At 31.6% G+C, this 107,566-nt stretch overlaps 13 protein-coding genes and 1 pseudogene across 19 annotated transcripts; 5 read left to right on the top strand and 9 right to left on the bottom strand.

The window, feature by feature from the left end:
* Positions 1-1,557: 1,557 nt before the first annotated feature.
* LOC113854337 (chitin-inducible gibberellin-responsive protein 1-like) lies at positions 1,558-6,059 on the bottom strand. 4 transcript variants are annotated; one of them, XM_027485280.1, is made up of 3 exons: positions 5,911-6,027; positions 4,949-5,092; positions 2,895-4,854 (listed from the first exon to the last, which is right to left on the bottom strand). In XM_027485280.1, exon 3 carries the CDS (start codon positions 4,677-4,679, stop codon positions 3,192-3,194), a length of 1,488 nt encoding a protein of 495 aa, XP_027341081.1. In that variant the 5' UTR covers positions 4,680-4,854; positions 4,949-5,092; positions 5,911-6,027; the 3' UTR covers positions 2,895-3,191. The 4 variants fall into 4 exon arrangements, with proteins under 4 accessions (XP_027341078.1, XP_027341081.1, XP_027341080.1 ...); XM_027485277.1 differs by having other exon boundaries at positions 1,558-5,092; positions 5,911-6,059; XM_027485279.1 differs by having other exon boundaries at positions 2,895-5,003; positions 5,911-6,023.
* A 21,958-nt stretch (positions 6,060-28,017) lies between these two features.
* LOC113854664 (calcium/calmodulin-regulated receptor-like kinase 1) lies at positions 28,018-32,426 on the top strand. 2 transcript variants are annotated; one of them, XM_027485805.1, is made up of 8 exons: positions 28,018-28,251; positions 29,061-29,434; positions 29,943-30,096; positions 30,533-30,659; positions 30,879-30,964; positions 31,059-31,130; positions 31,300-31,500; positions 31,826-32,426. In XM_027485805.1, the coding sequence occupies exons 2-8, from the start codon at positions 29,118-29,120 to the stop codon at positions 32,159-32,161; spliced, it is 1,293 nt and encodes a 430-aa protein (XP_027341606.1). In that variant the 5' UTR covers positions 28,018-28,251; positions 29,061-29,117; the 3' UTR covers positions 32,162-32,426. The 2 variants fall into 2 exon arrangements, with proteins under 2 accessions (XP_027341606.1, XP_027341607.1); XM_027485806.1 differs by lacking the exon at positions 28,018-28,251 and having other exon boundaries at positions 28,727-29,434.
* A 713-nt stretch (positions 32,427-33,139) lies between these two features.
* LOC113854668 (50S ribosomal protein L24, chloroplastic) lies at positions 33,140-36,454 on the top strand. The gene is made up of 4 exons (XM_027485811.1): positions 33,140-33,382; positions 34,707-34,745; positions 35,323-35,553; positions 35,906-36,454. The coding sequence occupies exons 1-4, from the start codon at positions 33,275-33,277 to the stop codon at positions 36,107-36,109; spliced, it is 582 nt and encodes a 193-aa protein (XP_027341612.1). The 5' UTR covers positions 33,140-33,274; the 3' UTR covers positions 36,110-36,454.
* Positions 36,455-45,062: 8,608 nt separating this feature from the next.
* On the bottom strand, positions 45,063-46,760 carry LOC113854418. The gene has a single exon (XM_027485378.1). It carries the CDS (start codon positions 46,758-46,760, stop codon positions 45,063-45,065), a length of 1,698 nt encoding a protein of 565 aa, XP_027341179.1.
* A 26-nt stretch (positions 46,761-46,786) lies between these two features.
* Positions 46,787-48,751, bottom strand: LOC113854417. Its single transcript, XM_027485377.1, has one exon. The coding sequence runs from the start codon at positions 48,749-48,751 to the stop codon at positions 46,787-46,789; it is 1,965 nt and encodes a 654-aa protein (XP_027341178.1).
* Positions 48,752-49,210: 459 nt separating this feature from the next.
* On the bottom strand, positions 49,211-50,818 carry LOC113854416. Its single transcript, XM_027485376.1, has one exon. It carries the CDS (start codon positions 50,816-50,818, stop codon positions 49,211-49,213), a length of 1,608 nt encoding a protein of 535 aa, XP_027341177.1.
* Positions 50,819-57,110: 6,292 nt separating this feature from the next.
* Positions 57,111-59,654, top strand: LOC113854414 (transmembrane emp24 domain-containing protein p24beta2-like). Its single transcript, XM_027485375.1, has 4 exons — positions 57,111-57,314; positions 58,167-58,353; positions 58,669-58,776; positions 59,530-59,654. Exons 1-4 carry the CDS (start codon positions 57,111-57,113, stop codon positions 59,652-59,654), a joined length of 624 nt encoding a protein of 207 aa, XP_027341176.1.
* Positions 59,655-60,125: 471 nt separating this feature from the next.
* On the bottom strand, positions 60,126-63,975 carry LOC113854386 (protein NOI4). Of its 2 annotated transcripts, XM_027485342.1 has the most exons (4): positions 63,832-63,975; positions 61,813-62,001; position 61,719; positions 60,658-61,043 (listed from the first exon to the last, which is right to left on the bottom strand). In XM_027485342.1, the coding sequence occupies exons 1-4, from the start codon at positions 63,835-63,837 to the stop codon at positions 60,943-60,945; spliced, it is 297 nt and encodes a 98-aa protein (XP_027341143.1). In that variant the 5' UTR covers positions 63,838-63,975; the 3' UTR covers positions 60,658-60,942. The 2 variants fall into 2 exon arrangements, with proteins under 2 accessions (XP_027341144.1, XP_027341143.1); XM_027485343.1 differs by lacking the exon at position 61,719 and having other exon boundaries at positions 60,126-61,043.
* A 1,088-nt stretch (positions 63,976-65,063) lies between these two features.
* On the top strand, positions 65,064-69,961 carry LOC113854806 (poly(A)-specific ribonuclease PARN). Of its 2 annotated transcripts, XM_027486042.1 has the most exons (7): positions 65,064-65,509; positions 66,267-66,397; positions 66,925-67,244; positions 67,421-67,534; positions 67,969-68,095; positions 68,177-68,447; positions 68,824-69,961. In XM_027486042.1, exons 1-7 carry the CDS (start codon positions 65,145-65,147, stop codon positions 69,659-69,661), a joined length of 2,166 nt encoding a protein of 721 aa, XP_027341843.1. In that variant the 5' UTR covers positions 65,064-65,144; the 3' UTR covers positions 69,662-69,961. The 2 variants fall into 2 exon arrangements, with proteins under 2 accessions (XP_027341843.1, XP_027341844.1); XM_027486043.1 differs by lacking the exon at positions 65,064-65,509 and having other exon boundaries at positions 66,273-66,856; positions 66,944-67,244; positions 68,824-69,814.
* Positions 69,962-73,566: 3,605 nt separating this feature from the next.
* On the bottom strand, positions 73,567-75,480 carry LOC113854411 (probable L-type lectin-domain containing receptor kinase S.7). The gene has a single exon (XM_027485372.1). The coding sequence runs from the start codon at positions 75,478-75,480 to the stop codon at positions 73,567-73,569; it is 1,914 nt and encodes a 637-aa protein (XP_027341173.1).
* A 1,111-nt stretch (positions 75,481-76,591) lies between these two features.
* LOC113854408 (nuclear transcription factor Y subunit B-8-like) lies at positions 76,592-77,284 on the bottom strand. Its single transcript, XM_027485368.1, has one exon. The coding sequence runs from the start codon at positions 77,282-77,284 to the stop codon at positions 76,592-76,594; it is 693 nt and encodes a 230-aa protein (XP_027341169.1).
* Positions 77,285-80,557: 3,273 nt separating this feature from the next.
* LOC113854758 (pentatricopeptide repeat-containing protein At3g62890-like) lies at positions 80,558-82,509 on the bottom strand. Its single transcript, XM_027485961.1, has one exon. The coding sequence runs from the start codon at positions 82,453-82,455 to the stop codon at positions 80,590-80,592; it is 1,866 nt and encodes a 621-aa protein (XP_027341762.1). The 5' UTR covers positions 82,456-82,509; the 3' UTR covers positions 80,558-80,589.
* Positions 82,441-94,197, bottom strand: LOC113854760 (NAD-dependent protein deacetylase SRT1). The gene is made up of 15 exons (XM_027485962.1): positions 93,981-94,197; positions 92,032-92,061; positions 91,829-91,921; positions 90,882-91,001; positions 89,180-89,280; positions 88,513-88,621; positions 87,691-87,770; positions 87,054-87,132; positions 86,272-86,325; positions 85,489-85,585; positions 84,874-84,956; positions 84,668-84,735; positions 84,346-84,448; positions 83,782-84,056; positions 82,441-82,499 (listed from the first exon to the last, which is right to left on the bottom strand). The coding sequence occupies exons 1-15, from the start codon at positions 94,077-94,079 to the stop codon at positions 82,448-82,450; spliced, it is 1,443 nt and encodes a 480-aa protein (XP_027341763.1). The 5' UTR covers positions 94,080-94,197; the 3' UTR covers positions 82,441-82,447.
* Positions 94,198-99,614: 5,417 nt separating this feature from the next.
* LOC113854405 lies at positions 99,615-103,748 on the top strand (annotated as a pseudogene).
* The last annotated feature ends 3,818 nt before the right edge of the window (positions 103,749-107,566 follow it).

Raw genomic sequence — 107,566 nt, 5'->3', positions numbered from 1 at the left:
GGCGATGGAAGAGCTTATCTTTGGAATGTATAGATGGAATGAAGTTATCGCAGTGATATTTGATTTGACAGGCTAAGAAGGTTGCGTAATTAATTTTGCAAGAAATAACTGATAAAGGATGAGAATGGTAAATAATAGATGTTAAGAATTATCCTACTTAAGATGCAGGGAGTGCTACGGCTTTGAAATTTCAAGAATTGTTTAGCTAAGATTAGCTCTTTGGGTGTTTGAAGGTTTAATTTTCTTTCAATGAGAACAACTATATGTTATTAGATGTATGGTGGTAAAAGGTTATAAAATATGCAACCGAAATTGACGTAATAAATTAAGATTCGAGTTAATTGGCGCACCCTTTGTCCCATTTTACATATTCTTCACTTGATCGGACAAAATTTAAGAAATGTATCTATAATTTTTTAATTAAGAAAAATTAAATTAATTAATTTAAATTTTATGATTATATACTAATATTATGTATTAATGTTTTGTACATAAATTAAATTATTTGTCAAAATAATATGTTTATTGTTAACAAAAAAATTTTAATTATATATATATATATATATATTAGTATCTAAAACTCCACAGTTTGGTGATGGTGAAGTAACCCTGCTTGATTCAATCAAGTTAAAAAATTCACTGGTGATATGGAAGTAAAGTTAGAGTGAATCAATAATATAAATGTTTATCGTTTCACTAGCCCTCTTTTTGAATAGTATACTCATTATTTGTCTTGTGTTGTGTTTTAATTTTCAGCCATGATATTGGCATTAGCTAAATGACTTTTGTTGTATAAAATAGGTTATCAAATAGGACTACTCTTACACGAAAATTTAGGTGGTTAAACTCTTCATTAACAAGGATTAAGTACATAAGTTACGTTAATTGATGGGACAAATCCTGTTGGGGTTCATCCAAGGTCCAATGTATCTCAATGACATCAAATTCGAACAATCTGAGGTGGTTCACGGGGGTACGATATAGGACAAAATTTATGTACAGTTTTTTAAATGATTTGTATTATTTTTAATTAAAATTAAGTTTTTATTTTAAAAAAATCCACATGGAATATTTTCATGGATTTTAGGTGGTTAAACTCTTCATTAACAAGGATTAAGTACACAAGTTACGTTAATTGATGGGACAAATCCCGTTGGGGTTCATCCAAGGTCCAACGCATCTCAATGATATCAAATTCGAACAAACTGAGGTGGTTCACGTGGGTATGATATAGGACAAAATTTATGTACAGTTTTTTAAATGTTTTGTATTATTTTTAATTAAAATTAAGTTTTTATTTTAAAAAAACAACCCACATGGAATATTTTCATGGATTCTTGAAATAAAATTTTAATTTCAACGAAAAGCAACACTAAAAGTACGTAAGATAGCATACCTAATCTAAATTTCTTTCCTTTTCTGGTTACCACCTAACCTAAATTTCGTGGTAAAATAAACCATAACATGTGATTCAGATGGTCCAACTCTTGCAACCTTTTGTTGACCAAAAATAAAGATGGCAAAATCCGTTCAAAATAAATAAATAAAACGGGATAGCAAAATGAAGAACATATGTATGAATTCTGATCTTACTTGAAATACATAGCCACCAATACCCAAATACATAGATTTTTTTTGTCAAACAAATACATAGATTCCAAGTATGGGATACGTTGCGATCTTTACCCAAAAAATTAAAAAATTAGGATAAATAGATTCATTTGGGAGAAGTTATAAGAATGCTGTGTTCTCACATTGTATAAGAACAGTGACCTGATTGCTGAGATTCTAATCGAAATAAGTTTAGGCAAGCCCAAATTGATGCCACAATCCACAATTCTTCAATTAGACCTCTGCATTGGACTAAGGCCCTTTCCAAGATCCACTCCCTAATCCCCATATATCATGAAATTATGAACTTGTATAACAGTGCTGCTTTGTCTCAACTATACTCCATTTTTGTAGTCATAAAAAAATCATTCAAAAAAACCCAAGATGCTTAATACTACTATGGCATTCCTAAAATCAAAATGGTTTCATCATAAAATCGATGATGAAATTGAGCTATAGATGACTAATCGCAGCTAAGCCGGTTGGACTGTCTGATTCTTACATCACGATTAAGAAGATGCAATCTCGTAACCGTTTAACTTTAATCTCAAATAAACTAATATCGCCAACCCAACTAAGTAATTGAAGGAACTAATGTGCAACCACCGTTTCATCAACCTTTAATTTTGTGCAGCCATTCTTTTACCCCTTTTTTTTCAATAAACGAAGCTAAACAAAAGGAAAAGAAAACAGAAGAAAGATAGCGAAGTTTTATGTACCATACTTTATGTAATATTCTTGGGAGGATACTCTACAGGAATCCGAAAAAGAAGTAAGACACTTGAAAGATAAACACTGCCAAACCCATTTGAGGTTGGGAAATATTGGTATATAATAAATTAATGTTTGACTTTTAGGAGAGGACACCTGCAAGTCTTCATCATAGTCTGTCCATTAGACATCATAAACTACACTATAATACAACTGCAACCACCGTTTCATCAACCTTTAATTTCAATCCAAAGAAAGTTCCTACCTATCCAATCCAAACAACGTTTAAAATTTACAAAGAATACCATATCCCGAAAAACTAAAAATAAAGCCAATTGTTAAAAACAGTAAAAATTAGTTGTGAAATCTTATCAACAGCAACATGGATAACACATCATTTCCAAGCTGGCAAAATGGTCATCTTCATCTTTTTGGTGAATAGATTACCTTGTATTTTGCTATATAGAAAATCACATCACTGTAACCAGCTTATACAAGTAATCTTATCAGACAAGATAAGAATGCAACGAAGTGCATTCCACTAGAATTTAACAAGCTAGTCAGTTCAAAATTTTGTGATTCCAATAATTCAATTTCATACTGAAAGAAGAAGTACCATCAGGCACAAGATCAACATCTATAGAACAAAACAGTTGCCATAAACATTTTATAAAAGAATCAATATACTACATCACTAGTACATGAAACTCTTTATAGACAAACTTAAGAAGTAACTTAGTCCTATGAAACAATGATGAAGGATACATTGCACTTGTAGTCAACATAAACCTTAGTCAGCTACAATACCATGTGGCTTCCATTATCATGATATTTCTACTACCACTACAGCATTTCCTATCTATGTTTTATCAATGCCAAGCTGAAGCTGATATCAAATTTCTGTTCTTCCACCCCAACAACATTGCTCCATCTTTCTCCACTAATGTGTAATGTTCTGAATAGCACTTGAGAAGGCTTCTAATTACAGAATTCACATAAGAGCTCAAAGGGCACTGACGAAAGCCAGCCATTGTTAACCTTGACTTCCACTTGCCAAACAGTTCATGTCTCTCTACCCTTTCCTTGCCCTCACAAGCAATAATATTCACGATATCCCTGGCCAAACAATGTTGCTCCACATTAATCCTGTCCTTGCTATTTCTGGGGAGGGTGACATCAATAGACTCAAAGATTGCCAAGTAATAATCTAAGGTTTCAATAAACCTGTTGAAGAAAGGAGTTGTGTTTGTGTTTGATTCCTGCTCCACCAGTGTCGTCACCTTGGGAGAAAGTGACTTTACCAATCTTAGAAGTCCATCCCTTGGATTATTCACATCAACACTCTCATCAGCTGTATGATGGAGTTGCAAGGGAAAGTTCACAGCCAAAGCCTCTCCAGGCCTGATATCAAGCATTTCTCTTCTAACATCAGGAGCAAAAACTGGCACTCCATGAAACTCAACTGGGATGCCAAATTTCTCAGACATCAAGGCCAACCTTTTCCCAACTACCTCTAGTCCATCACCACCGCGAGCATATTTAGAAACAGGATCATCGATCCCAGTGATTCGCACACGGGGTGCCCCACCGGGCCTTGCTGCTAGAGCTTGAAGAAGAGTCATCCATTGAGAGCCCTGAGCAATTTGAAAGTCTATGATGTGAATGTGATCCTCATTTCTGCATGCTTCAGCAATGGCTCCATTGGCAGCCATGTAACCAAATTTTAAGTAGGGGCAGATTTCAAACAGCAATTGCATGTAAGAGAGTAATTCTATGCCTTCGGGCTCTCTGCATCTAAGGGCATGATAGATACTATTCCCTGATGCTTCCTTCCTTGCAACAAGCCCTTCTACCATATAAGCACCAAGCCTCTGAATTGGATCCCCATTGATAGACACAGTATTTCTAGCCTTTCCTACCAATTGATCAAAATCTTTCATGTTGTTTTCAGACAAGGCTTTGGCACAAGCAATCAGCAATTGCTTCAAATTCTTTGATGGGAGACCTTGTAGTGATGATTCCTCCATCAACTTTTGCCGTTTTTCTGCCTGTACAACTTCACTTGATTGCCTACTGCTGGTAGCATATGATGGCTGATTCTGAGTATATTGTGAACCCTGGTGCTCATGGCTCCAAGACCTGAATCTCCGGCCAGAAGTCATCGGCCTATTGCTCTCACCCAACGTATTTGGCGTGGTAACTTCATCATCATCAGGGGCCATCAAAGCACTTTCTAATTCCAGCAAAACGTGTTTTATTTTTTGGTTACAACTTGCATTCTGTTGAAGAGTGTTCCTAGCAGAATATAGCGGGAAACTGTCTTTGAGACTGTCCACAGATGAGATTGATCTATGCATATAATGGTTGGTTTCTAGTAAAGAGTTACAAAAGGGGCTAACACCAGATAGGATCTCTCCAGGGCTGCGTTGCTCCAGGTTGTCACTCAATGCAGAAAGGGTGTCAGAATCAAAATGAGTGGAAAAGGGTGAATTAGGTGAGTTTCCTGAGTCAAATTTCAAGGATCCGAGAAACCTGTTAGGTAGAGATGGAATAGTAGGAAAAGATGACATGTAAGGTAATTCAGCACTAGTCACACCATAACTGAAAAGCTGCTGCGAATCCATACTATGATGATGGCATTAGCTGCTTTATGTGAGTGGAGATCTTAATAATCGAGCTTGCTAAACACCAAAAAGTACCAGCCTCGGTAAATTTCTTAATATTTTGCTCAGGATTTAAATCCCAACAGTTTCAATAAAAGCACATAAACCTGCAATATATATCGACAGGATCGAATGAATATTTTGAATAATAGCACAATCACAAGTTAACAATTCCAATCTTCTAGCACAACTGCAATTTGTAGAGAAGCAAAAGCACATACACACAATAAACAAGCACCAACACTAGAAAACCCAAGCTGAAGAAGCTGGAAAAATTAAATCCATAGCGAGTGAAAATCCTCCCATGACTCATTAAATTCAAAGGAAACTTCTATGACAATTAATATCATCTCTAGTTCTTTTATACTTGCTCCTAATTCCGTTGGCCGGTAGGTATATTTCATACAGAAACAGCATATAAACTTTTTTCTACCCATGAAAGCAAAAAATAAATAAATAAATAAAATTGTTCCAAGCCAAGGAATCACTTTCCCAATTCAAATCCCATTAATCAATCCTAACAAAACAAGTACTACGAATTTTTTAAAAAAGTTAAATATCAATGAAAAAATAGTAAAAAAAATAACCCATTATGTAATCATTTTGTAAAATAAAAAACCAATCCAATCAAAGAAGAAAAGAAGCAAGATGCTGAAATCATGGCCACTCAAAAGCCGAAACATTGAGAATCAATACAAACACGAAATTAAAAAAAAAAAAAAAAAACAGAGAAAACAGATACATAGACCTATGTTCATTTGAAACAACCACCGACCTCGTATTGCTTTCGATTATCGAGAATGTCGAGAAAGGAAACTCGCATATCATTCATTTCATATTCAATTACATGGCAATTGGCAAGTCACTGCGGAACGAGAATCATAAGAAGAAAAAACATTTCAATGAGAAAGTTAATTAAAATTACCTCAGAAAGCTTCAGAGTTGAGCTTGGTTCGAACTAGGCTATGAATTTTTTGTTTCGATTTTTTTTTTTTTCGTTTTAAGAATTGTTTTGTTCTTTCTAATGTTTTTCGGCTTGAACGAAGGTGGGAAGGGTGTTTCAATGTTATATATAGAGCAGCAGTTCTTTATGCGTGACCCAAAACCGGTTGGATAACGACGGTGAAGGTAACGGTAACGTGAGTGGAGAGTGAATGTGTTTTAATGCGTTGAGTAGTACGTGGTTACGGCGCGGAATTCAAACGGAGCCGACCACACGTTAGGACTTGCCGTAGAACATTCCTCGCTTTTTCTACTCTCAGCTCTACGCGGGTCGTGCTTCCACTCTCTCCGTTAATATAATAATTGTTGGTAATACAGTGTTTAATTATTTGTTAAATTTTATACAAATTTAATCGAAAAATATATATAATCTGTGTAGTTGAATTTTGCTACATTTTTAATAGTTTTTATTACTATTTAGAGAAAAATGTTGTTGTCATAGTGAAAATTAGTGCATACATTCTTTATCAGGAAGATAAGAAAACAACGTTAATCAAGTTTTACCCGAGTTTGGGTTAGACTCGCAGCGAGGAATATGATTGGGATTGTATACGAGGTAGTGAATTTTTATACTGTACGTTCTTTTTTATTTATATAAAATATGAAATAAAAATCATTATTTAATAATAATAAATTTATAACTGTTGAGAAATAATAGTGATTTTAAAAACGTTCTTTTCTTGCAAGTCATCTAATATTTATTTGTGATTATAATTTTATTTTTAAAAAATTTGGAAAAAAAAGTAACAAGTAATAAATAAGTGAAAAATTTTGGATGAAAATTTATGCCAAGATTCAACTTTAAAAGCAGTTATCAAATAACAAAGGCTTTAAAGCTGAATAAACTAGACTAAAATTTCAACTAATGTCCATGTAATCTATCGTTACTATGGAGGACTACATTGTTTGCCTGACTACGCCAAGGGAACAAATGAATTATGGTGAGATAATCCCATCAACATTTGACTGATTTGATAATTGATTAACGTGTAAGTTAAGTTACAAAAAATATTAACTTAACACAATTTTATCGTTAATATAAATTATTTTAATAAAAAAATTAAATTAATATAATACATTATCCTAATATATAATTGTATTAACATTAAAATATTAACATACTGTATATTTCTATTCCTGTAGAAATATTGATCACATTTAATTTGTATCCATATATTGCTAAAGAAAGATGTTTTTACAAACTCAAATCTATGGATAACTTATACAAGCAACATAATTAACTCTTAAAAATAATATAAAAATGTAAAATTTACGGTTTATATATATGATTTGTTTGTAAAACTTATATATATATATATGATATTTTTGTAAAAATTATGAAAGCATAAAGTTCATAAAAATTATGAAATTTCAAAAATCGTTAATAATGATTTTAAAAATATATAAAAATTAAAATTTATTAATGACATTTTTTATTAAAAAATAAGTAAAAAATGTAATTAATTATAAATAAATTTTTTTATAATTTTATACTTTTCTTTAAAACACTATATTTTAATTTTTTTTCATATGAAAGGACAAATTTTAGATATTGTAAAATTAAATTTTAAGCATATAACCAATATTGGGTAATCTAGGTTTACAGCATCTTAACAAAAGAGAATGATCATACTTTGTAAATAATTGTCCTGAAATAAATATTATTAACTATCAGGAAATCTTATCAAGAAAGAATTGGTCAGAGGTTGGAGTAGTGAGGATAAAGATGGTGCATTAAATAATGCTGAGTTCACACGCGCCACAGGTGGGGTTAAACTTGACGAGGTGACGCTTCGTGACTCATGGGTGACGTTACATGGCAACAGTTAAAGAGTTCAAAAGCGCGTGAGGGAAATGCCACCACACCCGTGACACTAATCTTTCCCAAGAGTCACACACGTGTCCATCTCTGAAGCTCTCTGTTGACTCCTTTGACCTTACGTGGCATGTGTTCACACTCTCTCTCGCAGCGGTTTTTCTATGCTTGTGGACCGCTTCAACCCTAAAACCATGTGGGTAGCCCCGGTTTAACTATATCCGGATCCTGAACTGACCCGGACCCACTTGTTAAATTCTTTTCTTATTCTTTAATCCATATTATCCGTTCATGCTTAATATTATTATACTAATCTTTATCTGGTTAACTAAATCTAATACAAGCATGAATCATGTTATGAAGTGTTCATACGAGATGGTTTTATATTAAATAATCAACTATACCTACACATGCTATTGCAATCTGTTTTATCTTTTTGCACGTTTAATTTATTTTATTTTAAAGAACTAATTATCCTTTTTATTAATTTAATTTTCTAAGAGTGGTGTTTTTTTAATAAAGAAATTGGTTGTTTCATTAAATTTTAAGTTCGTAAGAAATGGAGCTGTTTCTACTGCGCACATTGGCATTAACCTAAGCTTTTTTGCGTGTTGAAGTTTATGTTTAGCATTCTCAAATAGGTTGACATTTTATTGATAAAGGATGTGATTTGAGTGCAAGAAAGGGAAAATAATAAAATAATAAGCAATATAATATTAAAATAAAAAATAAATTTAAACAAATAGAATGTAAAAGTGTTATTATTATTGTTATCCCAAGTAAACGGTACAATTGCTTATGAACACAGATAGGGCTATGAGGTCAAAAATGGCTGCGGGGGTACACTTTTAAGTCGCTGGATGTTTTCACTTGTACCTCGGAAGATTTGTCTCTTTCAGTCGTGAAATTTATTTTAAAAAATATAATTTTATTAATTCCAACCGGAATTCACGTTTAAAAAATCGAAATTAATATTTTTAAATACTTAAATTTAATTATAAAGATTGAAATTAAGAAAATCATAAAAATATATGAATGGATTACTTTGACAACTTTCACAATAACAATGCTCCAAATGATATTACTGTTTATAAAATCGAGATGAACAAATTTCCTTTTTCTAACAATTTTTAGATAAAGAAAATAAAATGAAAATAAAACATAAGTAATAATAATTTTATTGAATAAAAATAAAAAATTTAACTTTCACAGATAAAAATTTGATGTGTCTTTCCTCTTATTCTAATTTCAATTCAATTTTAAAATTTTTTATCTTTACATATTTTTTCCTAGGGAAACAAATAAAATGTATGCGATTTATAAAAGATAAAATTTAAATATAATTTTAAAATTTGTTAATATCGCTTTGTAATTAAAACTAAAACTTTACTATAATAAAAAATTGTAATTAATATAACTGAGTTATCAATATAAAATATAAAATTTAACTAAATAATAATAATAATACTAAAAATTTACATCTAAAATTTGTCCTTAAAAAATGATTTGGAGAGTCTAGAGAGAGAAAATAGTAGGTGGTTCTACACATTCACTTTCACAAACCATTTGGATAAACATTAATTTTTACCAAAAACAGAGTAGATGGCGGCTAATTCTTCTGTGCTTCGTGTGTCATCAACAAGGTTTACTGTTTTAGATCATGGCGGCTGATTCGTCACATGATGTGAAAGTGTTTTTTTATTAACTTCAATGCTTACGTGTCAAAATCATGTGGTTTCTATGAATATAGAGAAAGAGAGAGGAGCGTGCATTTTTTATTGTGTAGGACACTAAAAACTAGATAAAGTAGAATAAATTATTCTAACATGTCTTTTTATTCTCACTACCAAACGAAGCCATTAATTTTATGAGCTTCATGTGATGATTTGGGTAATTAATCACAGTCGGATATTATCTTACCCAATCCTGTGCAAATTATGTTTCAATCAATATCCAAATCACTGTTGAAAATTTTTTCCAGTGCAATATTCATTGGAGAAAGGTAAATTTAAAAATAAAAGTAAAAAAATTTAAGAAATATTTTAACCTGTATTCTGAAATCATTAATTAATAATAAAACTGTTTTTAAAAAATCTTACAATAAGATCAAATATAAGTTTGCATGGCAACCAATGAAGGGTTGACAAGCAGCTAAAGAAAAGTGAAGATTTTTTAAGAATAAAATTCATAATGCACTTTATTTTTCAACTGATAAACTTGGAATTGACAAAAAGAGTTGAGATCTTGATAAGAATCTATAACATGCTAATAGTTGATCGAATGTGATTTGACAGTGATAAGTAGATGGGAGAAGTTGGGAACTACTATGGTCAAGGACTCTAAATGGTTTCCATTTCTATACTTATCCAGATAAATTGTGAAAAAGAAAAAGGAGAGGAAATTAACATTCACTATAGTAATGTAAACACAACTTTATTTAAAAAATTTCATTCAAAGAAAAGACTCATGGTAGGGCAACTTTCTAAGCCCATAGAAAAGTTAGAGAAAGAGACAACATACTGGGGTTCTTTTAAATTAATTATTAACTATGGAAATTTATTATTTTGCCTATCTTTATGCATTCAAAAGACGTCATAGTAACTTTAACAAAATAAAAATTTAAAAAGTATTTATCCTTACATTCCTCAAAATATAAAAATATATTACTCTCTACATACATCTCTGAAAAAAAAAAGAGAATTTTTACTTTCAAACATGATTTAAGGAGAAACTACAACCACGTTGATCACCTCCGTGTTGGTGTCGTTTATTTACTATGCTTTTTCTTTTCAAGTAACCGACATGAGCTCATGGGTGAAATAAATATATACTTACCATTGTAGGATACTCTGTCACATTTTTTTTAAATCTCAATCCTCTTAAAAAAAGGGTAAAGTAATCGTACTAACCTTGTAATTTACATTTTATTTAGATAATGTGAAATTAAAGATATTTTTCATTATTTCATAAAAAGTAATTAGAAAAAAGAAAATTTTCTGAGTAAACCTATTTTTCTTTTATTTTTTAATGTATATATCAAAATAATTATATATGGACATTAAAATCCATTTTGGAAATTATAGACTTTAAACGTAATTTGACTATACATATTTAAATGATATCTTATCTGTATAAAATTTACAGTCCTTTAAACTTGATTTTACTTATTTAAATACACACTTTTCTAAGTACAAAATTTTTAAGAGAAAAAAGAATGCTTCATTCCAAAGCAGAGTAACTCGTTGAATTTAGATAACTAAAACTAAGGCTTATAGTTGTGTGTGTATATATATATATATATATATATATCATTTTTTATTATGCACAGCAAATACTGAATTTTTTTTTTCTTTTAAATCAAAATATCTTTTTTTTCTATTCTAAAATTGAGGATAACACGTGCTGCTCGGCGTGACATTCTTATACAACCAAGTCACAAAAATTGTGCATCAATAATAATTAACCCCAACTCCCCAAGATGCATGCATTAATAATAATTAAGGCAAGGACTTTCAAAGGCTGTAGATTAGCATCGCTGATTTCATTATTTTGGCATCAATATCAAGGAAATTAGTGCTATCATAATCAGATTACTAAAGGAAAAGCAAAGATTTTTATGCTTAAAGTTGTGAACAATATTGCATTTCTGAGCATAGGAATGACACGCATTTGATAAGAATGATATTTGGAATCTAAAATAAATAGACGTGTCTGAATCACTGCCTCCATCTATTGGGTTGTTCGTTCCAAGCTCAAACCATATATATATAATATGAAAATTTAATTAAAGTAAACTTATTCTTATTTGTTGTTTTAAAAATAATTTTTATTTATGCATAGTTTTATAATAAAAATTTATATGAATTAGTATTCTATAACCACTAATTAATCCTATATAAAAAGTGATAAAATTTTCAATATTCATTCAAAGTAATAAAACATGAATTGAAGAACAGGTAAAAACATATCTAAAACTTGGAAAAAGTGTAATCAAAGAGCAAGATCCACTCTCAACTGAGCATTATAAGAATAAAAATCACAAACAAGATCAATCTTAAGTGAGTTTTATTGTAATCTTAAAAGGTGAATGAAGAAGTTTGCTTTTGGCCTTTTCCTTCTCCTAACAAGATTCAGTTTGACATTAATTTTGATAGACTTGAGTTTTAAATATAACTCCCAAATTAACAGGATGATCATTTACTTTGAGTTGGCTTAATCTCACCTATTATCTTATATTATCTTGAAATATATTTTTTAAGATAAGTATATATTGACAATAACACTTTTTAATTTAATAGATCATATTTTACATAATATAATTTAATATAACATTTTTATTAATACTAAGTTAAATATATTTTAGTCCTTTTAAAATTATTAAATCTTAATTTTAAAATTTAATTGAATTATTTATTTTTAATTTCTATAAGATGTAAAAAATTATCTACTTTTTGTCTTTTACCATGGACAGCAAATACACTGTTTTTTAAAATTAAATATAAGGACTAAAAGTGAATAAATTATAATTAAAGGCTAAATTAAAATTTGATAAATTTTTAAAATTAAAAAATATATTTAATTTCATTTATTTTAAAGTATATACTATAAATATACTTTAATTTTAGTCTTATATTTTTTGTTAATTTTATGATATAACTAGATATAATGTTAAAATACAATAAAATTGGATTAACAGAGTCTTGTTTCACATATTATTAGATTTTGGTTGAGTCTAGTTTGAGTTAAAGTAAATGATTTTATTATCAAAATTTTGAGTAGAGATCAAGATAAACCCATTCCATAAATGCTCTTTTTAAGAAGTAAAAACTATTTGTTGACTAAAAATATTGATTTTGCAATCTTTTTACAGTCTATCCTTCTGAACATCCGCTGTCATCATGCCCTAGTTCTCGTCCTAAAAGTCATCCAATGTCCACTAAGAATCCTAATTGGGAGCTTTTTAAATTTAAATTCAACATAAAAAAAAAAATGCTTCTATAATATCAAGAATGCTATGCATAATTAAGCACAATTGTGCACATTATCAATGGCAACCTATGCAATATGTTTTACAGCCATATGTTTTGAATGATCGTACATAATCTTGATGACAAGCTATACACATGTTCCCAAATTTTGACAAAAATGCTCTAAAAATGCCCCATTTATGTTGAGTTCTTACACCAGCCCTTCAATCCATCGAACTCTGCAAATAAATAAGCAAATTTTAGCAAAACTTAACAGGCATTAAATAAGAAAAAATATAATAAAACTCACCTAAAATCCTATAAATGAATAGACATAATGATGCTTTATTAAGTAACTATTTCCAAGCAAGTTTTCTTGGTTTCTTGTATGCTTTCAAGAAAAGACACCATTATTTTAAGCAAAACTTATTAACCTTTATTACCTAGTTTTAGTAATATAAGGCACATGAAATATGTTAAGAAATGGCAGATTAGCGAAAAAAATAAAAAAGGAACTAAACATTAGGGAAAAAATCACTTTGATAGTTAAACTATTACAATTACCAATCTTTTAGCTATCATAGCAGGTATATATGTTAGCTAATTAACCTTTGACCAAGTGATGAGTTGTAACAAAAAACAGCTATTGATATAAAAAGGATGGAGGCACTAACTTAATTGTGCTCAAGCGCACGATGTAATAAGTAATTTCTTGGGTGTTTGGGCTTGGAACAAAAAGTGGTGTAGACGATAATATATAGACCTACCATCATTCAATGATACATCTCCTTTTAACTTCACTCCTAAAAAGGGAATGTGTAACAGTATTGTTTAATAAAGGAAATGAACACAACAACAATTCTATTTCAATCATATTGAGGTAAGTACAGAACTCAATGACAAGAAACTAAAATAAAAATTTCAACAACAGGAAGGATAATGCAGCGATAGCGAGAATCAAATGACATTAAATTCGCCTTTAGCCATGACAATTGCAGAACCTGAATTCAGAAAGGAATAGAATGAATGAAGTAGAGTGAATCAAAGAAGTTTAGAGGTTTCAGAGAGAATATAGAAGAAGAATTTCAGAGAGGAGTCATACCACACACATGTTGATCTCAGTGCACGAAATCCTTCAAATACACATTCTCTCTCCGTTGCCTCACACTTTTCCTTCTGCCTACCAATTACGGATCATCTTCCACGTGGCTTGGCCGAGCAACTGACTTTCCCTCCTTATCCACCTCAGCATTATTTTCCACGCATGTTACAATACTCCCTCCAACAAAAGTAACCTTGTCCGCAAGGTTGAACTCTGGAAAAGAGGCTTGAATCTCTTGAACATCTTCCCAAGTAGCTGCAGATGGACCCAAAGAGTTCCATTGAATCAAAACTTGAGGCACTTTCTTTGAATTACGCAGAAGAATATGTGAATCCAAGACTTGAAAAGGGTGAACTGAAGGACCTAATTCAGAAGTTTTAAGAGGCAATGGAATATACTGTTGTGAAGGTTCCCCAACAAATTTCTTGAGTAAGGAAATGTGGAAAACAGGATGAATTCTAGCTGTATCTAGTAATTGGAGTTTGTAAGCCACGTCCCCAATTTTAGCAACCACTTCAAATGGTCCAAAGTAACGCATACTCAGCTTCTGAATTCTCCTTAAAGTCACTGAATGTTGCCTGTACGATTGCAACTTCACAAGCACCAAATCACCCGCCTCAAAAGACAATTCTCTACGCCTCTTGTCGGCTTGAGTTTTCATATACTGTTGAGCTTTGAACAAATTTTCCTTGAGTTGTTGCAACAGCACATCACGATCATGGAGCAACTCTTGCACTGAAACAGGATCAGCCACATTGATTTCATAACGTAAAATTGAAGGGGGTTCTTTGCCATACAAAGCTTTGAAAGGAGACATTCCAATGCTTTGATGAAAAGAAGAATTATACCAATATTGGGCCCAAGGTAGCATAGAGCACCAAATCTTTGGATTGTCAAATACAAAGCATCGAAGATACATTTCAAGAGTTTTATTCAAGTTTTCCGTTTGACCATCCGATTGCGGATGATATGAAGAACTCATGCCCAATGTAGTTCCTTGGGCTTTGAACAGTTGCTTCCAAAAAGAACTAATGAATATCCTATCACGATCCGAAACTATAGCCTTAGGGAACCCATACAACTTGATAATATTTTGAACAAAAACATCGGCAACCATCTTGCTGTTATATTCAGCTTTCAATGGAATAAAATGGCCAAATTTAGAAAGTCTATCAACTACTACCATAATAGTAGAAAACCCATGTGAACTTGGCAACTTAGTGATGAAATCTAGAGAGATATCATCCCAAACATGTTGGGGGATAGGTAACGGCTGCAGCAACCCTGCAGGTAAAGCATGCTCCACCTTAGCTTGTTGACAAACTTGGCATTCACGCACAAATTTCCTAACATTCTGTCACATCTTAGGCCAAAAAAATTGAGCAGCAATTCTTGCCAACGTTTTAGACATTCCAACATGGCCTCCTGACTTGAAAGCATGAAATTCATATAGCACCTGATTAATCAGGTCCTCATTTGCGGGTAACATCAGTCTTCCTTTCCAGAATAAGGCACCATCCTTAATAGCATACTCGTGAGATGACAATGTAGCAGCCACGCATTGATCATATAACTGCTTCAAGTGGGAATCTTGCTGAGTTAATTCTGCCACCTTAATTAACCATTTATTGCATGGGATAGACCAAGCTATCAGAAAGCTTTGTGACAACGCATCAGCTGGAATATTTTCTTTTTCAGGCTTATATTGTATAGTAAAGTCAAAACCCAAAAATTTGGGAAGCCATTGCTGTTGTTTTGGTGTTTGCAGTCGCTGTTCCAAGAGTTCTTTTAAACTCTTTTGATCAGTTTTGATGATAAATTTATGGCCCAACAAATAATGACAAAATTTGGCCAATGCTTCTGTTATAGCATAAAACTCATGAGTGTAAGCAGATTGTTTTTGCATACGCATGGACAACTTCTTAGAAAAATACGCAATTGGGTGATTGGCTTGACTCAGGACCGCTCCAATTCTAAAACCCGAAGCATCTGTCTCTAAGATAAATGGTTCTGAAAAATTAGGAATTGCCAACACAGGTGCTGTCATAAGAGCCTCCTACAACTGAGAAAAAGTTGTAGTAGCAGTAGCAGACCAATGAAATGCATCTTTTTTTAACAAATTAGTCAAAGGTGCTGCCAACTGAGCATAACCTTTTACAAATCTGCGATAATACCCTGTTAATCCAAGAAACCTGCGTAACTGCTTCATATTTGTTGGCTGGGGCCAATCTCTTATAGCATCGAGCTTTGAAGTATCCATGGCCACTCCTTTTCCAGACAGAGTATGGCCCAAATAATCAATTTTCAGTGACTCCAAAAGAACATTTAGAAAAGCGAGCAAACAACTGATGCTGTTGAAGTATCTTCAGAACCACTTCCAAATGATAAAGATGATCGTTCCATGAAGAGCTATATACAAGAATGTCATTGAAAAAGACGAGAACAAACTTTCTTAGAATGTTCTTAAAAATATCATTCATCAATCCTTGAAATGTTGCTGGTGCGTTAGTTAATCCAAAGGGCATTACGAGCCACTCAAAATGACCATGGTGTGTCTGGAAAGCTGTTTTGGGTCTGTCTTCAGGCGTTAACAACACCTGGTGATATCCAGAACGCAGATCCAATTTCGAAAAGAAAGAAGCACCAAATAATTCATCTATCAGTTCGTCTATAGTGGGTATAGGAAAACGATCTTTGATAGTTATCGTGTTCAAAGCTCTATAATCAGTACACACATGCCATGAACCATCTTTCTTTTTGACGAGAATTATACGTGAAGAAAAAGGACTCTTACTTGGTTGAATAATACCCTCGTTAAGCATGTCAGCCACCAACTTCTTGATCCCTTCTTTTTGGCTGTGAGGATAACGATACGGTTTGACCTTAACTGGCTCGGAACCTTCAATTAATGGAATGGAATGGTCTTGTACACGATGAGGAGGTAAGGAAGTAGGTGTATCAAACACTGAGGCATAATGCAGTAGCAAAAGAACTAATTCAGGTTCCATGTCATTAGGCAACTCAGGTAAAGGAATAACCGCAACATTAGAGTCCACCATTTTCATAATATAAACTTCTGCAATAGAATGAGTAGTGACCATCCGTCGAATATGATGCAAATGAGCTTGCATTGGAATATGGTCCACTTCACCTTGTAATGTAACAAACTTATCATTATGCAAAAATTTCAAGTTCAAGGCTGCATAATCAGCCACATATGGCCTAATCGTCTTCAACCAATTTGCACCAAGAATAAGATCAGCTCCTGAAATAGGAAGAAGATAAACAGGCAATTGAAACACATTCCCTTGGGCTTGAATAACCAAATTTTGAACTAATCCTTTAGCTGACATATAATTGCCATTCCCCACCATGACTTTAAATGAAGGAGATGGTTCTACAGGAAGCTTCAAAAACTTTGCAATACAAGATTGCAAAAAATTATCTGAGCTGCCCCCATCTATCAACACCGTGACAGGTAATTTATCAACATAAGCTAGAAATCTGATTGTACCAACACTTGTACCACCTTTAAGTACATTTAGAGAAAGGTGATGATTATCAATAATTGATTCTTCAATTATTATAGACTGACCAATGTCAGGAGATGCATCACCCTCTTCAATGGAGGATTCATCCAATTGCAAGAACATAAACTGTCTATTGGGACACCGATGATTGAAGCTAAACTTGTCATCACAAAAATAGCACAATCCCTTCTCTCTACGGATTTGCATTTCAGCTGGACTCATTCTTTTAACATTTGCATCTTTTAATGGTGGAGTATTAGGGGTTGGCAGTAAAGGTGGAAGTGATGATTTGGTTGGAGTTTTAAATTGGCTCTGAAAATTAGTAGCAGGGAATGAAGATATAGGAGAATAACGTCGAATAGGTGTAGAACTAGACTTAGTCACCGAAAAATATCTTTCCTCGTATAATTTGGCTAACGCCACTGCTCTCAGCAATGAGGTTGGTGATTGAGCAACCACATCACGACGGATTTCAGCATGTAAACCACTCAGAAAACAATTCAACAACGCCTCATCTTGTAAACCAGAACACCTATTAGCAAGAGACATGAACTTCAAATAATATTCAGAAACAGTACCGGTTTGTTGTAATTTGAAGAGCTTAGCCATCGGACAATCAAAAGGAGAGGGTCCAAATTGTGACTCCAGTGCTGTTGTCAATTCTGCCCAAGTCTGAACCGTAGCGAGTCGTTGTAACATTTGGAACCACGGTATTACATCCTTCTCAAAATGTATTGCAGCAATATCCACTCTATCTGCATCTGGTGTGTGGTGGTAATCAAAAAACTTCTCAGCCTTAAAAATCCACTCTAACACAGAAGATTGGCCATCAAAGTGGGGAAAACCCAAAGAAATATCTTTTACTTGAAAAGCACCTCGTAACGGAGATACTCTAGAGAAGGAATTGTTCATTGGTGAACTACCATTAAACGGAGACTGTGAATTCGTTTGCAACAGTAGATCCAAAGATTGCTGGATCTGATCCATACGAGATTGTGCGTCTGATTGCACTTGCTTAGTATGAGCTCGTTGTTCATGATCTCGAAGGTCTAAGAGCTCCATCAATTTCTTGATATCCTCAGCTTGACCACGAACTTCAGCCTGTAATTCTTTGAAACGCGTGTTCTCAGCCATGGCATCAATGAAAGCACCAATGTAACAGTATTGTTTAATAAAGGAAATGAACACAGCAACAATTCTATTTCAATCGTATTGAGGTAAGTACAGAACTCAATGACAAGAAACTGAAATAAAAATCTCAACAACAGGAAGGATAATGCAGCGATAGCGAGAATCAAATGACATTAAGTTCGCCTTTAGCCATGACAATTGCAGAACCTGAATTCAGAAAGGAATAGAATGAATGAAGTAGAGTGAATCAAAGAAGTTTAGAGGTTTCAGAGAGAATATAGAAGAAGAATTTCAGAGAGGAGTCATACCACACACATGCTGATCTCAGTGCACGAAATCCTTCAAATACATATTCTCTCTCCGTTGCATCACACTTTTCCTTCTGCCTACCAATTGCGGATCATCTTCCACGTGGCTTGGCAGAGCAACTGACTTTTTCTCCTTATCCACCTTAGCATTATTTCCCGCGCATGTTACAGGATGGAACTAGCAATCTCCTGTGCATGTTTCATAAGCTAAACTACCAGTGAATTAACCTTGAAAATTATATTTTTAAATGGATAATGATTTTGATAAGATTGAGATCCAACATTGACTACATTGTTAGAGTTAGTAAGAACGAGTTATAAATTTTATTAGGAGTGTTAAGTTTGAAAATAAATTTCAAATTGTAAATAAATAAATAAATGATAGGCACAAGTGTAGTAATGGTACCACCAAATAATAGTAGTGTGTTTCTTGTTTGACCAGTTGAAGTTCTTCCTTGTATTCTTCTGTTTTTTTAATCAACCCAAAACTATTGACGTGGACATGTATGCTACGTCTATTTCTGAACTATTCCACAAAAGTCATAAGAATGGCCATGGCAAATATATATAATATGTTACATTTTCTCAAAAATATGAAGTATGTTATTCTAAAAGATCTCATATTTGGAATTGCAAGAGGCACAACCCATAGCCAGTCAACATGAGGTGATGTTTTGTTGAAACGATTTTATAATATCTGTCTATTTCGTGCACTAATTGTTCTTTTGAAATGCCCATAACCATGAGCCTGGTCTCAAATTTTTATGGGCACATGGACAATGTGAATGCTCAAAACACGTGCTTTCTAAATACGGACATTAATTTTTTGCCCAAATTGTAATCTCCACGTGCGTGGTTTTCAATTTTCTCCCTGTTGAGTCGGTAAGGTGCTATGCCTATTCTTATTTTTGTTCAACATTTTTTATCTTTAAATAGTAAATCAATTTAGAAAATAACAAGTACTATCACAACGGATTCTTACGTAGTTGAATTAATTTTAATTTAAATAATAAATTATTAAAACTTGATCGTAATCATTTATGTTTAGCCGCTACTTATTTTATATGGTCAAAATAATTGTAATTTTAATGTAACAACAAGAATATCATTTTTTTAAAAACCATAGTATTTGCTTAATTTATAATAACAAAAAAGGAAAAATATTTGGACCATGGTAAAAGGTAGGTGGAAAAGTTTGGAATGGATTGAAATGGTGTGAGGTGGCAGAGAAGTCGACAAAGGACAATAAATGAAGAGACGAGAAACTGAGAAACAGTATTCCGAATCCCAATTACGATCACGTGGGAAACTGCGATACAGACGATATTCCACGTTGTGTTCCCATTCCTCTCCTACTTTATACTTCTTTCATTTTCCTTTTTTAAAATATATCAATTAACATTAAATGCTACAAATTTTTATAAAAAAATATTATATATTTTTAAGTATATGTAAAGCCAATATCGATACATTTAATCCTTTTACATGTTGTTAAGTCTCCATTTTAGTTTCATTTATTTTTTATTATTTTATTTAATTTTTATTTTTTAATTAAATTAAGTTAAATTGAAAATTTACTATTTTATATTAATGTAGTATAAATTAAGATAATAATTATAATTTATAATGAGCTTCAATACTTTTTATAATTATTATATGTTTAACTTATTTAACAAGTATTGTTTCGAAAATAAAAATTTTATTAATAATTTTTATATAATTAAAAGTATTTTCATACTCTAATAAATCTTATTATTTATAATTAATAATAAAATTATATTCCTTAAAAAAAATTGATTTGATCTAAACCTCAAAATATCGATTTAAATTACTTCATTTTTATATTATTCTTAAACTAATCTAAATCATTGAGCTAAAAATGCTTAATCCAAGTTAAACGTTATATTTTTATCTAAAAATTAATCTAACTTGAACCATAAATATGCATGTTTTCAGGAGTAGACTGATTCCAAAAACAAATTAATGACTAGTTTTTGCAATAAGTTTGAAAAAAATCCATTTTCACGTTTTTCAAAACATTTATGTGAGAAATTAAAACAAACAGGCCACGAATAAATGAAATTAAAAAACGTTAATTGATGAGTGGATAATTGGATTAAGTCAAGACGGAGAAAAGGCACATTAATTTGACGCTTTCTCCATTCTTTCAATTTTGATTTCAAAAAATTTATTTGTTTTTTATTAATAAAAGCTGAACTCAGACTTTCATAACCCTGTCAAATAAAATAGGAAAGCATGCTTACGTGGAAATATTTGTATAATATGTTTGTATATATATAAAAGTATAAGTAAATTACCCTGTTTTCTCGAAAAAAAAAATTAATTATATTGTCTCTTTTTATTTGAAAATTTCATTCTCTTCTATTAATAAATTAATGTAAATTATGTTTTAATTAATTTAATGTGACTAAATTAATTTTGAACTCTTACATTAATTTTAAATATTATAAATGATATTTCAAATTGATTACATAAATATTTAAAAATATCATTTTATCTATCGACATCTTAAAATGACGATACCTGAAGTTTAAAAATAAAGAAGTGTTTGACTCACTTTTTATTTTCTGTCAGAGAAAGTTCAGATGAGTTAGATTTAAGTTTAAAAAAGTGCTTGCAGAGAGATAGGTCTTTTAATTTGAAATTTAAACTTGTATTCTTGTGAAATAGGACTCTGATTTTTATCAAAATTTAAGAATAAATCTTAGTTAATATTGTGAGTTTTACCTTTGAAGAAGTAAATAGAAAAAGAAAATAACATTTAAAATTCCTAACATCATTTTACAAAGATTATTCTAAGAAACAGTTGATTTAAAAAATTTATGTTTTTTAAGATTATTTAAGAGTTAACGATGTTATAATAAAAAATTAAATAGGAAGTAAATAAATGGAAAACAAAGAAGATGGGTGAACTCAAGTAACACTTCAGAAATTAACCAATTATGAATGAGCTTAAGACTTTGATTTCATTTATGAACTTTTTGATTTTATTTTATTTTATTTTTATCTGAATCAATCATTGACCATACAGCTAATCATTGACCATAACTGTACTATTAACCAATAATTATGTAATAATAATTTATTTTATTTAATTAATATTTCCAATGATCATGCAAAATAATTAATAATGAGTAAAGCACAATAAATTAATTAGTTTTTTAGTTTAATAATTGTCTAGAGTTATTGAATTCTGATTGATCCTCAACCATTCTAAATTCACTTTATCTCATGAATCTGATAATTAAATAATTATACAATTGTTTCCAATCTAATTAGTTAAGGATTATTAAGGTGTCAATTCTTAAATAATGGAATAAAATGAGACAATAAACTTTAAGAAGGTGGGTTTATGTTTTTCAAATTTAAACTTTAAGACTAGGTCGACACAACTAAAACTTTGTCAAGAATGATGAGTATACATTTTATTTTTTGGGACGCAGAAGGTGAAAGGATGAGAAAAAGAAAAAACAGAGTGGGAAAATGGTGTAACAGAGAGAGGTGTATGAAAATCAGAACCCCTTTGTCAAACCTGTAAAAAACAATGTATGCATTTTCTGGCCTATAAAAACCCCATTTGTAAAAGAACATATATTGATTATGATTAGGCCCAACAGTGTAAAAAAGAAACTAAGTCAGGTCGGCCCAATATAGTTTTGTGAAGCCCAGCAAGTAATTGAAAGGTGTGATTATATATGACCAACTGAAAGAAGAAATATAAAGTGAAAGAAGAAAATTCAATTTTTTTCTTCTTGCAGTTCATCTCTTTGTTAAACAAGTGTGCATGTTTAGTTGTTTCCGGTTTACTTGTTTTGCACTACTGTAATGCTCTTTTTTAGAAATCTTTACTTGTAAGTGCAGTTGGACATTTTTAATCTATGAACCTTGGTGAAAAAAAAGATGCTTAATTTTCAGACAATTGCTTAATTTCAAGTTAATTGAATATATGGATGAAAGTAAATGATTTGGTGTTTTATAAAGGTTTTTTTTTTCTGAAAATGTTGCTAAAATGCTGTGTAGATATTCGATAATTTTCCATTTACTCATATTTAACAACTGATTGTTTATTCTTTATTTTTTACTATTATGAAGTGTCTTGTGAATTACTAATTTTCGTAATCATTTTTATTTGGACATAAACGTTTATATTTGAAATGTTTTAAAATAGGAATCAATATAATTTTATAGTTATTTAATTAATTTTTTTTATTTTTATAATTTCTTCAGTGAAGTAGTTATATTTGAATAGATGTGATTTTATTTTATTTTTAATTAAGTGAAATGAAAATATAAGCTTACAATTCAAATCCATGAAACCGGTTGTCGTATGAATTTTTCTTATTTTCCCAATATTTTAACTATTTTTGTCATAATTTTGTTTTTAAAAATATGTATATACATCCACTTGATTATTACTCGACATGAATGAATTTACCTCTTGTCAATTTAGTTTATTTCGGGTTACTATAATAGTTCGCCAAAACCAAATGCATACAAAATATAATCTTTTAATCAATTTTGACTATTAAATAAGAAAAACAGATCCAATTTCACTCTTAAAATTAAATTATTTAGCTAACAAAACTAAGTGAATTAATTCTAATAATTACAAGTAAAATAAAATCAAATTAACTTACCTATAATTAAATTTTTATTTGATATAACTAAAATTTAAACATAGTCCCAAATCAAATTAATTCAAATTTTATAATTATGAAATTCAAATATTGAAAGATATATTTATCATTGTGAGAACTTCTGGTCACAGAAACACATCAAGATTGCCTTGTTTGTTATTAGTCTTTCACATTGTGGTCAAAATCAAAAGTAGATTATTTAAATATAGCGAATGATAAACAAATAAAATAAAAATCCGAACTTGATTAGTAAATGGCAAATGATGAAGACCAATTATTTTCAAAGAGTCTTAGTAATCAAATATTTGATATTTCGTTATAAAAATTGATAGGATATGATTTAGGGAAGATAAATTAGTGGTTTTATAATATAAACTACATAAGAAGTGTACCCTGTGATTAACTTAAACCAATGATTCATGTCATGAAGATGGAGCTAGAACAAGAGTTGTGGAGCCAGAGAACAAAAGCACATGCCTCCACATGAGCAAATCACATGCATTGTAGTTCCATTCAACTTCATGCAGTCACAAATGGCTTGGAATCTTTGCCTTCAAGTTATACACTTAAACGTGCTTACAAGTACATGCAATCCATGATTTCTCTCTCTCTTAATTTAAGAGAAAAAATGAAAAAGAATTGATGATTGCATGCTTCATCTGGTTTGGGCATTTTCTGACAGATAACCAGTAGATAGCGTAACCAAAAAGTTCTTATCAAGAAATATATTCACTCCCATGTCAGAACATGACTTTGCATGGCTTTATCTTCAATTAAAAGGAAAAAAAAATCGTCTCTTTCTCAAGGTTCCATAAAAAAAGCTGATAAAATCTTTGATGAACTTTTGTATTTTGGGTCAACTTGATGAACTGATTAGAAAATTGAATTAATCTACTGAAACAAACTTAAAAGGTCCTTGAAGGCTTTTGCTTCTGTAATTGTGAGATGCCAACAACCACCGTCCTTTTACTACATAAATAAAGGCTTTTTTGAACCCTTTTTTCATCTCATTTCACCCATCCACAAATTATTGATTAAGAGTTTATTATTTTAAAGTTAAGACAAAGTAACTTATTTATTAAATATAAGTGGAATATATGTGTTTAAGTTACTCTCAATTGCAGATTTTACATAAAAATGTGTGTAACATGATAAATGAATTGTTACCCTAAAAGAAATAAACCCTAATTAGTGAAGCCTTTATTTTCTTTGGTTCCTAGAAATGTATAGAAGAGTAGGTAAATGAAAAGGCAAAAGCTGATAGAAATTATAACCACTACCAAACACTGCATCAACCCTTGGTTTAGTCCACACAAATTTTAAAATGTTGTTTGTAGTTTTGGGTTTTCAAAAAAGCTTTCTTGCAAGTTCTTATCAAGCACTTCCTTTTGTAAAAAGAACCTTGATAGTCTCGTCTTAATTGTATAAAATGTATATTATATGCCATTGAAGCACATTAAATCGGCAACAATATCAGGGTTATAAAAAGCAGAAGACAAATTGTGAGGAAAAAGTCTATTGTTTTGGCTTTTACTGGTAATTAGACCGATGTGTTCTCACAAAATTGGCCACTTTATTCTTATTAACAATCTAATACTATTATATTTATTTGATTTTCCGTACCAATAAGAAATAATATATTGTTTTGTCGAATGAAACGTGTGCTGCACAACTTTTTTTTTTTTTGTGTGCAATATTCCGTCTAGTAGCGATTGGGTGTCTGCCTGAAAATCTATATATATTTTAAGACTCAAAAATAAAATTAAAAAATATTATTAATCAGTCCTTTAGAGATATTGATTAGAGATTGATAATTGTTTTTATTTTAAGACTTATTAAAAATCATGATAAGATCATACTACTAACATATTTTAATAAAAAAAAATTTATTTTTTGTTGAACAATCTTTCTTCTTGATAAGCATACGGATTTAATTGAAATGCCCTTTAACGGCTGTGGAATAGCCAACCAACCACACTATTAAATTAGAACTAAATTTCAGCACTTTGACCAAAGCATCGAGAACGAAATTTAAAATGAAAGTTAATTTGGCGTTAATTAGTTGATAAGGAAAATATGACAATGATACACTTGAAAATAATTTGAGTTATTAATGATAACGACTTAAAACCATATTTGATTCTGGTGTAGAACTTATTACTAATTTACTACAATATTATCTACGTGTATTTATATATTCACTAATTCATGTTTAGATTGTATAATTTTATTTATTCTGTTATAGTTAATTTTACTTTGTTTATAATACATATATATTTTGATCTTCACTCTCCCACGTAGGTAAGGTGATATACCTGATGTTAATGTTCACCAAGTATAAAAGAAGAAGAAATTGAAGGTCAAAATGCTAAACTATAAGACAAAGAGGTGGCCATTATAGGCAATAATAGCTTCCAGGCAGATAACATGATTGATTGAGTAAATTGTTTTAATCTCTTTGGCATTTTATTCTAATCATGTGACCTTGCACTCTATATATAAATTTTTTTCATAAGCTTATTCCATAAAAAGAAGTTTGTATAGATTTTGTAAATACAGAAGAAACTTACATTATATATATATATATAAAGGAGTTAAGAGTTAACTACTCTAATTTATATGTATGTTTTGTCTTGATTATGACATGGGCTTGAATATTATCTTAGTTAATCAATAATCACACAACCACATGAGAAGTTATCACTTTCTTAAAAGGTCAGGAGTGGGCTTCACTTTGTTTTCATCCCCAAATTGCAGTATTGCATGGATTTATCGCTTTCTTTTGTTTCATGTCACATTAGGTCATTTAGGTGTGTTAGGTTGATAGTCGATCACTTCCGTTCTCATTTTTCTCATACCTATTATCCGCCAAAATCAACTAACTTCGCTTTATGCATCCATTATTTATTTATTGCATTGTCTTGATTTTGGGACATGATTTGTGGATAGAAATTCTAATTCTCGTTACCTCTTATGCTTTACAAAACTACATAATCTTTTCATTGGTTCAACACCCCAAACTTTCCTGAAAAAGGGGGAGTTGTATCCCATCCAGATTTATATATAACCCATTAAATTATATTCAATTTGGGTATGGTCCCCATGGACATAATATGTAACCATTGTTACACACTTATTTGTCAACGCGTTCCTTTATTTTATTTAAGATAAAAGAATAACAGTAAAGAGTGTTTTAAATTTGATCCTTTATGTTTATTTTGAAACCCATAATAAGTGACATCATTTTCAAATGAGGAGTACATTTTAATATATGTATGTTTTGTTTTAATCACTAGTGATAGCTTTTTTGAAAACTAAAAGCCGGATACTAAAGTAGGAAATTTTTTGACAATAGTATGAATTTAAATATAGAAATTTTAATGTTCACATCATAATGTACTTCTTTTGACCTAGAAATAGTTAAAATATGAGGAATTGAGATTTGAATCCGATTCTAAATCATTTGTACTGTTTATGCCGTTTTTATGATGTAGTTCAATTATTTTTATATTGAAAATTCAAATATACAACAGTAAATTATTGTATTTTTACCATAATTTTTAATCAGTTATCGTAAAATATTGTTAAAATTACAAACCAAAAGAAATGTAGATATTGCTGAAAACAAAAATTCTGTTCAGTTCATTGCTATTGCCACTTGGTCACTTGCTCGTCAGAAGATTTAAATTCAAATAAATATACGAAAGAGCAAAAATTAGGTCGGCTGCAAGAGCAACCGTACAGAGTTGTTGCCCTGTTCTCGACATAAATAATGTCACATTTTATAAATACAGACATATTTTAAAAATGTGTGTCTAAAGGGTAAAATAATAAATATAAATTATCGTACATAATGTTATTTTTAGTTATTTAAATAATAAATTTTTTATAAATGAATATAAATACTCACATAAAGTGAGTGAACGAGGTGAAAGCTAAAAAGATGGGAAGAACTAACATTAAAATTTTAATTATTTATGTATACAATTAAATAATTAAAATTAACTTTTTTATTTATCTCATGCTATAAAAATGCACATGTGCCTTGAGACTGGAGCTATTTATTCTCCTCAACGAGAAGGCAATCAAGTGGTTCTTTAATATAATCACAAGTGTGATAGTACGGCCACTAAAGGACCACGTGTCCAGCTTAATATGGGCCCTGCCGCATTTGATCGCTCCAACCACAATTCCGAATTTCCCAAACATATCTTGAATGAGAATAATTGCCATATGTCACAAAAGCACAGGAAAAGAAAGAGAAATTTTTTTTTGAGAATATTATAGAAAATGTAAATTTGTAAATTACTAATCTTACGCGTTTTTTTATTACAAATTCTATTAATATTAAATTTTATTATTTTTAACGTGTATTTAAATTTATATAATAAAGATTAATAAATAATAAATTTTTATTTAAAATTATAACATTTAATATTTTTTTAATAAAAATTGACTGTAAATAATGTACATTAAAAGAAATCATATATTATATTATTATTTTTTAGCGGCGACTTTGCCGTTTTCTGTATTCTCTGGTTTCTATATGCTTTTTCGTTTGTATTGTTCTGAAGCTGTGTCTGCAACTCTTTTACACATTCTTCCTCGCATTTTTGTTTTTGAAATTTCATTCAGAATCCTTTTCCCTCTTGATTCCTTCTCACTTCTGGGTTTCACTTTGTGTCTTATGTAACGCTTCCACAAAACACGTAACTGGCTTCAGTTCTGTTATTATTATTCTAGTGTGAATTGGTGAGTTTCTGTTGCACACCTTTCGTGGTTTTCTCAGAACATGTTTCGCTTTTTGTCAACCGTCTTTGTTGTCAGTGTTTTTGATCTGTCATCCTATGCTGTTTCTTCAAAGTGTGTTTTGTGTCTGAACTAGGCTAGTTAACTGCATATATGCTTCTTCATTTTTTTAGAAAAATAAAATAAAATTGTATACCCTTATTTAGTTGCTGAGAAAAAAGGAATCTTTGTGGGATGAACAGAGAGAAGATGCTAAAAGAAGTTATTTGCATTTGGGCATATGCTTATATGAATCTCAGTTGAGATTTCATTTTTGGGTTGGACATTTTTTTTCATCATTCTGATCTTGCTCTCCTTCTCTTGTTTCAAGTTTGGAAGAACAGAAAAACGACTAAGTGTTAAGATTTATGCGTTTCAGTTTGGTATATGGGAGATATTTAGGATTGTTTTGCATTTTGTGTGAATTTTACATGTTCTGTCTTTCTATTTTGGGCCCTTGATGCATTCCTTGTTCTGTATAATTTGTGATTTTGGTAAATTTGACTTTCGGATGGCCATGATGGGTTTATTCTCATCCAGTATGCTTGGTCGGTTATTCAATATAGTGATGTCATAGTCCAGCTTTGATTTTTCAAACTGAGATTTGTACGTTCGGAGTGTTGTATACTTCTGATGACTTTTTATAATAACTTTGAAAATTAAGAGTAAAAGCCTTCAATTGACTTGTTCAAATTCAATGTCTATTAGTCTATTACTAGTGGCATGTCTTTTACGATGTGTTGTTGCATGGTTGATGATGCACCATTTGGCAGGTATGTCAATGGATTGGATAATCAATAGGGAATAGCACAGAAGAGGAAAGAGGAGAGATGAAAGAAGAGTCAACTGGACTAATAATTGGGATTTCCATCGGTGTGGTAATTGGAGTTGGTTTGGCAATTTCTGCATTGTTCTGTCTTAGATATCATAGGAAGCGCTCACAGATTGGCAATAGCAGTTCACGGAGGGCGGCTACAATACCTATTCGCGAAAATGGTGCTGATTCTTGCACCATTCTATCAGACTCAACCTTAGGTCCTGATTCACCTGTAAGGTCTGGTCGTAATGGCATGTCCCTCTGGCTTGATGGCTTCAAGAAGACTAGTAACATGGTTTCAGCATCTGGAATACCAGAATACTCATACAAGTATGTTTGTCTTATAGTGAATTGACTTGTGTTATTCTTCTTGTTTTTATATGAAGCTTCTCTAAATTATTGTACATTTACATGCTTTTAGACTGTATGAATATGAATAATAATAAGCTGTATATTTTTTCTTACATGGTTCATTCTAAATAAAACTTAAATGCTTCCATGGTCTTTTTTTTAAGAGAAATTCAATGGACTAATTAGGTTGGAGAATTTCAATATTAGATGATGAAACTAAGGAAAGGATGGCTTTAAACTACCATAACACCGTTATACCTGTTGAAATAAATGCTTAGCTGTCTCTAGGCATTTGACTCATCATGTCTCGTCCTTCCATTCTTATGTTTGGAAATTTGTAAATTTTAATGATCACTGCTCGTTTGTAAAAGTGAAATGAAGTTTACAATAGTTTGAAGTTTGAACTCTACCGTCAACAGAAAATCTGCTTTTTTCATATCACTTATCTCTTCTTTCTTTCTGTTTAATTCTTATATTTATGCTTCAGGGATTTGCAAAAGGCAACATATAATTTTACAACGCTCATAGGACAAGGTGCATTTGGTCCTGTTTACAAAGCTCAGATGTCTACTGGCGAGATTGTTGCAGTTAAAGTTCTTGCAACTAATTCTAAGCAAGGGGAGAAAGAATTTCATACAGAGGTGAAGATGGTTACCAATAATCATTTCTCATTACTTTGGCAAAGATTTGATAGAATTAGTCATTATTTTTCAACACAAAAATTTCAGAGGAAAGCATATGTTAAATGCAGTAGCCTGGTAAAATTTATGGAGGAAGCCTAACAAATCAAATATAAGAGGGATGCAAAGAAGTATTAATGTCTAAATGCCATTTTGGAAATCTAAATATGAGAAATGTGATTTTTACTTTATCGATATATTTTTTTCCCCTAAAATACCTTGTACATATTTGTGGCATGCTACTGCATTGTGCTACACTTGATATAAATACTTGTCAACTCGGAATACTGGTAATTTAGCAGTTGCACAGTCTTTGGTAAATTTTTCTCTATGATCTATGCTTCACTTGAAACCAGAATAATTTGCCAATTTTAATTTATGTTTTAATTTTTATCAGGTTATGCTGTTGGGAAGGTTGCACCATAGAAATCTGGTCAATTTGGTTGGTTATTGTGCAGAGAAGGGACAACATATGCTTGTATATGTCTACATGAGTAAAGGCAGCTTAGCTTCCCACTTGTATAGTAAGTTAGCTATCTATCTTTTTTGGTTGAAAAACTTCATGTCCTGAATTCTTTCCTTGTAAGGAAGGAACTTTTAACAAGATCCTGTGAGCACGATATGAAATAGTATTTTGAAATATATGCCCTTCAATTTTTGTTTTCTTTTTTTGGTGATTCATATTAAATTCATCTTTCATATGCAATATTAAGTGAATCATATATACTTGTCTCTATATTCAGGTGAAGAGAATGGGGCACTGGGCTGGGATTTGAGGGTTCATATAGCTTTAGACGTAGCAAGAGGCGTAGAATATCTTCATGATGGGGTAAGTTTCCATGTGATCTACACTGAGAATATGAGATATAATTCTGATTTGTATATCTAGTTATAGCTTATAATTGTATGTGCTGTTACTTCAGGCAGTTCCTCCTGTAATCCATCGAGATATCAAATCTTCCAATATTCTTCTTGATCAGTCTATGAGAGCCAGGGTATGTCCTTGCTATAATCATCACATTATAACAAAAAGATAGTTTGTAAAATAGAAAATGACTTTTTTGGCTAAGGATGATTCTGGTATCCACACATGACTTTCTTTTAATCATTTAGTGTTGGTTAGGAGGCTTCTTATGCTGTAGTTGATGATGATGAATCAAACAGGTTGCTGATTTTGGACTTTCAAGAGAAGAGATGGTGGATAAACATGCAGCTATCCGTGGTACCTTCGGCTATCTTGACCCTGAGTATATATCTTCAGGGACATTCACTAAGAAAAGTGATGTATACAGTTTTGGAGTGTTGCTCTTTGAACTTATAGCTGGCCGAAATCCTCAGCAGGGTCTTATGGAATATGTTGAGCTTGTAAGATCTCTCCCTCTCTCCATCTCCCCTTATAAATCCTGCCAAAGATAATGTATTTGCCGATTCTTTTTGTTGATAAAATGTGTTTAGAACCATGTCAGAAAATGTGGATCCAACACAACATTGTCCTATCTGAAAGCTTTGTTTTAAAACGTGTCTTCAAATCATAAAAAATTTAAAGCATATTCTTTATAGTAATTTAAGACATTTAATAAAATATATTTAATGTTTTTAACATGTACATTAGCAAAATCATTGTTTTAGTAGCACACTATGCATGATTAATTTTTTATGCTAATGAATGTTGTTGTTGATGGATGATTAGGCAGCAATGAATACTGAGGGGAAAGTTGGTTGGGAGGAGATTGTTGATTCTCGGCTGGAGGGAAAATGTGATTTTCAAGAGCTGAATGAAGTGGCTGCTCTTGCCTACAAATGCATCAACCGTGCCCCAAAGAAACGCCCTTCCATGAGGGACATAGTGCAAGTGTTGACACGTATCCTTAAGTCAAGGCACCAAAGGAATCATCACATGAAGTCTCTCTCAGCCACGGGAGATGAAGTTTCCATTGATGTTGATCAGCTAGAAACAAAGAGTTCTGTTGCTACCCACCAAAGAGAAGAATCTATAGATAGTGCAGCTGACATGTATGATGTGTAGGAGATGGTTTTACATTTATCTCATTTTTTTGTTACATTTGTAGTTTTAGCCTTTGGAGACATGAGGCACGAGGGATTTAATGATCATGTGTATTTGTGTTAACATGTTCCTTTTTCTCACTTTTTTTCCTTTACTTTTTGTTATTTCTCATACCTCAGTTCTGTTGTCTTGCAGAAATGACACTAGAATTTGTATATTAATACTTTCTTGAATGAAATTGAAGTGACAAAAGGGCAAGTTACCTTTCTTGTCAACAATCTATTTCTATACTCCGTTAGCATTCTACATATTAGAATTAATTTTAATAAACTCATCCCAGTTACTTTACAAATGAGTTCTCCAGTTATAATTGACAAAGATCATAAAATGTCAAACTCAAAAGCCAGTGGGTCGTAAGGGAGACAGGTTACCTTTCAATAATAATAGTAATTAAAGATATTTATAATGGGGTTGATCCTTTTTTCTTTATTGATCTTTTCTAAACGCACTTGCACTAAAGGATTAAAATACTAACGTGTCAAATACATGCCAACACATTCTATTTCTTCTTTTCTGAAATATCTAATATATCTAAATCTTTCTATCCTTTTGTCCGTGAATTGAGTCACGCTGAGTAATCTGTAACATTCTTTCTATTTAAATAAGGAAAATGTTAATCAGCCTTCACAAATGAATTTAAGTAATTAAAACTTAAAAAGTAATAAATTTTGGTTTTATATTTATTATACTGAGAATATGAAAGTATAATAAATGCTGCTTTTTTTCATAAAAATTTATTATTTTTAGATGCTTAAAATCAGTTCTACGGACTGGAATTATACTTTTTTCAATAATAATAATAATAATATCTAATTCTTTTTGGTCAATTAATAATATCTAGCTTTTGGAAAGAAAATGAAACGAGAGGGAATTGGGTCACTGAATGAGCCAAATTCGGGCTCGGTAAAATGGTCCACTTAGCCCACAATCCATTGTCAGAACAAAACAATACGCAGTCGTTCTGATCAGCTTATTTTTTTCTCTAATTTCCTCGCCACTCTGCTCTACACTTGCAGTGTATTATCCATAATCGTTATCTATCAGAAGCGGAAAGAATAAGAGGTTGCAGCAACAATGGCAGCTATGGCTGCACTTCAGAGCTCCATGACCTCTCTCTCTCTCTCCTCTAACTCTTTCTTAGGGCAGCGTCTCTCTCCCATCACTCTCTGCCCTGTTCTTCCAGTACGCACTTATCTCTCTACCCATCACTCATTTCAATTCAAGTTTCAATTTTGATCACTCCATTTGCTTCCTTTCTCCCAGTATCCAAATGGGTCTTTTGCTTTTTAGAAGATGTGTTCGTTCCCTGTTAGCGTCCAAACTCATGGCTCTTACCAATTCAACTCTTTTTTTTTTTTTTTTACCTTAATATTATTTCGGGTCTTCAATTGTAAATGTAGTGATATTGTTAGCACATTTCCTGAAAATAATAATAAAAATGATTTCTTCTTAAAATTAGTGGATATACGTTACAATATTCTCTTGGTTTTCTAATACACAACCCTCATTCATGGTTCCAATTTTTTGCTATGTTTAAATGCATGTTTGTGTGTGTGTGTGGGTGTTGGGGTGGGGGGTTTAGAATGAATATGTTAATCCATGAAATGACTACGTGTTCGACATGAATCTACCATTGGAGCCTAGTTGGTTCTAGTTTGAAAATGAATATAAAGTGAATCCTGTGGGAAGAAAAAGATGGAATTTGTTGTTATTTTGAGTGGGAAAATGTACATTTTTTTATTGAGGCTATTTCACTGGACTTTGATGCGCGGATACTCCCATTTGTATTTGTATCCCAGTGTCCTGCTAATTGAAAAATCTGAGATATGAATGAATTCAAACCTGTTTCTTACTATTCACTAATCGCCTAGCTCACTCCTTATAATGGAAAGTACAAGTAATTCTGACTGTACTAGGTTCATTTTCTTGGTGCTTGTCTACGTGGTACTTCTGAAGTTAAGAAATTGACTCAATAAACTTTTGAGTTGAAGCTGTTGCCTTGTTTAGTGAAGGGACATATTATACTGATATGGAATGAACCTTTAAACTTGGAGCTCTTTTCCAATTAGGCTTTTTAGAATTTTGTTAGCTTTATTTGTCCATTATATTAGCTCCCGCAAACTTTGGCATTGCAGGAAATAATTGCTTACCATTTCTTATGAATATTTTCAATTCATGCTTTAGCCATGATTTCCCCTTGGTTTTTAGTCCATTTATCATTTTAATTAACAATACTATCATTTAAGAAGCTCTTTTGATCAGTCTCCAAATCCTGAGACTCTCTTTTTATTTATTTGGTCTTGGTTTTATAGCAACTTGCAAGAATGCTTTATGTTTCAATTCATCAGAAATAGCAACTAAATTAATATTTTGTCAGACTGAAGATTGACTGGCTATTAAGGATAAAATAAATCAAGTTTGCAATTAAATTTCCCAATTCCTACAGATGCAGTGCTTTAAAGTTTAGTAGAGTAAATAGATATTCTTTTATCTCTGTGATATGCAGGGTAAGTCAACAGAGAAGCAACGTCCTATTGTAATGAAGGTTAGTGTCAGATTCTGGCCTTATCCATGACAAATGATTAGTGTTTTTTCAGATTTTTTTTAATTCAAAATGAAAATGGACAAAATGTTAACAATAATGAGATCAGAGCAGGTGCTGTTTCAGTCATTTGCAGTTTCATTATATGTTGCTACTTGGTGGCACTACAAAAGAAACAATTTGATTAAAATTATTTTGCTAACTGAGAGCACAATTTGACTTATTTTGCAAAATTCGTAAGCCGTATTTTGCTTTGTATTAAAAGAAAAAACCTGCTCAAGACATAAATGTAATACCTTAGCTCCTTCTGAGATATAGAACTTTCTCATTTATGAATATTATATAGAACTTGACACCGACACTGGATCTGTTTAAATTGTGTCTTTACAATCAGGAGTGAAGCTTTTTCATGTTCTTAGGAGTTAGGAGAATGTAAACAAAACAAATCTTAAATTTTTGTTAATTTTATGTTGTAAAACAGCATAAAAAGACGTAGTTATGGATCAACTTAAATATATTGGGTAGCTAGCCTTAATAACAGTCTTCTGTGAATTTTTCTTTTGTGTGTCTCTTCTGGCAGCTTAAAAGATGGGAACGAAAGAAATGTAAACCAAACAGCCTTCCTATCTTGCACAAAATGCATGTTAAAGTTGGAGATACAGTGAAAATCATATCTGGACATGAAAAGGGTAAAGTTGGGGAGATTACTAAAGTCTTCAAGCATAACAGCACTGTTGTAGTGAAAGATATGAATTTGAAGACAAAGCATATGAAGAGTCGAGAAGAGGGGGAACCCGGGCAAATTATTAAGGTTGTTTTCATTTCCCTTGCTAGAAAACAAATAATTATGAATTCTTTTCCACTTCTGTATGCTCTTCTAGAAATGAAAGTAACTATTTTGTTCACTCAGATAGCATGGATATGCCATAATTTTCTTTGAAATCTCATTCATTGGTTATTTATGTGTATACAAAGCAATTGTTTAACAAACTTCGTTTACTTAACGAGTTCCCAGGGACACAGAATAACAATTACCTAGAAATGCGTCAATCTTATAGTTTATTTAGTTATATTTTGGCATATTAAATAGAAACACATACATGCAATTCATTGGTGTGTATGATCAATTAATGCTTTCGAGAAACATTCTTCTTTAATTCCAGATTGAAGGTCCTATCCACAGCTCAAATGTGATGCTCTACTCCAAAGATCAAAATGTAGCGAGTCGCGTGGGTCATAAAGTCCTTGATAATGGTAAAAGAGTCCGCTACCTTATAAAAACTGGAGAAATAATTGATAGTACAGAGAATTGGAAGAAAGTGAAGGAAACTACTAAGAAAACTGAAGAAGCTGCTGCTGCTGCCTAATTTTACTGGTGTGATTCATTCATTCACTAGTAGTGTAACTCTAGCTGTACTTGTTGTGGTCTCTTTTACATTTTGTTATCTAATGTATATTTAGTCTTCTGTTGATCTCCACATATTAAACCTTAGTGATCAAATTTGTTTTTCTATTGGTTGTTGATTTTGAGAAATTGACTTTTTTGAAGAGAAATTGTTCATCTAAGTGACGAAATGGATGTCCTTTTTGTGTAAATGGCTTTGCTCAATTCAATCTGGATTGCTTCTTTTTGCAATATAGAATGAAATAGAAAGCAAGATAATGTAATAAACTGTTTTGTGCTGGAATGAATAAATATTAGGTGCATTTCTTCATTTCCCGTTGTTTGTGTTAAATTTTAATCATATATTGCAAAAAATTAAAACTTGAGAGGGAACTTATTGTCAATGTTGATACCATTTAATTGGGGTGGGAAATAAGTGAATTATGTATAAAGTATATAAATGATGCAATTGAGTTTTTTTTTTTTATTTCAGTTTAATAACAATCATGTAAATGGACTTTTTTTTGGGTCTACATGTGAACGGTTCAGAAACAAAAAGTTCTGTATCCGTAAACGACTGCTCGGGCGTTTTTTTTTTGGGTCTTGTGTATAATGTATATTTTGGAGTTGGGTCGCCGAGCCCATTAGCCCAACCCACAAGCACGTGTGACTATTCTAATGCCCGCCAAATCGACCTCGACCACTCCTCCTGTCGCAACCGGGAGGTCGCAACGGTACGGCGAAAAACGTTTTTTTAAAAAAACGTATCAGAGGAGTCGCCATCAAAGTTTATTTTAAGAAAAACCTTGGAAAAACTTAAATATAATACGATATTTGAAACCAAGAATGAGTTCGGGAGTCATTTACATGTAGGGAAGGTATTAGCACCCTACAACGTCCGTTTAAAAACGGTTACCTAAAATTAATTGTGCAAATTCATTCTAATTTTGAAAAATATTTATTTAACCCCTAAACATTAATTATTTTATTTTAGAAGAAGAAATATTATTTATTGAAATATTATTTGGGTTATTTTAAAAATTATTTTGACTTGACGGATTCGGTTCCCGCTCCTACGTATCCCCAGGTGCAATAGGGAACTCAAAGTCACGTAGTTCTATCTAAAAATTATGAAATTAGTTGATTATAATTAAGTTTATTAAAAGAAAAATATATTTTAAAATTAAAATCATTTTCGTAAAATTATAATGTTTAGGATACAAGATAATGCAGTTATACATGTACCCTACGAGAAAACAATACAGAAAGTGAAGGAAGATCACACAACTATATTGCAAATCGTTAAAATATCTATATTCGTAAATTAAGTATTTGAATTTGAATTTTGATTATGATCAATGCTGAAAGAGAATTAAAGATAGCGTAAGCTATACGTTAATCTCTTATAATTTTTGGATAATCGAAGGCAATGTAAATTACACATCGACGTTATAAAAGATTATATCATATAATAAAAATGGAGAAATGATTTATTATTTAATTTGTTAAAATTAGAAATATGATTCAAGAAATTTTAAAATATGAAATTAATTTCATTTAATGAAATGAATAAATAAATTTCAATTGATTAAAAAAATATTTAATAATAATAATAAAAATTAAAACTTTGTTTGATAAATTTATGTTATATAAAATCTAAGGTAACGTTGGTACACGTAGGTTCTAACAATTTACGGTGCATGAAGGTAGAGTCGCTACACATTAGCATTATAAATTATTTTATTAATAAAACAATTTAGATTTAAATTAGTTGATTGATTCGTAAGTAAGTTAGTAATTAGAAGGAAAATATACTTTGATTTATTATTAAAGTGGTTAACTAATTAATTTAAGATAATACATGATAAATTAATATTGCATAAAGTCTTGGTAACGTAGGCACACATAGACTTTATCAATTTATAATACATGACGATAGAGAAGCTATACGTTAGTATTATAAATTGATGCAATTATATTATTATTTAAATTATTGATTATACAACAAAAAGATAAAAATAAGAAACATAAGTTATTCATCAAAACAAATAGAAACAAGACATGTATATCAAATTACATTCTAAATCTACACAAAATAACAAAGAAGAATAATGGTACAATAATAATGAATAAATAATGAAATAGATATTAAAAAAATCCAAGAATTATAAAAAGTAATTTTCTGTATTTATTTTTTATTTAATTTTTTTAATGAAGAGAAACACCTTTTACAAGTGGAAATAGAAATCAAATAAAATATTAAAATAAATGCTAATATTATAAAAGTAACGTAAAATAAAGTAAATTGAATTTAAAGGTATATATATAAAAAAAGATAATAGACTAATTTTACTGAAATAAGTTAAAACAAAAATAATAATCAAAACAAAAATATATATATGTATATAAAAAATAAGCTAAAAAAAAAAAAGCCTAAAATGATTTTTTTTTTTTTAAAGTGTGAGCTATCGAGCCCAAAACCCAAATAAATAAAAAGCAATAACATATTTAACATAATATAATGATGAATAAAAAAAAAAAGCGCCGGATATTGCATTGGAATTCAATTTTGAATAGTGCAGTGGTACAAGCACTCATTTCTCTCGACATTCAATGCGTCGAGAGGTCCTTTCAACTTTATTTTAATTATAATATATATAAAAGATAACCATGAGATATGAAACGTTATGAAGCGGTTCGGGATGAATAGCTTTATGTTTGTATCATTTAGTTCCTATTCCTAAGTTCATTTTTATAAGAGTCTACCAGAGTTTCGACTAGAGCAAGATAACTTTCGTATGCAAAGCAAAAAGAAAGGAGAAATGAAGGAGAAAAATACCTTAAATACAGTTAGCAAACGTTCCCGATCTAAACCAAAATGAAGAGAATGAGGTTAATGGTTGGTCTCTTTTTTTATCCCTTTCTTCTTCTTGGATTATTTTCAAGAGTTTGTTGTTCCCTCTCTTAAAATTTTTTTCTCTCTCTCTCTGAAAATTTTTTTTGCTTTCTTCCTCCGAAAAAAATCTCCCTCACCGCATCTCTTGCTTGAGATTTTATATTGGGTTCATTTAGGGTTTTTACAAAATGCCAAAAATATGAGTTTTTTTCCTTTTTTATGCTTAAATCAGTTTTTGATGCTGGGTATGAGCCTGCATACTGCAGATTTCCGTTTCCGTGAGCCAAACTTGTTTTTTTCCAAAAATTTCCATTTTTCTGTAAAACAATTTTATTTTATTTTTTAAATTTTTTTTAAAAATTTTTTGAGGTAATCCTGGGAGATAAAAAAAATGGTATTCACAGTTACCCCTCTTTACTCAGTTCATATCAATTAGAGATATTTTAAAGTTAGAGTTGATGAGAACTGAGTAAAGAAGTGAATCAAATTTTTTTGTCTAAAATAAACAGAGGGTACAAGGAATACAAAGACAAATATAATGAACACTCAGCTGTTAGAGAAAGTCATAATTTATGAAAATTTGTATTAAACAAAATTGTGAAATGACATTGACTTTTAACTAAAAACAAAGGTTGCCAGACAGATACTGGGCTTAAACAACAGGATAAAAGGTGTAAAATGTCAGTTCGATTCTGAACTTTAATAGAAAGGTAAAATGTGGCAGGTAGGTTCTAAGCTTTGACAGAAAAATAAAATGTGTCAATTCGATTTTGAACTTTGACAGAGAAGAGAAAGGTGCCAGTTTGGTGCTGGGCTTTGACTGAAAAAAAATAAAATGTGCCAGCCAGGTTCTGGACTTTGACAGAGAAGGAAAAAGTGCCAGTCAGATTCTGGGCTTTGACAGAAAACAAAATGTTCCAGTTAGGTGCTGGGCTTTGAGAAAATGTGAAAGATGTTGTCAAGTTTTAGGCTTCGACAAAAACATAAAGGGACTTGGACAAGAAAGGTAAAAAGAAAGACAGAAAAATAAAAGGCTGATCATGTTCTTGATTGCAAAAGAAAACAAAAGGACAGTCAGACTCTGATCTTTAACAGTAAAGTAAGACAGAAAAATAAAAACATCAGTCAACTTCTGAATTTTGATGAAAAGTAAAGAACTCAGTCAGATCATAGACTTGGACTGAACATAAAGGTTATAAGGCAGATAATGAATTTAAATTAAACTTCAAAAGGTGATAATAGATAAAAACAAATGCATACAAATGTAATGATGCGCTTGCATAAACTGAATGAATGTTATCACTTGGAGTGATGAAGTCAAATGCTGTTATGAGACTTATTAAATCAAAACAAACTCTCTGTCCTCTTTTTTTTTGGGGGGGGGGGGAATAGTAATCTTTCAACCTTATTGGAACATGTGCGTCAAGATTCATGAATGAGTAACTTCTTTGGTCAGGATCAATTCTTTCATGAAATTGGAGCTAGGTAAGACATCAATCAAATTAAACTGTCATCTATTTTTGAATCGTCAAGAGGAGTCAACTTCTTCTGTCATGCTAAAATTATCAGGAGATTCATCGAACTTACTGTATAGCTTATTATTGTAATCGTATTTTCTTATTACCCTTTTAACAGTTTGCATGTTTCCTTTTAGTATATAATTATTGAAATGACAATAAAAATGCTATTGAAGAAGTTGAGTAAACAAAGAGGTGTATATAAGCTGGATAGAAGGTGACTAAAGTCAAAGATAAATATTTTTGGAACATAGGAATGACTGTAATAAAGAAATGGTGAATTTACAAAGAAGACTTACGACATGAGTAACGAAGAAAAAAAAAATAATACATCAAAGGATCAAAATAACTATGAAAATAGTGAAGTATTATGCCGATTAAGTGACGTCTTCCAGATGAACAGTGCTAATCTTTCCCGTAAATTGATCATCCATTAACAAAACTGCCAAAATAAAATGCCCCAGTATGGTATTTTGAATCCATCTTCCGTTTGATTCAACTTTAACCTCTCAAAATTGCCCCAATTTAGTATTGTAGTCGATCATATTTCTCAATTTGAAGCTCTTTCTTGCGACTGAAGTTAGTGCCCCTCTGAACCGCCCTTTCAGGTTTTCAGTTCAGTGTAGTATTTATTTGACCTTAATTTTTGCCTGAGCCGCTCTTTCGAGTTTTCAGCTCACCAGGTCGCTCTAACTTTTGCCTAAGTTGCCCTTTCAGGTTTTCAACCTAGCGAGCTGTTTTCTTCTTTTTTTCTTTTTTTTAATTATTTTTTTCTTCTTTTTTTTTTTAAGCATAGTATTTTTTTACAGCATCAGAATTGATGGGGTTTGGAAGATCTTGTCCATCCATGTTTGTGAGGATTAGAGCCCTTCCTCAGAAAGCCTTTTTCACCACATATGGTCCTTCATAATTCGGGGACCACTTGCCACGATAATCTTTATGCGTTGGCAAAATCTTTTTAAGCACCATATCTCCCTCACTGAATTCTCTTGGGCGAACCTTTTTATCAAAAGCCTTCTTCATCCTTCTCTGGTATAGCTGACCGTGACATAACGCATTCAACCGTTTTCCTTCAATGAGATTCAATTGATCAAAATGAGATTGCACCCATTCTGCTTCCTCCAATTTGGTCTCCATTATTACCCTTAAAGAGGGAATTTTGACTTCAATAGGAAGTACTGCTTCCATTCCGTATACCAAAGAGTATGGAGTTGCCCCGGTTGAAGTACGAACTGAAGTTCGGTATCCATGCAAGGCAAATGGCAGCATTTCATGCCAATCCCTGTACGTCACTACCATCTTTTGGATGATCTTCTTAATATTTTTATTGGCTGCTTCAACTGCTCCATTCATTTTTGGGCGATAGGGAGAGGAATTATGATGTCGAATCTTGAAATTGTCACACAATTCTTTCATCATTTTGTTGTTCAAATTAGTGCCATTATCTGTTATTAACTTGCTTGGGAGGCCATACCGACAGATCAAATCCTTTTTAATGAATCTCACCACCACATTTCGGGTCACACTAGCATATGAAGCAGTCTCAACCCATTTTGTGAAATAGTCAATAGCAACTAGAATGAAGCGATGACCATTAGAGGCTTTAGATTCAATGGGTCCAATAACATCAATTCCCCACATTGAAAAGGGCCAAAGCGATGATAAGACATTCAAACTTGTTGGGGGAACGTTAATATTGTCAGCATATGTCTGACATTTATGACATGTCTTCACATAATGAAAGCAATCGGCCTCCATTGTCAACCAATAATATCCAGCCCTTAAAATCTTCTTTGCCATGGCATGTCCATTGGCATGGGTCCCAAATGAACCTTCATGAATCTCTTCCATGATCTTTCGTGCTTCTGAAGCATCCACACATCTAAGCAGAACCATATCATGATTCCTTTTGTAGAGCACGTCTCCATTCAGAAAGAAACTCATTGCTAACCTCCTCAATGTCCTTTTGTCATTTTCAACAGCATTTAATGGGTATTCATGGTGTTTTAGGAAATTTTTAATGTCATGATACCAAGGTTTACCATCAGATTCTTCTTCAACCATTTGACAATAGGCAGGATGATCAAGCTGTTGCATCTTTATGAACGGCATGTCTTCTTTTTGACTCACTACAAACATTGATGATAAAGTAGCTAAAGCATCAGCCAATTGATTCTCCTCACGAGGAATATGTTAGAAAGTAATTTCATCGAAATACTCCACTAGCTCTTTGATATAGGCTTGATAAGGGATCAATTTGGCATCTCGAGTCTCCCATTCACCTTTTAGCTGGTGGATGACCAAGGCTGAGTCACCATACACCTCAAGAATTTTGATCTTTGACTCTATAGCTGCTTGAATTCCCATAGCACATGCTTCATATTCAGCTACATTATTTGTACAATCGAATGATAATCTAGCTGTGATCAGAATATATTGCTTCTCTGGGGAAATTAGTATAGCACCAATCCCGTGTCCGAGTGCATTAGAAGCACCATCAAACATCATGACCCATTCATCCCTTGCTGACGATTCTTTCTCATTGAGCAACGCCATTATATTTTCATCAGAAAATTCGTACTGTATTGACTGATAATCATTCACCGGTTGATGAGCTAAAAAATCTGCAAGAACACTGCCTTTGATTGCTTTTTGAGTAACATACACAATATCATATTCTGACAGTAAGACCTGCCAACGAGCAATCCTTCCAGTAAGGGCTGGTTTCTCAAAGATGTATTTGATTGGGTCCATTTTTGACACCAACCAAGTCGTGTGACTCAACATATATTGCCTTAACCTACGAGCTGCCCAAGCCAAGGCACAACAGGTTCGCTCCAACAAAGAGTATCTAACTTCATAATCAGTGAACTTCTTACTCAAATAATAAATGGCATGCTCTTTCTGACCCAATTCATCATGCTGACCTAAAACACATCCCATGGATCCTTCTAACACTGTCAAATACATAATAAGTGGCCTCCCTGACACTGGCGGCACTAGTATCGGGGGATTTTGCAAATATTGCTTTATCTTCTCAAAAGCTTCTTGACAATCATCATTTTACTCCATCGGCTGATTTTTCCGTAACAACTTAAAAATTGGTTCACAAGTGGCAGTTAGTTGGCATATGAATCGGGCAATATAATTCAATCTCCCCAAAAATCCACGAACTTCCTTTTCAGTGCGAGGAGGCGGCATTTCCATGATTGCTTTTGCCTTGTCAGGATCAACCTCTATTCCCTTTTGACTGACAATGAATCCCAACAACTTGCCTGATTTTACCCCAAAGGTACATTTGGCAGGGTTCAACCGCAATTTGAATTTTCTCAACCGCTCAAACAATTTGTGTAAATTTACAACATGGTCTTCTTCAGTCATTGATTTGGCAATCATATCATCCACATAGACTTCAACCTCCTTATGTATCATATCATGAAATAATGTCACCATCGCCCTTTGATATGTTGCCCCGGCATTTTTCAAGCCAAAGGCATGACCTTGTAGCAAAAGGTGCCCCAAGGTGTAATGAATGTGGTTTTCTCCATATCCTCTTCAGCCATTTTGATCTGATTATAACCTGAGTAACCATCCATAAAAGAGAAAAATGAATGTTGAGCTGTATTATCTACTAGCATATCAATATGAGGCAATGGAAAAATCATCTTTAGGGCTGGCTCTATTTAGATCCCGATAGTCAACACACATCCGAACCTTTCCATCTTTCTTGGGAACTGGCACAATGTTAGCAACCCATTGAGGGTATTTAGCAACAACAAGAAAACCTGCATCAAATTGCTTCTTAACCTCCTCTCTAATCTTCAATGACATCTCAGGCTTCATTCTCCTTAATTTCTGCTTAACTGGGAAACACTCTGGTTTTAGTGGCAATTTATGCTCGACTATGTCAACATCTAGACCTGGCATATCTTGATAAGACCATGCAAAGACATCATTATAATCATGCAAGAGTTTAATCAACTTGTCGCGCTCTTGTTTTTTCATGAGGGTGCCTATTTTGATTTCTCTCTTATCATCTTCAGTCCCTAAATTAATTGTCTCAGTGGGTTCATCATAAGGTTGGATCTCTTTCACCTCTTGATCGACCAATCTTAAAAATTTGAGGGTAAATCAACATCACTATCATCTTCGACAGCTTGATTAATGGGACAATCAAAATTAGTGGATGAGATATTAGCATTGTTACTTTCAGACATGTCACTTTCAAATCTGCATTGTGCGAGAGTTGAGACAAAAAGAAAATAAACGACAAGATTCAACTGATAAAGAAAAAGACACGAAAGATTACTGAGAATTCAAATTGCATTTCATTTAAATATACTTAAAAGGAAACATGTGTCCCAATTTACAAAACAAACTGATATTTCAAATTACAAAAAGAAATCATATATCAGCGTTTTCAAAAAGTAATGATATCCTAAAGCTTTAGAACAAAACAATAGGATTAACTTCAAGAATTACTTTGAATAGCTATTAAAAATCACAGGTAACTCGATGATCTCCTAATTGCCAACTTCTGTGTTTGGCGGACAAGTATGAACTAGGTCCACAACCTCTTCTTCAGGTGTATCCACATCAGCAGTAGCCACTGAGTCTTGAAACTCAAATCCAGCACTATAGAAGCTCTTCAGAAGATCACAAATGGGGACCCCTTCAGTCTTAGGCTCCCTACCTTCTAACCTGGCTAATCTTCTTTCTTTCTTTTCTTCCATGACTCTCCTCTTATCAGCTTTAGTGGGTGTGTATCCCAACCCAAATCTATCCTTATTCTCATGGAGCTGCAACCAATTTGCTGCTTTCGTGATGGTTTGTCCTAACACGTATCCATACTGACAACCTCCGTCAAGCATGACTTTAGCAGTCATTATGGATGTATTAGACAATCGAGGCTTTAAGATTGGAGCTCCCTCTCCAACATAAGTAGCATTTGCAATCTCTAAAGCCTGAAAAGAAGTCTCTAGAGCTTCTTCAGCGGCTTCAATATAAGGCGTGGATGAAGGTTTGCTCACTAACATATCTTCTTCACCAGAGATAATCACCAACTTATTATCAATGATAAACTTCAGTTTCTGATGCAATGTGGATGGTACAACTCCAGCAGAATGAATCCAAGGCCTCCCCAAAAGACAGCTGTAACCTGGTGCGATGTCCATTACTTGAAACAAAACATGAAAGGTGCAAGGACCAATTTGAATTGGAATTTCAATTTCTCCAATGACCTCTCTCCTTGTTCCATCAAAAGCTCTTACTATCATGGCACTAGGTTTCATATGCGACCCATCATAAGGTAATTTTGACAATGTTGCTTTTGGCATCACATTCAGAGAAGACCCATTGTCAATAAGCACTCTAGCAATAATGTGATCTCGACATTTCACAGAAATATGCAGTGCTTTATTGTGCCCCATTCCTTCGGCAGGTACTTCATCATCAGCGAAGGTCAGATAATTGTTTGAAACAATATTACCAACAATACCTCTAAACTTGTCGGTAGTGATATCATGGTTGACATGAGCCTCATTCAACACTTTTAAAAGAGTCCTCCTATGTGGCTCAGAGTTCAACAACAATGATAAAAGAGATATTCGTGCTGGAGTTCTGTTTAATTGTTCCACAACTTGATATTCACTTTGTCGAATAAATTTCAAAAACTCACAAGCTTCTTCATCTGACACTGCTTTCTTTATTTCAGGCATTTTCTCTTTGTCAGCGTTTTCAAACTCGCCCACTTTGGCTTTCCCCTTTGAGGATATCTCTATCTCTTTTGTTCGCTCTTTTCTCAGCTCCTCAGGTGTGTAAATACGACCGCTGCGGGTCATTCCACCAACGCCAGCAATGTGTGAGACGGCGAGAGTATCAGAATTGACACCTTGTGTTTGATTTTCCTTAAAATTGTCGACATAAACCCCTGCATCATACTTCCATGGTACTGCTTTATTGTCCTTGTAAAGGAATGGAGCCGATACTTGTATAGTGATGGGTCTAGGTCCATTGGTAGTTGGGGTATTCATACATTTGGTGTAATGAATGACCAAGGGTTTCGGGAAAGTGGAGGATTGTCTATCAACAGTCGAAACTTCATTTTTCTCCTTAGGGTGCCCGATTTGGACCAAATGCTTGTCCATCAGGGTTTGCAGAACATGCTTGAATTCTTCACAATCTTCAATGGAGTGGTATGCATTAGGGTGCAAGTCACACATATTTTCTTCATGTACAAAACCCCTGATCAAGTCAACCTTGCATAGCTCATAAAAATAACCTTAAGAGGAGTGGTAACCTCTTCAACTTTCCTCTTTAAAACATGTGCTGGTTCTTCCTCGATGGCATTTACTGACGATCCTCTATGCCCAGGTAGGGGGTTACTCCTAATGTTAGGATTATCCTCCTTAAAATTTAGCCATTTAGCATTAATTAAGTCTTGCACTTTGAACTTTAATGCCCTACAATTCTCTGTCGAATGACCAATGCCACCAGCATGATACTCGCACTTAGCATTTGGGTCATATCCTCTTGGATATGGTGGTTCTATAGGTTTCATTGGACAGGGTACAACTAATGAACTTTGGAATAGGCAAGGTAGTAACTCAGTGTAGGACATGGGGATTGGGTCGAATTGAACTTGTTTCCTTTCTTGATTATTTTGGGGTCTTATTTGGTTGGGATTTGGGTTTTGGTTCCAATGCTGGGGTGGTCTCATGGGTGGTGTTATAAGAAAAGTAGGCAGAGCAGGTTGGTAGGGTCGCGGCTGATAAGATTGGGGACTTGGATTCTGTAAAACAGCATTGACATATAGGTAAGACATTTGAGGAGCAGGAAATGTGGGTTGGAATTGAAAAGGTGCAGGGTTAGGTCTGATGAAAGGAACTTCTCTTGGGTGAAAGGCTATAGCATTACTCTCTCCCCCCTTCTTTCTTCTTGGACCATTTGTAAATTTCTTCAAATTGGAGGGTCCGCCCAAATTGTGAAATATCTTACCATTCCTCATTCCTCCTTCCACTCTTTCTCCAATAATCACAACATCAGAGAAGTTTGACGAAATACTTCCGATCATCCTATCATAGAAAGGTGATTGGAGAGTATCAATAAACATAGCTACCATTTCTTTTTCAGACAAAGGGGGCTCCACTTGAGCTGCAACTTCTCTCCATCTCTGGGCGTATTCTTTAAAAGTCTCATCCTTCTTCTTTAACATATTCTGCAGTTGTAATCTATTAGGAACCATATCAATGTTGTACTTATATTGCTTTAGGAAAGCATCAGCCAAGTCTTTCCAACCACGAATACGAGTACGCTCAAGATGCATATACCAACTCAAAGCTCCTCCAATCAAACTGTCTTGAAAAAAGTGAATTAGTAGCTTATCATCATGGGCATGTGATGCCATCTTCCTACAGTACATGATCAGATGACTCTTTGGGCATGTCGTTCCTTTGTACTTATCAAAATCAGGCACTTTGAATTTTGGAGGAACTATTACATCTGGAACCAAGCAAAGATCCGCGGCTTCTCCAATGCCATAGCTACTCCCCTCAATAGCTCTCAATCTTTCTTCCAATATTTGCAATTTTTCTCTAGATTGGAAGTGCTCCTCTGAGTAATTGGGTTGGGGTTCTTCTAAGGTCTTATAGGAATGGAATGGTGATATGGCTGGGTTTCCGTCAAGGCTAGGATTAGTGATTTGTGGTTGGTGATGGATCGGTTGATTTGGGGTAGGTATAATGTGGGGTATATGAGTTTCTTGAGGATGAGTATTTTGAGGGTAAGCATATGATGGGATGGATGTTTGGGTTGGTTGGATTTGTGGACCTGAAGGTTGTGCAGGATTGGGTTGATTTGATGGTTGGCCAGTGTTTGGTGGGTTCTCAGCTATCGGTGGTGTATAACCTTGAGGAAGGCCATATGGGGGAAATTGGACATCTTGTTGATTGAAAGCTTGTTGTGGAGGCCTTTCTACATGCAAGGTCAAAGGCACCATTGTTTCATGAGGAGGAAAATTTTGGGACGGTCCTTGTGTAGGGGTAAAACCTGGTGGATAGGTAGGAGTGGGTTGTGCTGGAGGTGCTTGAATAGGGGTCCCCTCTGTGGTTCTTCGCTCTAAAGACTTCAGTGCCTCTAGAATTTGTGCCATTTGTTCTTTCAACTGATTAACATCGTTTCTTAGCTCTTCATTGTGCTCCTCTAACTCATCCATGATCCTTGCTTGAGCGCGAGTTCTATAAGGATGCTTTAGAAAACGTTTCCCCGTTATATTTGTTTAATTTTCTGAAATAATTTGTAGTCAAAAAAGAATTAATCAAAATGAAAATTGCACTTAAAAAAATAACAACCAAAGACTAAAGAATCATCACAGTTGTTGAGCGTCTTCAAGTCTTTAATGGAAATTAATGTAGGATCCTCGTTAAATGAAACACACCAAAATATAATCCATAATCAAATTAAAACATCAAAGTACATCAGAACTTGATTCAAAATACATTTTTTTTTTTTACCCATACCCCATTCCTAGCCCTAGCTATCATTCCTTTCATCTCTGAGACCAACCAGTTGCAATGGCTAAGGAAATCTTTAATTTCTTGAGGTATCCTGTAGAAAAAAGTAGCTGTCTCAGCCTTTGACAACATATACGAGATGTCATCAATCGCGGCATTAGCTAATATGCAAGTTGTATGAAGCGCTTGATCCAATACTCAATAAGCTTATCTCCTTCTTCTATCTGACCATCTTTCACTTTCACAATAGCTTCATACTCTTTCATGATTCTGATCACTTCCCACTTTTCAGCATTAATTTCAGCCTCGCATGCCATGACAATTTCCTTTATCTGCTCTTCCATATTTTTCACTCGTGTTTGGAGTTCACTGGCTTGAGTCAAAGCTTCTTCTCGATCTCTTTTTGCCTTGTACAATTCACCTTTCAATTGTCGTTTCTCATATAAAGCTGCATTTCGCTCCTTCACCCTCAATCCTAATTCCTTGTTTGCAGCTTCAAGGCAACGTTGAACTTTAGTTGTATGGCTTTGCACAGACTTCTGCTTCTTACAAACCTCTTCATAGGCTTGTTGTTTTTCACTGTTTTCTCTCTTCAAAATGGCGCAAGTTTGACGGCTCTCTCGAAGCTCCCTTTCTACCCTCACATTCTTTTCAATCATCTTAGCCAGTCTTACCTTTAATTCTTTTACTTGTTCATTCTCAAAGGGTTCTGGATTAGATGGCTCACTTTCTTGGGAGGTACCTGGATCTTTGAATGGTAACTTAATCTCTTGGACTCTTTCTTTAACCCATTGACGGTAACTTGCTTTCGCTGCACAACTTCTCACGCCTAACTCTTTTCCTTTTCGAACAACCCTTGCCCAAGCATTCCTTGCCTTTTGGATAAGCTCAGTGAAATTTCCATCTTCATAATAGACAACAAAAGGAATCAACAATTCCTCAGCAGGTGGTCCCATCATGGGATAAGCGAGCTGACGTTGTCCCATAATTGGATTGTAATTTATACAACCCCGAGTACCCATAAGAGGAACATTTGGGTAATTGCCACAATGATAAACAATAGTCATTGATTGTTGCCATGGAGTGTGCCACCTGACGTGTCCTTCATTCAAACTGGCTAAGTGATTAGCCCACTCTTGACCATTTTTCTGCCCAATTTGAAACCTCAGCAAATCAGTGATCGGACACTTGATCTCACTTGGCCTTTTAAAGACATGAGCTGTGAGCCATATATAAAGCATAGGTAGACAACATATAATCCTCTTTCCTTTCCTTTCATGGCAGAAACTCAGTGTACAATAAACATTAGCTAGTAGTGCAGGGACAGGATTTTCAGATCGATTTTTGCATGCAAGAAACACATCTATTGCTGCTAAATCCACAAAGTTGTCATGCTTAGGGAAAAGGACAATGCCATAAACGGTGAGTGCTAGGACATCTATGAAAGTCTCCCAATCTTCTTTTTCTGCCAAATTATGCATTTGTCGCTCAAGAAATTCTCTTGTGAATCCTCTATTTTGATGTTTTTCTTGGTAAGCTTGCTGTAACTCGGCTGGATAAATCCTTAAGACATTGGCGATAGTCGGCAGAGATGCATGATGTTTCATAGGGCGATATGGCTGTTGACCCTCCAAAGGCAAGTCTAGAATTTGCTCAAATTCCTCTAAGGTCGGAGCCAACTGAAAATCTTGAAAAGTGAAGCACCTCAACGGGGAATCATAATACTGGGCTAGAGCTGTTATGGCATCTTCTTGCACATTCACTTTCATCAATCTCAAAATATTTCCATACCTCCTCACTAAAGTGAGTTGTTAGACCGTCTTCAGCTTCTTCCCTAATTCTCTCAAACTAGTAGTGTCAACCTTTTTAACTTTTAGATGCAATTTTCTTCTCAACTCTACTGATCTCATCTCACTGCTACTTGATCCCACATTAATTTCCATTTCCTCGAATACTCAAACAACTTTGTGATTCTCAACCTATAAATAAAAAGAAAATAATGAGAAATTATTTCAAATCTTGTATTTGTTTCATTAACATAGAATCCTAGTAGCCATAAGGATCAATATTGATTCTAAACAGATAAACATCCATATAAGAATCAACATTAATTCTAAAGGAATCGATAATCCACTCGGCTTTTACATTAATGAGACAAATATGTGATGACCATGATAATGCGAGGACAATATGAATCATCACCCTTTTTAAGATCTTTTGAATTTTATTTTTGATAAATCTAAATTGATACTTAAAAGGGTAATGCTTCATCTAACAATGCAATGGTGTAAGAAATTATGCAAATTGTCATCCTTAACCTTATTTCAAAACTGATTTTAAATTTATTACAAGTGTCAAAAGGATGGCAATAAGCATGATATTCAAACAAATGATATGCAATGATATATGAAATGATGATGATGTAAGAAAAATTAATTGAAAGAATCATGTGAATCACTAGTCCTTATATCATTCCAAAATATAGTAAAAAAGAAAGAAGAAAAAAATTAAAAATTAAATAAAAAAATAAAAAAAATTCTTCTCTTCTTTTTTATTTAAAACTTTAAGACACTAATAATTCACATGATTTCTAAAAGAGTAAATAAGGAAAGAATACCCCCTTTTGTGTCCTATTTCAAGTCGCCTAAAGGGTCTAACTTAAATATCTACAACTTTCTTTTACGTGTAAAAACTCACAAAAGGTGGCTTGTAATCCTAAAAGGTCACTAGAGCTAAGATCCAATCCTTGATGTTGACCACAACAGTAGGGAGTCTACTAGATGCGGGACATCAAGAAAAGGTCAAATTCTAGCTAGGGTTTTCACGATAGCCAAATAGGACGTGCATCCAAAATGACACCGCTACATAACCCCTCTAATCCTAGGTATACTCAGACCTGGGTATAAGGCCCCACTCAAAGTGTGTGATAAATGTGTAAGTGGTAGTGTGTAAGGGAGCATACAAACCTTATCAACTCAACAAAAATAAAAAGCTGCAAAAATTAAACAACAATATACAAAATTATCAATAGTCATCTACCCTAGGATTAATAACAATATCAATATGAGCATACAATGAGATTACGCAATTCATACACGAAATATTTGCACGAATAAAAGAAACATTACAATTAACTCAAATAAATAAATAAATAAAAAGGATTAAACAAATAGAAACAAAATAAAACAAATTCGCACAATCAATTATCAAAGGCTTGACTCTCTAAAAGATGTCCCCAGTGGAGTCGCCATCTGTCGCAACCGGGCGGTCGCAACGGTAAGGCGAAAAACGTTTTTTTTAAAAAACGTATCAGAGGAGTCGCCACCAAAGTTTATTTTAAGAAAAACCTTGGAAAAACTTAAATATAATACGATCTTTGAAACCAAGAATGAGTTCGGGAGTCATTTACGTGTAGGGAAGGTATTAGCACCCTACAACGTCCGTTTAAAAAACGGTTACCTAAAATTAATTGTGCAAATTCATTCTAATTTTGAAAAATATTTATTTAACCCCTAAACATTAATTATTTTATTTTAGAAGAAGAAATATTATTTATTGAAATATTATTTGGGTTATTTTAAAAATTATTTTGACTTGACGGATTCGGTTCCCGCTCCTACGTATCCCCAGGTGCAATGGGGAACTCAAAGTCACGTAGTTCTATCTAAAAATTATGAAATTAGTTGATTATAATTAAGTTTATTAAAAGAAAAATTTATTTTAAAATTAAAATCATTTTCGTAAATTTATAATGTTTAGGATACAAGATAATGCAGTTATACATGTACCCTACGAGAAAACAATACAGAAAGTGAAGGAAGATCACACAACTATATTGCAAATCGTTAAAATATCTATATTCGTAAATTAAGTATTTGAATTTGAATTTTGATTATGATCAATGCTGAAAGAGAATTAAAGATAGCGTAAGCTATACGTTAATTTCTTATAATTTTTGGATAATCGAAAGCAATGTAAATCACACATCGATGTTATAAAAGATTATATCATATAATAAAAATGGGGAAATGATTTATTATTTAATTTGTTAAAATTAGAAATATGATTCAAGGAATTTTAAAATATGAAATTAATTTCATTTAATGAAATGAATAAATAAATTTCAATTGATTAAAAAAATATTTAATAATAATAATAAAAATTAAAACTTTGTTTGATAAATTTATGTTATATAAAATCTAAGGTAACGTTGGTACACGTAGGTTCTAACAATTTACGGTGCATGAAGGTAGAGTCGCTACACATTAGCATTATAAATTATTTTATTAATAAAACAATTTAGATTTAAATTAGTTGATTGATTCGTAAGTAAGTTAGTAATTAGAAGGAAAATATACTTTGATTTATTATTAAAGTGGTTAACTAATTAATTTAAGATAATACATGATAAATTAATATTGCATAAAGTCTTGGTAACGTAGGCACACATAGACTTTATCAATTTATAATACATGACGATAGAGAAGCTATATGTTAGTATTATAAATTGATGCAATTATATTATTATTTAAATTATTGATTATACAACAAAAAGATAAAAATAAGAAACATAAGTTATTCATCAAAACAAATAGAAACAAGACATGTATTTCAAATTACATTCTAAATCTACACAAAATAACAAAGAAGAATAATGGTACAATAATAATGAATAAATAATGAAATAGATATTAAAAAAATCCAAGAATTATAAAAAGTAATTTGCTGTATTTATTTTTTATTTAATTTTTTTATGAAGAGAAACACCTTTTACAAGTGGAAATAGAAATCAAATAAAATATTAAAATAAATGCTAATATTATAAAAGTAACGTAAAATAAAGTAAATTGAATTTAAAGGTATATATATAAAAAAAAGATAATAGACTAATTTTACTGAAATAAGTTAAAACAAAAATAATAATCAAAACAAAAATATATATATGTATATAAAAAATAAGCTAAAAAAAAAGCTTAAAATGATTTTTTTTTTTTTAAAGTGTGAGCTATCGAGCCCAAAACCCAAATAAATAAAAAGCAATAACATATTTAACATAATATAATGATGAATAAAAAAAAAAAAACGCCGGATATTGCATTGGAATTCAATTTTGAATAGTACAGTGGTACAAGCACTCATTTCTCTCGACATTCAATGCGTCGAGAGGTCCTTTCAACTTTATTTTAATTATAATATATATAAAAGATAACTATGGGATATGAAACGTTATGAAGCGGTTCGGGATGAATAGCTTTATGTTTGTATCATTTAGTTCCTATTCCTAAGTTCATTTTTATAAGAGTCTACCAGAGTTTCGACTAGAGTAAGATAACTTTCGTATGCAAAGCAAAAAGAAAGGAGAAATGAAGGAGAAAAATACCTTAAATATAGTTAGCAAACGTTTCCGATCTAAACCAAAATGAAGAGAATGAGGTTAATGGTTGGTCTCTTCTTTTATCCCTTTCTTCTTCTTGGATTATTTTCAAGAGTTTGTTGTTCCCTCTCTTAAAATTTTTTACTCTCTCTCTCTGAAAATTTTTTTGCTTTCTTCCTCCGAAAAAAATCCCCCTCCCCGCATCTCTTTCTTGAGATTTTATATTGGGTTCATTTAGGGTTTTTACAAAATGCCAAAAATCTGAGTTTTTTCCTTTTTTATGCTTAAATCAGTTTTTGATGCTGGATATGAGCCTGCATACTGCAGATTTCTGTTTTCGTGAGCCAAACTTGTTTTTTTCCAAAAATTTCCATTTTTCTGTAAAATAATTTTATTTTATTTTTAAAATTTTTTTTTTAAATTTTTTGAGGTAATCCTGGGAGATAAAAAAAATGGTATTCACAAAAGAGATTGATGAAGTATATAATTATTTTATTTTTTTTGTCTTCTTGGTATTTATATAACATAAAATATAGATCAGTATATAAAAAGATATTTAAACTTTGTTTATGATTTAATTTTTGAAGAGAAAAAAAAAGTTACTTAGTTGATAATAATTCTTATTTAAAAGTTTTTATACAAGGAAAGAAGATTTTATAAACTATTAAAAACTTTTTTAAGTTCATATTCTTAAGTTCTTTCCATTTAAAAGATTTTTATTAACTATTGTTACTTTTTTATTTTATTTTATAATCTTTTTTTTCTCTTTTAACTTTCAAAAAAGTCTTTAAGACATGTTATTTTTAAATAATCAAAAAATCATTACGTGTGTAAGAAAAACACATGGATTTGATGAGATTCGAGGGGTTCATCCTTTACATTAAGAGATTTTAATTATAGACAAATCTTGCTAGAGACCATTTTTAGTAACTACACACATATCTTTCACATAAATAATTTTAAGAAATGCTAATAATACATTATTTAACACATTCTTTTTAACATATTTCTAATTATTTATTAATTTTTTTAAATTACAAAAAAATTAAGAGAAAAACGTTAATGTATGAATGAAAAAGAATGAGATTTACATAATTTACATACTTTTTAATAAATTTTAATTAATAATTAGAAATATATTAAAATAATTATAATAAATAATATGTTACTAGCATTTTCACAATATTTTTTTGTTCTAGAACTAATATAACTATCAAAATATAATTATTACAAGTTGAAAAATAAGATATGGCATCCATCCATCAATAATTACCAAAAACAAAAATATATCCATTAATAATAGTTGTAAGTGATTTACAAAGTAATAATATATTTATAATTTAAAATTAAAATTATTTATGTTAGTTAATTCACGTATTTAATAATTTTAATACGATTCTTTTAGTTATTTTGTAAGTGTTTATATTATATATATTTTTATTCGTTTAGTCCATTTATAGACTACAAATTTATTTCTGAAAATCATGTTTTCAATTTAATCACAATATTTATATTTTTTTGCGGATCCATTTAGATTCTAATCTAGGACATTTTTTCTCAACCAACAATTTTAATTTTTTAATTTCATTAATATATATATATATATATATATATATATATATAGAGAGAGAGAGAGAGAGAGATTTAGGATTCAATGTTAAACTTAAACACTAGCTATATTTAAATTTAACCCATGTACGTATAAAAAAGACCATACTAAGTAGAATAGGGAAAAAGTCATGACACTAAGAGATCATACTTAAAGTCTAGAAACATTTTTTTTTCTAAAGTCGAGAGTAATTTTGTAATTTATATTTTAATATTTTTTCATAATAAATTTATCATGCAATTATTAATCATATTAATTATATTTTAATTACTATATTTATCAAATATTATACTAATATTTTTTATTTTTTAAAATATCATTACAATTATTTTATTTTAACTCTAATTTTTTCTTATTTTTATAAGCATCTTTATCTATAAAAATAACATAGATAATAATTAAACTTTTATATTTTATTAAACTACTCTTATTCAAACCACCACATATTGGTCCAACACATGTTTTGTTCTAAACTCGAGTAGCAGTGGATCACATCTCTTCATTAACAACGTAGGCCTCAAACTTAACGAAGTGTTCTACAGAACAACCCATGTTGCGTTTCTCTTTTCATTTTTCCTCGTAGAATGCTTACTCCATTTTCGTTTTCAAATCCGTTTTAAAGTAAAATCTTTGATGAAAACGGTAACATTCTTCAATTTGATTCTTGCATGTATGTTTATAATCATTTTGATTCGTTCTTATGAGATCCATCCATTGAATGTTTAAATTCTTAATTTGGAATTCATCTTTTTGTAACACGCATATTGCTTATCATTTGCATGATATTTGCTATCCATTGAAGAGAATATGAAAGGGAATATATTTTGTTTTACGTAATCATCATTTCAAAAGATCATGATTAAGGTGAAAGTTGTGAAAAAGGGATTGCTTTATTATATCATATAGCTTAAAAATCTGATGGACCATTATCATGCACAATAAGGATTAATGAATTGAGGAAATTGATGATGCAAAATGGTGCAAATATGATTGGAAAGATCAAAGAATTACTCATAAAGAGAAAAAAAAATAGCATACTCATTTCTTTATTTTTTAATGTGTCAATGTAGTGATAGAGATGAAGCTGGGGATATCAAATTTTGCCATTGTAGTGGTAATCTTATCCACCCTTAATGCAGTGCTTGGGATTAGATTTGTGATTAATGGAGAAGAATGTTTCTCTTACTATGTTCAGTATGAAGGGGATAGAGTCCATGCTTCATTTGTTGTGATCAAGGTTGACACAGCTTGGCAATATACTCAAGATGGTGTAGATCTTATGGTAATACATGTAGTGAAATATATTTTGGAGCCTTCTGTATGAAATTACATTTCTAATCTTGGAGATATTGCTTTTTCTAAATTGATTTTTAACTCTTCCTATGTGGGGTCTTATGATTTGAACAGTGATAAAAATGTTAGAAAGAAGGGCTAAGACGGAAACATTTTGTGCTTTAAGATGATTTGAAACAACACAGATTGAGACATCTCTTGTGTTTTAATTAACCTTCCAGTTCTTTTCCTGGCACATGGATAAGTTACTTGCAGCTCAAATTTTGCACTGCAAACTTTTTCTTTTATACTATTTCAATTGCTACATGTTTTCGGCTTTTTGCACAAGTAACAGGGTCCTAGCAGCGGAAAGTGCTGAAGAAAGTAATATAATGAGTTATCATATGCAAAATAACAAAACTTGTTTATTCCTATAACAAATATCTAGGATAGTGACATGTTTTTAAATGTATCTTTCTGTGCAGTGCCAATTAAAGACATTTTAGCCTTGTTGTATAAAACTATGAAAAATTGTTAAAATCAGTCCTTATAACTGAGTTTAAACAATTAATGATGGCAAGATTTTATTGAAAAAAAAATTATTTATCACACTTTTATACTTTTAATATAATAAATATATTTTTTCAATAAAAACTTAGTTTTGAGTGCTTAAACTTAGTTCTAAAGTTAACAAAACCTTCAGATTGTAAATTACAATATATATATATATATATGGGAAGACACAGGGATAATAGAGAAAAAAATGAAAAATAGAAATTTCAACCCTTTAACTAAATAATGATATTTATGTGTTGCATTAGAATGCTTCAGAAGTCAACTATTGTTTCAATAATTTTTTTAGGTAAAGGGACCTTCTGGTGATGAAATTCAACATTTTCACGACAAGACAAGTGAAATATTCGAATTTGTGGCTCGAAACAATGGTCCCTATCGCTTTTGCTTCACCAATAGGTCTCCCTATCATGAAACAATTGATTTTGATGTTCATTCTAACCACGTGTCTTTCGTTGATCAGCATGCAAAACATGGTGAGACACACATGTGAGCTAATTTTTTTCATATAAGTTTAAGACAATACTATTTGTTATTCTTTCATTAATGTTCTTTTGTCTATTTAAAATATTTATAGTATTTGAACAGCCTAAGAGTTAAATAGAGATTCATTAATAAAAAGTAAAGCAGTTAGTTTAGCAATTTATTCTAAGAAAATAATTGGATTCCTTGGTTTGTGTAATTTCTTCTGTCTCTAGACAGATAAATAAGAAGTTAAGAACAGAGGTAGTATATATGGTTTAGATTGTGGTGTTCAGGGGAGTTACTGTTGATATCTTCATTCTTTGCAGAACATTTGAATCCTGTCTTAGATCAGATATTAAAGTTAGAGCAAGCTCTTTTTAACATTCAGTATGAACAGCATTGGCTTGAGGCTCAGACAGAACGCCAGGCAATAGGTACATCACATGTCACAATAGGGTTCTATTGGTTCAATTTCTTGACTTCAATGTCTAAGGAGAACTTTTGTTAAATTGAATTAAAAATATTGAGACATAAGACTTAAAAGGATGATGAGGAAAGGCAAAGTATGTATAGTAATAATAAATGTTTGAGCTAAATATGTTAGGAAAAAATTCTTAAAATAGAGAAAAGGATAGAGAAGAAATCTTTTTCTCAATAAAAAAAAAGTTGACTTGTTTCGTTTCAATTTGACCTCAGTGTGGTTGAACCATAATTCATTTGTATTCAGAAGTTGATATGTTACAATACTAACCAATAGGTCTTAGAAACTTTCAAAGTAAGTTTCAGTTTTTGACTCTTTGGCCACCTTACTTCTTGACTCAGTTTAAGACGCTAGTCTTGATGCTTTTCTAGTTAATTGATGGAAGCAAAGAATTAAGGCCTCGTAAACAAAGTAACTTGGACTTGGTCTAACTGAAATTAAACCAATTTAGCATTTTCTTTTCTGCAGATTTTATTGAGTAAATTACCTTACATGGCATTCTATTCTACTTTCTCACAAGACCTGGTTATTTTTTCTTTAACATGAAATTTCAGACCTCATGGGTGTTGACTCACCTTATTATGCTCACTTAAGTGAATATGAATATTCTTTACAAAGTGTCTAGTTTCATATAAAATATAAACTTGTTGACATGAAGCAAGATGGTATGATAGAATCTACTAAGAGTTTTCTTTTGCAATTACAGTAAATAATGCAATGAGCTCCAGAGCAATTCACAAGGCCATACTTGAATCAGCAGCACTAATTGGTGCCAGCGCCCTCCAAGTTTATCTTCTTCGCCGCCTCTTTGAAAGAAAGTTATTAAAGTAGAGAGTAATTATCACACTGTAATGATCTGTATGTTGTTTTTGGAGCCAAACTTTTTGTAGCATGTTGGGTTTGGCCAAGAGCAACTTGTTGCTTTTACATTTGGAAGCATTGCATGCGCTTAGTCCACTAAATTTTGTTTGCCTTTATAGTGTGCTAATTTGCATGAATATGAATCACCCTGGTTGAGAATTATTTAGCAGCTTCTTTTTAGGCACATGGACATGCATTGCTGTCTCACTGATGCTACACGAAATCATGCTAATATTGCTGTCTCCGAGCTTACTAGGAACTAGCTGAGTCCTCTAAAATTTCGCAGGAAAAAGGGACGAAATAAATAATAGTAAGCACAGTTCATTGAAAAGAGAGTCTGCAGAACTTTGACCCACACAAATGAAAAAGAAAAGGATTTCTGTAGAATTTGGAAGCATACAATTGTATTTGTCAATTTCCATCTAGAGTTACCAATTTCCTGAAAAAAATCGCAAGTTTGATCTTTTGGCTGAATTGATTTGTTATTCAGATTAGAACAAAGGCAAGCTAAAGCATACAAACAATTGTCACGTTATTTCCAACAACACCTAGGCACCTACCTTGTTTCTACACACATTTGAAACTTGAAGCAGACCATTGTGTACCATTTTAACAAAACAATAGTCTTTCTTTTTTAATACCAAAAGTATCCCCAGCCCAACAGCAAAAACTATTCCCTTCGAGGCGTATAAAATCACTGAATCTTCTTTTATTTTTGGACAGGAAAAGAAACCCCAATCTTCAAAGCCTATTTCTTAGCTCGATTAACAAGCAAAGCGGTATTAGCATGCTACGCAGGAATATGGGCTACGGCACATCTTAGTGGCAAAAATAAGAAACCAGTTTTGTCTCTCATTCTTCATTTTGATTTTTTGTCCTTTTCCAGTTTGGAAGAAGAATTCGAACCGGAAAAGAACAGGCAGCTAGTGGCAATGAATAGCAAGGCACGTACCAAATTGCAAGCTTTGTCCGGGCCACGAAATCAAAGGAATTAAATGAGTTCATAAAATAGGTTTTGTTTGATAATACAAGTAATACAATGTGACAAGCAACGCTCTAGCTCATAGCGCAAGACAAGGCAAAACAGGAAGCAACCCTGGCTCCTAATAATAAACCACAACATTGATACACACACATAAATAATAGTCTGACTTCTTTGCTTTCCCCCATTGCAGCTCACTTTTACAGCACATAATATAAATTCCGTAGAATTTGCTTATGACTCTACCGCTCTTATCTTCGAGAAAATACTGTGAAGCTAGTTACACATAGACATTGTTCTTCTGTTCAACCTTTTCACATGGGCAGCCATTGCTATGATTCTGCAGATGGGTTTTGCATGCAGCAAAACCATTTTTTCTGAAACCAAGCACAATCATTCATAAGGAGAAAATGGAAAATATATAGACTTCGAATTAAATTGACTGCTCTACATCTATTTAATAATAAACATCTCAATTTGACAATCTAAATCCTACCCAAATTAAATGAAAACAACATAGTCCCTGAGCTATCTGTTCTGGAAACATACTTCATTTCAAAGGTTCATGAATGAAGTGCTACATCAGTCAACCATAGACCAAAATTATCAGTGCAATCAAATCAAACAGAAGATACACCCATTTACTCTTTTCATTAGGATTTTGGCATTCTAATCCTTTTAACTTTATCTTGATCACAATTTAATATTATAAGGAATGCATATATTTTAGTTTATAAATGCAAGATTGTATCTAGATGTGACACTCATGGTAAAATTATTGTATATAGTTATGGCTGAGACTGATACCACAGAGGAGGGGGAAGAAAACTCAGCAGAGGTTATAATTTACAAATCATAAATCATGCTTTCAACATGTCTTGGATTTAGTTGGTCAAAGCTTCCTATTCTTTGTCTAGCATATCTTCTCATCATACATATTAAGCTACTCAGACTGCCATCATATGGTGTTTCAATTCGTGCAGAAAACATAGACATGCACACATGCAGACATACACACATAAGAAAAAGCATTTTGCAACCTTAAAACTCACTCTTCAGATAGGCAAAAATATTAGTATATAACAACTATGATGTTTGTGTGTGTAAGTTTAGAGAGAGAGAGAGATTTAGTCAAGAACATCTTACACTCTGAGGTTTGCCAGGATCTAATGCAGGTTTGCTGTGAGGATCAGCAGCAGTCTTTCCTGGTGACTCAGGATTGCCACCTGTCTTTTTCTCATCCCTAGCCTTATTAAAAATCACAGTGAACCCCTCAGCCGAGGCTGGATCATTGACGTCCCATTCACCAAATTTTGGTAGTGGCCGACCCTTTTCCTGTGGGATAGTCAGATTGGCCAATACAAAATAAAGACAACAAATGTTTTAAAGGTAATTCCTTCTTGTTCATTATGAACAAGATAATTGTAAATTCTAGAAGTAATTAAAATGGAAAGTTGGGAAAGCTGAAAATGGAATAGATTTTCTACTGCTAAAAAAATTTGATAAATGCAAGTCTTGAATAATAATGTTGAGTGAACAATGCCATTAATCATAGGAAAAAGAAGACCAGACACAACACACAAATATGATGTAGTTTGATAACAAAAAGTAGATTTTAGTTTAAAAAACAAAAGAACTGATCATAATAGCCATGCTTCTTTGGATTCTTCTGCGATCTATTTTTACAAGTTATTATTCCAAATTCTTATTCAATTTCCAAAAAAGGGGCATGTTTCTAATTGCCAACCCTATCCATAATCCATCACTCCCATCAAAGTGAATTCATAGAGTTTGGACTGAATTTCTTGATATAACTAATACATATGATTTGCAGCTTATTCACTAACCACACAAAATTCTTGTGTTACTTTATTATTATTTTACCTTCCCTACTAAAACCAGTAGTTATACATTCGTGTACTATCCAGTGGCTTACTATCTATGATTTTGACTCTCAGGTATCTATGGGGAAAGTTTGAGTTGTCCTGCCAGTTTGGAGATTTATACCATCTGAAATATTTTGTAATGATCAAACAGGGTAAGTAGTAAGTCCCTATGACATTGTACAATTTATGCAATTATTTGACTAGCTTTCCCAAGCTGTTTTGTCTTTCTTTTATAGCTTCGTTTTTTAGTGTTCTTGCTTCCTTTACAATAATTACTTATTTTCAACTCTCCCCTACTTGACATTTCTAATCAAATTCTGTCATTCTCTTAATAAAAAGGCTAGTTCTAACTGAGTTGTTTAAGCGACAAGAACTAAGGCTCACGTATCATTATTCAAAAATAGAACAGAAGAGACAAAAGACAACAAATCATGAGGTTGTTATTCAGAAAAGGGAAGGCTGAAACAGAACAGAACACCTAATAATTTTGTAATTTCCCGCACAAGATAAAAGATGAAAAGCAAATCAACTTTAATTTATATAATATCTGATCTACAAGCACCTCTGATACTGACAACATACTTCACGATTTAGAAGTTACAAGAAAAGAGAACGATGACCCAAAATAGTTAACAATCCAATTAAGCAAAGCACACGGTGATCCAAAAATAGAAAAGAAAGAAATTTTGTAGTTAAACTGTTCATTTAAACTAAACTCTATTAACCACCCAATTTAAGAACCCCCCCCCCCTCTCAATAATTTATTTAACAACTCCACACATGCTAAAGAGGAGCAACATCGTAAAGACTACTCAATTCTTTCACATAACATTTCAGGATCGAATCACAAGACATACAATCTCCACTAAAGAACAAAACATATTACAAAACCCAAATAAGAGCATGCTAATCAGTGAAAACCATAATCTATCACAATGAAACTCTTACACAAATTTACACATCTTCTCTAGTTCTCCCTTCAAATTTCAAAACTACCCCATTAAAAACATGAAATTTTGATCACACACATGAACCTAAAATTCAAATAATCGAAGAACAAAGATCGCAGTCCGAAAATCCAGAAATGAAAACTTAAAAAGAAAAAAACGAGATGAATAAAACAAAATTATTGCGACAAAGAATGGAAAAGCAAATCAAAGATTGGAGAATCGCATATAACAATCCAAAACAATGATCATAATGAAAATCAAATCAATTCGGAAACATAAATTATTACCAAACAACGGAACAAAAATAGAGAGAGAAAAACAACACATACCGACATCAATACGAAGGAAGAAATATTTTCAGGGAAGATAAAGGGAGAGAGAAAACTCAAATTAATAAAGGGAATCAGAAAAAGGAGAAAATTCTGAGAGAGAAAAAGGTGTTAGAGAAAGAAAGAAAGGGTGCCTTTGCGTTAGAGAGAGAAAGTGCGTGGTGATGAAGAGTAGAAGACCTTGTTGTGACTTCGAGTTGGGCCAAAAATGGGCCTTAGTGAAATGTACAACGGGGAATCGTTGAACTTCGTTACGTGTTCCGTGGGGACGGAATAACGTGCTGTTACATTTAGCGTCACCTGTGACGTGGACAAAAGACGGTTTTCTGAAAAGTAACGGAAAGGTGAGCTGGCAAACGGTGACGCCGTTCGCTTTAACCATGCTTTCGTTTTCTTTCTTGGAAGGGAGCGTCTTGGTTCTGAGTTGGTGACTTTTTTTTTTATGAGCGTCCAAAGATACTTTTTATTGAAGCAATTTTATTCTGAGGAGAAAGTTATGCTTCTTTTATTTTTATGAGTGTATTTTAATTTAAGGGAATGTGATGTGTTCATAAGAAACAAGCTTAATTAGCATTAATAATTTTTATTATAATAATTATATCCTTTTTAAGTTGTTAATTTAAGCAAATCTAATTATTATATCAATAATACATTAGAATAATATGGATTGGCAGCCAGCGTGCATATTTAAAAATTATAAATAAACTCTTAAATTAACCTTTCAAATTATTAAAGTTTATAAAAATCACTTTAATCATTTTATTTTATATTTATTATTATTTTATGCTAAAAACATTAAGATGAATGTCATTTGAGGAATGAAGGTTGGTTTGAGTGCTTGATTTTATTTAAGCAAAATTTATTAATTAAATTTTGAGTATCAAAAAATTATTAAAATTACTAGTTTCACCTTGATATGATTATTTTTTTTTACTCAGATAAGATTTTAAAAAAACTACATATTATCCAACCTAAACTCAAAAAAGTAAATATTATTTTATAATATTAAAAATTAATCAAAATTTAAAATTGTGCATAATTTTTACAATCTCAATTTAAGAATGTATTCATTATATAATATGTAGCGATTTTATTATTTAGGGTTTTGCTTTTTTTTATTTGTTTTTGGTCAATGTGTATTTTTCGTTCTTCCCAACTGGATCCAATTCAAATGGGCCAGGCCAGCAAATTGTCAGCCCAGGTTAATACGATGCTCTACATTCCAGAAAAACGACGCCGTTTAGATCTTGGCCTTCTTCCACATTTTCGTTATCCCTCTTCTAAATCACTGACGAAAAAATGCAGCACCAACCATGAAGCCACACAAACTTCCTTCCTCGACACTCTCACGTGCGTTCTCACGTGCCCTAAGCTCCGGCGCCGCCACCACCGCATCGCCGCAATGTGGATCAGTGTTTCCTTTGAAGACGGTAACCACCGCCAACTTCGAACCCTCGCTGGCGGAGCTCCGGCGCCATGTCCGGTCGTCGGACTTCGTGGCCATCGACCTCGAGATGACGGGCATCACCAGCGCTCCGTGGCGCGAGTCCTTCGAGTTCGACCGTTCCGACGTTCGCTTCCTCAAGGTCAGAGACTCTGCCAACAAGTTCGCCGTCGTTCAATTCGGCGTTTGTCCTTTCCGTTGGGATCCCTCCAATGGCTCCTTCGTCGCTTATCCGTAAGTTCTTCATCTGATTCGATGTGGATTATGAATAATTTATGATATTATTTTTGTAATTGATTCTTGCGTGGTAAATTGGTAATTGGGTAGATAGTTTAGTTTCAGGAGTGTTGTGTGTGTGTGTGTGTGTGTGTGTGTGTGTGTGTGTTTTGATGGGAGTGGTTGTTGTTGTTTATAGGTTAAATTATATAGAAGATTAAATGTGTACTTGAAGAAATTTTAATGATGGATGGTGTTCTGAAACGGTTATTGTAAATGTGGAAATGTTTGCCACTGAAATAGGAGTGATAACTGATAAGTGACGGCATTGTAGTTCTTTTACCCGTTTAATAATGCAGCATGGTTTTGTAACTTTGTTTGTAGTTATCATGTTAGGCTTTCGTGATGTGTTTTTTATTGGAATGGATAAAATGGAAACCAATAGCATAACTTGGATTCATTCAGAAGCCAGAAGTTGGTTTGAATGAAGTTTCTAAGTATAATTGTATAATATTTCAATTTCCAGCTAATAGAAAAGGTTCTTTTTGTTTTTGAATAATTGATATGGAATTATGACCATGCAAATACAGCTTGCCTGGACTTGTGTAGTTTTCTTTTGTATTCATTTTGTTTCAGATTTCCTTGACAGTTTGGTTCTAATTACTATTGCTGCTGGAAATGGTTTCATTTTATGCTTCTTCTTTTTCTTTATTTTCCTTTCTTGTTTGATGAATGATCTGCCACTGTTCTGAGTTCTAAAGTTGCTCTTTGGCAGGCATAATTTCTATGTTTTTCCGCGTCAGGAGCTTGCAGGTTTTGGACCATGTAATGAATTTCTCTGCCAGACAACTTCAATGGATTTCTTGGCTAAATACCAGTTTGATTTTAATGCATGCATACATGAAGGTTGCTCACTTCCCTTTTATTTCTTGCCACTGCCTTTGGTATTAAGCCAAGTAGCTAATTAATAGAAGAAAGGAGTTTGTGTGGTAATATCTACCATAAAAGGTCCTAGATAAAGTAACTGAGATTACTTTGCATGCTTTATTTCTTCCTATACATGGAAAAACTAAGACATTGATGCTTCACTTCTGGCTCTGTTACTTAGATGTTTGGGTGGCTCAATAAAAGAGGTAATACACAAAGAGTTCTGTGTACTTTCCTTGTAAGGTTATTTACAAACTGGAAGGGCTCTATATACATGACTTTTAGGGTTTTAGAAATTAGAAAACTTTTTAGGCACTAAAGATGCTGAAAGCCTATAATCTTTAACCGATAAACTTAGTTTGAATTTCTGGGGGCATTTTGGTGTTGGTTGATAATCCAGTGAATTCTGTTGCTGACTCATAGGTTAGGCATTAATGGGTATGTATAACTTCATCATGACTTTTATGATTTCTATAGTTTGAGAATTTGCACCTTGATAATGTCAGGAATATCTTATTTATCCAGAGAACAAGAAAGGGAAGCATTAAGGAGTTTGAATTCTACATATGATAGTGAGTGGTCAGACATTTGTAAATTAAAAGATGTTAGGGACATGACATTGGTCAGCATGGCAGACATTTTGTTCAGTGAACGAATGAAAAACAAATTGAGTGAATGGCGTGATGGGTTATTACAAGAGCAAAATCAAGAAGATCAAATTCAAGGAATTTCAAAAGACTCAAAATTTCAAGTTATTTTCTTTAAGATGCATCCGGCTCTTAGGCTTAATGGATTCACCTCTCACCAGCTTAAATTGATTCAGTTGGTAATGTTGTTGTATCTTGTACTCAGCTGATATGTTCACATTTTGTTTCTCATATTGGTATTTTGATTGTCTCATCTATCAATATCCTTTGGCTAATGAGTCAATCACGCTGTAGTATTGTACATATATTTTGTGCAGTGGCGAGTTTTTCTGATTGTAAGTTTAAAAATTTTCAGGTCATCAGAAAGCATTTCAAAGATCTTTCCTATGTCAGTGTGAACAGTGAGGCTTCTGGTTCACAACAAGTAGTTGTATACACAGACTCGAAGGATGAATTAAATGTACTTCTGGTAATAAATCTTGACACTGTTTTTCCCTTTTAAATGGTGATGTGTGGTTATACATTGCAAATGGTTTTTGGAATCAAGTTGTTCCTTCTTCTCTTTTGAAGTGATGGTGGAGTGTATCTGACGAAATCATTTGATTATTTTTAAAAAGGGAAAATCTGAATTGATACTAGCCTTAATTTCTAGTTTAGAATCAGTGGATGCTAAGCATTTTGAAGAAACAAGTCTTAACCTTAATTATATTTATAAAATGGACACGATAAATTAAAATATAAAATGTATACTCTTTATTAGCATATAATTTGGTATCTTATGTATAGGCCAAGCATGGTGGTGCTGAAAGATGAAAACGCTAAAATATAGTGGTGAACTGAATTTTGTTGACGTCACAGCACCCTATTAAATTCTTTAAAAAGGTGTTATTTAATCTCTTGCAGAAGGAGGTGAAAGAGGAAAACTATAGGGCAGCAGAGATGAAGATCCAAGCTGCAGTGGGATTTCGCCATGTTATTGATCTCCTTTCATCAGAGCAGAAGTTGATAGTTGGTCACAATTGTTTTCTAGGTATCAATAACAATCTGAATCCTTAACACGCCATTTAATTTTATAAGACACTAAGATGGTATATATAATTCCATGATACAGATATTGCTCATGTCTACAGCAAATTTATAGGCCCTCTTCCAGGGACTGCTGAAGAGTTTGTTGCCTCTGTTAACAAGTGCTTTCCACACATTGTTGACACCAAAATACTCTTTAACACCAATTGTATGCTCCAAGAAAGAATGAAAAGGTCCAGAAAATCACTGGCCTCTGCATTTGCTTTGTTTTGTCCACAAATTGCTTGTGGCTCCAGTAGTATTGCTCCAGGTTCACTCTTACATGTGAAAGTTGACGTTGAAGTTGATGATTCAAGGTTTGTCTCTGCTTTCAATAGTTTTCACACATGACACAGTTCCTTTTCTTTTCTCTTCTTTTTATGTTTCTCTTTTCTTATCTGACCCCAAAATTGCAAAGTTTATAAATATACAACTATACAGGTATATGCATTTTCCTTTCTCTTTTATTTGAAAAAATTGTTCAATGGTGGATATTATACAAGTTCTCGTATGGCTTTTTGTTGTCTACATATCTGCATATAGCTTGAGGTGATTTCTTGAGATTTTGGACAACCAAATTTCAAGATTCAGTGTCCTATTTGCCTTCGTAAAGTAATGTTCCCTTCCATTTTGTATGTTGTCCAAGCTGTGGCTTCAATGAACTTATCCTTCATATCAACATTATATGTGCAGATCATCCAGCTGGAACCCTGGAGGCAAGCATGAGGCTGGATACGATGCTTTCATGACTGGATGCGTCTTTGCCCAGTTATGCAGTGATTTAGGTATCGATTTTAAACTCCATGAATCTTCAAAACAATTAGCCCTCGATGAGAAACTACAGAAGTACGTTAATCGTCTTTATCTTAGTTGGATGCATGGGGACATTATTGATCTAAATACTGGTAATAAGATTGCTGATTCTTCACCGAGCTACAACCTCAAGAGGCGGTACCCTAACATTGTCTTTGACAACATTGTTATTATTTGGGGATTTCCTTCCAAGCTAAAGGCAAGTGAAATAAGACAGTGCATATCTGAAGTATTTGGACGAACTTCTGTAGTTTCTGTCTACCACTTGGATGCAACAGCAGTGTTCGTTCAGTTTAACAAGGCTGAACTAGTTTCCGATTTTCTTTTATTGAAGGACACCTTAGAGAGAAGTGATGATGCAATCTTGGTTTTGCATCCACTGGCAAAACTTATGGAAGGTGGAAATACATGCGCTGCCAGTTATGATACTTATAAAGAAATATGTGTTTCACCCATATCAGAAGGTCTGTTTGCTGATCAGGCAAAGGCTGTTGGAATAAAGTGGAAGACCAAATTGACAGAAATAGAATACAAAGTAGCATTGGAAAGCAAAGAACATGAAAGTCGAAGGGTACTAGGTAATGTAAATACAGCGGTGAAGAATGTAGAAAATACTAAGCCAAACACAATTGATCAGTTGAGTAATGCTCCATCCCGTGGGCAAGTCTCATCTTTTGAGATTGAAGATTCTCCTTGTGTTGTAGAAGCCAACATGTGATTTCTGACTAATGATTTTGTACACCGTCAGCATGAAAGTATAATATTATAACAATAATTTTTTTTGCAAAGCAACCTATACCTTGGGGGTGGTATTGTATGAAGATGTAGCAATCTGAGATGCAAATGGCATGAATACAACACTGATACCTCTTAAAAACTTTCAGGTGTTCTTTTTTTTTTTTTTACATCTAAAAGTCCATACGTGGAGGCTATAGGGTCTAGGAAGGATAAATGCATGTAGCCGTATTCTGGCATGCGTGGAGGCTATTTTTAACGTTTGAACTCGTGACTTTCAAATCACAAGATATTAATCTTTTATTAAATTTAGCTTTAACATTATCATATTCTAAGGAAATGTTTCTTTCATTCTTTAACTAATTAGATGAACCTCTTCAGTTTGTCAAAATTAGGTGTAGTATCTCGTTACAAGTCATTAATTTGATTCCAACCAGTACAACTGCACTTGGCACACCACTTGACATTAGAAAATTTGGGAAGTAATGGGTGCAAGACTAGTTAAGTCATTTGCTGTTACTAAGGTGGGTTGGATTCTTAATGGAATTTTTAATTGATTGGTTATCCTAACACTTTTTAGTTAACTAAACTATCATTTTAATATTTGAAATGATAAGTAGTAGATAATTTAATTTTTAAAAGTTTAAAAATATCATGTTAAAATCTAATTTTTATTTCTATTTATCGTTTTAATTTTCCAAGTTATATATGTTTCAATAGAGAAAGTATTTTATTAGGATAATATTTATTAATTTTTATTTTAAATATAATTAGATATTATTCTATTTTATGGTAAATTAATGGTATAATATTCTGTCATTAATAATGTAAATAATACTATCTCCTGTCCTTTTTATAAAAAACAAAAAACTCTCTAGGATAAAAAAAATAAAATTAAGTTATTTATTTTTTTATAAATATAAACTTTATTCTAATAATATTCATAATATTAAATATTATAGCTAATAATTTGTACAGTTAATGATACTAATAAAAGAAAAATATAAAAAAATTTAACAATTAATATTTTTTAAATACATCATTTATTTTTAATAATAAATATTTGGTCCATTTTATTTTTTATAAAAAGGACCAGCAGTATATATATTAAGTATTAAATAATACATATATTAATTTTGAAAAGATTAAATTGATAAAAAGAATTAAAACAAAACTTTCAACGTTGAATCTTTCAAACTTGTTGCTGGAGATTCTAATGCTGCCCATTTGGAAGAATTTATTAATCAAATTAATGTAGGTGGAGAAGGCAATGTTTATCCGATTGTTCTTTCTTGGGTTCTTGATAAATCTCATCTACTGTGTCTTTCTTGTTATACGTTAGATTGTAAAGGCATATGTAAATATGCTTATATCATATGACAGAGTACTTCGACATTAATTTAAAACAAAAAATAAAGGAAATCTAATGGTGTCTTCTTTAAAAATATTATGTATTTCTAGAATGTGTATACATAAAAAATAAAAAAGTAACTGAGAATAAAAATATAATATATAATATTACATACGGTACTAAATTTTAGGAATTCATTTTATTGATATTGGGTCAAAATCTATATACTAGGAAGTCTCAGTCATTACTCTAAATTATAACTCACAACCACAATTGTGGCTGCATCAACCACATTTACGTATAATCTTCTGCAATATTAAAGATTGTGACATAACTGCAAATGCCACCGTAATTTAATACAACAGACTCTCGTTGCAATGGATTGAAATTGTTACAATATGTTATATGTTTTTTGGATTGAGAAATTGAGTATTAAATTGAATCTTTCTGCTTTATAAACTTTTTCTTTTAAAAAAAATTCTTTTTCTGATTTCAGCCGTTACAAATTGTCTTCACACTATTTAGTTGAATTCATGAGGAAACTGGTTTGATTCTGGGATCATGGCAAGCTTAATAAACTTATTTTGTAGTTTTTCTGCCAATTCAAAACATCAAAAGTTTTATGCTTCTCAAATCTATCAGGCAATGCATGAAAACTTAAAGTCAATGCATAATTTTAAGCTATCAGGCAATGATCTGTTCTATGCTTCGAATTCCTATGGCATTGGCAATATGCAGGATGCCAGGGAAACAGAGGTGAATATATTATGAGTATATGAATATTATTATTGTAAAATTAATATATGTAATGATCAAATCATGTTTATTCACCTTATATGGAGTTGTACTGTTAAATTATATTTAATAACGGTAAATTTGTAAGGGAAAAAGACTTTGAGATACATTTGGAGTGTATATGCCCGTTGAAAAAGAGAGTTATACATAAAAAAAAAAAGTATAAGAATATCATAGTATAAATAAAACATTCTCGTAATTGAGATATGAAAAATGATTCCCTTCCGTAACATGAGAGTTATGTTACTGTATTTTTGTGTATTTTCGTTAAATACAAAAATACAGCAATATCACCCTTATGTTTAGGCTAAAACATGAGGAGATCCAAATCTATTGAGATATATGAAGAAATTAAATAACCCAAGTAAAAAATTCTCGTAAATAAAATTAATAAAACATTGAAATATCATTAATATAATAATAAATATTTTAATAAAAATTTATACCTCCATGCTTTATTAACAGGCATATTAAATTTATACAGTAATCTGTGTGTATAAAACACTTATCTTCCACAACGAAGGTGGAGGGGTCATGTGCTACTTCCTGCTCATGGGGTCCATTTCCAGTACTCTCCATATGAATAATTCAATGGATTGTCTAATCTAAGGACCGTTGCAAAGTTTTTTTTGTGTTGAGAAATGTTATTTGCTTTTCAGTGTCACATGCATTTTTGGTCCCTCGTGTTGCAGGTTTGAATTTAAGTATGCAAAGTTCATGACAAATATATATACTTTTTTAATCGAAGGCATCTATTACTCATGCTCACCACCTCATTATGAATATAGATGAATTTTTATGCAACGTGTTGTTGAGTTTGTACCCAGCAATTGATAGGTTTTTATGGCAGTTGTTTCACATTATCTATAATTATTAAATTATATTTCTTATGGGTATTTATTTCTCTAAGATAACTACCATAAAATATTTGCAAAAACCTTTTAAGTCCCACAAAAATAAAATAATGATAGTAGAGTTCAATTTATTGTTTCTTTGTAAGTCCCATCCACTCGGTGCTGTGAGTAATTTCATTATTAGAACCTGTTAAAATGTTATTTAATGAAAGTTTATATCATAAAACATCATGCCAAAAGAAATATGCTAAAAATATATTTTTATTTCTTAGCTTTTTTGTCGTCATAATCATGATGTTTCAGAGTTTGCCTCATATAGCCGTTAAATTAGTCAATCGCATCTAGCTTTTAGTCAATGCTGCAAATAATGCAAACTAACATATGATTGAACCAGTCACCAATACAAATAATGCAGATGTTCCTAACAGTTGGGTACTTAACTAGTCGATACGACCCTCAGCATAATCCTCTATAAGAATTATTTAATATTTTACACAACTTCGATTGTGGATGTAAACACTAGTTGATGAATCATTCAAAGTTACAAAATCACTTATTACATAAAACTTTTTTTTATTTATTTAACATAAATACTTATTAAGATATAAGATAGAAAAACAAATCAAGCAGACCAATGAGGAAAGCACAATTGTTACAGAAATAACATTTGAGAAAGATATGTATATATGACCAAAAACAAAGTCGATTTCTGTATATACTAAGCATTCTAAGTCTTGGGTACCATGAAGTTCAATGTAATAGCTTGAACTCCAACCAATGAACAGTGGAATTTTCCCTATTTGTCAGACTAGAAATACAAATGTTATTAAAAACAATGTCCAAAAAGAACTAAAGAATCAAATCAAATGAATAATAAACTCAGCAGCTTCAATCAATTTTTATCTCACAGACAAACTGGCCACAATTCAAGTCTTCTTCTTCAGCATCAGAAACTATCTCATCAAGAGTCAAAGGCAAGCCCGAAGTGAATGTTAGTGTTGGTTTCACTTTAGGCACCAGAAGAGTCACAGCTTCATTGTTGAGAATTTGCAACACCCTTCTCATGGAAGGCCTTTGTGCACTGTCAGGGTTTGCACAACTCAATCCCAATAACAAAAGCTTCCTCATTTCCTCTTCATGAAACTCACCATTCAACCTTTTATCTGCAGCCTCAATGATCTTCCCTTGAGAGTGCAAACCCCAAACCCAATCAACCAAATTCACCATCTTTTGCCCCTCTTTCTCAATTGGCCTTCTACCACAAGCCACTTCAAGCACAACCACTCCATAGCTAAAAACATCAGTTTTTTCATTTGCCACTCCACATTGAAGATACTCAGGAGCAAGGTACCCCATTGTTCCAGCAGTTAGTGTAGAAACAGGACTCTTATCATGATCCATAAGCTTAGCCAATCCAAAATCACCCAATCTTGGATTCATGTTCACATCTAGCAATATGTTACCAGTCTTAATATCTCTATGAATCACTCTTTGCTCACACTCTTGATGCAAATAACTCAAAACAGAAGCCAACCCAACAGCAATGTTAAACCTATGAAACCAACTCAACACACTATTACCACCACCACATTCAGATTCTTGGTAAAGCATCTTATCCAAACTCCCATTTGGCATAAACTCGTACACAAGCAACAACTCACCCTTCTCAACACACCAGCCTTGAAGCTGAACCAAATTCTTGTGCCTCAAACCAGCTATAATAGAAAGCTCAGCCAAAAACTCAGCTTTACCCTCATCATGCGAATATTGTCTTGACCTTTTCACCGCGGCAATGGCTCCTGAAGACTCAAACAATGCCTTGTACACTGTCCCAAATGATCCATTCCCAATGACCCTAGAAACATGAAACCCTTTAGTAGCTAACTTCAACTCCTTGTAACCAAACTCCTTAGGACACGCCACAACAAAACTAGTCCCCATACTCTTGTGCTTCTTCACACCACGCCATTTCACAAAAGAAACATACACCAAAACCAAAAGCAACACAAAGAAAAAAGCAGGACCAGCAATTGCAACACCAATTGCAAACCTCTTCCCAACCTTGGTGGAATTCGAAGCCTCAACAGCAACAACACTTACGGGGCTTCTAGAAGAATCATTATGGGAATTCAAATTCGAACTCGGTTTTTGAAATGTCTCAAACTCAAAGCTCCAACTCATAACTTGGATAAGCTCAGTGCTCCCCTGAGTTGAACCCGAAAACCCCACATAGAGATTCTCCTTAAAGTACTCAGAAAGGTCAAAGTCAACGGTAAAGATTGGATTTTTAGGCTTGGAAGAAGAAGTGGAATAGTTCAAGAAAACGAAGAACTTTTTTTTATCAAAACTGTAATCGACCCATGAAGTGATTAAGCTTCCACTTGCGAGATCAATGTTGTGAAGTGTCGGAAGAGTGGTTTGGGTGGAGTTAGAGTGAAAAATGAGGTGGTTTTGGTGGGGCATGAAGAGGAGAGAGAGGGAAGAGTTGAGGAAGAAGGTGAAGGTGGAGGAAGTGGCAGCGGTGGTGTTGGTGAAGGAGAAGGAGAAGGTGGTGGAGAAGGAAGAGAGGGTGTGAGGGAGTGGTGTGTTGAAGAGGAGGGTGCCGGAGGAGGAAGCAGGAACAGGGGTGGCACGCGTGAGGCCAACGACACCGTTTCGGAGGAAGGAGTCACCGAGGAGAGTGATGTTGCGGAGGGTGAAGGAGGGGAAGTTGAAGAATGTTGTGGTGGTGTTGTTGTGTGAGAGTGAAAGAGTGAAGAAAGAGAAGAAGAAGAAGAAGAAAAGGATGATTGGTTGAGACATGGATGGTGTGGTAGAGACAGGTTCGTGGGTTTCGATTTGTCCTAAGATTGGAGGAAGAGAGTGAAAGTGATGAGAAGTGATGGCAATGGGAATGAGAATCATATGAATTGGGGAATCGGTGGAATTTAAATGATATGGGTGGGATTATAACGGCTTTCCAAAGTGGCAAATATTGTTTATACATTAACATTACGACTTCCTTAGTTCTTTTAAAAAGTATTTATTATTTTTATATATTTTCTCATTAACATATTCTTAATATATTTTATATAGTTCATCTACTTTTTAAAGAAAATAATATTTTAAAAAGTGATTAATTTATGAGATATATTTTTACTTTTTTAAAAATAAATTAATTATAAAAAACTAAAGAATACGTTTAGAAGAGTGTATTATTCACATTTTTATTAACTTTTATAATTTTTACTTTTGATATAATAATACATTTAACTTTAAATAATGATAAATTAAGACTTCATTTAATAAAATTAAGAAAGATAGTTAATAAATTGTAGTGTACAACTTATATAAAAAAAACTGATTTAATTTAAATTATTTGTATAAATAATTTCAAATATATTAAATGATTAAAACATGTCAATATCACTTTTCAGAGAATAAATTATTTAAAAAATAAAAAAAAAAATATTAAAAGCCATTTTTTAATAATTTAAATATTAATTCAAGTATTTTTTATAAATTAATTTATTCTAGTTGATTAATGTGTTTAATAATTTTATAAATTAACTTTCGAATTTTACAATTTTTTCGATAAGTTATGAATTTATGTCATTACAAATAGTTTTAAATGTATTTTAATAAATATTTAAGTATATATAATAAGAATTTAATAAATAAAAAAATTTATTAAAATTTATAGACAAGAGGAGTCATTCTTGTAAAACCCTTAATACTAAAATGATTCATAAACAATAAAAACAGGTATACATTATACCATAAAATTTCTCCTTTTTTTTTCTCTGTTTTGAAGGATAAGTAAAATAGTTAAAACAAACTTAAACATTATCCTATCACTACTTATTGCTTAACATAGTTCATTGCCCTAATTATGAACTGCACCTAAATTTCTCCAATTATCATTTCATCAAACTCAATCATGTTTGAAAGAAGAGGAGGGGTCAAAGTTGGTCAAAGCACTGTCCAAAGAACCAACATCAAACCCATCCATGTAGAACCCATTAATGACTTCATTTATGTCATTTGGGTCAAAAATTTCCATTTTTGAATTTGGGTCCATGGAAAAGTCTGGCCCAGAAGAGCCAAGTGGTGGTGATAAGGATGGTTGAACTATTTCAACAGTGGGCTTTGTACCAGCCTCCGGCCCAGTAATAGGCCCACTATTGTCAATGCTTTGCTTTACACTTGGAAGAATGGGCTCCTCACGATAGCGTTGGAGGAAAACAGTGAGAGGCCCAACATAGTCATCAAAGCCCAGCTCCTCTAGGGCCCATAAAAGGTCCTCAACATTCATAATTTTTCTATAATCGCTTTGGCATCGTTCCTTGGCTTTTTTAGTGACAAAGGCTATGTACTTTGTAACACATTGTTGAATCATCTCCTTAGCACTCTCTGAAATTTTTGCATTAATTGGAAGAATTTGTCTCATGATTTTTGTCACATTTGAAATTGGCATGTTGACTTTTGTTGCAACCAAATTGGGAACAAGGCCATGGTTACTTGAGTTGATTGGTGTTGAAGTTTCTTTCTTTGCAAATGCATTTGATTGTTGCAATGGAATTATTGAACCTGAACCAACCAAAGAAAAGTTCCCATTGTTCAACATTTTAAAAAGCATAGCAATTTTTCATTAAATAAGACAGGAAAAAAAAGGAAAATATTGATATTAGATTTTAAGAGTTGAGGATAAGAAATTAAAAATGATAATTTTTTTATTGAATTATAATGTATTTATTATGTTAAAAAAATTACTATTCAAATACTTACATTAATTTTAAATTACTCTATTTAGACATAACTTAACGTCATTGTTATAAAAAAATTATATATACATATATATATATATATATATAATAATAATAATAATAATTTTTATGTGCATCACTAACACTTTTATACTAAAAAATTATTGTAAAAATTTTACCTTTGTTTATTTTCATGGAAAGAAAATGAGAGGAATTTTTTTTAAAAAAAATTGTATTAAAGAAAAAATTAGAAGGAAAGATAAATTTTACTTTTTTTTCTCTTAAAAATAACTCTTTTTTGTTCAACCAAACATCTTTTTAAAAATTTATAAATAATTTATTATCTTTAACTACCAATCCACATCAATAAAACTTTTAGATTAATTCTAAGTAGAGGTTGAATAAGGGAGGATTAATTACTTTCTAACTTTCACATTATAAGAACTTAATTATAACATTTAGCATTTAGCAGTGGTATCAATATATTGAATTATATACTCTTTAATAAAACCTTCCAATATATAATTCTTATAGTATGTAATTGGATTAAAAAAATTGTTTACATTAAAAGTACATATGATAAATAAACATATAATCAAACATGAGAAAAGATCTTCTTACATTAATGTAAATTTAAAAAAAAAATTCATTTAATTTACCTCTAACGATCAGTAAAGTAATAAATTATAACTTGTTAAATGTAAGTTAAATAAAAAATTCAGATTAATTATAAATTTTTTTAGAATTATACTATTATGATTTTTCTTGTGGTTGTCTTCATATGCCTGTTCTTCATGCAAAAGCTCCTCTATGGTGTGTTGATTTGGTTCACTTTCAAGCAAAATTAATACAAATCTAAACACACATTAATTATAAGTGTTCAGTGTGTTTGTATTCACCTTAAAAGGCTTGCAAATGTAGATTTAATACGTTAATTATAATTAGAAACATTGAAAATTTAGGTATATTTAAACGCTACTCATTATAAGTCTATGGATATGTTTATATAAAAGAAAATCCAATCTCTAAGTGTACACCGGAGGGTTTTTTTCTTCTTTTGTTGAGTGCTTACCTGAAATTGAGTTTTCATGTTGGTCATAGTGAAAGAAGGAATCTCCATGCTCCATAGCCTTTGTTTGAAAACACAGCGACCTCTTCTTTTTATCCCTAACAGACTATAAAAATAACTCAATTTGAGATTGAATTCTTGAATCTGACACTTGAATGGGAACTATCAAAGTCCAACTAGTGAATTTATAGGAGGAGGAGAAGGGTATAATCGAGGTGCTATATAAATATAGCAATGAGAGATATACAGCATTTGGTTGGATTAAGAGTCACCTGAGAGTTTTGGTGATTAATGTAACCTTGATTACGCCTAATCCTCAATTTATTTTTGCTCCAAATTGGTTAACTTTTATATTGCTAAAGTAAAAAACACTTGCAAGCATTTTATTTTATTTTTTTCCTTTTCTAATATTTTATCATTATTAGATATCATATATTGAAAACATTAATTATAATAATCTGACTTATAAATTTACATATTTTCATTAATTATTTATAAGAAATGGTAAATAATTAACATCGTATCCGATTTCTAGATAAATATTTAATAAGTTAAATTAATTTTTATTTTAAAAGTATTTTAAATAAATAATTTTTTTTTTGTCAAGAACGTTAACTTCGTTGTAAATTTATTCTTCATTTTATTTCTCTCACAACTTTTTTTTTGTGCACTTCTTTATAACTTTTTTTTCTTTTTTCTTCTTCTTCTTATCCCTTATTCATGTTTTCTGAACTTGTTTTCATTTAATTTGAATTTTGACAAACATACAACACATTTTGATAAGCTTTCAACTGAGTCTTAAGGTTATAATAAAAGATGAAGTCGAAGTAATAAAAGTGATTTTAATATTGTAGAAGAATGAGGTAACATGATTGTAAAACACAAGTCAGATGCAATAACTATAACGATTGATAAGATAGCAATGAACACATATATATATATATATATATATATATATATATATATACCACCACCATCTGTTTTCAAGGTGCTATAATTTTTCTTTTCCTTTTAAACAAAAGCCGCAAGTTTAATTAGCAAATTGTTAATGTTTATACCATCATTTCAAACATGAGTTGTATCAATCCCACAGAAATAGTTATCAACTATACAAGTGATTAATTGGACAAAGTTTTGATCATTTCCGTAGTTCTAAAAGACCACAATAAATGTGAATATTTGGTGAGAAGGTCTGATTTTATTTTTTTTTATATATATAAACACAAAAATATAGAGCATGTTGACATTACTTTGTTACTATTGTTACATTAATCTTATCAAAACAATTACATTTATTGTATGAAAATACTTAATCCAACTTATAATTAGAGCTGTTAAAATGGACGATTAGATTTAATATGGGTAGCAGACTCAAACGGATCAAATTTATTTAATCTAAAATAAAAATGAGTTTGTATTTTTACTGGTCAAGCTGCCCTATGAGAGCTATGGACTTTTGCAAACTAACTTGATAGTTTGAATAATTTATTTTTTTTTGTTTGTTTTTTCTTATTTTAATAACGTCATTTTTTTACTGTTTTTATATTAGACCATTTTTTGTAAGCTTCAAAACTTGTCAACCCAAATATCAGAATGTATAATTAATACGTGATGGTTGAACTCGTTATTTTAGCATTGCAGAATGTGTTGCAGAAGCCATCAATTATGAAAATTTTATATTAGAGGCTGATGGTATTGAATGTTTGATTTAATTATGGGTGCGTTACTACTTTAGCATTTCAGAATGTGTATTAGAAGCCATCAATAATGATATTTTTACGTTATGAGTGCATTACTATTAACATGCACTAGGAATTAGATGTATAATTGATTTGATTTAATTACAAATCCGATTCAATTTAAATTGATTTATATTTTATTTTATCAAATTTATTCAAATTTAGGAATCATGACCATACAACTCAACTTCCACATGAATGAAATTGATATCTCAATTTGATGAATTTATACAACTCATCTTTTTAACATGTCAATTAAAGGTACAATGTGAACATTCTGTGAGAATTTTTTTTTGTTCTTCTGCATAGTTGAATATCAATTAATGACATCTATATATAACAAACTCATTTTGGTTTGCTACCAATAATCCTTGCAAGTACAAGTACCATCTTTAAAACAATGAAACCTATTCCTATCGCGCACCACAATTTCTCGATTTTCAATGGCTGAAAGCAGTTTAAAAGCAGCATGACAATCCTCACATACTCTAAGGTTCTTTATTATCCTTATTGGCATTCCAGGTTTAGTGTTCATTAAGCCATATACAAGGGCTAATTTTTCACTGTGGCGAAAAAGGAACTTCTCCTTCTCTTGATCTTCAACATCAAGAAGAACAACTGAAGTATTTGGCACATACCCTTTTGCCTTTATCTTCACAAGAAGTTTTTCCCACATCTCAAATATCACCTCAGCTTGAGGATGAGTCTCATCCCCAGCTACAAACTCATGAACCACTCCATCTATTGTGATTGAACTGCATCCAGGTGTTTTCTTCACCCCTCTATGTTTCATTAACTTCCTTATTCTTGTCACTTCTTCCCATTTTCCAGCTTCTGCATAAACATTTGAAAGAACCACATAGTACCCATCATTAAGTGGATCCAATTCGGAAATATGCTTCATAGCTTCCTCTGCCAATTCAGTGTTCTTATGAAGTCTGCATCCACCAAGCAGTGCACCCCAAATAACACCATTAGGTGACATAGGCATGTTTATAATAACCTCATGAGCCTCTTTCAAGAACCCTGCACGACTCAACATATCAACCAAACAACCATAATGCTCAATAATAGGCACTATTCCATAGTCTCTACTCATGATTGTGAAAAACTCATGACCCTTTTCAACCCATCCCATGTGACTACAAGCATGCAAGATCCCAATGAAAGTCACATGAGTAGGCCTCACACCCGATCCAATCATCTCACCAAATAATTCCAAAGCCTTCTCTCCATGTCCATGCATTGCAAATCCCATGATCAAGCTCGACCACGATACAACTGTTCGTTCTGGCATGGCATCAAAAACTCTAAAACCCTCCTCCAAGCATCCACACTTCACATACATATCAATCAAAGTGTTACAAACAAGGACATCCCCTCCAAACCCATCTCGATCCACCAACCGATGAACACTTTTTCCAAAATCCAAGTCCCCCAAATCAGCACAAGCAGCAAGAACAGCTGCTACAGTAAATTCATTAGGCTTCAAACCTTCCCTCTCCATCTCCAAGAACAATTCAACAGCTTCCTTAGCCTTTCCACATTGAACAAACCCAGAAATCATTGAAGTCCAAGACCTCACATTCCTCTCTGGCATCAACGAAAACAAACCATAAGCACCACCAACATCACCCCTTTTTATCAACTGACCCATCATTATGTTCCAAGTGACAACATCTCGCTGCGGCATTTTATCAAACAGTAGCTCCGCATTCCTCATTTCGCCACAAATTGCGTACAAATGAAAAACCATGTTTTGCAAAATCAAATTTTTCTGAAACCCAAGTTTCTCCACATACCCATGAACTATTCTACCGGTGGAAACATCGAATAAAGTGGTACATGCCTTGAGAACGAAGGAACAAGTGAAGGGGTTTGGGAGGGTACCCATTTGGCGCAAACGAATGAAGAGCGTAATGGCGTCGAGTGGGGACGCGCGTTCTGCGAATATTTTGAGACATGAGTTCCATGGAACGATTTCTGGGACGTGTGAGAGGTGAAGGATTTTGTGGGCATAGGGGAAACTGGGAGTGAGGGCGCAAACGATGGCCACGCGCGTGAGAGGGAGAGTGGAGAGAGGGGCATTGGTTTTGATAAGGAAGGCGTGTGCTTGTTTGAGTTCAGATGGGGTGTTGAAGTTTTTGATGAGATGGGTTTGTGGATTTGGTGAGGTCACTGAAGTCGGGATTTGGGGTGTCACTGTGGAGCAATAGCTAAGCATTTCTGTTTTTAGTTTCTTTTGTGACTTCTTTTCTTTTTCTTTTTCTTTTTTGAGGTTTGGGAAGGTATCTGTTTGGGACTTTGTTTTTGGGGGGTGTGGATTTGTGTGAGTTGTGGTTGAGTAATTAAAGATACTAATGGCTTGTTTGTTTTGTTGTTATTTTGATTGTTTAGACTCTTTAGATGTTTAGATGTGGTTGGTTTGATTTGATGGATGTTGTTTGAGTTTTGGTTTGGAAGTGAGACTTTTTACTAGAATTTAAGGATGAATTGAGACTTGTGAGTCGTGATCTATGTTATTTTGCTCCTTCTAAACTTGTATCTCAAGTTATCTATCATTGAATTTTTTTTCCCTTCTCAAGCACTAAACTTGTTAAAGGCCATATCTTTGGCTTCTCAATTGATTTTTCCTTTCGTAAAACATTTATCTCAAATTAACTTGATTTTCTAAAATTATTTATCATTACATTACTTTTTAAGAAAATTATTATCGTTAAATTAACCCTTTAAAAATTCATTTTATCATTACTTTAATCTTTTAATAATTTTGTCATTAATTACTCTTAAAATTTTTATTTCTTATAAAATTAATTCTTTAAAGTAATGAAAAAAATTAGAATTTAATTTTGATGATAAAAATTTTAAAAGACAAAAATAGGGACAAAAATTTTAAAAACTAATTTGGTAATCAAAATTTTAAAAGGATTAATATAGTATTGTATATAACTTTGCACATGAATAATAATAATTAAAGCAGAACTCTCATCAGGACATCCGATAAAAAAAATGTATAAGCTCAAGCATGATGATCTCATCATTAAGCACAAAATCTGACTTGACTAATTATAAAAAACAAAAACATGGACAAATTTCACTATCAACAATCAGCAATTTCTATTTGCATCGCATAACACCTAATAAGATCCATTAGCCAAGTTTGGAAAAGATTAAAGATAAAAATAAAATCTTTAGGAGTTAATTAAGGGATAAAACATACATTTCCTTTACACCAGTTGAGCTCTGCATATGCTCAACATAAATTTCCTTTTACACCTCTAGTTCATATCAATTTGTCTGAAATTTTTATAAAATAAACATTCCAAAGTCACACCAAGAATAGCCACTATATTAGTAATTATGGTATCATAAAGCCTTTTAGTATCATGGATACCATTTAAAGGGGACTGAGTGTAACATCTAACAAAATTCACTCAGTCTCTACATTTTCTCATTCCTGTCAATCCTAATGCTTGATATCATACATACAAAACCTACATCTAAGTCCTAACCCCTAAAATTCTCTGATTTAGATTTACATTTGGAGGACCCTTTTGAACGCTTCCTAGACGATCCTGTACCGGTCACGCTTGATTTTCTTTTCTTAAGATCACCATTACTGAGAGAATCAGGGACTGATTTACATGTTTTGCTGTATTGAATAGCATTGGTGACAATGGCATAGGTAGTGACATCACTTCTAGGTGTCAAGATGGTCTTTCTCTCGATAACAGCATTCTGACCACATTTTGATTCAAGAATTGCCTTGTCTCTCAGCTTTTGGAATATGAAGTCCTTATCAAAGTCAAAGCAATCAGTTGAAACCTGAAATCATAATTTTTCAGGTAAGATATTATTAGCTTTACAACAATTGGCCCTAGACAAATTTAATGCATAATGCAAAACCTTCATTTTTGGATAAGAGAATAAAATAGCATTAGATATAGAAGAAACAATGACAATACTGATTCTACATCCCTCCTAAACTCCTGAAGAGTGAGATTTTTAAATACTAAATAGTGTTTCCCAACAAGCATAGTTACTTTTCGTTCACCTATTATGGAAACTGTAGCATCGTATGAGAAGATAGGTAAAAATCAAGCAAACACGTTACCTTAAAATCAACTGGGACATCAATTTCGTGGGACGAGCAACCACAGCCATCACTAAAGTTGAGTTTCAGAACCATTTCAAATGCCTTGTTATACGCTGTTCTCCTGATACATCAATCAACTAAATGTAACTAAAAGATGCAGGCCATGATATCAGTTGTGAGAATTTAAAATTAAGCAGCACAAAGAAATGAAGAGTTCTGTTCCAAAATTCCAAGACTTCACCTAGATTTTCACAATTCTTCCGAATTCAGTTTAATCTCATCTAGTACGTAAGGACCAATAAACTGAGTAAAAATTTGATCAATGGCAGTGTGTGAAAACCTTTTAAGCCGAAATGGTTGCTTATCCAGACTGGCTGCTTTGTAATCTTCCCTGTCTAAGAAGGAGACCTGCAGCAGGACAGATATACTAGTCAATTTCTAGCCTTCCCTTGATTTTTTTTTTCTATGAAAACATGAGATTGCTTAAGGGAATGAAGATATGCTAGCCAGAATGCGAGCAGAAAGAGATTGAACATATGAATTCACCTCAACAGACTTGATGAAAGGCAATGCAGCTCTTTGTCCATGAGCACTTGCAACCTGGAGAGTCCAGTTCACATATCTTTTATCTGTGATGCAAGTTAATCTATATAAGATATTTAAACCAATCCACTGTCTTGGTATTTGGCTGCGTAATGTGAGTGCAGCGTTCAACCAAGAATTATGAGATTACTAATAAGGGAACCAATTTTCAAAGACAGGATTAAATGAGTCAGTAGAAGATATTAGGAATAAGCAGACAATGATTCTATTATGTCAGAAAGAAGCTTTGTCCAGTCCAGTTACTTTGGAAATTGCTAATGGTCAATCAGAAAAACATAGAAACTTATTCTAAAGCTAGAAAACTGCATAAACAATTATTTTCATGTCATAACATGAAACAATTGAAACTTATGAAGAGTTAACTAGGTGGATCCATGAATAGCTTATTTTTACAGCTTATTAGCACAATGTCCATTGAAGAACCAGATCATAAGTTCCATTTTGTTCACTCATGTATCTAACACGAGAATGTTTGGGCGTGTGTACTATGATATTGAATCCATTTGAACACAAGAACATGCTGAGATGTAGCTTAAAGTACAATTCAACATTGATTACCGTTGCTCAAAGCTTGCACCAGAATAATCTGGAAAAGATCAATCCTGATAAATGGAGGAATCTGAAGATTAAGCTGGTCCATGACACCTGCAATTACCTGTTCCAGTTTGAATTTATGCATATTAAAATTCATAAATGCATATCTGTATTTATTCCTCATGACAGGTGAAAAAACCAAGTCACTTGTAAAATCTTTGGATAGAAAAAAACAAGAAATCTGTTAAGAAAATAGATGATAAAGATCAATGATATGACAAGTCATGTATTAAGACCACCAAGGAATTCAGCAACATGGTGAAAACAGAGCTGAATGATTGTTTATTTATTTCTTTTTAAGAAAAAAGTGCTCCAGGATTGTGTTAATGTTATTCTCACGAAATGCTAGTAATATGCTCACCTACGTGACTATGTTTACCTAATTAGCAAATTCATACTAGATAATAAATTCTGTACTATTATGATAAAAAGTTTATAAATTACATTAATAGAAGTTTAACAAAGGCTAAACAGTTGCTATGTCTCTCTGGGTGTTTTTAACTTTATAACATAAAACTTCCTTGAACTTGAACCCTGGATGAATTGATTTGTAGACTGTAGTTTGAGTGTTTGTTAATACAGAAAACTATAACACATGCTGTCCTTATCTCTACTCTACCCATTGGTTTTGTCAGTGCTTTTTTCACAACTTTAATAACAATGTCAACTTTAATACAAGAAACTCTGAAAACCCAAAAAAAATGGAAAAGAAAATATCTTCAATAATCAATGTCTCAGATCAAATACCTTATCTACAAATCCATGTATGACTAAACTGGCTTTCTTGTCCTTTGGAGTTTTCTGTACAGTACAAACATTTTATAGTTTAGATGATTACAATAATGAACAGTCATATAAATATGATAAAAAAACTCAGAAACTTAAAAATTATGAGCCAGCCAGCATGTTCAAGGAGGGTGTTCATTCATAACATAATTACATAGTTAACTTTGATATCAGCATCGACCTAGCAATCATAGACATCCTACAATTTTAATATATTCTTTTGTAACTATGGCATATGTTGACCCCATAATTGATTTCAGATTGGTCAGACTATTAATTTAGGGCACTCTTGATTATTTACATGCATAAGCTGGTCAGAACAGCCAAGCCCAAGACTTTGCTACATAATACTAGCAGGAAGTGTGGTCAAAGTGACAAATAGAGACAATCATAAGGATCGAATTTGAAATAAAGTAAATTATATTAGACCAAATATTATTGACTGCATAGTAAGAATGAACCAAATACTATAGAACTTACATGTTCTACCCATAAAATTTCAATTTTTAAAAATCTAATCAGTGGAGCCTAAATAGCATTGTTGTTCCCTCAAAGCAAAAGCAGCAAATTAGCATTTCTTTAACTATTAAAATCTCATCAGCAAAATAAAAAACAAGTAGAAAATATGAGGTTTAAACCTCTTAAAACAAAAAAAAAAAAAAAAGAACCTTCATTTTAGAAGTTAGGAAATTGGGTCTACCATTGATAAACATCTAGAGCTGGCTAAAAGAAGGGTAACATACCTGGAGATTTACAATGACAACTTTACCCCCACCACGAAGTGCTTTCAGAGGCAAGTTGCATGCTGGAGTTATTTGTAAACTGCATTTAGAGATTTTAGCAACAATGTATCAAATGAAACATATACCAAAGATAAACATTTTTGAAAGATATGGAAATATGATCATGCATTGCTCATATTGATATTCCATTCAAAGACATGAAATATTCTTGTAGAATCATCTTTTAAATTCGTTAAATGTATGTCAACCACAATTGCTGGTATTCTATATAAGACTATGTTAACGAGGGTTCAAGCTCAGAAACTACTCATTTTGGAAGAGACTAAGCAAAAGATGTGGATCACTTTCACTTATCATTCTAATGCAAGAAGTTTGCTTCTCAGAACACTTAAGAATCACTAGAGTAGTAAAGCTTTTGCCACAAAATTTATGCCAATGCTTATCAGATCTGCTTAGAAAGAAAAACTTTTTCAACTTTTACCCATTTAATAATAAAAACTAAACTCTAAAAGTGTGGACAAAAAGGTGGAGGAGAGAGAAACAGACACAAGATAGCAAAGTATTGAAAAAATTAGAGGAAAAAGTGAAAGAAAAACAAAAAAAATGCTGCATTGATGACTACAAATCATGTTATTACCTCGTCCCCAAACATAACACAATATCTGCCTGTTTGCAGTGCTTCTCAGCAGGATTCATCTCCTTTGGAGGCAATGCATCCTGTACATACAAGGACATAGACTTGTTTAGGGAGAAACATGGATATGCAGATACAAAACAAACACAAATGTTTATCTACATGTCCTTAATCAAAACCCTAGACACAACAGTTTTCACAACAACTGAAATCAAGTGTTGCTTAATGGTTAGCTTGGCTAAGGACAATCAGGCTTAATATACAACTTCAACTAGCTCCCCACATAAAATCTTTTCTATTTTTCAGTGTCCATGTAACTTATTTCATGTGTTCTTTTGTCTATAAATTTATACTTCTGTCATCATGCATTAGTGTACAATTGAGACCCATTAGTGAAAGACTAACATTCCTTACAGACTTGCAGGAAATTAAAGAACCTCAAACAAGTCCACAGAATTTCAGCTTTTGGTGTCTCCATTATTAAATATAATAAAGATGCACTTAGAAGAGCTTATGAAAGTTACTCATAACCTTCCTATAAGCTCTATTCAACTGATTTCAAAATGATTCAACTTCATAATGCTAATGCATGAGCTCTCATTAGATAAGAGCTTATTTAACAAGTGTATTATTTACCCAAACGTACCCTAAATACCCATAAAAAAGAAAAGCAATTCATCAAACTTGATTGCAGTATAACTCGTAACAATGGGATTGGTTTGCAGTTCTATTTCAATCCTAAGTAAACAACAAATTACCATTAAAATGAAAAATAATTGTTGAACCTCAACCAAATTCCCATTAAGAAAATAAACAATGTAGTACCTCCCAATCAAGGACAGTATCCTTAAGCCTTGTCCCACATTTTACATCAACACAGCGCCGTGATGTCTCCTTTAAACCAATAGTTTCTACCTCAAAATCACGAAAGTACCTTAAATAGGTTTCAATCATACAATTAGATTACAATTCATTCAAAGACACAAGGTTTGGAAGAACGACAACATTTTAGATACAAATATATAAACATAACAAATTCAGACCTAAAGAAAAAGTTATAATTATGTAAGGTCACCCAAAAGGTGGCTTATAACAAGAGCCACATGGATATTCTTGATGAGATATAAGTTCTAGAGAACAAAACTAAATTTTGAAGAAAGGAAGATATAATAGAAATAAAAACAGGCATGAACCAACACCACTACATGATTGACTTAATGCAACTAGACAAATCAGGCCAAGTCTGTAGTGGAACCTACAAAGATAATATTAGAAATGATTAAGAAAAAAAAGAAACTACAGGTGAAATTTCTATTGATAAAAAACAGGCATTGTGCTTGTTTTGCTGATACATGCTAGCTCAGCATTATAAATACCCAAAGCTTCATGAGAAGATATTTAATTGAATAGACTGGAGTAATTAACCCCCTACTAGTACTAATAAAGCTCATGCAAAAGCAAAACTTGGATGTAAAGAGAAATCAGATCGTACTCAGTTCCACAAGAAGGACAAATTTCCATGAAGGAATTCCCATGCAATTCAGCTAGTTTCTCCCTTGGTATTCCAGACCGAAGATGGAGACCATCAACATTCTATCATAAGAAAATAAAAAGTTATGAAAATATTATATACATATTTGTGTGTGTGTTTTTCTTAATTCTTCAACAACATCTTGATGAAAACGAAATGGAAATATTATTGAATTTTAACTGCAAAGGAACAAGTGAAAAGCTTGTTATAACAACAGTCCATCAAATTATTATGGTATTATTTTCACCAAATTAGTTCAAGAAGCTAAGGTCCTATTTGGTTTGCTCATGTTCTGCTTTCATTTTCAATGAAAACAGAAAATAGAAGCGAAAATATGTTTGGTTGGATTTTAGAAAATATTTTTCTTGAAAACATTTTCAAAATTCAACCCAAATTTGAAAATTAAAAAAAAAAAAAAAAAACTTCTTTTCAAATTTTTTCTTTGATAATTGAAATACTTCAAAATGAGAAGAATGAAAATGCAATGGCATCATTGTAAATATCATCTAATTTTAATTAGACCATGTAATATTCACCAACTCACGTTTCACTTCACACTTCGTCTTTCTCAATCAACAACATGCTTTTCTGTTTTTCTCGCTCAGGTGTTGCTTGCCATAGGTAATTATTTGCTTTTTCTTTCTCTTATTTCTTCTTCACATTTGTTCTTCCTTCCTTTTCTCCCATATTTTTTTTTTTTGGTTAAAACACAATGAAAAAGTTTCTTACTTTCACCGTTCTTGCAAGGCTGGGTATCTGTTTTTTTGTCTCTTTTTTTTTTTTTTTGTATGGTTTATGTCATTGAAATTTTGATGGACATTATTATTTTTTATATCTTTACATATGGGTTTTTCAATTTTAAGACTAATTATTATAATCTATATTATACATTAAAAAGGAAGCTTACAAAGAGTGACTTTTATTATTTTCTTAATTTTTCATTTTTTTGTGTGCAATGTTATGCATCTGCTAATTTTTTAATAATTTATTTTGTTGTGTTACAATAATATGTACAGGATCTAAAATGCTATGTACTACACCATTCATTTGCTATTTCTCATATGTTAATTAATTGATTTACTTCTTATATTGTAAATATTATTATTTTATTTTTAAAATATTAAAAATAATTTTTATCTATATATTATACTATTTATATAATTTTTATATATTTTATTCATATAATTAATAAATAAATTAAAAAATCCATATTTATATTTTTTTTCTTATTTTTTTATCATTACACTTGTAGTTGCTATTTGAAAAAATTTATATTTTAAAAATAATTTTTGGAACATAGGAGTACACATACGCATTATTAGAATACTAATAATTAAATAAGACAAAATTAAAAAAAATATACACTTTAATTTTTCTTAAACCTATTTTTATTAAATTTAATTAATATATACAAGACTAATAAATTTATATTAAAAAATACATGTACAACTCACAGGGTCTATATTATAGTCATATTTATAAATTATATTATGTTTTTATTATTTTTGAGTCTTAAGACACAATAGTAATAGTATTTAAACTTATTAAATAAATAGTGCAATAAAATTGACATTAGTAAGGATATATATATATATATTGTAAAACTTTTACTAATAAAATATTAATTGAGTATATACACAAAATAAAAACACAATGACTCTACCTGACTGATAACGAACTTCAAAATACCAGCCTTTTCTAATTCAACCAGAGCCATGTGAGTCAAGCTTGGCACTGCACGATGAAATGGCAGAGATGCTTCAGGCAAGGCTTTCCCTTCTCGCTGTAACAATACAGATCACAGGATGAGAAGAGCTCCATGTGAAGTTCATAAACCATAAGAAAAATAGAAGATTCTGAAAGAATAAGTACTAACAAATAATAGTAGGATTGGAAGAAAAATCTTATTAAAACATACAACCTTCCTTCTTTGTGTTGAAACAAAATCATTAAAGATACCACAGGAGATATGTTTTCCTTGTGGTTACTCGGTAGGGTTGCCAACAAATTCATGTAAATTGTAAAGAGGATAAATCAAGCACAACTAGAACAATAAATACTTAAACTAACTGCATTGAAGAAGTTAAAATAGTTCATATCCCATCAAAATTTAATAGGAAAGAAGTTCCGATCTTGGTTTATAAGATACATTCTTGCACATCTATATCAATTTATAAAAAGTTGGCAACAAATTCTATTTGAAGCAAATCAACCAGAAATTGTTATATTTGGTTTATAGGAAATACTTCAGCAAATCAACCAGAAATTGTTAGAATGTATTATGGTCAATGTATTAAACAAAAGTAACAAATTCTATAACAGATGCACTATATTCTTCTTTTCACATCCCTTCAGAAAACATGTATACTACAAACTGGTAAAGCAACTTCTCTACTGTTACTGTTAGTATGAGAATGCATAATCCTAAATTTAAGACCTAAAGCAAGAAATTCATAGTATTGTAACTAGAAATTAATGACACTATTCTTACTACCTAAATCTGATAGACACTGCTGAAATAGTCAAGCATACATTCACAATTGTATAATCTCCAAAAGGAAGTTTAATTTCAATTATAGTATAGGCATTCCCAAGCTTCAAGGTTATCACCTGAAGCGTCCAAATTCCCTTGGGACCTCGGAAATCAGGTATACCACAAGAAGTTGATATTCCTGCGCCTGTAAACACCACTAGATGCTTGCTCTGCAAGGAGAAATAGAAATCAAGTTAAAAAAGGACAATTATATAAAAACATAAAACAGAGAAAGGAAACTCCCCAACATCAACACTTATAAGTAGCTGCAAATCAATACCTTTTTTATCATGATAGCGAGTTGATCTATCTGCCAAGAAAGAGAAATTATGTAAGCATATGAAAAATGAAGCATTAGTTCTGGTCAAAGGTTGGTAATGATTCCCTTTTATAACATACATTTGCACTCCTTATAATCTAAATTGAAATGAAGGAAACTTCTTACTTGGTGATAAAGTAATATACTACATTTCTAATTCAAAAAAAGAGAAACAATTGAAACTTTTAACAATAGCATATGTAAGTAGAAATCAAAAGAAATGATTGAAAAAAACAGCAAAAAGGATTGATGTTATTAAATATAGTGGACAAACATCATAACAGAGAAAACAATATTGAATAAATGACTCCAACATTCATAAATATAAAGAAAAAGGCATGCATATCTGCATAAACAATGTGCTGTACACATATGTGTAGACAAACTAGATAAATACCATAGGAAACCAACAAAGGACATGAACATGTCCATCAAAACAAGACGAATCAGTAGTCACAATGCATGTGTATTGAAAATTGCTAACTTACTCTTAAAAAGAGATGCATGGTTGATAACTTCAATGATTACAATACTAAAGCCACCCAATAAAGAAACTACAAATTGTAATGGTCCAGCTGATGATTCTATCATATCCAATATGCTTAAATCATGTTCCAATAACAACCAAAAGCTTCATCCTGATAAACTTGGGATGGGCTTACATAAAACAATAGAAAATAAATGGCACTACTATAAAAGTATAGTCCAGCTTATCAATAAAAAAAAGTACACATATATGATATATCCATATCCACATAAGTTGATGTCAAAAGCATTTCAAAAGAAAATTAAAGCCTATCAGACTTCTACATTGTACCACAATCTCACATCAGGTAGCAGCATATATTCATCATTAGCAGGATATAATTTATCTCCAAGGTACAAAACCCATTCCATTGTCTAACATTGTATCATTTATTCAGGTTTGGATCAAACAACACATTATAAAGCCAATCAACATATGCATGCTATCTCTAGACCCTAAATCAGTGGGCACTATTTGAACTGGTGAAATTCACCCAAAAAAAAGAGCTTCATTTATTGTTAAGATGGCAAAACTTAGGAAGACAACTCTGGCATCTACCAGGCCACAGTTCTTCTGTTTATATACAATAAGAAATGGTACAAACAGAAAAGAAAACCCTAAACAAGCTAAAGCAATGTCAAGGACAAAGCATTAATGAAATTAAACCCCAAGTTAGGGAGTTGAAATAAACTACCAAGGCTAGCCAACCCAAACCACACCTCAATAGGGGAGGGAGAAATTGAATCCTATCAACAACAAAACAAAACTTCCCTTTCTGATGATAATCGTACTGAGAAAAGAAATTAGTGAACATTCACCAATTTTATGTAAAACAATAAGCCGTGTCCCACAGACACGCACAAGAGCACCATCATTATTGGTTGTCTTTAGCCTTAACCAATGTCTATAAAAAAAAAATTCCACATTGAGGTTATACACAATCTTAAAAATACCTAAGAACGTAGCTGATCAACATTTCAAAGCATTATTCATTTAATCTAAACCCTTGTACTAGGTCATCAATTCTATAGTATATGTCGTCCTAAACTCCTAATCGAGTATCACAAATATTCACAATCAGGCATGCTGATCATACAAACACCACTAAATTCCATCTAAATTTCAGCATAACCAGCCCAACACTACTAAATTAAAGCCATTATCAATCAATCATGTGGTAGATAACAACAAACAACACAAAGCTTCATTTCATGGCAATTAGGGGCCTCTCCATGTAGCACCCCACAAGCAATAAAGCGGCACTTGAGAGATCAATATCATCCATCAAAGCTATTAAGGCAATAAGGGCACAAGGGTGAGTAACAGTCAGAAGAAGAACAAGACATAGAAGCATCTAGAAGGTGAATGGAGACAAAGGAGCCACCTTTTCTCTCAAAACGTGAGATGGGTCGAAATGTTCGGCCATTCCAACGTTGCCCACATCTTCTATGTAGGAAAGCTTCTCGGCATACCCAATAGACATGTTTGATTGGTGAGTGAGAGTGGTGTGCAGCCAGAATAGCACTCAAAATCTCTCAAAGTCCCTTACTTTTCTCTCTCAAAGGAAATGGAGAAGAAGTGTGTTTTGTTCTTCAACATAGAGCCATACAGAGAGAGAGAGAAGAGAGAAGCATTTGCTTCTTTTAAGGAGACCCCAAAAGGCCAATATACACACCATCATTCCCTGGAACATGGCATAGCACATCACACCCAATTACAAATTTTTTTGTTTTCCCATTTTCTCAAAAGCTATTCTCTTTTCTCATATTTCTAAAATTTCATTACCCTAAAATTATATATATAATTGAATTATTATAGTCCTTATCATCTATACTTATAAGTAGGTATGTAAGCTGATTCTCCTTGCCTTAGATAATCTCGCAATTACACGGATTAATTTGTATTTATATTGTGAAATATATATTTTTAATGAACAGAGGAATAAGATTTTAAATTTAAATAGTTGTTTCATCTAATTCGAATAAGTACTTGTAGTTTAAAAAATTTAAATTTAAATAAATAATAAATATAAGATTCATAAAATATTTGCTATTGAGTATTATAAGGACATTTATTAATATATTATTTTTATTTTTAATTAAGAATATTTACAATTAAGTTTTGAGATTAATGCTCAAAATCAACTATTAGTGATTCATAAAAAAATTTCCAAATGTAATAATTTCATGATTCAAAACACTAATATTACAAGGCAAAATTACTTTAAATAGCAATCTATTTTAATCATTGTTGAGTTTTCACATGAAACATTCTTTAAAATGAAATAAAAAATTGCTAAAGAACTAATCCTATCGTAATGCGGATATTTTTGGTTGAATTAAAATTTTCTTCTATAGTTTAAAGAAAACTACTTTAGTTTTATAATGTCCTTTTAGCAATGGGTGATGTAGAAGACACGAGGATAACAAAATTACAGATTAATTTGACTATATAAAAGTGAATTTAAAAATAATAAAATTAAAAGTACAAAATGATTAATTTTTTACAAAGAAAATTTTAAATACAAATTTTAAGAAACAATTAATTTAACTACGTAATACTTTAACATAAATAAAAAATTAACATAAAAATAATTTAATTTTTAAAAAAATGAACATATATTCGTTAAAAGCCACACGTTTTAAAAAAAAATTAAGATAAAATAAATTTAAAGATTATTTAAGAGTAAAGTTTCTATTTTTTTTTCTAAGGATAGAATTTTTAGAAGAAGATTGTTGCTATCTTTTGTAGAAAATAATTCTGTTAAAATAAAAAATAAATATTTATACTATGATAGTATTATTTTTTCTAATAGTTTTTTTCTTACACATAATTTAAATTCATACCTTATTTCTAAAAATAGACATATAATACCCATAGTAATCATTTATTAACTTTAAGAATTCATTAATTTTAAAGAATAAATTGTTAATACTTTTTGTGTGTAACGGATAGATTGTAATAAATATTAAAATTGTAACAAAAAATATTAAAATGTTTCAGATAAATTAATATGAATATTAAAGGATAAAATGCTTATTTTTTTTGCTGGAGGATAAAATACATTTTTATTTTGTGTAGATAGTATTTTATTTATAATTGTTTTGCTAATTTTGATTTTTTAAATAATTATTTTAAAATGATTATTGACTTGACATTAGACATAGTTAAATGTATAATAAGGTTATTAAATAATAATAAGAACAACTCTTAAAATGTTAAAATTAAATATAATTATATTATAAAAGACTAAAAATATTAGTATACTAAAATCTTTGAGATTAATATAGATATAGTAAGTAATTATTTCATATAACGTTTCAGTTGCTTGTTCCATAATAGCTATCTAGTCTTAGTCGGTGAATTATTTTAGGCATATATGTTAAGTCATTATTATTGGGTTCCCACTGATCAAGACTTATCTATCTTGATAAAAAAAAAAAAAAAAGATATTCTTATAAAATTATTTCATAATAAATTTATATAAAAGTATAAAAATAAAAATACATTATTATTATTTTTATTTAATTTTAATTGATTAATTTAAATAATTAATAACAGTAACATTTTATTTAAATTTATTTATTACATTTTTTTATCTTTAATATAATAAATAATTTTTTATTTAAACTCGATTTTAAAGATTAAAATTAAGAAAATTGTTATTTGTTTTATTAATAAAAAAATGCATGTAAAAAAATATAAATGATTTTACTTATTTATATTTTTATATGGGTTGTTATAAAATAATCTTAATATAAATATAATTTCACTTTGACATATATAGAAAATTCATTCAGAAAATTGAACGATTTGTCACCAACAGCTATATTTGAGATTCTATTATTGATAGTTGTTAGCTGTCACTAACTTACTTCACATTAAAATCCATAAAAAGAATTTATTGATGATTTTGGTAAAATCCAAATTTCGTGACATTTGATTATTATTATTTTTTAATGTAGTTATAGACATACCAAATTATCCTAAATTTTGTTAATTACTGAAAATAAGAAAGCTGAATCCTATCACTGAGAGAATCGCACAAAATTGACTACATGACAAAAATAAAAATTGTATATTATTTGGTATTTCCTCAAAAAAAAAATTATTTCATTTTTAAAATTTTGTAACTCTTGACGTAAAAAAAATCAAGTTGTGTGTTGGGCATGCGTTTTTAGAAATTATTTCTATCAAACGACAATTAATTAAATTTACAATTTTTAATACATGTACTTTTTTTTATCATTTATGCATGTAAAATGCATGTCCAACTTTAATTTTTATTTAAAATATATGTAGTTTTTTTTATAAAATGTATTTTTAGGCGATCAAGTTTTTAAAAAATATTTAACAGTTACATATTTAAAATTTAAATTTGAAGGTACTAATTAAACTAAAATAAGATTAATTTAATTTAGTTACACACAATTAAATAATATTTATTTTGAAATTACAAATATTTTTTATTAAAAATATCCTATTTGCAATCAAATAACCCCTCTATAAAAGATAAATCTCTCCTTCAAAATAAGCAATAAACTTATTTAAACATTATATAGTACTATATTGCATATGAACATTTTGAACATTTATGTAAATCGAAGTGTTCAACCAAACTTATTCTATGCAAATCAAGTCAGAATAATTGACCTAAACACCACCAAACCAATATAATTTATATATCAAACCATACCAATTGTGTAACAACATTTACTTGCTCTTCATACATCAAATTAAAGTGAAATTGACCATATTTAGATTAATAGAAATGTAAAAATAAATTATGTACTTATAAAAAATTAAAAGACCAAGTTATTTCTATAGATTTGTTCTCAAAGTAAGTGATGCATCTTTTTGTTAGGAATTTGGTCTTCTTTGTAATCTCCTCCACTTAAAAGTCTGTAAAGATGCCTCTAAGTATGTGTTCTGGGACATTTATCACCTGACAGAGAGAGCTTACAATATTCTTGTCTCAGAGATCATAGGAAAAAAACATTGATAAATTTGTTTGAAAATACTTTTCTTTTTTAGTGAAAAACTTACCCTCTAGTGAACCTAATGCTCAGAAGGGAGTATCAATAATATATTAGACCAGCTTATGGATTATTTTCTACCATGAAAAAGTTCAACTACAATAGCAAAATTTGTTTATCTTGTGTTTAATTAATAATGTAGTTAGAATAGACCCGACAATGCTACTTGCAACTCTTTCAGCTTTGATTAATAAATGTGATCATTCCATAGGAAAATGATATTGAGATGAAACAGAAATAAAAATAAAGTTAAATTAGCTACAACATAATTTTCCACGACTACTACAATGAAGAGATTATTCCTCTTGCACAAAATTATCTTAGTTTAACTCTTTATTAATTTTTTTCATACACAAGACTATCAAAATTTTAAAATAACAAAGTTATAAAAGATCAATCAAAAAGGAAAATTAATATAAAAAATTAGACCACCAATCTATCATAACTCCTCTTTATTAATTTTCATATCTTAAATAACATTGAATTGCTGAAATAATAAAAATATCATTAATATATTGAACAAATCAAAACACTAAAAGCTCATTCTTGGTAAAGTTGTCTAAAAGGGCTGAAATATCAAGCTAACCCTATCCAACCCTAAATAATCCATTAAATCTTGTTGCTATATTAATTAAAAATAATTAATTAAACTCTACACTATTTAGCTCAATATATATATTTTTAGGATAAGAATATTCATAGGTTAGTTCTATTGAAAAATAATATAATTATATTTTTAAAATTTTTATTAATTATTATTGTTATTTTATTATTTTAATTTAATTGTTATATGTAACGTTTACATGAACAATTACATTGATTAAAGTATTTTACATATTTTGAAAAAATCGCACGAAAGATACTTGAACTTTTCTGATTATATTTATTTTTCTAGGTTGAGTTTTAGTGCTTACTAGTTCTTGAGAGCTTTAGTTTTTAGACAAGAAAAGTCTATTGTATCCTAGAAGTTTTTCAACTACACTGAAATAATGGTTAAAGGCAGTGTTCTATATGCGTTAGACTAAATTGTTGATAAGTTACTTTGAGTCATATTGACAACAAGCCCAACCCTAAAAACACTCCTAAATTTTAGGAAAAGTCAACCAAATACTAATCCTTTCTGAAAACTCTCAAATATTACCTAAAATCATACAGATCCTAATCTCAATTCTTCAAATCGTTGTGTGAATTCATGCCTAATCTGTAGACTTTTGAAGCGAGGAGTTGGAACACACATGGTTAGCCTGGATTCTTGCCTAATTTGTGGACCTTTGAAGCGAGGAGTTGGAATACACATGGTTACCCTGGATTCTTGCCTAATTTGTGGACGTTTGAAGTGAGGAGTTGGAATATGCATGGTTATGAGGTGAAGAGAAAAACGTCCAAGATTTTCGATTTAAAGAGAATAACTTACAAGGTTATAACTAAAGAGAAGAATGTACAAGGTTTCGAGTAAAGGAGAAGACCATCAAAATTTTAAAATAATAAAATCATAGGAGGTCAATCGAAAAGGAAAATTAATATAAAAAATTAGGCCACCAATTCACCATAACTCCTTTTTATTAATTTTCATATCTTAAATAACATTGAATTGCTCAAATAATAGAAACATCATTAATACATTGAACAAATCACAACAGTAAAGGCGCTCATTTTCTGTAAAGTTGTTAGAAAGGGTTGAAAAATAAAGCCAATTTTATCCTACCAAATAACCCATCGAGTCTTGTTGCTATATTAATTAAAAATAATTAATTAAACTCTACACTAGTTAGTTCATAATATATATTCAGGATAAGGATATTTATGAGTTAGCCAATCCTAAAAATACTCCTAAATTCTAAAAGTCATAGACCGAATACTAATCCTCTCTAAAGACTCTCAAATCTTATCCAAATCATATAGACCCTAATCTAAATTCTTCAAATCGTTGCGTGGATTCTTGCCTAATCTGTGGACTTTTGAAGCGAGGAGGTGGAACACATATGGTTAGCTTGGATTCTTACCTAATCTACAGACCTTTGAAGCGAGGAGTTGGAACACACATGGTTAGTCTGGATTCTTGCCTAATTTGTGGACCTTTGAAGTGAAGAGTTGGAACACACATGGTTAGCCTGGATTCTTGCCTAATTTGTGGACCTTTGAAGCGAGGAATTGGAACACACAATTAGCTTGGATTCTTGCCTAATTTGTGGACCTTTGAAGCGAGGAGTTGGAATACACATGGTTACCCTGGATTCTTGCCTAATTTACAGGCCTTTGAATCGAGGAGTTGGACCACACATGGTTACCCTGGATTCTTGCCTAATTTGTGGACGTTTGAAGCGAGGAGTCGAAATATGCATGGTTATGAGGTGAAGAGAAAAATGCCCAAGATTTTCGATTTAAAGAGAATATCTTACAAGGTTACAACTAAAGAGAAGAACGTACAAGGTTTCGAGCAGAGGAGAAGACTATCAAAATTTTAAAATAATAAAATCATAGGAGGTCAATCGAAAAGGAAAATTAATATAAAAAATTAGGCCACCAATTCACCATAACTCCTTTTTATTAATTTTCATATCTTAAATAACATTAAATTGCTCAAATAATAGAAACATCATTAATACATTGAACAAATCACAATAGTAAAGGCGCTTATTTTCTGTAAAGTTGTTAGAAAGGGTTGAAAAATAAAGCCAATTTTATCCTACCAAATAACCCATCGAGTCTTGTTGCTATATTAATTAAAAATAATTAATTAAACTCTAACTAGTTAGTTCATAATATATATTCAGGATAAGGATATTTATGAGTTAGTCAATCCTAAAAATACTCTTAAATTCTAAAAGTCATAGACCGAATACTAATCCTATCTAAAGACTCTCAAATCTTATCCAAATCATATAGACCCTAATCTCAATTCTTCAAATCGTTGCGTGGATTCTTGCTTAATCTGTGGACTTTTGAAGCGAGGAGGTGGAACACACATGGTTAGCTTGGATTCTTACCTAATCTACGGACCTTTGAAGCGAGGAGTTGGAATACACATGGTTAGCCTGGATTCTTGCCTAATTTGGGGACCTTTAATGCGAGGAGTTGGAATACGCATGTTACAGGTGAAGACAAAAATGCACAAGAATTCCAATTTAAAGAGAAGAATGTACAAGGTTACAACTAAAGAGAAGAACGCACAAGGTTTCGAGTAGAGGAGAAGAATGTAGTCTTCGTCCAAGGGTAATTTTTTATTTTTTATATTTAGTGTTTGCTTGGTTTTGTTGCTACTGTGATCAACCAATGGGTGAATTAAATTATAGAAACTCATATCCTGTTATTTTTGCTCGAGTCAAAAAAAAAATGTTCAATGTATGGTTCTTTGATCTTTAGATTAATTGGAAAAATTTATGATAAAAAATTTTGGAAACACATATAGCACATTGTCCTTCTCTACATAAAATTAAAAATCAATGCATAATTATTAGAGAGAATTTGTGCTTTTATAGATCATTTCACAATCAAAAACCTTACTTTCCCCTCTCCAAGTAAAATGTAATTGTACCTTGCAATTTTATGATTTTACTTAATCGCATGCAGGTTAGCACTCAGGTTAAGCCTACTCAAACAATTCAGTGAACACATTCATATGAGCTCTCTAAAGATGATCGTGTCTACCCCTTCTTTAAGATAATAATCCATTTGATTTCTAATTGACGCCACCTTCAGCCATTGTCATAGTCTTGCAACAATAACTTCCAAGCTCCAATCCTCAATCTTATAAGTCAACACCTATCTGCATGCTTTTTAACTAGCAAATAAATTGACAAGAAGATAGGTCATAAAACACATTCATCTTGTGTTACTATATTAATTTCAGCTAGTCCTAAGTAGTTTATAACAACGAAGTCAAATTTCAACCAGAAAACAAGTTAAACATGATAGTCCTCTATGTAAATTAACATTTTTGAAAGTCAAAGAAAAAGTGTAAATAAAATCACATGATGAAGCTTTTTCCTTTTCTTCTTCTTCTGTCTTATCCATATGTTGTAACACCTATGTCACCACCTAAAACTATGAACTATACATTTTTTGCTATTATAATGTTTGGTGATTTAATCTTGGATACAGGGATCAAAGATTATATTGTAACATATATGATGGCAAATTTCATATCGTATAGAAGGGATTTTATTGGAGCAAAATTCACAAGAAGGTTTTGCAATGGCAAGATCCCTCCAGATTATTTTGGTACTTTTAAGTACTAATAAAACTTATTATTAACACTTGTTGATGATTCAATTGTTAGTAGAAAATTATTCTCACAGTTCATTGATCTTAAAGATTCTCACATGATTTCAGTTGAAATATTTGGTATAAAGGAAACGTTGCCACCCTATCTTAATCAAAACTTGAAGATTGATGACATCTTAACCGGAGTGTGTTTTGCCTCAGCCAATTCAGGATATGATCCTATCACAGCTAAAATAGCAGTAATCATCACCTTGTGTTACCACAGTCTCTTTTCTGTGTCAAAAATTATAATTTTATTTCCAAATTTGTGTTACATATATTTTATAACATTTTTTTCATTTTTGTTGTAGCAGTTGACATTGTCAATAGAGGATCAACTATACATGTTCAACGAGTACATAGAGAAATCAAAGGTAATGGTGGGAGAAGAAAGGACAAGTCTCATTCTAGCAAAAACAAAAGAAAACATGTTTTTTGTTAGCATGGGAAGTGATGACATTTCAGTAATATATTTTATGATGCCATTTCGGTAGAGAGAATTTGTGCTTTAATAGATCATTTCACAATCAAAAGTTTTACTTTCCCCCAAGTAAAATGTAATTATACCTTGTAATTTCATAATTTTACTTAATCACATGCAGGTTAGCACTTAGGTTAAGCCTACTCAAACAAGACACATTCACATTCACATTAGCTCTCTCAAGATGATCGTGTATACCATTTCTTTAAGATAACAATCCGTTATGTTTCCAATTGACGCCACCTTCAACCATTGTCATATTTCCACAACCATAATTGTCAAGCTCTTATCCTAAATCCAGTAAGTCAACACCTATCTAGATGCTTTTTTTTACTAGCAAACAACCTTACAAGAAGATAGGTCATAGAACACATTCATCTTGTGTTACTATATTAATTTCAGCTAGTCCTAAGTAGTTTATATCAACGAAGTCAAATTTCAACCAGAAAACAAGTTAAACATGATAGTCCTCTATGTAAATTAACATTTTTGAAAGTCAAAGCAAAATTGTAAATAAAATCACATGATGAAGCTTTTTCCTTTTCTTCTTTTGTTTTATCCATATGTTGTAACACTCATTTCACCACCTAAAACTATGAACTATACATTTTTTGCTATTATAATGTTTGGTGATTTAATCTTGAAAACAGGGAACAATGATTATATTATAACATATATGAAAGCAAATTTCAAACCATATGGGAGGGAATTCATTGGAGCAAAATCCACAGGAAGGTTTTGCAATGGCAAGATCCCTTCAGACTATTTTGGTATTTCTAAGTACTAACTAAAACTTATTATTAATAGTTGCTGATGATTCAGTTGTTAGTACAAAATTATTCTCATGATTCATTATTCTTAAAAATTCTCACATGATTTCAGTTGAAATACTTGGTATAAAGGAAACATTGTCACCCTATCTTGATCCAAACTTGAAGATTGATGACCTTTTAACCGGAGTATGTTTTGCCTCAGCCAATCAGGATATGATCCTATCACAGTGAAAATAACAGTAATCATCACCTTGTGCCAGCACATTCTCTTTTCTATGTCAAAAATTATTTTCAACTTTATATTATATATGTTTTATAACAATTCTTTTCATTTCTATTTTATCAGTTGACATTGTCAGTAGAAGATCAACTACACTTGTTTAAAGAGTATATAGAGAAATTAAAGGCAGCTATGGGAGAAGAAAAGACAAGTCTCATTCTAGCAAAAAAATAAAATAAAAATAGACATGATTATTGTTAGCATGGGAAGCAATAACATTTCAGTAACATATTTTATGACGCTACCATTTCAGCAACATAAATATGATATTGCAGGGTATATAAGTATGCTGGTCATTATATCTTTCAATTTTGTGTAGGTATACTTTTAATGTGAACATGCTAAAGTTGGTATCAATAGTTGAATTATAAAAAGAAACATATATTAATGTTATTCCCTTTCCAACATTGTTGTCTGTTCCACTATTGTATTTTATTTATATATTAAATCATAATACATTGTATAGTTCAATTCTTTGCTTTGTTAGTAAAATATTCTTTTAAAATGAAAATAAAAATAAAAATTAATACAACAGAATGTTGGTTAAATCATCTTAACGTTAATATACATAATTGTGATCAATAATATTTTAAAATAGCTTTTCTATTAGCTAAGATGTTAATATAATATAAACATAAAAAATCAATTGTTAATTATGTTTAAAAAATTCAGCATTTTCTCTTTGTATTTTTATTTATAATTCTTCCTACTTGAAGAGATATCAAAGAGGCTTCTTACTTTTCAAATATAAATATTGGTTTATCAAGAATATTGCAAAAAAAAACATTTTGAATTAGTCATTATTGCCAAAAATTGCTCAAAATCAATAGTTTATTATCAATATTTATCAAATATATTTCTATCTAACAGAACTTTATTAAATCAAATTACAAAGATGTTGTTTTGAAAAAGATGATTTTTTTTTTGGGATAAGATCATTGTTGCTATCTACTCCAATAATACATCATTGATTTAACTAAATAACAAAAAATTAGATAAACATTTATTTATGACTATTTTTAGCAAAATTTAAAATATGTTATTACTCATTTATCAATTTTATTTAAGAATCAAAAACATAAAAAATTGACTATTTAATAATCAAATGATAAAATAATATCATACAAAAAACTAACATGATAATAATTATTTTAAATAAAATTAAAAAGATGAGAATAAATTTTAAATATCAGCAACACAAATATATTATTTTATTATTATAATAAAATAATAATAAATATGATTATAATATAAATAGAAGAAAAAATATACATAAAAATGTGAGATGTATTGGAGTAAGTTCTATCTCAGTGGGGTCTAATTTTTATTTCTCAAAAAAGTTGAAATAAATATTAAAATAAATTTATTTAATAGATTATGTATAAAATTTATGAGCTATACCTTTTTTGTTGTTGATATAAAATAAGCTTAGAAGTCCAAAACAAAACACAAACTAGGCACTAGATGTAACACCTTATTTTATTTAATTCATTTCCAATAAAAATGATTTTGTAATTTAAAGGAGATAATAAAATTTCATTTTCAAATAATTTCGACTATAATGTTTCAACAAAGTATTTTAAAATATGGGATGAGTTACAAGTTCTAATCAAAATAAAGTTACAGGACTTATTTAATATATTTCAATTTCAAAATAAATTTTCTAAGTCCTATAACAGTATCATTCATCCCTAATTACTGAGTTTAGTGTTGATCGTATTGTCACCTGAAAAATAAATCTAAGGTTGAGTCATCTACACTATCACACACCACAAATATAGAGCCTCACATTGCCTATTTTACAACAATCCCTAAGATGATAAAATTACATTTTAAATATGCATTAATCCATTCCTCTCAACAACATACACCTCATATTCACATATCAACATGTTTGGGTGCGCTTACTACACCTTCAATCAATTCACACACATATGTGCACTCACTGCATGATAGCCATGCTCGTTGTGGCAATGTGATCACAATTTTTGGATGCTCTTAACTTTAGAGACTTATTTAGTTTCATACCATGGATGGTCACTGGTTGGCCCCACCTCACGAATACAACGTGTACTATCACAGACCCCTTAGTAAAGGTGTTAATCAGATATCGAGTCAGGAAAAAAGTGTGTGGCTTATCGTGCACCCACGCTTACTGTTAGTGTCACCACTACTCTCTTTTTCCCAAGGTGTTTCCACCACCACCTCCATCTTACACACCCCCATGTATCGTTGTAACCATTCATAGTTTCTAATATTTCACAATCACAATCACGCTCATATTGTTCATGTTATTTCCACACACATTTGTTTGTATTGTATTCAAACCCCCAATTTTTATCACAATCATATTGCAATCAAGTCACTTCATCACACACAACATTCAATATCTATCACATTATGATTACCACGAGTTTCTATCATTCCACATATTTTCCTACGTTCTATCTCAACCATATTGCAACACCTAACAAAATAAACGAGTTATAAGCACAATAAGATAGAGTAGAGTCTCTCCTTATCTTGAAATGAAGAACCACAACAAAACCAACAGTAGAATCGCTCCCTATATGTATCCTTGCCCTAATTACATGGAATAATCCATGAGAAACTGAGAAATGAAAGAAAGGGACGAAAACTAAAACCCTAACTCATAAAACTTACCTTCAAGCGTCCAAACTCGATTTCCACCTTCAATCTTGGATCCAAATGACTTTGGAGGTAATTTAATTGGTGAAAATGGGTTGGGGATTGAGAAAATCGAAAGAAGGATGAAGAGTAAGAGTGGAAAATGAGTTTTTTGAACCCTAAACCATTCAAATACTCTAAGAGTCACGATATTCTTGCTACAGCGAGACTCCTTCTCGCAACAGCAAAAATATCATACCAAACTACATTCTAGTTTCTGCATAATCTCGTTACAACGAGACTGTGCCGAGAAAATGCCCTTTTTCTATTGTCCTCTTGCTACAACAAAGAACCTCTCGCTACAGCGAAGAGCCTCTCGCTAAACTGCACTCTGGTTTCTGCATAATTTTGTTATAACGAGACTGTACCCAGAAAATACCCTTTCTCTATTGTCCTCTTGCTACAGCGAAGAGTCTCTCACTAAACTACACTCTGATTTCTGAATAATCTTGCTACAGCGAGACTGTACCTAGAAAATACCCTCTCTCTGTTGCCCTCTTGATACAGCGAAGAGCCTTTCGCTATAGTGAGAACACAATAAATGCACCCCACTTGCCCAACACCTTCTAGCTACAGCAAGAATGTCATAGCAGCACACACTTAGCCTATTTCTCAATCAATCTAGCCCAACCATAGGTCAATATTCACATTTATACTTACATATTTATCCATATATATTCATACACACATATTCACATCACCACATAAATTAAAATGTACATTCAAATGGAAATCAACAATTTATATTAATAATCAAAATACTATTACAAAATTTAGGGCATTACACTAGGCTTAGGCCATAAGGTACCTAAAGAGTCAAGTTTTAGAGAGGGTAAAAAGGAAGAGCCTTATCAAAAATAGAAGCCTGCAACTCATGAGTAAGACCTATCTTATCCATACAATTAGCACTCTAATTGGTCTCTCTAAAGACATGGCTAAATCTAATAAACTTAATCTTTTTAATAAGATCTCTAATATTACAAATAACAGGATAAAAATGGTGATTGCAATTTTGGATATTAACAATAAGCGGAATAACATCCTTTGAATCACATTTTATTCAAATAAAGGATGCTCCTAGCTATGACCAATTGCAGGCTCCAAAATATTCTCTATAATTATGCTTTAATAAGATGACAATACGTCAAGGAATTGTGAAAACCAATAATGAAGTCTCCCTTATTATCTCTGATCAAACCATCGCAATTAGCTAACCCCATATCCTGAGAAATAAACCCATCAATGTTGAGCTTTAACTGATTCTCCAAGGGCGGTTGCCATTTCACCACATGGTTAGGACCTCCAAGAGTAGAATAAGTCTTCTTGACAGACCTACAAACAAGAAGGAAGTAATCAATAGTTGAGAAAGTTTTATTAAGCAAGTCTTTACTATTCAAAGGAAAGTTTTGTTTTAACAGATTAAAGTCCAGCCATCTATCTAAACCTAAA

Source organism: Abrus precatorius, unplaced genomic scaffold, assembly GCF_003935025.1.
Source record: "Abrus precatorius isolate BTA unplaced genomic scaffold, Abrus_2018 Scaffold11, whole genome shotgun sequence".
NCBI lineage: Eukaryota > Viridiplantae > Streptophyta > Magnoliopsida > Fabales > Fabaceae > Abrus > Abrus precatorius.
This window is presented reverse-complemented; position numbering and strand designations above follow the sequence as displayed.

What these genes read in the sequence shown, in the direction of transcription:
- LOC113854337 (XM_027485277.1), bottom strand. Translation starts at nt 4,946, where the DNA reads ATGGATTCGCAGCAGCTTTTCAGTTATGGTGTGACTAGTGCTGAATTA.
- LOC113854664 (XM_027485805.1), top strand. Translation starts at nt 29,118, where the DNA reads ATGAAAGAAGAGTCAACTGGACTAATAATTGGGATTTCCATCGGTGTG. An exon ending in TAGAATATCTTCATGATGGG is followed by an intron (nt 30,965 to 31,058) that starts GTAAGTTTCCAT and finishes CTGTTACTTCAG; the next exon opens with GCAGTTCCTCCTGTAATCCA. An exon ending in ATCAGTCTATGAGAGCCAGG is followed by an intron (nt 31,131 to 31,299) that starts GTATGTCCTTGC and finishes TGAATCAAACAG; the next exon opens with GTTGCTGATTTTGGACTTTC.
- LOC113854668 (XM_027485811.1), top strand. Translation starts at nt 33,275, where the DNA reads ATGGCAGCTATGGCTGCACTTCAGAGCTCCATGACCTCTCTCTCTCTC. An exon ending in CTCTCTGCCCTGTTCTTCCA is followed by an intron (nt 33,383 to 34,706) that starts GTACGCACTTAT and finishes TGTGATATGCAG; the next exon opens with GGTAAGTCAACAGAGAAGCA. An exon ending in AACGTCCTATTGTAATGAAG is followed by an intron (nt 34,746 to 35,322) that starts GTTAGTGTCAGA and finishes CTCTTCTGGCAG; the next exon opens with CTTAAAAGATGGGAACGAAA.
- LOC113854418 (XM_027485378.1), bottom strand. Translation starts at nt 46,760, where the DNA reads ATGTGTGACTTGCACCCTAATGCATACCACTCCATTGAAGATTGTGAA.
- LOC113854417 (XM_027485377.1), bottom strand. Translation starts at nt 48,751, where the DNA reads ATGGATGAGTTAGAGGAGCACAATGAAGAGCTAAGAAACGATGTTAAT.
- LOC113854416 (XM_027485376.1), bottom strand. Translation starts at nt 50,818, where the DNA reads ATGAAAGTGAATGTGCAAGAAGATGCCATAACAGCTCTAGCCCAGTAT.
- LOC113854414 (XM_027485375.1), top strand. Translation starts at nt 57,111, where the DNA reads ATGAAGCTGGGGATATCAAATTTTGCCATTGTAGTGGTAATCTTATCC. An exon ending in AAGATGGTGTAGATCTTATG is followed by an intron (nt 57,315 to 58,166) that starts GTAATACATGTA and finishes TAATTTTTTTAG; the next exon opens with GTAAAGGGACCTTCTGGTGA. An exon ending in TGATCAGCATGCAAAACATG is followed by an intron (nt 58,354 to 58,668) that starts GTGAGACACACA and finishes CATTCTTTGCAG; the next exon opens with AACATTTGAATCCTGTCTTA.
- LOC113854806 (XM_027486042.1), top strand. Translation starts at nt 65,145, where the DNA reads ATGAAGCCACACAAACTTCCTTCCTCGACACTCTCACGTGCGTTCTCA. An exon ending in AGCTTAAATTGATTCAGTTG is followed by an intron (nt 67,245 to 67,420) that starts GTAATGTTGTTG and finishes AAAAATTTTCAG; the next exon opens with GTCATCAGAAAGCATTTCAA. An exon ending in GTTGAAGTTGATGATTCAAG is followed by an intron (nt 68,448 to 68,823) that starts GTTTGTCTCTGC and finishes TTATATGTGCAG; the next exon opens with ATCATCCAGCTGGAACCCTG.
- LOC113854411 (XM_027485372.1), bottom strand. Translation starts at nt 75,480, where the DNA reads ATGTCTCAACCAATCATCCTTTTCTTCTTCTTCTTCTTCTCTTTCTTC.
- LOC113854408 (XM_027485368.1), bottom strand. Translation starts at nt 77,284, where the DNA reads ATGTTGAACAATGGGAACTTTTCTTTGGTTGGTTCAGGTTCAATAATT.
- LOC113854758 (XM_027485961.1), bottom strand. Translation starts at nt 82,455, where the DNA reads ATGCTTAGCTATTGCTCCACAGTGACACCCCAAATCCCGACTTCAGTG.
- LOC113854760 (XM_027485962.1), bottom strand. Translation starts at nt 94,079, where the DNA reads ATGTCTATTGGGTATGCCGAGAAGCTTTCCTACATAGAAGATGTGGGC. An exon ending in CTCACGTTTTGAGAGAAAAG is followed by an intron (nt 92,062 to 93,980) that starts GTGGCTCCTTTG and finishes CTTTCTTGGCAG; the next exon opens with ATAGATCAACTCGCTATCAT. An exon ending in TGTCCTTCTTGTGGAACTGA is followed by an intron (nt 88,622 to 89,179) that starts GTACGATCTGAT and finishes AACCTATTTAAG; the next exon opens with GTACTTTCGTGATTTTGAGG.